Source organism: Euprymna scolopes, chromosome 5 (assembly GCF_053919585.1).
Source record: "Euprymna scolopes isolate OS-2025 chromosome 5, ASM5391958v1, whole genome shotgun sequence".
NCBI lineage: Eukaryota > Metazoa > Mollusca > Cephalopoda > Sepiida > Sepiolidae > Euprymna > Euprymna scolopes.
This window is the reverse complement of record NC_136486.1, coordinates 174566855-174703903: the sequence shown is the minus strand read 5'-3', so window position 1 is coordinate 174703903 and position 137049 is coordinate 174566855. Positions and strand designations below refer to the sequence as shown.

General features: G+C 30.7%; 2 protein-coding genes across 4 annotated transcripts in view; both read left to right on the top strand.

The window, feature by feature from the left end:
• Positions 1-16554: 16554 nt before the first annotated feature.
• LOC145277042 (uncharacterized) lies at positions 16555-69491 on the top strand. Of its 3 annotated transcripts, none has more exons than XM_080128677.1 (14): positions 16555-16693; positions 26910-27067; positions 29303-29505; positions 30091-30157; positions 30279-30419; positions 32687-32798; positions 33499-33608; positions 37835-37871; positions 42746-42866; positions 43782-44059; positions 51641-51868; positions 58776-58861; positions 64696-64904; positions 66574-69491. In XM_080128677.1, the coding sequence occupies exons 2-14, from the start codon at positions 26999-27001 to the stop codon at positions 68123-68125; spliced, it is 3213 nt and encodes a 1070-aa protein (XP_079984803.1). In that variant the 5' UTR covers positions 16555-16693; positions 26910-26998; the 3' UTR covers positions 68126-69491. The 3 variants fall into 3 exon arrangements, with proteins under 3 accessions (XP_079984803.1, XP_079984804.1, XP_079984802.1); XM_080128678.1 differs by having other exon boundaries at positions 30279-30423; positions 32688-32798; positions 42818-42866; XM_080128676.1 differs by having other exon boundaries at positions 30279-30423; positions 32688-32798.
• A 29832-nt stretch (positions 69492-99323) lies between these two features.
• LOC145277041 (coiled-coil domain-containing protein 81-like) overlaps positions 99324-137049 on the top strand; it is a 142396-nt gene continuing 104670 nt past the window's right edge. The window contains exon 1 of the mRNA XM_080128675.1: positions 99324-100221. Within this exon, the coding sequence (XP_079984801.1) occupies positions 100152-100221 (70 nt within the window). The 5' untranslated portion in view covers positions 99324-100151. The remainder of the gene's footprint in view (positions 100222-137049) is intronic.

The window sequence follows — 137049 nt, the reverse complement described above, 5'->3', positions numbered from 1 at the left end:
CCTTTGACAACAATGATTGGAGAAATTGCTGCAAGAGTACACCCAGAAGATCCTGTGTGAGGAAAATGGTTTGTGGACGGTCCTAAGCTAGACGTGTGGGTTGATGCAAATTCCTTAGCCACTGGAGTAATGCTGTAGCATGATGGAGTGGCTGTGGAGGATGTGAGCTGGTTACAAAAGGAAGGAGATACGCAGCGTATAAATCTGGTGGAGCTCGATGCTCTTCTAAAAGGAGTGAACATGGCATTGATGTGAGAAGCAACCATGATGTATCTTTACACTGACTTTGCTGTCTGTTGCTCATTGACTGCAGGCCAACACGGTTCTCAATCTGGCATAGTCTAACCCAATGAAAGGAAGAAAAAATATGCGTGTGGGGGGAAGAGAAAATACAATTTATGTTGATATATTAATGATTGCAGAGACTTTAACCCTTCTATATTCTTGTGGAACTCTTTAGTAACAAAGTGCATTTTCTACATGAGGTTATCAGCAGGAGCAGGCAGAGAGCAAGGCAACCTGGATCCTGGAGTGGTGAAAGTTCTAAGACATAAAGTATCCTGTCACACCCTAGCGATGATGTGTTTTGTTTTCTTCCAGTACTTCTTCAAACTCTTCAGCTTAACATTCACAGGCTATATGAACTGGAACAAATACAATGACGACATTGCGAAGGCTGCTGCAAAGAAGGTGGGTTCCCTCTATCATGCTGAAAGACTACTCACCACTGAGAGTATCCTGAATTTCTACATCATTCGCTCATGCATGGAGTATTGTTGTCACATCTGGACTGGTGCATCTACCGCTAGTTTTTACCTCTTGGTTAGGGTCTGAAAAAGAATCTGTAGCGGTCTAGGGTATAGAAGGAAATGTGTGTTCATTTCACATTCGGGTGTCACCAATTTGTGGTGGTGGTGCAAAATAGGGAAAATAAATTGCATTGAGAAAGGAAAAATGAATTGAGAAAGAGACGAAGTACGTGTTAAATTGAATTAAACGAACAGGAATTTATTTCGTGAAGAAACACATGAAAGAAAAGGGTACCGCACGCGTTTAGTTTGGCGTGCGTCTCTCAGTGTTTACTGGTGAGAAGGAAAGTCTATTGTCATAGAGAGAGAAACAGAGAAAGTCAATCCAGTTTGGTGTGCGTCTCTTGCTATTAGCTGGTGAAAAAGAAAGTCTATTGTAGTATAGAGAGAGAGAGAAAATGAGAAAAAGTCAATCCAGGCCATGGAGATAGTAAACGTGTAAGGTGTATGTACTGTCTGTTAACTCTTGCCCCACACATACAGTAGCAGGGGACGTGATGTGCGTGGGAGCGCGCGCCCCGAAAGGGGCAAATGGTTCGTCGAACCTCTCAGCTCGGAAGCCGAATTAAAAAAGGTAGGAAACGGCTTGTCTCTTGCTTTTATAGTTGTTTCCGGTGGTCTTTTGCGCATGTGTGGATTTCCTTTGAAAGGAGAAATAACATTGTCCATGTATGCGTATGTATGCGTGTATGTGAGTACATGCGTGTATGTTAGCGTGTGTGTGTATACACGTGAATGTGAGTGTATATACGTGAACGTGAATATATGTACGTGTGTGGACATGCGCGCGTATGTTTGTGTGCGCGTATGCATATAACAAGTAATATAGCTTGAGATGTGAATGCGTGTTTTTGTGTGAGACTAGGAAAGGCTCCCACAAGTCTACAATCTAATAGGTCCCACTTTGTCGCCTAAGCTCCAACTCCTGTCGCATCACCACAATGTTGCATCCCTATGGCTGTTTTACAAATATTTTAACGGAATGTGCTCTGATAAACTTATTTCACTTGTGTTCCCCTGACATACATACCCCCGACAAACCTGCTTAGCAACAAAATCACACTCCTTCACTGTTGAGGTCCCTAAATATCAGGAAGCTTTCTACTCTAATAGTTTCTTCCCTCAAACAACCAGACTTAGGAATTTCCTTTCTGTTACCTGCTTCCCTCACTGTACTGATATGCAGAAATTTAAATGTAATGTAAACCAACATCTAATTCATCTTCCCTAAGCATAGTCCCAAATCGTAGCCCTTTATTTTCAAGTGTTGATATGTCTTGTTTGGGGTGAACGTGAGAAAAAAAAATAACTAAAAACCCCACTAATAAAGTTTAACAACGCATGCCTACATATAAAGATGGACATGGTCTAACTTTTACGTATGCACGCATGCACTTCCTCCCACAAATGTACTTTTATATGAACTCTTCTGTATTCCTTACTAATGAGACACATATCAACTGAACATGGAATTTCTAACGTTTTGTCTTCATGCATATTCATGGATATATTTCTTTACTAACATTCTTCTCTTTCATCAAGGAGCATCTCAGCACTCAAATTAAAACTCAGCTACCCAAGTGTAGCCAACCTGTAAAAATTGAAGAAAGCAAAGGCAAAGCTCCAAAGAAATCTCAGGAGATGGAGAACAATTGGTGGCTCCATAAGGCAAATGAGATGCAGAGGTTGGTAGATGAAAACAACTCTGCTGGATTCTTCAAATCACTGAAGGAAGTGTATGGACCCTGTGCTGTCACTCACTCACACACACAAGCTCGTTCGCAAATAAACGAACGTTCATTGATTTTAATTTCCCCGCGCATTTGCACTAAAATAAGTTCTTCTAGCAGTGACATAATTTCAAATCCGCCCACGTGCTTTTCTCACAACAACAAAAGCAAAATGGATATATTTCTGGCGGACGTAGGCAAAGACAGTACCATGTGACAATATCGACCAATGAGAAATTTTAGAAGATTATTTTTTAACGCTTTCCCAAACCAAATATCAGCAGCAGCAATCTTGTGCTGGAATCTGATTAAAAATATATTTAAACACAACACACATTCTTTCTCTCTCTTTTCGCTCCAACTTGACATGAGAACATGTTTCTTGTTTTCATCTCACTGTCGTTTTCAAATCTGTCAAAACCACAATTACACACGCCATGCGGGCATCCAAAAAAAAAAAAACACACTTATGCACACACGCACCCATTCCATACATTTTCTATAAGAATTACTAACAACGGACTACTTTCCTTATAGGACTTTCGAATAAGGCGAACTTCGCCAGTTAAAACAAAAACCTTGAAATAAGGACATTATTTTAACAAAAGACTTTCACCTTCCAATTTTATTATTTTAATGAAGGACTTTCATCTAACATGACCTTTTAATCTTAGTAATTCCACAAAGGATTTTCACCTAATTTGAATATTCTAACCTTAATGATTTCACAAGAACTCTTACCGATCGGACTTTGCTTATTCATCTTGTTATTTTGTTGAAAAATAAATGCAGTGCATTTTAAACGAGAAGGAGGTGTCATTGTGTTTTATTTCTTTTTTTTTATTATTATTTTGTTTGGGGCAGAGAAATTTAATTTCTCTTAAATTTCTTTTCCCCTACAACCCAGGGCTTAAATGAGAGATACATTACTGCCATCAATCAACTAATCCACACGTGGAAAGAATATTTTGACAGACTATTAAACATGGAATCATCTACAGAGGATGATGCTCTAGACCACATCACAGTCCTACCACCTCAAATGGGCATGAATAATGAACCAACGATGGAAGAATTATTAGATGCAATAAAGAAAACAAAAACGAATAAGTCCCCTTGGGTCGAGGGTATCCCTGCTGAAATCTATAAGCTTGGAGGAGAGAGAGGCTTCAAGTTTTGACAAGCTTCTGGGCTTGACTGTTACTCCTGATCTTAAATGGAACACGTGCATCAAATCTGTTGCCAAGGCCACTGGAAAAATGGTGGGATCTTTCTATCGATCCAGTAGATATCTCACTGCTGATGCAATTCTCTATCTATATAAGAGCCAGGTACGTCCAAGGATGGAATACTGTTGCCACATCTGGGCAGGAGCTGCTAGAAAGGACTTGTCCTGCCTTGATAGAGTTCAAAATAGACTTCGTAGCCTCGTAGGAGATGTCCTTTTCTCTTCCCTACAACCTCTATCTCACAGAAGAGATGTTGCGAGTTTGTCTCTGATGTATTGTTATTTTCATGGAAAGTGTTCGACTGAGCTTCAGTCTATGGTCCCCCCCTCGCCAAACTTTCACAAGAAACACTCGTCTAGCTGAAAACACTATTAATAATTCCCCCCACTCTTTATCTGTGCCTAAACCTAAACGTAGATTCCATGAACAAAGGTTCTTTCTTAGAACTGCACGCCTGTGGAATTATCTTCCATTTTCCTGCTTTCTGGCTGACTACAATATGGTTGTCTTCAAGTCTAACGTAAACAAGTTCTTGATGAGCCGTTCCATATAAGTTAACAAATTTACTGAATTTCCATTACTAATGATTACTATATTGTCCAATTTCTACTGTACACTCTTTAACCCTTATCCTCGAATGACCTCTTGGCCTTGATAATGTGGTGATAAAAGAAACTACATAAACTAATAACAAAATGCCGGAGATGCCAAGCTCTGCTACAAGACTTCAAAGATGTCTCTTTCATTTGCTTCTATTTACACGATAGGGAAGATGATTCAATAAAATTGTTTTCAATAACAGAAATGAATTTTGTCTTATTTTCTAGAGATCCTCAAAAAGGGGCATTCTGGTTTGGGAACAAAATTGGTACATTTAATCTTGTTGGCACTTCCTCACAAATGAGGGATCCTCAAGCAAATGGCAACAAACCCACCACACCAATTTTGAAAGGAGAAGGTAATTCCTGGGAGAATAGCCTTATGAAACCGAACAGATACTACACTTTTAATTATTTGTTTTTCAGAGTAATATGGTTGTATAATTTTAACAAATTAGGCACAAGGCCTTAAAAAATGTGAGATTTAACAAGAGGGGGTCAGTGGTCGTGATCTGTTTTCTCTTGCAGTCACCTCAATACTACAGTCACTCTATGATCCACCTGCACTTTGACCTTATTCAGTATGCATGTAAAAATGTTGTTTTGTAACTTATGTCGGCCTCAAAGTTACCAGAGTTTTAATGATTGCTGAGGCGTTTATTTACCTCTGTTAGTTGAGTTATATGGTCCTGTTCCTGAACAGTTTTAGATCAACCCTTCCAAGCCTTGTCTTCTCACCCTTTGAGAAGGGGTTAGTTTATTGTCAATCGCCTGAGGCGCCTCTATTAAGGAATGTCGATAGAGTTGTCCACACATTTTTTTTTTTTTGCAAACCAGAGTGCTTTTTCTTTAGTGTACTGGCTTTTCAAATCCCACTTTTCTAATCTTGTGTCACATCTTTCCGCTGTGGGAGGTTGATGAACATCAAACCCTAACTTGGCTAGGAACAAAGTTTAGTATCTGTTCTGGTGCTACAGACACTTAGTCTATTCTGTCCTCTGTCAGTGAAAGAGAAGTCCTCGACTGAGGTAATTTTTATTTTTGTTCCAATCTAGAGTGACCCCTTTTTAGGAAGTTGGAATTTTCTTTTATTAAAAATTGACCCTGTTTATAAGTTTGCCCTCGTGGGGAGGCAAGTCAACAAGAACAACAACAATAACAATAAAAGAAAAAACAAATTGTCTCAAAACACCGTATAAAGCAGAATTTGTAAAACGTAGTAGTTTTAAAATTGTTAATTTTCAACCAATGAAAATCGTCAAATTGTAGTTTGTCCGATGACGTCATAGCTTCATGTTCGTTGCATAAAGCTGAAAATCGTCGCCATCTTTGAGTTACAAGTTTAAGAAGGAAGGGAGGAATCTCGACCATCCTCTAAGACCCCGAAACAAAACAAAAAGAAAAAAAAAAGAAGAGAAGTAGATAGAGAGAAAGAGAGAGCAAAAAAAGAAAAAATATTTCTATAATGGACGCTTAATTTTGAGGTCTGAAGTTTGTGTCACAGTATAATCAGTTCTAGTCCGTAATATCACAATCACACCAACTACAACTAATAAGCGAGGCGAGTCTCTCAGACAAAGGCGCGCGCTTATATAGTTATCTACCATTCCAAATATCTACAGTATCGAGTGGCCTTTTGTCTTTTTTCTTGACCAAAAAAGTCAAATAACCGAAAGAAAAGGTTGACCGATTTATTTAACTTATTTATTTATTTTTTTCCGAAAAAAAAAAAAAAATCCTGTGTGTTTCTGTCCTGTGTCTGCGCCTGTCTTGTTTCTTAATATCTCTCTCCTTATATCTATCTATATCAATAGTTTTAAGCCCTATATCCGTGTGTCGATATAAATATATTATTCGTATACATCTGACTATAAAATTAATGCATCATTTTTGCAAACACGCATCACACCTTTTCTGTCTCAAAAAGCCATTTCAACATGACCAACACATCTAAAAAAACATGGCATACACCTAACGATGATATTGGTTGTTTTCCGCTAAAGTTTAATGAAAAGGTTTTATATTTCTCATAAGATCTTCAAAACGTTCAAAGTCGAAGAAAAAACGATAAAATTCTGCTTATTTTAGGCTTTTTTTTTATTTATTTAAATAGTTATAATATTACTTATTGAAGGGTATCGACCTAAGTTCGTTATAGGAGAGGGAGAGAAGAAAACGATCAGTTGTTCGACACTAAAAAACAACAAAAAACACTTTTTCACACGATTAACGATAAAAAAATCTTAAAGAAACCTCAATTTAATTTTTTTTTTTAAAGAACACCGAAAAGACACCAAAAAAACATTTACTACTACAAGAGGAATCTTAACCACAAAAATATATCCCAGTTTTGAGGAAAATAGACCAAAACAGAAGACCCGAAAAAAGAATGGACAGTTGTTAAGATCAACTCTCTCTCTTATCTCTTCTCGTTTTTCTATCTGCTACAGTACAGCTAAGACAAGCCCCCCTCGAAATCTAGGCATTAATTCACGTATTGTGCTTAGATTTCAAATACCATTTTCCCCCCCATTTCAAAATCAAGGATTTTGTAAATCCCAGAAGCAGGTAATACTGGCTTTAACATAAATTATAATCCAAATTATTTCGACTCGACAGGCTAATTGTAATTCTGAAAGCAATGAAATGGGTAATCCTTTTGGATTATTCGGACTACTATTCTCACCTTGGTTGTTATTTTCATAACGTCTCGGCCGATGTAACCCCCGGCCTTATTTAGGTGCATCTTTTTTAGTTCCGAACTGAACCCTCCAGTGGGACAGAGTGTTCTTAATTCCGACAGCTATGAAGTGTCAATTTTTTATTAGCTATTCTCGTCTGTGGTAAGGATTGAATCTTCAACGTCCAGAATACCTGATTGTTGACCAACGCTATTAACCGTTACGCTATAGGTACAGAAGAGTTGAAAAAAAATAAAAAAATTCAAGTTTGAAATGAGCCGTTGGTTACATCGACAGAAACTTTCTGTGTCTAACAACCGAAATGAGAATAGCCTGATTAATCCGGATCCTCGTCTAAACAATAATGAAACTTAAATTTGAATTATAAAAATAAAAAAAACTTGATTCTGACTGTAAATTAATTTAGCGAAAATTATGCACGTTTTGGGAGAAAAAAAAAATTTGTAATCCTAAAATAAATTACAACCAATTAACTATTTAATTAATTTTTTATCATAAAATATAAAATAAAACATTTAAAAATGTTTTCTATACAAAGAATTAATTTTTACTTAAAATAAAACATTAATAGTAAAATTTAAAAAAAAAACTTTTTATAACTTTACTAAAAGTTTAATCAGGAAAAATAAAGAAATAAAAAAATAGAAATCCAATATCGATATTTAATATTATCCTATCAAACACTAAAAGCAATAAAATTTTGCATCCGTCTTTAACTAAAAAAATAGATTAACAATATATATTTAAAGTTTTAAATGATTTACAACAAATCAAAACTAAATTAGATCTTGGGCGTCTTCCCTAATTGGACAGATTTTTTTTGTCAGCCAAAACAGCGCAGGCAACGCCATTTTGAACGACTTGAAATGTAGTTAACCTTGCATTATAAATAATATTTTTTTTCTACTTCATGTTTATTCAATTAATGCTAAGCATTCAATATTCGATTTTTTTTTTTTTTCATTTTCAATTTCTCCTTTTAATAAATGTGTTATGATAAACACATTACACTATTTCTATAAACCGCTTTAGCAGTAAAAATACGTCTAAAATATAAATTAAATCAAAATTAGAATTAAAAATATTTTTCTCTCAAAAATTTTATGAAAAGAAAAAATTAAAAGATAATTAAAATGAAATTATTCTTAATTAAACTTATTTAATTTTAAAATTTCGTTTCGGTTAGTTTCGTTTCGTCTTATCGTTCGTTCAGTAGTTTCGTCCGGCCGATTCCAATTTTCGTTGCACCCTATTGTGTAGGCTGACATCACGTGACCCACTTCCTCCTCCATCATCAGATTTTATATTTTGTCGACATCATGTAGCGACATTTTGGATATCTCTTCTTTTTTTTAAAATATTCCATCGGACTCACTTAATTGTAGGATATTGGTCTTACCACTTGGTGTGGTAATTCTGGTGCAAAACAAGGCGTTTTTTTTGTCCTCACCCGGGAAGAAAAAGGAGCTGATATTTTTTTTTTTCACACCCGTTTTAATATCTGTTAGTGTCTCCTCCCTTTTCCTCCATTTTAAAGAAAGCTTTTCTCATTTTTCTATTTTCCTATCTTTCTTTCTCTTCAAAAACCATTTTCTTCTTCCAGAATGGCACAAAATTGTGTAAAAAATATCCCTTAAAATATAGAAATTAATACTTAAGATGCGTTTCAGCATTAAAAATGTAGTTATTAGTATTATTTAAACACTTAAACCCTCTCCCTCTTTTTTTTTTTTTTTTTTTTTTTTTAAACTATACTCCGTTTATAAAATCTACAATCCAAAATAATGAATTCTTTACAAATAGTTAATTCTAAATATAATTTTACTTAACGGAGATATATTACATTATATATTTCATTTTAGATATATTTATTTATATTTGTTCTAAGCTCTTAATATATAGAGCAGTTTAAATCAACTACTGACCCTCCCCCTCTCCTCAATATATATATATATATATATATATATATATATATGAAACGGTAAGGGTAATGCCGAACGGAGTTATATTCAAAGAAAAAAAAAAATCCTGTTCTAATGCACTTACTGATCCGCGCTATTTTTTTAAATCGTATTTCCAAGTTTAATTAAAGGTTTTTTTTTTTTTTTTAATTCAATTGTAAGGTTAAAGTACAGAATAGGTACAAAACACCCTCCCCTCCCCATGTTAAGAATGGCTTTTTAAATAACGTTATTTCAGCACGGATCAATAAGTGCATGAGTACCAAAAGTCCCATAAAACTGTATATAACTGTCAAATATTTAATAAGCATCTTTATATAAATACGTTCCCGGTTGACTTCGACATTAGTCTAAACAATCTCAATCAGATTTCAATCGAACAATGTACCAAGTTTTTTTCTACGGCTACTAGGTGTGTGTACTTATATAATCTCCAAAGGTTATAATCTGAAAGTTTTTCAAATGGTTTATAACTCATAAATCCCTCTAATATTAGGATCGCTTTCTGTATGAACAGGTATCCCACAAATATATATATATTATATAAATAATCAGGGTTGGTTATGAGATCCTTCATACGTCTCTATATAAAGCGTAAACCAGAGGATATATATTCATAAGTATAAGATTCAAAGCACAAAAAAAAAAAAAAAAATGAATACTCGAGTTGGGAATAAAGACAATTTAGTGAAATATCGAACGGTAAGTACAAAGTACGTACGATGTAAGTATAAACACAGATTGCAAATAAACTCGACATGAAATTCCGACAAAGGGAATGGATTTATTTCCTATTCCATCAAGAGACAATTACATTTTTAAAATTTTATTTTAATTTAAGATGTAAATAAACATATAAAATCAACTTTTAAATATAAATATATCGTCTTTCTCTAAACCTCCCCGCCCCACGTATTTTTTAAATTTTTTTATAGCAAAATATTTTCTGAAAATAATTTGGGACGCTAAAAACGTGCATAAGCAATATTAAGGCAATTATTTACTTAAATACTTTTACGGTTTCCTTTTAAAATAATGCATTCCATTTATTTTATTAGAAAATGAAATATCCCATCGAATAAAATTAAAAAAATTGTCATTTAAAAAAAAAATACTCATTTTTATTAAAAACTTAAGACTATATTTTAAATTGACAATCACTTAAGTGTTTTTTTAGTCTCCCCTGTGAAACAGGTAGACTTTTTATTTTTTTAGTATATAATAACCAAAGGTTGAAAGAGGTGTGTGTACGCGTGTTTACCTTCCCGTTCGACTAGAAGCCAATGACGTTTTTAAAATTTAAAAATTTATTAAAAAAACTATTTCCATTAACATATTTCGAAAAGTTTTTCATCTAATTTGAACGAGCGATTAAACATTATCACAACTACTACTACTACGTTTTATGTAGTAGTAGTAGTAGTTGAGTGGTAGTAGTTGTCACTCCGAAGTCGAGTGCTGCTTGTGCGTTGATTCGTCGTAAATTACATGCGAACATCTTTTAAACTTGAATATATTAAATAGTTGCAACAGGCAATCCGGATCGAAATAGAATAGCCCCCCCCCTCCAATGCAAATTAAACTGAAGCTCCTTTTCTGAAAAATTAAAACTTTACAGTTTATTCTTCTCCAAAAATCTTCACTTGAACGTATCCTATTCTCTGTAACCCTTTTTTTTTTTACCACTTCATTTTCAACACCTTTTTTATTTATTTTTTATTGGAAGCATTTTCCTCTCTTATTAAAACTTTTTGAAATATATTTGTCGAGCAGTCGAGCACATTTCATTTTATTGTAAACTTGCTCCACCTATGAATTTTAGACTGGATCCCTCCTATCTTTATTAAAAAAAATTTCCCTCTAGTCTGATTGTTTAAGGAAGAGTATGGGCCATACTCCGTATGGCATTAAAAATAGTTATAATAATAATAATAATAAATTGTGCGTGTATATTTTTACAAATATTAACAATTAATTTAAATATATTGAAAACAAAAACAATTCTTTTCGAATGACCCCTCCCTCTCCGACTCCGTGATCAACCAATCAAATTGCGAGTTTGGCATAAATTCTAACTACTCCTCTTAACCTTTTTTTTTTTTTTTTTTTAATATAAAAATTATTTTTTTTGGAAAACTTTGAAAAACATTTTTTTTCTCAAGTTTCGACCATTTCGTTTAGTTGTCGATATTTATTCAAAATTCATCATTAATCCCTTTTCGCAGGTATTTTAAAAACTATTTCATGATTTCAAGTGCATTAAAAGGTTACATCAGGTAAATCAAATGTTTATATCAAGTGGCTTTATGCCTTGTCTCGAGCGATTTCCATGAAAAATAATTGGGGTGCTTATTTAGGATTAAACCTAAATTGCATAAAAATCTGGTTCTTATGCACTTATGTTACCGTGTTATTTAAAAAAAAATAGTATTTTCAAGTTTTACAATCATTTTTTTTTTTTAATTGTTAGATGAAAGTATAGAATAATTACCCCCCCCCAATGTTAAAAATGGGTTTCTAAATAATAACGTTATTACAGCACGGTAACATAAGTGCCAAAAATCTTTATGATGTACGTACCAGGCATGTCATATTCCAAAATATTACATAAAAATTCAAGTAGTTTTTTTTAAAGAAAATCATTTAATTTTTTTTTTTTTTACAATTTTTAGCAAATTTACTACGAAATTGTAGCCATTACAAGGCTGACCTTAATTTCGATAGTTCGAATTGAGTTGTCTCCTGCTTGTTTATAAAATATGGCGGATCCAAAAATAGTGTCTGACTTTGTAATAAAATTTGATTTTCTTAGGAAAAAGAAACGTATGTATTTTCGGAATATTACGTATTCGTACTGGGACGCGTACGTATATCATAATAAAAAAAATGTTTCTGTATTTTATTTTGAAAATGGGTTGAATTCTACTATTAGCTCCAATTGGTAACTTTGTAAAGTTAAATTCAATTTTTACGGTGTATTTGGTTTATTAAAGTGTTAGGTGAAAGTATAGAATACTGTTTAAAAGTCTCCCCTCCCTATGCTAAGAATGGATTTCTAAATATAAACGTTATTATTTCATCTCAGTACGTATTCTGCTTAAGTATCAAAATATATTCAGACTTTTAAAATAATCCATTGTCTATTTTTAATAGAACATTTATTTTGCTGATGACAGTTTAACTTGTGTGTCCGAACAGATGACTGTTTTTCAAAAGACCTTACAAGAAATATAGTACTCATGATTGATCCGTGCTGAAATAACGTTATTATTTAAAGACGTTCTTAACATGGGGAGGGTGTTTTGTACTTAATCTGTACTTTAACCTTACAATTGAATAAAAAACAAAAAGAAACTTTAAACTTGGAAATACGATTTAAAAAATAGCGCGGATCAGTAAATGCATTAGCACCAGAAATATATACAACTTTTTATTTACCGCCCGCCTCCAGACAAGACCTATTTCCACTGAAGCATAAGAGTCTATTGTGGTAGGGACCAGATTTATAGGACAACCGGGATAGAATTAAACTAGCGGTATTCGTGGAGTTATTGCCAGGTGGAAAGTTAAACATTCACACGAGATTAAAAACGTTTTCTCTTATTTTATTTTTAATTTAAATAAATTCTTGTTAACCCTCCCCCCCCCCCAAAAAAAAAACTCGAATTACGCATAGACGAGATTTTATCTGGTAGTTTTTATTAATAGATTTATCGTGATGCTATATTATTTTACTTGAAAAGGTTTATTTTGGTGGAAATTATTTTCAACAAATTACAGTTAAATTAAAGTTAGTTCAAAATGGTGAATTCATAAAAATATGATTAGGTATCAGTTAACTAAATATCAAATTAAAAACGAGCCAAATCCATAAGATAAACACTTTGAATTTCTAACTTACTAAAATGAAATTTTATTTGAAACAATGGATTAAAAAAAAAACAAATATATAACAAATATTATCAAAGGCAAGATAAGTTACTTTTCTACCTAACTGGATAATTTTCTAGTGTTTTTATTTAATGTAACATGTTTATTCAGCTCGAAAAACATAGTGTTTACCGATGTATTGGAAAATTTAAAATGGCGCCCGAGTCGGGCCCGACTCTCTCTTTGAGACGATAAGTTTGGGAAAAAGAGTTAAAAATAAAAAATATGCAAAATAATGTTAAAAACCCACCGAATATATGTCAGCCTATGTTTACGGTAGCATATATTGAGCGAGTTTCTAACCGTATTTTGTCTAGTTTTTTATTTATAACTCCTTTTTCCAAACTTACCGTGTCAAACAGAGTTGGGCGGCGGGCGCCATTTTAAATTTTCCAATACATCGGTAAACACTGTTTTTCGAGCTGAATAAACATGTTACATTAAATAAAAACACTAGAAAATTATCCAGTTAGGTAGAAAAGTAACTTATCTTGTCTTTGATAACATTTATTTGTTACATATATTTGTTTTTTGACAACTTTTTCGAATCTATGTGTATAGTAATACAAACCCAAAATTTAAACCTTATAAATAAAAATGTTTTTTGAAATTTCACTTTTTTAAATGGGTACTTATGCAGAATGCGGACCGTGCTGAAAGTATAACGTTCTTTAAAAATTTATTCTTAACGTGGGGATGGAAGGGCGTTTTGTTACTATTAGCCATTGAAATACATACAAAAAGTTTAAAATTTTCTCATTCTAAACGTAAAATAGTTTAAAAGAGGACGACTTCAAAATTCGTTCAAGGGAGATAAAAGAAAAAAAAAAATTTTTTTTTTTTGGTTTAATCGTACTAACGTCTTAATTTTAGAATTGTTCCTAAAAGTCTGGACTTCAACTTAAGTAATTTATAATAAATGGTCACTAATATTTACAATAATAATAATTACAATGGTCATAATAATTATAATAGTTATAATAATTATGGTTATAATAATTATAATGGTTATAGTAATTATGGTTATAATAGTTATAATGGCTACTAATATTTACAATAATAATAATTACAATAAAATGTTCTTAAGACTTATTATCGCTTAATTAGGATCAGACACTTAATTTATCCAAAATCTGTTTTAATTCGGTTTTCTTTGGATTTTGCAAGGTTTGTTTTCTTAGAAATATTCAGGTTGATGTCTGGGAGATGTACTTCCCCTTCAACCTTTGTTTTAAAGTGGATATTTAGCATAAGAAAACCTGTTGTTGCTTCCAATGATGTAGACTTGCTCTTTTTGGATAATGGTGAGATTCGCTTAGGGAGAGTTTAACATTGCTTGAAAACTTTCGCTAGTCAAGCAACGTCAACTTAAATTTGCAGCCATAGGTAAAGTTTGAAATTATATGCATTTTACTACCTAGTTCTACTTACGTATCGAGCACTGTTGAAGTGAATACTGAAAATAGATAGATAAAATTTTATGTAGATACATGAAAAAAAAAAAAAAAAATATATTGTAATTCTACATAATTTAACTCAGAATTTCCATTTATATATATAGATATATATATATATTTTTTTTAAATAATTCATTAATTTGTTCTGTTTTGTATGCTTTATCTTGAAATTGTTTTCAATAAACACAAATATCAGCTTTAGTTTTTTTGTTTTAAAAAAGCGAAAAGAACCAATCATTTTAACGAATTTCGTTTGTGTGCAATGTTACAACACATCCACACATATTAATCATATTTTTATGAAAACATGTCTGATTAACACAAAATTAATAAAAATCGTCTGGCCAATAAAATTTTTTATTTTAAATTATTAAAAGAATAAAAAAAAAACTACGTTTATGAAAATCTATTTTTTAAAATTATTTTATTATTATAAAGAATTAATATTATTTTTTAAAATTTATTTTATTATATTATTTAAAATGTATATTAAAATATAACTCTACTTGAAATTGAGCACTATTATATAAATCCAGTAAAATTTCAGTTTTTTTTTTATAAAACAACTGAAATAGATTATAAATTTGTATTTGCTGCAAAATAAATCAAAGGAATATATATATATATATACACACACACAATGTCTTCACAGATACAATGATTAATATTTGTTTTATAATTTTAATTTATTTAATCTTATTTAGTATATTTATTTATTTTTTGAACCAACCTAAATTATTTTAATACATTGTTTTGCATTTAGTTTATTACATATATTATTTTGCTTGAATATTATTTTATTGTCATTTATATCAAACAATTTTAATTTACATGAAACCTGGGATTATGCCAAGCTTTTTGCTGTGTGCATATATTTATTATTTTACTTATAAAACAGTAATCTATGAACATGCGTTTCGCTGTAATACAATGAAACGTGTGTGTGTGTGTGTGTATATATATATATATATATATATATATATATATATATATATATACACACACACACACACACGTTTCATTGTATTACAGCGAAACGCATGTTCATAGATTACTGTTTTATAAGTAAAATAATAAATATATATATATATATATATATTGATATATATATATATTGATATATATATGATGTTGCAAACCATTTTTAAATTTCTGTAGGTGAACAGGTGTGATTATAGGTGCTGATCATATTGTAAAATGTAATAATTTATGATTCAATAAAATAATTTAGTTATTCTATATTTCTTTGCTAAGAAAAAGTAATGATTAAACTGTTTTGTCATTTAAGTTATTCTTAATTGTATCAACGTTATAGTTGCTATCTATACTTGTAATATCTATATCTTTGTGGCACTCATCCTTATACGGCATGATCGTGTTAACACACCAGTTCTCGTCAGATCACCAAAGTTAAGCAACGTTGAGCCTGGTTAGTACCAGATGGGTGACCAATGGGAATTCTAGGCACTGTATGTGCTCTCTGCTTATCTCGGCATTTGTTTCCAGTCCTGTACATACACTTCACTTGCTACTGGTATTTAACATTGTCGACTCAGGAGAGGTGAGGTTGGAGATTGCGCATCTCCTGCCACAAGACTTTCATGCGCAAGCACCCCTTTGTGGGTATCCATAGTCTGTTAAAGACTGAAGAACTCATCTTTATTATTGTATTAAATTACCATTAAACACTTAATTGTAAGCAGCAGATTAAATTCTTTTTATGATATATTATTTTTTTATTTTTTTAACAGGAGTGAATTTTGCTCTGTTATGTCGTGCAATGGATGATGAAGTGATGACGGATGATGAACAAGAATATCTTACCGATAACGGCACGTTATCAATTGAATTAAATGATGTGGATAAAGCAACAAGTTCTAGTGTTTCTGGCGGCTTCCTAAGTCGTTCGGCAAAAACCCCTAATATGTTACCAGATTCAGTTAATCCGAACACGGCCGAAGACGGGTCAACAGCCATGAAGTCGTTTTCTGTATTGCATGACAAAGATGTTGGTGAGAGCAGCAGAAACAATGCTGGGAATTCTAAGATGGTGCATAAGAGCTTGACGGACAATATAAACCGTGCGCAATCCGTTTCCGAGAATGGAGCAAGGCATGAGGAAAGATTTTGCAGTCAAGAGAAAAAAGTTGAGAAAGAGAAAAGAGGTAGCAGAGAAGAACCAGAAGATGGTGAAATCTTGGAAGATGGAGAAATTGCAAGCGAAGAAGATGATTTATTCTTTGGGAAGCGTCCTAGAGATGACGACGAATGTAGTGGTAAGTAAACATGGCTAATTTAAAAAAAAATGTTTTTTGATTGAATCATTTTTATTTCGTTTATGCCATATCAACACATTTTGTGAGTTATTTAGGAAATGTCTATTCTATAAACAACTCATTGTTTTACCCAGAGGTAGAAAGTTAATTTTTCTTTTCTTAGCTGATTCCCCACCTCTTCTGTTGTGAGATGGAAGTCATGAGCCAACGTCTTTTTGCAGGAATTGGATAGGGAAACCTGAAGCATTAAGCACCATGGAGAGGGGGGTATTTGTCACCAACAACGATGTATCCGTCATAAACACCTATTTTACTATGACACTTGTGGGGGCAATAAACAGCAGTCTTGTCTGATCACTGAAACATCACAGGTTTTATTTCTTGAGATTCGAATTTACTTAGCTGAAAATGTTTCAAGATTTACAACCATTTTGAAACAAGCTTCATAACTTTTTATTCGAGAAAAGTGATTGCTCAAAACTTTATTCTCTGTCAAGTCACTAAACCTGCAAACTGTTCCTGTGCCGCTGAAGCACTTAAGCTGTATCACAGTTTAGTGTTGTTGTTTTTTTTTTACACTTGATTTATTTCAGTTTTCAATGTTTCATAACTTTAGCGTGCGTCGCATGGTGTTCATCTATGTCCTATCAAATGTAATCATTATTTCCACACATATTTTAAAAATCTGCTTCAAAATTACACTTGCCATATTTTTGTATGATTTTAGTATGTTAATTGCTTTGTATTGCAATTCATTTAGTCATAATAAAATAGTGTGTGATTTATTTGTTCAAAAACTATTTTCAGCTTTGAAAAAGATGTCTTTCGTGCACCATCTCTATTTTTCTGAGGGAAAAAGAGTTGGAAATCCCTCATAGTAATGTAAATAATAAACATGATTGTATAAAGTTTGACTTATTAGGGAAGTTATATAACACCAGAAAGTTGTAATAACAAGACAACCAGTAAATACGTAAATTCACAAGTGTTTAATTGTTTGCTAAAAATTTGTTTGAGGGTGGAAGATAGAATCTGAGGCATTCGGAGGGTATGAGGTTGTCATGAAGTAAACAGAAGCATGTCAATCAGGAAACCAAGTATCTTAAAAATAACTAAAAGTCATTATTCTAGATAATTAAGGAAATTCATATCAACAAACATGTTGGAAAAGCAAATAATACTGTCTCTGCTCATGAAAATGAGTTTGCCGAGTGCATCAGTCTGATGGGGATTCACTTCTGAGATGGTCTCATCAAGTTTGCCCGAACAAAACAAAAAACGACCCCACACTCCTTAAAAAAAAATGTACAGGATTTGTTCCTCATAGAAAAATAAATTAACTGCCCTAAAGGCTCGAATGCCCTTGAAAATGGATTCTTTTATATTAAATTTATATGTGAAACCAATCCCTTAATCTAGAATGTTTTTATTTTTCTTTCTGCCAACTTTTCAGAATGGTTACATATAATTGCCCCTAACCCTACCAGTAACCTGATGTCAGAGTGAAAAGCCTTCTCCTCCTCGTACAAAGACCCGCTTAAAACCACACATAATTGTCTAAAAAAAAGCATAGGATTTATTTTGCATAGAAAAAAATATGGTTAACTGTCCTACAATGTTAGAATGGCCTTTAATTATTTTACATTAAATTTTTATATTACATTCATATTTATTTATTTTAAAAAAAGTTTTGTTAGGTTTTTCAGTGTGTTCATATGTAATTATCTATAAAAGGGAGAATCATATTTTAGGGAGGCAGGTAGGGGTGATTTACAATAATACCAAAGAAATCTTGCAATATATTCATTTTTAACAATCCTAAATTTTAATTTCTTGTACATAAAATGCATTACAATTTAACTTTGAGTTTTCTAACTTTTTTTTAATGGATATATGGAATTTTTATGGTATTGCAACATTTATGTACATTTATTAATTTCTGGAGACTTTCAGTGCTATATTTGGATTCTTGCACAAAAATACACTTATATGGTATATTTCATTGCTTAATCTTGCGTTATAACAAAGATATAGCATTTTTACTGAAAAAGTAGTGTAAGAAATATGATGAAATGCACTTGGTCTTAAAGAGGTGAAACTGTTCAAACGTGTGAAACACAAAAATAGTCATAACTTAATTTTAGTCAAATTTAAAAAGATTCTTTCTTACATCAATCTCTTTCTATATATGTCATTATTGAATTTAAGCATTTTCAATTTATGTGTATTGCTACATAAATTCTTTAAACCAAAGAACGTCAAAACATTTCATAGGCATTTGTCCTTTCAATGCCCAAATGGTCATTGGCAAAAGTCAGCCTCATGTCACTGTTTAAACAGAGCTCTCCACATCTGCCTTCACATCAGCTCCTCCAGTGTTTGCACTGTCCTCCACTCCAAGACTCTCATTCTTAGCCCTCTGTTCAAGAAATTAATCCTCAGACATACCTGTTTCCTGACACTGAGAAATATTGCAGAGCTGGTAGAGGGGATGGCATTAACTGTTAAGTGCATCATTTGTGATTCCTGCGATATACAGTGCATCAGCATTTACATTTCACTTAAAAACTTCCAAAATTAGCAATGGTTGCGTGATTTGCCTTAGATAACTGAAATTTATGGAAAGCTAAACTGAGTTTTCAAAATATTCAACAAACCATATATTCTCTGATGATTCCAGATCAATTGTTATTTGTTTCAACAAGATATCACGCACACTTTTTGCCCATGATCGTTTAAAAAGACTTCTAAAACATCTTTGTAAAAGTTATGAAGATGACAATACCTCAGGTGACCCTATTTAAAATTGATGGTTATTTTAATTAGTCGACTCCACACCATTGATTTTACTGATTACTGAAGGAAATTGGGGTTTCATACCTTTTCCTTCTGGCATTTGTAAATGAAAATATTCAACTGGATTTTATCTCAACGTGCTGATTTCAATGTCTGTTGTGGTAACTATTCACACACAAAAAAAAAAAAGCCGTGCTTGTTAAGATAATCGACAGATCGATTTTTTAAAATTTATCGTTTTAAGCAAAAACAATATTATGTACTTAATTGTCATGTCGAAAATAGTAATACATTCAAAAGTTACAGAAATTCGAGTAGAAAGTTGGTAATTTTTATGGAAACTTGGGTTGTTATAAAGTAGACAGCAGGAGTCTAAACACAGAGAAAATAACTGTGAAACAAATATTTTTAATGACTTGTATCATGGCTGCGATATTTGTTGTCTATAGCAATAGACTTTATTTTACTAAAGTTCTACTCTAATTTTTGTTATTTTTGGATATAGTACTATTTTCAATTTTACAATTAAGTATGTAATATTGTTTTTGTTAAAATGATATTCTAAAAAATCGATTTTTAGACTATAAAAGACTAGGAGCACCAAAAAAAACTCATGATTTTCTATTTATATTGGAATCTCTAAATCTGGTGATTGTTCTCGGAGATGGTGCATGGTGTGTGTCAATGACGCTTAAAAATTTAAAACGACGGTCAAATCCTTATCTGTTTATTCCAGTGATGCATTTAATTTTATCCCCATAATAAATGATGCACTTAATTTTATCCCCATAATAAATGATGCACTTAATTTTATCCCCATAATAAATGATGCACTTAATTTTATCCCCATAATAAATGATGCACTTAATTTTATCCCCATAATAAATGATGCATTTAATTTTATCCCCATAATAAATGATGCATTTAATTTTATCCCCATAATAAATGATGCACTTAATTTTATCCCCATAATAAATGATGCACTTAATTTTATCCCCATAATAAATGATGCATTTAATTTTATCCCCATAATAAATGATGCACTTAATTTTATCCCCATAATAAATGATGCACTTAATTTTATCCCCATAATAAATGATGCACTTAATTTTATCCCCATAATAAATGATGCACTTAATTTTATCCCCATAATAAATGATGCAGTTAATTTTATCCCCATAATAAATGATGCAGTTAATTTTATCCCCATAATAAATGATGCACTTAATTTTATCCCCATAATAAATGATGCAGTTAATTTTATCCCCATAATAAATGATGCACTTAATTTTATCCCCATAATAAATGATGCACTTAATTGTATCCCCATAATAAATGATGCATTTAATTTTATCCCCATAATAAATGATGCACTTAATTTTATCCCCATAATAAATGATGCACTTAATTTTATCCCCATAATAAATGATGCATTTAATTTTATCCCCATAATAAATGATGCACTTAATTTTATCCCCATAATAAATGATGCACTTAATTTTATCCCCATAATAAATGATGCACTTAATTTTATCCCCATAATAAATGATGCACTTAATTTTATCCCCATAATAAATGATGCACTTAATTTTATCCCCATAATAAATGATGCAGTTAATTTTATCCCCATAATAAATGATGCAGTTAATTTTATCCCCATAATAAATGATGCACTTAATTTTATCCCCATAATAAATGATGCACTTAATTTTATCCCCATAATAAATGATGCACTTAATTTTATCCCCATAATAAATGATGCACTTAATTTTATCCCCATAATAAATGATGCACTGCGCACAACCAAAAGGTAACAAGTTATCATTTCGTTATATGAAGGTTTGTGTTGATTAAAAATTTTAATCTTTAATGATTGGCTACCTTACAAGCAACAAAATATGTCTCATTCCTGTCTTATTTCCTGTTTAAAATGGTGTGATCTTGAAGATGATTTGACAATTCAGTGTTCCAAAGCGTAGAAAGAAGAAAAGGGGAGCAGAAGAAATGGAACAATGAAAGAAATAAACTTTTTAAAATATATAAATATATATATAAATATGCTTCCTTTTGTAAATGTTTTTTTGTTTTTACAGTTTTTAAAATTTTAACTTTTTTCAAACTGAACATTACATTTAACTGCAATTTTGTGATCTTAAGATTGGTTTTCAACATATTGTCAATTTAAAAAATATAATCTTTTTAATTGAATTCTAATTGTAAATATGATTTTTTTGTTTTGAACTTAATTAAGAAAAATAGCAACTTTGTTCTGCTTCTACTTGAAGTAATTAATTTGGTATGATTAATATTTTTTTAGATGATGATTTTAAAAAAGTAATTAATTTGGTATGATTAATATTTTTTTAGATGATGATTTTAAAAAAAGTAATTAATTTGGTATGATTAATATTTTTTTAGATGATGATTTAAAAAAAGGTAATTAATTTGGTATGATTAATATTTTTTTAGATGATTTAAAAAGTAATTAATTTGGTATGATGATTTAAAAAAGTAATTAATTTGGTATGATTAATATTTTTTTAGATGATGATTTAAAAAAGTAATTAATTTGGTATGATTAATATTTTTTTAGATGATGATGTTAAAAAAAGTAATTAATTTGGTATGATTAATATTTTTTTAGATGATGATTTAAAAAAAAAGTAATTAATTTGGTATGATTAATATTTTTTTAGATGATGATTTTAAAAAAAGTAATTAATTTGGTATGATTAATATTTTTTTAGATGATGATTTAAAAAAAGGTAATTAATTTGGTATGATTAATATTTTTTTAGATGATTTAAAAAGTAATTAATTTGGTATGATGATTAAAAAAAGTAATTAATTTGGTATGATTAATATTTTTTTAGATGATGATTTAAAAAAGTAATTAATTTGGTATGATTAATATTTTTTTAGATGATGATGTTAAAAAAAGTAATTAATTTGGTATGATTAATATTTTTTTAGATGATGATTTAAAAAAAAAGTAATTAATTTGGTATGATTAATATTTTTTTAGATGATGATTTTAAAAAAAGTAATTAATTTGGTATGATTAATATTTTTTTAGATGATGATTTAAAAAAAGGTAATTAATTTGGTATGATTAATATTTTTTTAGATGATTTAAAAAGTAATTAATTTGGTATGATGATTTAAAAAAGTAATTAATTTGGTATGATTAATATTTTTTTAGATGATGATTTAAAAAAGTAATTAATTTGGTATGATTAATATTTTTTTAGATGATGATGTTAAAAAAAGTAATTAATTTGGTATGATTAATATTTTTTTAGATGATGATTTAAAAAAAAAGTAATTAATTTGGTATGATTAATATTTTTTTAGATGATGATTTAAAAAAAAAGTAATTAATTTGGTATGATTAATATTTTTTTAGATGATGATTAAAAAAAAAGTAATTAATTTGGTATGATTAATATTTTTTTAGATGATGATGTTAAAAAAAGTAATTAATTTGGTATGATTAATATTTTTTTAGATGATGATTTAAAAAAAAAGTAATTAATTTGGTATGATTAATATTTTTTTAGATGATGATTTAAAAAAAAAGTAATTAATTTGGTATGATTAATATTTTTTTAGATGATGATTAAAAAAAAAGTAATTAATTTGGTATGATTAATATTTTTTTAGATGATGATGTTAAAAAAAGTAATTAATTTGGTATGATTAATATTTTTTTAGATGATGATTTAAAAAAAAGTAATTAATTTGGTATGATTAATATTTTTTTAGATGATGATTTAAAAAAAAGTAATTAATTTGGTATGATTAATATTTTTTTAGATGATGATTTAAAAAAAGTAATTAATTTGGTATGATTAATATTTTTTTAGATGATGATTTAAAAAAAAGTAATTAATTTGGTATGATTAATATTTTTTTAGATGATGATTTAAAAAAAGTAATTAATTTGGTATGATTAATATTTTTTTAGATGATGATTTTAAAAAAAGTAATTAATTTGGTATGATTAATATTTTTTTAGATGATGATTTAAAAAAAAGTAATTAATTTGGTATGATTAATATTTTTTTAGATGATGATTTAAAAAAAAAGTAATTAATTTGGTATGATTAATATTTTTTTAGATGATGATTTAAAAAAAAGTAATTAATTTGGTATGATTAATATTTTTTTAGATGATGATTTAAAAAAAGTAATTAATTTGGTATGATTAATATTTTTTTAGATGATGATTTAAAAAAAAGTAATTAATTTGGTATGATTAATATTTTTTTAGATGATGATTTAAAAAAAGTAATTAATTTGGTATGATTAATATTTTTTTAGATGATGATTTTAAAAAAAGTAATTAATTTGGTATGATTAATATTTTTTTAGATGATGATTTAAAAAAAAGTAATTAATTTGGTATGATTAATATTTTTTTAGATGATGATTTTAAAAAAAGTAATTAATTTGGTATGATTAATATTTTTTTAGATGATGATTTAAAAAAAAGTAATTAATTTGGTATGATTAATATTTTTTTAGATGATGATTTAAAAAAAGTAATTAATTTGGTATGATTAATATTTTTTTAGATGATGATTTAAAAAAAAGTAATTAATTTGGTATGATTAATATTTTTTTAGATGATGATTTAAAAAAAAGTAATTAATTTGGTATGATTAATATTTTTTTAGATGATGATTTAAAAAAAAGTAATTAATTTGGTATGATTAATATTTTTTTAGATGATGATTTAAAAAAAGTAATTAATTTGGTATGATTAATATTTTTTTAGATGATGATTTAAAAAAAAGTAATTAATTTGGTATGATTAATATTTTTTTAGATGATGATTTAAAAAAAAAAGTAATTAATTTGGTATGATTAATATTTTTTTAGATGATGATTTAAAAAAAAGTAATTAATTTGATATGATTAATATTTTTTTATATGATGATTTTAAAAAAAAGTAATTAATTTGGTATGATTAATATTTTTTTAGATGATGATTTAAAAAAAAGTAATTAATTTGGTATGATTAATATTTTTTTAGATGATGATTTAAAAAAAAGTAATTAATTTGGTATGATTAATATTTTTTTAGATGATGATTTAAAAAAAAGTAATTAATTTGGTATGATTAATATTTTTTTATATGATGATTTTAAAAAAAAGTAATTAATTTGGTATGATTAATATTTTTTTAGATTATGATTTAAAAAAAGTAATTAATTTGGTATGATTAATATTTTTTTAGATGATGATTTAAAAAAAAGTAATTAATTTGGTATGATTAATATTTTTTTAGATGATGATTTTAAAAAAAGTAATTAATTTGGTATGATTAATATTTTTTTCGATGATGATTTAAAAAAAAGTAATTAATTTGGTATGATTAATATTTTTTTAGATGATGATTTTAAAAAAAGTAATTAATTTGGTATGATTAATATTTTTTTAGATGATGATTTTAAAAAAAGTAATTAATTTGGTATGATTAATATTTTTTAGATGATGATTTTAAAAAAAAGTAATTAATTTGGTATGATTAATATTTTTTTAGATGATTTAAAAAGTAATTAATTTGGTATGATTAATATTTTTTTAGATGATGATTTTAAAAAAAGTAATTAATTTGGTATGATTAATATTTTTTTAGATGATGATTTAAAAAAAAGTAATTAATTTGGTATGATTAATATTTTTTTAGATGATGATTTAAAAAAAGTAATTAATTTGGTATGATTAATATTTTTTTAGATGATGATTTAAAAAAAAGTAATTAATTTGGTATGATTAATATTTTTTTAGATGATGATTTAAAAAAAAGTAATTAATTTGGTATGATTAATATTTTTTTAGATGATGATTTAAAAAAAAGTAATTAATTTGGTATGATTAATATTTTTTTAGATGATGATTTAAAAAAAGTAATTAATTTGGTATGATTAATATTTTTTTAGATGATGATTTAAAAAAAAGTAATTAATTTGGTATGATTAATATTTTTTTAGATGATGATTTAAAAAAAAAAGTAATTAATTTGGTATGATTAATATTTTTTTAGATGATGATTTAAAAAAAAGTAATTAATTTGATATGATTAATATTTTTTTATATGATGATTTTAAAAAAAAGTAATTAATTTGGTATGATTAATATTTTTTTAGATGATGATTTAAAAAAAAGTAATTAATTTGGTATGATTAATATTTTTTTAGATGATGATTTAAAAAAAAGTAATTAATTTGGTATGATTAATATTTTTTTAGATGATGATTTAAAAAAAAGTAATTAATTTGGTATGATTAATATTTTTTTATATGATGATTTTAAAAAAAAGTAATTAATTTGGTATGATTAATATTTTTTTAGATTATGATTTAAAAAAAGTAATTAATTTGGTATGATTAATATTTTTTTAGATGATGATTTAAAAAAAAGTAATTAATTTGGTATGATTAATATTTTTTTAGATGATGATTTTAAAAAAAGTAATTAATTTGGTATGATTAATATTTTTTTCGATGATGATTTAAAAAAAAGTAATTAATTTGGTATGATTAATATTTTTTTAGATGATGATTTTAAAAAAAGTAATTAATTTGGTATGATTAATATTTTTTTAGATGATGATTTTAAAAAAAGTAATTAATTTGGTATGATTAATATTTTTTAGATGATGATTTAAAAAAAAAGTAATTAATTTGGTATGATTAATATTTTTTTAGATGATTTAAAAAGTAATTAATTTGGTATGATTAATATTTTTTTAGATGATGATTTTAAAAAAAGTAATTAATTTGGTATGATTAATATTTTTTTAGATGATGATTTTAAAAAAAGTAATTAATTTGGTATGATTAATATTTTTTAGATGATGATTTAAAAAAAAAGTAATTAATTTGGTATGATTAATATTTTTTTAGATGATGATTTAAAAAATAATTAATTTGGTATGATTTAAAAAAGTAATTAATTTGGTATGATTAATATTTTTTTAGATGATGATTTTAAAAAAAAGTAATTAATTTGGTATGATTAATATTTTTTTTAGATGATGATTTAAAAAATAATTAATTTGGTATGATGATTTAAAAAAGTAATTAATTTGGTATGATTAATATTTTTTTAGATGATGATTTAAAAAAAAGTAATTAATTTGATATGATTAATATTTTTTTAGATGATGATTTTAAAAAAGTAATTAATTTGGTATGATTAATATTTTTTTCGATGATGATTTAAAAAAAAGTAATTAATTTGGTATGATTAATATTTTTTTAGATGATTATTTTAAAAAAAAGTAATTAATTTGGCATGATTAATATTTTTTTTGGATGATGATTTAAAAAAAAATAAATAGAGAGTTTAATCAAGGACTTGCTACAGTAAAACCCCATAAGCATATGTGTATTATAATTTTCTTTCTCAGAAAAGTCTGCGAGTAGTCAAGAAGAAACAGAAATGAAATCTGAAGTCAGTGAGAATGAAGTCGAAAAAGTTGAGGTTTAAAAACCTGAGATGTCTCGACGAGAACATCGCAAACGCAAAAGAGAGAAACGAGAGAAACGGCGTAAAAAGAATGAAGCAGTAAGTGATTGGCTTTTCTTTTTAATTGAACTTCTCCCATTTTTATGAAATTGTTGAACGTTAATTTAATATGGAAAGTTTTCTTTATTTTTTAATTGATTTTCCAATTAATGAGGACTTCAATCACAACACGACAAAAAAGTGGCTTCTTTAAACCATGAATACTTGAAACATCAGAAAATATTAAAGTCTTTATGCATTAGTTTCATTTAAAATTTTATTTCATATGATAAAAGGGTATAAACTGTTTATATTTTTTTTTCTTGGGAGCCATCATTATCAAGGCCCAAAAACCACTCGAGGATAAGGGATAATGAATGCAAGGTGGTAATGTAGTAATCATTAATGGTGTAAATTGGGTAGAATTTAATTATTTACGATGACGACTCAACAAGAACTTGTTTACTTGGATTTGAAGACTACAATGTTGTATTCAGCTGGGAAGTAGGATAGCAGAACAGTGTTCCACAGGCAGATAGTTCTGGGAAAGAAGCTTTGTTCAAGGAATCTGTGTTTAGATTTAGGCACAGACAGAGTGAGGGAATTCGTTTATAGTAGTTGTAGTTTTATTTTTGTAAAAGTTTGGCAAGAGGGACCATAGATTGGAGTTTAGTTGAGCAGTTGCCATGAAAATAACCATAGAGCAGAGACAAGCTGGCAACGTCTGTTCCGTTGGAAAGAGGTTTGCTAAACAATGATCAAAAGCACTATATTTACGTTTAGATGTTTTATAGACCTATTTTGTTAGAAATAAAATATTGTACCTTATTAAAATCTTAACTTTTAAATAACTTTCATTTGTTTTTATTTTTCTCATTTCTAAAAACAATGATTTAAAATTTTCTCATTTGCTTTGTTCACTTTCTCAAGTTTAATATCACATAATTTCCAAAACTTAAAAATCACACTTAATGCTGTTTCTAACTCAACCAAAAATCCCAAGAAGTAACAAGTTGTGATATTGTAGTCTAAAACAAGCAAATAACATATATGGAATTGACAATCCTATTATTTTTAAAATAGAAAAAAAAAAAAAATGATTTACATGTTCCTTATCAAAAGGCTTTCATGACTTGGAGTGGCCATGATGAAAATTTGATTCTTAAAGAAATGCAAAAACTTTTATGGTGAAATGTTAATGAGTTTTAGTTTGCAGTAAGATTTGCACTCTTTGTTTTCAATGTGAAAACTCAAGGCATGTTGCTAGGTGTGTATTTTGTATCCCTAATATGCATCTGTGCATCCTAGAGATGCATCACAATTGTCTATGTTGGATGATTGAGTGGAATTTTTCTTTAGCAAAAACAAATGTCAATTTTCTAAATAAAAAAAAAAGACTGCTCTATCCAATTTCTTTTTTCTTTGATCTGCTTTCAACAGCAGAAAATTAGACATATAATGTCCCTCTCCTCCACCAAACAGCCACTCTGGACAGTTGCAAAATTAGCCATGATTGCTTCCAACAGCATTCCTTCATAGATGAGGAGGCCGTAGGTGATTGGCAATAATGAGACCAATCTGAACATATACTTTACTTTGATCTTAAATTGTTACGCAACAATTTGTCAGATTTGTTTGATGTTTTGTGCAAGAAAGGGTAGGATGAAATTTTTTTTGCTAAGTAAAATTGTTTTATGGATTTTATAAAAAGATTAAAACAACACATTTTAAATTTAACTTTATAATCATGTAATCTTTACATTTGGTTTGAATCTTTCGGAAAAAAAAAAGAAGCAAACTTGTAATTTTCAAGGAATACTGTTGTAATTGAACTCTGAATAAGTTTGTTTCAAATTTGATAAATGTTTTATATTCTGTTAATTAAAACAAAAATGTTTGAACAGTTTAAGCTTTTCTGAAGATTAAAATCAAATTTATTCTGAGGTGTCACAAGTTATTTAAAAGCCCAAGTTATGACCATATTCGAATCTGGGCATTCATTTCATGAAATAAGTTTTAATTCATATTTTATTAAATTGCAACAGTTTTTCAATATCATTCAATTTAAATTCTTATGCACATAATTTACAATCTGGATAATTCCAACTTAAATATGTTTTTTTTTAATTGAAATTAAAAAAAAATTATTTTATATTCATTGTTTCTGTTAAAAAACTTTTTTTAAAACAAATTTTGAATTTACAAATATAGTAAAAACTTGCTATTTGTAATATTTTTCTTAAAAAAGATGTCATCGCATTAAAATTCTTTATGTTCTAATTTCATTTTGTTTAGAAGCGCAAACGAAAGAGGTTAGAATATATTGATCATGACCAGGTAAATGATGAGTACAAGTGGAACCCGTCTGGTTCTTATGATAGCCCATCAGAGAAACCACCAAGTCCGCACAGAAATTCCCCTGGACCTTACAGCAATTTGTATGATAGCCCGCCTGGATTGTATGATAGTCCATCAGATGATGATGATGATGACGAAAGGTAAAAGATTCTTCTGATTAGTTGGGTGTAGTGTGCGAGGTAGATCATATCTAAATTTCTAAACGTGCCCTTCTATCCTCTTGCTACCCTAAAAATAAATCTCTACTCCCTATAATGTCAACTATCTGTGTTTCAAAAGTTAAAAATTTTACCTATATATATATATATATATATATATATATATATATATATATATATATATATAAAATTTCAAATATTTTAATTATGAGTTTTTCAAAAACACAATCCTCTATTAATAGCTCAATAGTGCATTACTAGAACTATAAATAATTTTTTATTTTGACTGCTTTGTATTTAGGAAACAAAACTCTTTAATGAATTTATCGAAAAACTATTCATTAGCGCAAACAATTATTTCGACCCATACTGATAAGTTCATTTTTGACAAATTCATAAGCTGTTTTATTCCCTGTATTCAAAGCGATTGAGATAAAAAGTATATTTTTTCGTAGCACAACCCACGAGTAATTAAGAACATTTGCAAATTATTTAGAATTCTTTAAGCTTATTTTAAAGTTTGTTTGAATGAAAACAACAAAAACCGTTTGTTTTTTTTAATTCCAGTTCCAAATTGGTAAATTTAATTGGTGATAATTTTATGGATCTTGCTGTTGCTGCAACTGAAAAAGAGGTAAGCATTTAAATGATCGTTTCAAAATATCAACTCGACTTTTTTTTTTTTTTTTTTTTTTTTGTAGACATTATCTTAAAAAAACGTTTATCATTTCTACAATATTATTTTTCTTTTCTAGGATATCTTTAAGCCCCGCGAGAAGAAAAGAGGAGGCAAAAAGAAGCGATCCCATCATCATCATTCGAAGAAGAAACCACTTTTAGAAACTCCACGTCAGAGAACTATGTGCAAATTTTTCAAGGAAGGAAAGTGCTCCAAGGTAGAATGTATTTTTTACTTGCTATCATGTTCTCAAGTTTCATTTTGTATTATATTTTTGTAGGAAATAGATAATTTATTTCTAAAAAAACCCAACAAAAATACAGCTTTTGTAAATATTTGATATTAGTAATATTAATAACAAAATTGATTACAATGACAATACATTCACATTTTACAGTTTAACTAGCATGGAGATCCGGTAATACCTGGGATTGAATGAGAATCAAATGAATGTTCCACACTTTTAATATTTTGCCATCAAAATTGGTGCAATTACCCATTTTTCAATATTGCCTGCTCTAGTCGGGGACCCACCAAGGTGCATCAGGAGGAAGCTTCATATACCTTCCCCCCAGTGACTTGGTCCACAATACATTGTAGTCTACATTGCACTGTAGAGAACCTACTGTTTATTTTATAAAATTATTTTTATGTAATGGCTTGAATTAAAGTTTAAAATGCAAAAGTCAAGTATAATGGTTCAATTATTTATTTTTTTTTACACATTGATCACCACTTATCAAGGCCCGGAAGCCACTCAGGGATAAGGGTTATTGCAAGTACATTACGTTAGTGTGGAGATTTGATGAAGTGTTTACTTAAGGGGGCGGTTCATTAGGAATTTGTTAACGTTGGACTTGAAGACATTCAAGTTGTAGTCCGGTGGGAAGCAGGCAGACGGAACAGAGTTCCACAGGCGTGCAGTTCTAAGAAAGAAGCTTTGTTCATGGAATCCGCATTTTGATTTAGGCACAGATATAGCTCTAAACACACTCCTGTCTTGTAAAAAAAAAAACTACTGTTGATGATATATGCCGTCCGTTGTGCTTGTATGGTGATAAAACTTCTCAAATGCACTTGTAATGTTAGGCTGTATAAGTTCAAAATCAAACTGTTTTTTTCTTTAATCAGATTTATTTGATTATCGATCTTCGATACTTATCAGAGGCATTTTGATACAACCTATCTGAGGACATTCCCAGATGCATAAAGTAAATTCGTGTGGAATTTAAAAAAATTCGTCCCAGCTGTTTCGGAGTCCCTAGAAAACACTCACGCGCACATAGTGTCTTTTCTTTTATATATAATTATAGGTAATTTGATATTTATAAAAAGAAAATTGCAATATTTTTTTGATTAACAATTATTTTTCTCCATGTAAATAAAAATATGTATTGTAATTTAATAAAATCTTTTTCTACCTGTTGAAATAACAATCCTTGATAACTACAGTCAATGCGATTCAAATTTATGTAAAAAAATTAATTTCTCAAGTTTTAATCAAAGCAAATAAGTTAAGATTTTTTCATAAATTGTTGAAAACTTTGCATGTTTACATGAAGGGAAAGTTAGTAATCATCTATCAATTCCATTTAATTGAAAAAAAAAATCTTCAAAAATAAAGTAAAATATTGTTGTTTTTTTAATTTGATCTTTATTAAATTTAAAAAAAATTTCTTTATGACTAATCATTTTCTTCTTTTTATCTCCTGCCTAACATATCAACGAGAAAACGTGAATTGAGCACGTATGGAAAGCCTGCTATGAACTAATTTGTTTATGATTTTTTTCGTGGTCATTTGTTGATTGTCAGTATCAGTTATTAAAAATGTCTCTTGTTCAAACCATTGTGAAGAAAATATTTACTTTTTACAGAAATTTGATGTTTATCGTAACTTATGTTCAGTTGTCACTATCATATTAACATGTGTTAATAAAAGAATATTTAAACTCTGCAAATTTTTAACACTGATTATAATCATTTTTTGGTAACGTTAGAAGAAAAGATCTTATTTTTATATCATTTTGGCCAATTCACTCTCTGGTCTGCAGAAAATGGTTGATACTTTTTTAAGAAAAGAAGTCATTTCACGTCTCCATGTTGATTTTACTAAAGTTGAAAGATTAGATTACCCAAAATGAAATAATTAATAATGATAATATAAAAAAAAAATAACGTGTCACATACAGGATGATCCTCATAATCTGAAAAAAATAAACAACAAAAAAAAACATACCATATATGTAATCATTAAAAAAGTTTGCAGTTCTTTTAATGATCCAATCATATTGGACAAATAAACTTCAATTTATGGCTGACTTAAGTTTGTCATGAATGTTCTATAGTCTTTGTTTTGTTTTTTTTGCAAGCTTTCATAATGTTTTTTCTGATGTAATTCGTCACAGATTAATGTTTTAATGTTGCCTGTTATGTGTAAAATGGACTGTTTTAAATATTTGATGAGTCTTTCTTTATTCTTACAGGCTGAAGATTGTCCTTACAGTCATGACTTCAAACCTTTAAAGAAAACAGATATATGCAAATTTTATCTGAACAGTATATGTACAAAGGGAGACAATTGTTTGTTTCTACATGGTAAAGAATTTTTTTTCTCATGGATTTTCTAACAAAATGAATGATTTAATATATTTGTTGTAATTATCAAAATAAATGATTTAATATATTTGTTGTAATTATCAAAATAAATGATTTGATATATTTGTAATTATCAAGCATAATTTTATTTGATTAATATTTTGTAGATTCTTAGATGAGTACGACATTATTGAATAAAAATGAAATATTAAACATCAGTTTGCTATTTAAGGTTTTAACATTAAATGATTTCCCAATCCTGCAGTTGATATTTCTTTAACCTTCTAATATTATTTTGGAAAATAAATCTGATTAATTTATTGATTAAACACCAACTGCTCCAATTATATATATACTTTTTCATATACTGTTCAATTTTTCCAGGGTTGTTCAGTTTTGCTATGTAAAATAATCCTAACTGTTCAAAATTATGAAATGGCATTTGTAAACTGGAATTTATTGATAAGCACCATTTTAAAACAACAGAAAAAATGTGAAAAAACATTTTATATCAAATTTCTATTGCAAAGTGAAACATTTTCCCCAAAATTGAAAAAGTAATTTTTTTATCTGCAAATCTTCATATTTACAATTTTGAAGTGGAGCTTTGTAGACATCCATCTAAATTTAAATTTTTTATTTTGCAGTTCACCATATTTTATCCTGAAATAGTGTATGATACTTTCTTTATTTTTCATAGGCGAATATCCATGCAAATTCTATCATACTGGTGCTCAGTGTTATCAAGGAGAAAAATGCAAATTTTCTCATGAACCGCTGAATGAAGAAACGAAAATATTATTGGAAAAGGTTACTTCTATAAGTTTTTCATTTTATTTGTAGAAATACTATTTTCAAATTTTCTGTGCAACCTTATAAAAATTTTTTTATCTTATTATTTGCACTTTTTAGATGGTATTGGGTTATGTATTGAACTTGCTATTTGCTTTCTCATTTTTCTATAACATAACATGGATAATTATTAAAATAGATTTTTTTGGATGTAATGTGCAAGTGAAGTTCTTAAATATGGAATTTTTTTTTAATAAATAGTATATATAGAAATCATACTAGAATAAAAATGTGTAGACGTCAATCTTCAATATGAAAATTAATTTGTGAAACAGCATACCTTTTTGTACATATTAATCAAATTATAAAAATTAATTTGTGTACCTTTTTGTACATATTAATCAAATTATAAAAATTAATTTGTGTACCTTTTTGTACATATTAATCAAATTATAAAAATTAATTTGTGTACCTTTTTGTACATATTAATCAAATTATAAAAATTAATTTGTGTACCTTTTTGTACATATTAATCAAATTATAAAAATTAATTTGTGTACCTTTTTGTACATATTAATCAAATTATAAAAATTAATTTGTACCTTTTTGTACATATTAATCAAATTATAAAAATTAATTTGTGTACCTTTTTGTACATATTAATCAAATTATAAAAATTAATTTGTGTACCTTTTTGTACATATTAATCAAATTATAAAAATTAATTTGTGTACCTTTTTGTACATATTAATCAAATTATAAAAATTAATTTGTGTACCTTTTTGTACATATTAATCAAATTATAAAAATTAATTTGTGTACCTTTTTGTACATATTAATCAAATTATAAAAATTAATTTGTGTACCTTTTTGTACATATTAATCAAATTATAAAAATTAATTTGTGTACCTTTTTGTACATATTAATCAAATTATAAAAATTAATTTGTGTACCTTTTTGTACATAATCAAATTATAAAAATTAATTTGTGTACCTTTTTTGTACATATTAATCAAATTGTAAATAAACAGACAGAAATACGACTTCATTATAATAGATTAGTAGAACCAGAAAAATGTGAACTTTTAAATTTTAAAGAAAATAAAGTAAAACATATTTACTGTTTGTGAATTTTGACCACGCATACAGACCACACAATTGCTTGGAATCTAGGAATCTGCTTGTATTATAGTATGTTCTCTTTTGATATTTAATATTACATGTAGTTTGTAAAAGCAAAATAATCAAGTAGTAAATTGTATAAATTCAAGGGGAGATAACTAAATTATAGTTGAAACCAGTTAAAACAAGGTCAGCTATAACTCCACGAAAATGTGACGTAGATAATAATTACAAACATTGATTCAAGCAAAGTTCTAAATATTGTTAATAAGAGTATTTTGAATGCCTCTTGCATACATTTAGATTATATACATAGTTCAACATTGTGTTCTTTGGGCTTTTGGGCCAAGATCACAGTGTAGTATCTGTTCTGATGCTACACTTCATCTTTTCTGTTCTCAGTCAGTGGAGGAGAATTCCTTCATGACTAAGACAAATTTTATTTTTGTTCCTATCCAGAGTGCCCCTTTTTGCAGAGCTGGATTTTCTCCACATTAAAAACTGACCTTGTGTCTAATTCTGCCCTCATGGGGAGACAAGTAAATAGGAACATTGTGTGTGTTTTTTTTAAAAATATTTTTTATTTATTTTTTTAATTACATTTTCACCCCAAACAAGGCACAGTGCCACTTTGATGTAGGGGGCTACTGGCAGGGATACTTTGTATTTGTTAGTAATCATCTGGTTTTACTTGCAATAAGTAAATAAAACTGAAATGTTTTATCGCTTTATATGAAAAGAAAAAAAAACTATTGCAAAATGTAAATATCTCCACATGTCCTTAAAATAAAGGCGAGAATAATCTGTAATTTAAAATTCATTGAAACTGGGTTAAATAAAGTGAAATCTCATATGTCTGATTAGCTAAGTAACTGATGTACGATGTCGGGTTAGGATTAAAAACATAAAAGATGTAGTTGCTGTAAAGAATATTTACTTTGTAACGTTTAACAAGTGAACATTATTTTGAAGTTGGAAATTCTGAAATATACACAGAGGAAAGTTTTTGACCAAAGCATTATGACGAATGATCTAAGTTTTACTTGGTTGTCACTGTTTGCATTTTCCATTTGTAATAAAATGGTGAATGATGCGTATTATATTCTAATACTAAAAAATAACATATTGGATAGTGTAACATGAATGACGCATGGGAAAATAGCAGCAGAAGCTGTAAGATAGCTGGCTTACCGAAAAAAAGCACATATGCAAATTAGGAAGTTTGCGTGAGAAAACAAACAAAAAAGGACACCACATGATCGGGGGGATAAAATATCGATACCGAAGGAGATGGATGTATAAAGTGAAGGCGAGAATCGGCCGGCGTGCAGTTGGAAGAAAGAGAAACGCGTTCCAGCTTATGTAGACATGTGGCAGCGTGAGACTTTTTAGTGTCGAGACAGGAGAGTAACAGTAATAAATTTGTTTTTGTTTGTTCCTTTTCGATGGTGCCAGGCAGCGTGGGAGGTCCGAGAGTGGTTTGAACTGTAACGAGCGCGGTTTGAGCGTAACGACCACGTTACACTATAATCTGTAATTGATGAAATGCATTAGATTTTGCATGTAGCGAACACTGATTGAAAATGTGTGTAAATGATTTTTACTAATCAAGTCAGATGCAAGATGAGATGTGACTGACAATCCAGCTAATTTAAGCAAAATTCTATCTCTTGTAATCCATCTCTCTCCCTGTCCAGTTTTCCTCATCCCTCTCCCTCATTTCTCTTTCACTTCCAACCAGCCTATTCCTCTCTTTTTTTTTTAATCTTTTGAAAATAAAAATGTGCATCATTCAAAAAATTCACCTCTAATTTAGATAATAGATAACGTGGCCCACTTGATCTTCACCTTTCATTCTGTTGTCTATTAAAATAATCGTAACTTTTCCAATTTCTCGCATAACTTTAATCTGATTTACTCTGTTTTGTTGCACTTATGTATTCCTCCCAATATTAAATTGTTGTGATCAGTTAATTTAACTTATGTATTCCTCCCAATATTAAATTGTTGTGATCAGTTAATTTAACTTATGTATTCCTCCCAATATTAAATTGTTGTGATCAGTTAATTTAACTTATGTATTCCTCCCAATATTAAATTGTTGTGATCAGTTAATTTAACTTATGTATTCCTCCCAATATTAAATTGTTGTGATCAGTTAATTTAACTTATGTATTCCTCCCAATATTAAATTGTTGTGATCAGTTAATTTAACTTATGTATTCCTCCCAATATTAAATTGTTGTGATCAGTTAATTTAACTTATGTATTCCTCCCAATATTAAATTGTTGTGATCAGTTAATTTAACTTATGTATTCCTCCCAATATTAAATTGTTGTGATCAGTTAATTTAACTTATGTATTCCTCCCAATATTAAATTGTTGTGATCAGTTAATTTAACTTATGTATTCCTCCCAATATTAAATTGTTGTGATCAGTTAATTTAACTTATGTATTCCTCCCAATATTAAATTGTTGTGATCAGTTAATTTAACTTATGTATTCCTCCCAATATTAAATTGTTGTGATCAGTTAATTTAACTTATGTATTCCTCCCAATATTAAATTGTTGTGATCAGTTAATTTAACTTATGTATTCCTCCCAATATTAAATTGTTGTGATCAGTTAATTTAACTTATGTATTCCTCCCAATATTAAATTGTTGTGATCAGTTAATTTAACTTATGAGAAATCTTTTTATTCATCATCTGCATCTTATTTGAAAAAAAAAAAGTTCAGTTTTGCAATTATGTAAAGAACAAACTGCATTGATACTATTGGGAGTTATCAGATGAGATATTTAGAGGAATCTTAATCGGCAGTAATTGTACAGATGTGTTGGGATAGAAATAATGGAAAAGTAATAAAAAATAAAGCAATTTTTTTTAGGTTGAAATGAAAGTGTACATTTTTTTTATTACGTCTTTACCATGTTAAACAAATCAATCAAATCTTTACCATGATAAACAAATCAATCAAATCTCCGTGCAGCAACACAGTTTTCATACTTGTTATTTACAGTTCGACAATTTTTCTATTGCGTTAACCACTTATTTTTGATTTATTATTTCATATTAATCCCATATTTTACTAAATATGTATTTTTGTTTGTTTATAGATTTTAGAACATAAAGATGATGACTCATCAGATGATGGTAAGTTGTTTTTTACAATTCTTAAGTTGCTTAATTTTTTAAAATTTGATCAAATTTTTTTAATATTTTGAGATTTATTTTCTAATTGCTTTGGTTCATTTATAGAACAATTATTCATTACTTGAATTATTTTGTTCATAAACTTTTAAAGCTTTCAATTTTGATTTAATTCTAAATATTCATTCTGAAATTATGCATAGTTTTATTTCAAAATAACATTGAAAATTGTTTTATATATATATATATATATGATTGTTGAGATGGATTAAATCCGACGATATGAAGTAAAATGCAGGTGGAAGGACCTGGATACTCAACGTTTCGCCCGATTTATGCGGGCTTCTTCAAGAGGGATGGTCATTGACGAGAGTCGGAGGATTGGGGCTATATATAATGATGGGGGAGAGCAACATGTTTTCCTTATGTAAATTAGATATCATATATACATATATATACATTTTATGAGAGAAAAAAATAAATTAGAGTAAACTAGTGTAGTGGATTACCCGCATAAATCGGGCGAAACGTTGAGTATCCAGGTCCTTCCACCTCCATTTTATTTCATATATATATATATATATATAGCGTGTCCAGGGGTGATGAAAAAAATCCAATAAAGTGCTCGATCGTAGATGTGAGAGCTGAAGATACAATATTTATTATGACACTATATATACATATTTCAAGGTCGTACCATTGGTTTCGATACACCGAAAACAGTAATAATATACTGTGGAAAATCGGTATAATCTCTTCGGCGACAAAGAAAAATCTGAAACTAATGCAAAATGAACGAACATAGACGACGCTAGACGAGCGTTTAAGACTCAGAATTTCATATTTAAAAAAATATCGTTTTAAAACCGACGTTGATAGATTATGATTATAGAAGAAAGAAAGGAAGAATGTGTGTGTGTGTGTGTGTGTGTGTGCATGCATAGCGGGGTAGGGGGTGCGATGGAAAACTCTCTAAAAAATATAAAGGTCCTGTTAAAGCCATATTAATAAATAAAAGTAGGACAATTAACGGTAATAAATAATGAGAAAGGCATGAATATATTAATATGATTTATAAAAATTTTAAAATTATTTAAATTAATTAAATTAATTAAATTAAATAAAATAAGGATAAAGATAAATAAGGTAAATTTAATAAATAAATAAGAAATAAGAACTTTAAAAGAATTTTAAATTTTTTTAAAAAATATTAATATTTTAATTATGAGAGAATAATAGTGAATGGAGAAATTTAAGATAATTAAAATAATTAAAGGAAATTAATAAATATTAAAAGACTATACAACTATCAGATGCGAAGGTTGTGGGGGGGGGGAAGGGGAATAGTTTCTCTATAAAGGTTATCCTTATTATTGGGGGGGGGCGGTTATATGGTAAAGTTAAGGATATTAGGTGGTGAGAAAGGTTGAGAAATGAGTAGAAGAGAGTTGGTTTGGAGATTAGAATGAGAGGTGAATGTGGAATTTAGGTGTCTATACGTGAATAGGGTGTCTTTGTGTAAATAGGGTGTGTGATAGTAAGGAGGTAAGGTGGCGAGGAATGTTGAGGTATGATTAGAAGAGAGATGGTTTGAGGTTTAGAGTGAGAGGTGAATGTGGTATTTAGGTGTCTATGTGTGAATTAGGAGTCTTTGTGTAAATGGAGTGTGAATCGGTTAAGTTATGCTGTTGTTAGGCCATTTGGCGAGGAGGAATTTTCTTTTGTGGGGACATTGTCTGAAGATTTCGTTTTTAATATTCATACAGGCTATGGATGGGTTATTGATAGCCTGAAGGATCCTAAATTTTTCAGTAGTGCAAAGTGAGCAGGTCTTGGAGGTTGGGTCGTAATATTTTTTAATATCCATGATTGACCATTTTATTTTATATGGAGTATTAGATTCTTTAAGCGACCAAATCTTGGTGGCTAAAGATGTGTCAAATTTCTTTTGGGGATATTTGAAAGTGGAGTTATGTGCATACAGCCTCTGCTTGAAGGTACCCTGAGTCATTCCAATGTAGATTTTTTCTTTACCTGGGTTATTTTCAGGAATGACTTTGGCCTGGTAAACGATAGATTTGATTGTGCAGCCTCCCCCCAGAGGACAGGTATCTCCTCCCCTGCATGAGCAGCGAGGGTTAGAGGGGTTAATAGGGATTGGGGGTTTAGATGTCAGGATAGAGCCGACTGAGGGAGAGCAGGAATAGCTAGTTTTGATGGTGTTTCTATTAAAGATTTTATGGAGTTTGTTTGTGGGTGGAAAATGCTTATCTATTAGAAGAAGGAATTGTCTACCTATATTATACCTGACGTTGAGGGAGAACGGAGGGGTGAACCAAATTATGTTCCTGGATCTGTTGGGTCTGCGCTGCCTGGTGGGTGGATTGGGCATATATGAAATATCTTCCTGGTATCCACAGGGTACCTTCAAGCAGAGGCTGTATGCACATAACTCCACTTTCAAATATCCCCAAAAGAAATTTGACACATCTTTAGCCACCAAGATTTGGTCGCTTAAAGAATCTAATACTCCATATAAAATAAAATGGTCAATCATGGATATTAAAAAATCTTACGACCCAACCTCCAAGACCTGCTCACTTTGCACTACTGAAAAATTTAGGATCCTTCAGGCTATCAATAACCCATCCATAGCCTGTATGAATATTAAAAACGAAATCTTCAGACAATGTCCCCACAAAAGAAAATTCCTCCTCGCCAAATGGCCTAACAACAGCATAACTTAACCGATTCACACTCCATTTACACAAAGACTCCTAATTCACACATAGACACCTAAATACCACATTCACCTCTCACTCTAAACCTCAAACCATCTCTCTTCTAATCATACCTCAACATTCCTCGCCACCTTACCTCCTTACTATCACACACCCTATTTACACAAAGACACCCTATTCACGTATAGACACCTAAATTCCACATTCACCTCTCATTCTAATCTCCAAACCAACTCTCTTCTACTCATTTCTCAACCTTTCTCACCACCTAATATCCTTAACTTTACCATATAACCGCCCCCCCCCCAATAATAAGGATAACCTTTATAGAGAAACTATTCCCCTTCCCCCCCCCACAACCTTCGCATCTGATAGTTGTATAGTCTTTTAATATTTATTAATTTCCTTTAATTATTTTAATTATCTTAAATTTCTCCATTCACTATTATTCTCTCATAATTAAAATATTAATATTTTTTAAAAAAATTTAAAATTCTTTTAAAGTTCTTATTTCTTATTTATTTATTAAATTTACCTTATTTATCTTTATCCTTATTTTATTTAATTTAATTAATTTAATTAATTTAAATAATTTTAAAATTTTTATAAATCATATTAATATATTCATGCCTTTCTCATTATTTATTACCGTTAATTGTCCTACTTTTATTTATTAATATGGCTTTAACAGGACCTTTATATTTTTTAGAGAGTTTTCCATCGCACCCCCTACCCCGCTATGCATGCACACACACACACACACACACACACACACATTCTTCCTTTCTTTCTTCTATAATCATAATCTATCAACGTCGGTTTTAAAACGATATTTTTTTAAATATGAAATTCTGAGTCTTAAACGCTCGTCTAGCGTCGTCTATGTTCGTTCATTTTGCATTAGTTTCAGATTTTTCTTTGTCGCCGAAGAGATTATACCGATTTTCCACAGTATATTATTACTGTTTTCGGTGTATCGAAACCAATGGTACGACCTTGAAATATGTATATATAGTGTCATAATAAATATTGTATATATATATATATATATATACGTACACCCAAATTCCTAATCAAAGCAAAAAGCGTCAAACTTGATAAAATTTCATCGAATTAAATGACTAAATTTAGTGTTTACGATATCAATCCTCAGTAAATGCGATTTTTAATTTTACGCATACAAAAGTTTTAGTGAATTTACACAAAAACATTTTCACTTTCTGGAAATGTTTGAGCAAAAATCAAATATAAAAAGTAATTTGCAAGAAAAATAACTTTATTAAAAACAATATCACAGTTAAGTTTTCAAAATAGCATATAAACGTTTTTAATTTGTAAACTACAAAATCTGAAAAGTTTAAACGAAAAACTTTTGCGAAAACTTGAAATATTACTTTTGTATGCAATATGAAGGATAACAACTTGTGATATTTTTTTTCAACTGAGGAAACAAGTTCATTAATAACATCAATATTAAATAAGTTTTTTATATTTTTATTAAATGTATCAATTTTGACACTTTTCCCTTCATGAAAAAAGAAATTTCTGTGCTTGTTCAAATTTCCCCTATATTAAAAAACAAAAAGGAAAATCTGTATGATCTATGTACCTGTGATGCAACAAAAATATCATATTCCAAGAATCACATATATCGATTAAGTAGTTTTATTTTTAAATGTGAAAATTAAATTTTATATGAGTAACAGACAAGCTACTGTCTTGTCTGCCATATTAGAAACTATCTCAAGGCGATAACTCAATAATTCAAACTTGCAAAATTTTTGTAATGCCTAAAAATTTCTATTAATCACATAAAACTGATTTTCTTTATAAAAATAAAACTACTTGATCATTTTATGTAAGTTTTGGAATTTATTTTTACTTTCTCATGGATATGTACATTATTCAGATTTTTCTTGTATTTTTGTTTTTAATATAAGGCATTTCTGAACAAAAACTGCAAATCTATGATGAAAATATATACATTACTGATTAATTTAAAATGTTGTTCGTTTGAAAGACATCATTTTGTTAATAAAATGCGCGACTAAAATCAATTTAAGAGAAAACGAATCAGTTTTTTTAATAAAAACTGATTCGTTTTTTTCGCAATTGCAAAACTTGTTTGTGATTCAGATTCTTCAAGAGAAGATGGATCAGATGGCAAGAAGATTCCTTCACTGTTTGATATCAAAGTTTTTCATCCAGGACAGAGTCCAAAGAAGTCAGCAGGATCGTCAGCATCACAGAATGGCAGGTAAGCAAATAATGACATCTTTTTTCTTCAGTTTTATGAAACATGGAAATTATTTTAAGGAAAAGTTCCTAATTAATTTGAAATAGAAAAAAAAAAGTAATGAAAACTTTTATTTAAAAAAACAAAATTTTAACATCTCAAACATTTTCTAGATATTTCAATTCTAGCCAGAAATAACTTTCTACTCATAAATTTAAAGACTATAAAATTATTTTGAAATGTTGGAGGGTTATGAAATAAGCAGAACTAGCCATTTTTAAAAATCTATTAATAATAGGGAAAAAATGTCCAACATCTCTTTACATGGTGTCTGTACAAACCTTTAAAGTGGTTTTGAAGTGTTTTTAAATGCAGATTTTAAAAGAATTTCTGGTCAAGACTAAATTTTTGTAGGTGAAAGTATTCTTTATTTGAACTCCCAAATCCATGAAAAAAAATCAACAGAATTTTCCAACCACACCTTTGTTGTATCATTGAACTAATTGCATTCTTTGATATTACTGCTGTTGCATTTTTTGATACTATTAATACTATACTAGTATACTATTGCAATCTTTGATACGTTGGATCACCAAAGTTAAGCAACGTTGAACCTGGTCAGTTTGGGACTTCCAGGTGCTGTATGTGCTCTCCGCTTATCTTGACATTGTTTCCAGTCATCCTGGACTTCTCCTTGCCACTGAACTCAAGCAGTGTCAATTCAGGAGAGGTGTGTTTATGAATTGCGCAACTCTTGCCTCACAATTACATGCACAGCTGCCCCTACAGGGGGTATCCTTTATCTTTCGAAACTGAACGGAGGCATCTTCGATACTACTACTATACTAGTACAGTTCTATATAAAAAAAATACACAAGAAAATAAAATTGACAAATTATTTATCTTTTTTCTTCTTTAACCTTTTTTCTTTTGTAGATCAGGATTCTACAAAGATATGCTGAGTTCTTCGCCCTCTGGGAATTCCTCTTGCTCAATGCCACCATCTGGTTCAGGTATGGGAGGGCTTGGTCAGCTTCGACCGAATGTTGGATCACCAGGACATCCGCCTTTTCTTGGATCTCGTCAGGCACCCAATGATTGTCCCTCACATCAGCAATCCCCTCCCCAGCACGGTTGCAGTCCATCTCACCCCCAAACCTCATGTCCCCCTGGAATCAATTATCCTGATAATGATAATCCTCCACAATCACAAGGTATTCATATCAACATCTCATATTAGCATTCATAAACTTTTTTATCTCCAGTTCAATCAGTTAATTTTTTAGAACTACTTCATATGATGCTTTTTTCAGCACCTCCGTACATCAATATCATTTCAACTTTTAATTAAAAAAAACATTTAACACAATATTTAATAGAAATATATTTATGAAATTCTTTTAAATATTTAGATTCATCCAAAATATTCTTGCATATTTGTTTATGATTATTTCTGAATTCATTCACTTTATTTGTAATATTTTGTACATTTTAGAAGTAAACCTATTTTCAAAACTAAATTCGAGAATAATCTTTATGATGTACACACCTGTCATGGAATGAAGATGTCATATTCTAAAAATGGCTTTCAATTGATCAAGTAGTTTTTTCATATAGGAAATCATTTTTATGATTTTAATAGGAAATTGTAGTCATTACAAGACTGATTTTGAGCTTGTTCAAATTGATTTGTCTCCTTGTATTTATTAAATGTTGTGGGTCAAAACATAATGTTTCCCTTTTTCATAAAGTTTTATTTTCTTAGTTAAAAAAAAATAAAGAAACAAAACTACTTGATCTGTTTATATGATTTTTGGAATATGACATCTTAGTTCCAAAACATGTACATCAGTTTTTAAAAGATTATTCTGTGTTTTTGTTTTGAAGATAGGTTTAATTCTAGATAAGCACCATACAATTTTAACTTTATCAGACAATTAGTTCTAAAATATATGTGCGGTAGATTTCTTTTTTCTATCATTCTTAGCTATAGATTTATAATGGGAAGAGAGATATTAAGTGTTTCGTATTTAAAAGTATGAAGCAGGGATGAGTAGTGTAATGGATACCGATTCAGACTATGGAATCTGTTATGCTCCTCAGATCTGTTGCATCCATTGCAAAAGCCATGGACATAAGCATTCCTAGCTATTCATAAAAATAACAACTTATTGAAACTGGTTACATTAGATGCTGCTTCAGCATTAAATATAGCCTTCTCTAACCAAACCAAACGGTTATAAAACAGTCAATATAATTTAAATTATAAACATTTTAATAACAAATTCTGTATAGTGTAAAATATTTTTACTTGAAAATATTTGGTTCATATTGTTTTGATCAAACTATTGTTCTCATCTTGAGTGTTATTTGTGCAATGTTTCGGTTGGTGTAGCCTTCGACTTTCGTCAGGCACAAATAGCAGTCAAGATGAGAACAATAGTTCGATTAGAACAAGTAATACAAGCGATCAGACATCATCTAAAAAATTCAGAACTGAAATGTTTGTATTGTGTTAAATCATGTTCTGATAGCAACAAGAATATTTGACACGCAAAAGTTTATTTCAGTTTTACAGGTTCGATTCTACTTGAAAAAAATACAATTTTGTTTTATGAAAGTTTTAAGAATTTAATAATGTAGCTAAAAAAATAAAAAACTTGTGTACAGCTATATAAGACGTATTCATCAAAAGTCCTAATTCAATTTTTCTTTTTTAATTTTGGATTATTAATCACCCAATTTTCCTATGATAAAATGATTTAAGAAAAAACAATTTTTAGTTTGACAATTCTTTGATGTGTTTGACATATAATGCTCCCTTTGGAGTTAATGTTCTTGGTGATTTCTTCATCACTTTCTAAAATTTCATATTTTTTATCTAGAGTTTTAGAGTTGTTTTGTGCACTTATTTGTCAAACTAATTTGCAAATGACGAGTTTTTCATGGTATTGAACAATGCCATTCCATTATTGTGAGTCTGTGTGTTGTCTTACCTTTGTGATCACTTGAAAATGTTTTCATGTGAGCACTTCACTAACAAATGTCCTTTTTTTTATCTTTACTTGATATTTTAAATGTTCCTTTGTAGAAGATTATATCCCCTTCCTTTATATGTCATCTATTTGCTTTTGTGATAACCATTCCTCATGCACAGTTACAGGATGAGATGATATTTGTGTGCAAGATTTCTAGGAAACACAAGTTTCATTAGTTTTTAGATATATTCATCAAACTTGGATTATTAGTTGATTCGATGGACTTTGATTTTGTAACTTTGATGAGAGCTTTGGGGTGACCTCTCAAGCGACCAGGGGCTTTCATCACTGCCTTCCAACTCAGACCCTCAATGTTTATGATGATCCTGGCTTTTAGCTTGCCCTTTATGTTGTAACCGCTGGGTCATTCTTCTATATGTAAGGCCTCTTTGCAGCTACCTGGTCGATGCAGTTTCACTGCTTTGCTTAGAACATGAATATAACTATTGGCATTCTCTCCAGTGTTCTGATGGCATCAAATGAACAAGCATGCATTTTCTCTCTGATAATGCCTTTTAATCTTATCTTGAATCTTTTCAATTCGTTTCTGACTTTTTTTTATACCCTCCCTCCTCCCCTGGAATTTTGAAATCTCTTTATTTGGACTAGTGTAGATTCCTGTGTCTTATCCACAAAGAGTGAGGCTCAAAATTGTCCGTAATTGTTCTGTAAAAAAAAAAAGTTTGGAAATATAGTCACTGTTTTTATGAAGGCAAGACTGCCAACAAAAATAAAGAAGTATGATGAAATTATCGGTTGAAAATGGCAAGCAAATATTGTCCATACTCTGTCTGTATTTATATATATATATATATATAAATAAATTTTCTTGCACTTTTATAGTTTTTCATTCCTCATAATTATATAAATATATGTGAGACTGGAGAAACCATGAAACTGCAGTAAAGTATGCAAATAAGCCACATTTATTATTTTTATAAATCTGTATTCAAGAAACAAAATAGACTTCGTGGTTTAGTGGGGAATGCCCTTTTCTCTTCCCTGCAACTTCTCTCCCACAGAAGAGACGTTGCAAGCCTGTCTTTGTTTTATCGCTATTTCCACGGCAGGTGCTCGTCTGAGCTCCAATCCCTCGTCCCCCCTCGCCAATCTTTCACGAGAAACACCCGTCTGGCTGAAACTACTGTCAATAATTTTCCCCACTCTTTATCTGTACCTAAATCCAAACGTAGATTCCATGAGCAAAGCTTTTTTCTTAGAGCTTTACGCCAGTGGAACTCTCTGCCGCTTGCCTGTTTCCCACCTGACTACAACTTGGACGTCTTTAAGTCCAACATAAACAAACTCCTGACAAATCGCCCCCTTAAGTAAGACACTCTATCAAAACCCCCAGTACTAATGATTACTACAATACTATCTCATTGATTACTGTACACGCACTAACCCTTATCCCTGAGTGGCCTTCGGGCCTTGATAAGTGGTGACCCCCATGTAAAAAAAAAAACAAACTATTATATCTACAAAATCTACAATCTTGATTCACCGTTATTTCACAATCATATTTGAGCAACTATTTTTGAGAGGTTCATTTTAAAAAATATACATGTTTACATTTTCAATATTTTGTTTTACAAAAAGCATTTGATATTTTAAAATATTAAAAAAAAAAAATCAAAATAATCAACTATAATAATGTTGTCTTTAATGTAACGTTTGTAACATTAAGAGATTTAAGTTTATATAATATCAGAGAACTTGATTTGTACTTGATGCATGCAGATTTTTGTAATTTTATGCTTTCTGATTGAAAACGGGCGATTATTGACGCTGTCAGTATAAAATCAAAAATTTATTCATAATATCCAGTCTATGTATTTAAATGTGTTCATGAATAGATTTTTAGATAATTCTAAAAGAAAAAACAAATCATAGCATAATCAATTTTTTAATTATTTAAAAGTCACTTTATTTAGAATCCTGTATAAATACCGGTTTTATTAAATATATATGACTAAAAATTATGTACAATAAATCTACGACTAATTGCCGCTGCCACTGATTAAAGTAACTTCAACACAGGCGATTGACTGGGTCCATCAGCATAAAATATCGTAAAACATTTTTGTAATAAACAATTAAACGAATTTACTCAAAATTTTCAAGAGTTTATGTTTTTGCAAATATCTTTCTAAGTTCGTACCTAAAAGGATATTTACTAAAGAAAACTCCCAATTGTTTTATTAAATATTCCCTCTTACATGGGCGAAAAAAATGTTATTAAAATAAACAATAAAATGACTTAGTCACTATTATTTTGGGCAAATTTTTCAACCTAGTGTGCCACTTTTTTTTTTTTTTTAATCTTTGTAAAAAAAAAATATATATAATAAACAAGTTTATTTCTTTATTGTTAGAATATTGTTGAAATATAAAACAAAACAAATTTACTTAGTCACAACTTTCAGATGAGAGTTTAAAAATTTTTTTTTTTGGAAAATTAAATTTTACAAATGATCTTTTCCTTTAAAATTTGAATTTTGTACCAAAATAGCGATGTAACACTAGAATAGAAAATTTTTGTAAAAAGTAGAAGAAATCCTTATTATTATCCACTATTGCTTGTTTTTTGTTTTTTGAACTTGAAACTGTCAAAGTTGAATTGACTAAAACCCTTAATGATTGAAAATTATTTTTTCCAATACAGTGTGCCCCCCCCCTCCAAGAAGTTTTGTGAAAAATTAAACAGTTCTTCTGCTCGGTGTATGTCGGTGCGTTACTTAAGGTAAATTGGTGGTGATGGGGGGGGGGGGTTACTTTCGGAAAAACGGTAAATTAAACTGCAAAAGCACCTGTTGTACAAGTTCTATAATTATTGAATAACCCCCCTCCAAAAAAAGAAAACGAAAAATAAAAATGCTTTTGTAAACGACTCACGAAAACTTATATTTTTAGATCAATTAAAAAGCATCGAAAACTATGTAACACAGAAAAATGAATCAAATTTTTTTGTTTCTGAAAACTTTATTTCAAATGTCTGCTAAAAAATTATTCCGCGATGTGACAAGTCACCTTACTACGCGCGTCCATGCATGAACGCATCATGTAAGAATAGCATAAACGATGGCGGTGAGTTGGCACAAAATAGTGCAAGGGTTCAGGGGTTAATACCATGGAAACAGTAAATTTGCAACGAGTTTGAATATCAGATTCGCTGTCAGCGACCCCGAAAACTTGTAAAGAACCAAATTTTATTGGTCGATGTTCTGTTGTAGTTAAAGTAAACATTTACTAAAAAGTGTCTCAGTCTTTTAGGATTTAATTAGGCGTACATAAAATCGGGTTTAATTTTTAGTTGTGCATAATTAGTAAAATCAAATCACAACTAATCAAAAAAAAACTTGTTTATTTTTTTACAAAGATTTTTAACGAAAAGAAATGTGACACGCAGAATTTGGGAAAAAATAATTAAGGAGTTCATTATGTAAATAAATACTTATGTATCTATTTACTATCTGCTTTAAGAGAGAATATTAAAAAAAATAATTTATTTTTAGAAATACTTTTTACGTGAATCTAAAAACATATTTCCCCCTCTCCCCAAAAAACCTTTTGACTGAAACTTGTAAATTCATTTTATTGTTTATTTTAATATTACCACAACAGATTTTTACAATCTGATAAACCCAGTAGTACGTTCATGTCAAAGTTGCTTTGATAGCAACACAGCAACTGAAGCATATTTTAGTTGTACAATTTTAGTAAATCCCCTTACGTCAGATTAAAATCTGGCACGACTAAATTATCCAATTCGGCTCCTGCTGATTCAAGCAACTTTATACGTTTTTATATGACAAACAGCAGAAGTCAGCCGTACATTGATCAGGCATAATTTTTGGTCATACATTTTTAGTAAAACCCAATAAATACAAGATTTGAATACCTTTTCATAAAAATAATTTATACATTGTAAAGGGAGATAACTAATGTCTGAAATAATGCAAGGTTCATTACACATATAACTTGCAAAGATTTATCTCCCTTAAATCTTATACTTATTTGATAATAAAAATAATAGCATTAAAAATGATAAAATTTCATTTCTTTTGCTACATAATTTTAAAAATGTGCTGCAACATTAAAATGACAGCCGGGTATCTATACTAGTATTCAATAAAAAAATGCAAATATCTAAAATTGCTAAAGATTTTTCAATTTTAAATATTTATTGCCAAAATTATTGAAAATAAGATTAATTATTAAATAGTAAATAATGGAGCATTTTCACATGTATTTATCATTTTTGTCGAACACCTTTCATCTAAAACATTCACATTACATTATTTTTAATCTTGAATCTAATTTCCATCATTTTCTATGACTTCTGTCCAACGATCAACTAGCTTCTTCAAAATATTTCTTTGATTTTTAAGAGAAAAACAAATTCAGGTCATTTTTAGTTGGTCATCATTTTCATAAATTTTATTGCTTAGATTGTTGTCGGATGGAGCGATATCATGTGAATAAGGTGGATGAAGCAAAACTTCCCATTGAAACTCAGGACCTTTTCGTGACTGATTTTTCTGTGTGAGGTCTCGTGTTATCATGCTAAAGCACTACAGCCTTCCTATTGAGTAATGCTGGCCATTTTTTTGAGAGAGCAGTTCTTAGATCATCCAGCTGCAAACAATATTTTACTGCTGTGATTGTTTGTTTACGCTCTAGTAACTTATAATGAATCAGTCCGATCAGGTCCCACTATAAAAGAGAGCATAACCTTTTTTGGCTGTAGTATTTGTTTTGAAACAAACTGTAGACTTTGGTTTTACTCTAACCATTGTTTGTTGCATTGGGTATTGTAAAGAACCCATTTTTCATCTTTACTCACAATTCCTTGCCAAAGTGGTTCTTGACGATTCCTAGAAAGCAAAAATATGTAAACAGTTAATCTTTGATTTCATTGAGCATCGGTAAAATTGTGGGAAACCCAGTATCCAAGTTTTTAAATTTTTCCTAATTCGTGTAGGCATGAAATCGTTGTTGCATGGGTTGTATTGAATTGTTGAGCTAATCATTTGCTGGTTAACTTTGAATTGGCCTCCACATTGGCATCTTCATCAATTGATTTTGGCCTTTCCGAATGTTGTCAATCTGACAGGATAAATTCTTCAAAAGAAACTTTTGCAAAACATAGTTAACATGTTCAATTATTTCGAACATTCATGCCATAGACAGTTCTAATATTCTTTGTAGTTTCTGCAGCTGAGTTTCATTTTTTAAATTCATAACGTATGCAGTGTTTTAGAGGCTCTTCACTAGTATCCACTTTTTGACAACTGAGACAGTTAAACATAATATTTTCCCATTACTATAATTACTATACCTGAAAGACAAAGCAAGATATTAAGACACTAATTCATAAAAAATTTAGAACAGTGTACAACTTAGGAGGTTGCAAATTGAATTATTTAACAAGTCTTCTCTTCCTTCTTTAATTATGTAATCATTTGGCCCTGACAGACAATTCTGTCTTTGATACTTTTCAGTGTAGCCAAACACAAAATAAACATTCAAAACTAGCTAATGTACCCACCAAAATAAATTACACAATGAAAGAGAAAGACTTTTAAATACATACTTTATTTTAAGTTAAATCCTTTTCTTTTTATAAATTACACAAACTGGCTTTCTTCAAGTTAAACATTTTACATAAGTTTTGATGAAATATCTTGAAATGATGCTCTTGATTTAGTGATTTCAACATATTGTCGTCAAATATCTGTATTTTGTTGTTTTTAGATAACCTTCATCCTCCTGTTTATCATCCCATGTATCATCATCATCATGGAATGTTACCTGATGAGCGACACAATTTAGAAGCGGAGAAAGCTGAAGAGAAAAAACCAGTTCCAATTGAAATTCCATCTCACTTGCCGCCAAAACAAAAAGAATTGTTTCTACGAATTCATCAACAGCAACAACTTCAGATGACAACAGAGAAAACAGATATAAAAAATGACATCAAAGGTTAGAAATATGAAAAAATAAACAAGATCTATTTGATTCACTGAATATATATATACACATACGTGTGTGTGTGTATAACTTAGTAGTTCACTGAATGGTTTTGATGATTTTAGAAGCAAGATGAATTCTTGCTTCTAAAATCATCAAAGTCATTCAATGAAGTCACACATTTACTTTTTTTTCTCACCAACTTGTGTGCTTATGATTTTCATCAAATTATTACACCCATATATATATATATATATATATATATATATATATATATACTAGCATTTCAGCCCGGCGTTGTCCGGGTGTTTGGGTGTGTATGTTGAGCAAAACAAAAAAAAAAGTGGTAGTAAGAAGGCAGGCTCGAACCCGTATCGCAAAGGAGGAAAAGAACGTTTATGCTGTTACGACCACCGCCAAATCGGAAGCGACATTTTTTAAAATTAAGGCTAGACATCTAAAGGAGAGGATAACTTTAAAAAAATATCGGCGAAAAAAGTGACCCCCCCCCCCTGTAGAAACGTGCCTGGTTGAAGGGGAAGATATTAATGTTTTTAGCCAATTTTTCGATATTTGTCGTATGAAAGGTGGAAATTTAAAACGATACTGATCTTGGTAAATCCCTTCGCCTCTATTGAAAGTTGAAGACAGACATGCAAACAGACATACATTTATATATTGGTAACTAAATATTTTCGACCCAAACTGATGAAAAAGCTTGCCCTATCTCTGAATACCCTTTATGTAAAATTTCAAAAATTTAGATCAGAAATTGTCCGAGTAATTCGGAAGAGACCGCAGAGGTCAATTTTTTTTTTTTTTTAAGGGCGATCAAGGTTGGATTCTTTGATCTTATAAATCCACGTTTATTTATTATCTGATCTTCCATAGTCGGGTCCGTATCGATTGGTATATATATTATTCCTTAATTGGAATTGTTTTGTTTTTTGAGATGAGCATTATATATATTAATTTATTTTTATTTTGGACTATTAGTCTCATCTTTATTAGTTGTTGTTGTTTTCAAAGATCAAAGAATCCAACCTTGATCGCCCTTCAGGGCTCATGGCACAGTTGATAGAGACGTTGAATCTCTGCAGTTCCAGATGAGCATTGTTTGAAGATAGCGGTTTCAATCTCACCCAAAGCGTGCCAGAGGTTTACTTGGCCAAAAATGTGGTGAGACGACAACAACTACGGATGGCAGTGATGGCTGAGAATGCAGTTAGGAGATTCGAAGTTCCTATCCGTCGCGGTTACCACCTGACAAAGGCCAAAGGAATAGTTGGCTGAAACGTTGTGAATAAACAAACCAATAAAAGATGAAAACAACAACAACTAATGAAGATAAGACTAATAGTCCGAAATAAAAATAGATTAATATATATATAATGCTCATCTCAAAAAAATAAAAAAGAGTTTGGTAGAGTTCTCAAAGGTCAAATCGTTGAACATTAACCCCGTAATCGCCAAATTTCTGGCCAAAAACTGATCACGTCGATTTTCCCTAATCTCAGTACCCTGTATATCAAATTTGGAGTCTGTAGACTAAAAATTAACAGAGTTATTGCGTAGGGAAATGTACACACAGACACAGACACGTTCACTTTTATATATATATATAGTCTTGGAAGTTTCCTTAAAACTTTAAAAGTATATAAAATTAATAAAAAAAATATCTTTCAATGGAACATTATTTTGTCAGTGTCAATTAATCTCTCATATTGCTGAATCAGTTATTTACCATGAAACACTGTTTCATACACATACATACACATACATACACCTATAAAGTCTGTGGAAACAGCTCCCAGACCTAGTTGACCCCCTTCTGCCATTGATGAGGCATCTGTCTGTCAAGTTGTGGCGGCCATTTTTGAAGATTGGCACACTACTATTCGCCAAATAGCCCAAGATGTCAAGATTAGTACAGGGTCTGTGGAAACTATCATTCATGACCATTTGCATATGCATAAGGTGTCTGCCGGATGAATTCCCAGATTGCGCACACCATTCCAGAAGCGAGAACGCGTCAAGTGCTCGAGGATGAATTTGGAGAGGTCCCAAGAAGATGAGTCAAAGTTTTTCAAAAGACTGATTACACAGGATGAAACCTGGGTCCATCACTATGATCCAGAGACCAAAGCCCAGTCAATGCAGTGGAAACACTTGGACTCACCACCTCCAAAGAAGGCAAGGGTGCAGCCCTCCACTAGCAAGGTCATGCTCACAATCTTCTGGAACCAGGACGGAGTAGTGATGACAGATTTCCTGGCAAAGGGTACCACAATTACAGGAGCCTATTATGCTTCACTTTTGAGGAAATTAAGGGAAGCTATCAAAATCAAGAGGCAGGGCAAGATCAGCAAAGGTACCCTCCTCCTGCAGGGCAATGCTCCGGTCCACAACTCGCATGTCGCCAGATCAGAAGCACGGGCGTGTGGTTATGAAATCCTCCCCCATCTTCTCTACTCTCCTGACCTTTCACCCTCTGACTTTCACCTATTCCTAGCCATGAAGTTGTTTTTTAAAGGAAAGCATTTCCCAGATGATGCAGTTTTGATTTATAAAGTCACGTCGTGGTTGGAGGACCAACCTGGGGTGTTCTACAAAAACGGTGTCCAGAGCTGCATCAAACGATGGGAGAAGTGCATAACTCTGGGTGATTCCTATGCAGAGAAAGACTAATAAATGTGCCAAGTTTTGTTGCCCAATTGATATGAGAAGTGGGTCAGGGGCATTACTTATTGCACGCCCCTCATATTTTAATTCCTGTTGATTTCATATTTATTATTACAGAGTAAATTCTCTATTATAATTGTACCCAATATATATAATAGTAGTGGTTGCCCAGTTGTAATGTATGCTTACATATATTTTAATTCCTGTAGATTTCATATTTATTATAGAGCCAGTACTCTCTCTATTGATTATTATATTGTACCCGATATATACTAGTGCTTTCAAAAGTAAATAAAAAATAACTTAGAAACAAAGCCAAAACATATAGCTCTCCAGCTTTATTTGTTACCATCTGAGCATACAAAAATAAAAAAAAAATGATGTTAGAGACATAAATGTATATTTGTGCATACATAGAAATAACACGCTTAATTGACTTATGCCTACCAAGTTCCAATAATTTTCAATTTGAACCTATTTTTACCAGCTAAAAAAATAAACAAATCTAATTTATTTCACAGACCCAACTGGAATTAATTCACCGAACAGAACAGTTTATCATATTTATTACAAAGATTAAAATCAACAAAAATAAACTATGAGTAAAAATAAAAGTTTGTTTAAATCATATTCAATTAGCCGTTGGCAAGTTAACATTTTGGATCGTTGATTTAATGAAAACGTGTTTTTTTTATAAAAAAAGAAAAACAGGATAAGAAAATTATTGATAATACAAAATATATACCGGTGTATATAAATTTATTATCCATTCAAATAAGGACTGGACATAGGTGGGAGGAGGGTTTATAGATGCTCTTTATACTTATGCATTTCGAAGCCTAATGCTTTTTTTTTACACATTGGTCACCACTTATCAAGGCCTGGAAGCCACTCAGGGATAAGGGTTATTGCAAGTACATTACATTAGTGTGGAGATTGGATGAAGTGTTTACTTAAGGGGGCGGTTCATTAGGAATTTGTTAACGTTGGACTTGAACACATCCAAGTTGTAGTCGGGTGGGAAGCAGGCAGACGGAACAGAGTTATATGGAAATATGGCATCTATCATATTGGGTATATTAGGAAGGAAATATTAGGAGGAAGATATTAAAATTTCTAAAAGTAGAAGGGACGGAATCACCATGGTGTAAGGGAGAGGTCCAGGTGATTTGTAAGATAAGCATGAGGGTGTATTACTGTCAGATCGGGGTTTTAGGATTACAAAGATTATAGATGTTGTAAATAACTGGGAGTTTCCCATGAAGAGCTAGGTGATATACCTAGGGCCAGAATGAGTTAAATTTGGTAAAATATACTGGGGAGCAATTAGGAATAGCGTCTTATGGAAAAAAAGCTGGGCTGGGGATAGAAGCAAATAAGGTGATTATTTTAGCAGATGAACATGTTCACAGAGATTGTGTGTGGAGGTAGGTGAGATATATAGTGTATCACAAAACTGAGTACACCCCTCACATTTCTGTAGATATTAAAGTATGTCTCTTCATGCGAAAACACTGACAAAATGATACTTTGAAAAGTGAAAAGTAGTCTGTATACAGCTAATATAACAGAGTTTGTTTATTTTATCCTCAAAATAATTAAAAATGTAGCCATTAAAAGCTAAACACCTGCCAACAAAAGTCTGTACACTCCTTAGGGAAGGTGGTTAATATTAATATACTCCATATCAACTGTCAGTATTTTGTGTGGCACCCATCACTATCCAGAAGTTCCTTTACTCTACTGGGAATGCATTTTACCAGTTTCACAGGTAGCTACTGGAATGCTTTTCCACTCTACCCTGATGACGTTGCAGAGCTGGTGAATTTTTTAGACTTTGCACACCTCCACCTTCCAGTTGAGAATCCCCCAAAGATGTTCGATTGGGTTCCAGTCTGAAGACATGCTTGGCCAATCCATCACCTTTTACCCTCAGCCTCTTCAGTAAAATGATGGTTGTCTTGGAGGTGTGTTTGAGGTCATTATCATGCTGGACTGCCCTGCGACTCTGTTTCTGGAGGGAGGGGATCATGCTTTGCTAAAGTATTTCACAGTAAATGTTGGAGTTCATGTTTCGCAATTCTCTAACACTTGCTGCATGCAGCCTCAGACTATGGCATTCTCACTGCCATGCTTGACTGTAGGCATGATACACTTATCTGTATGCTCCTCACCTGGTCCCTGCCACACATGCTTTAAGCCATCGGAACCAAACAAATTAAACTTCATCTCTTCAGACTATAAAACATAGTTCCATTAATTCATGTGCTTTGTTGGCATGTCTTCAGCAAACTGTTTGCAGGCTTTCTTGTATATCATCTTCAGAAAAGGCTTCCTCCTCAGGTGACAGCCATGCACACCAATTTGATGTAGTGCATGAGCACTAACAGACTGACCCCCCCTCCCCCCACCACCTCTTTAAATTTCTGCAACAATGCTGATTTGGATGTAATACGCAACATGTGTGCTCAGTTTATTTGTATGACCTACCCAAGGTCTATTCTGAGTGGACCCTCCTTTTTTAAAGTGCTAGATGATCTTAACCACTGCGGCTCAGTTTCAGGGTATTGGCAATCTTCTTGTAGCCTTAGCCATCATCATGTGTAGCACAATATGTTTTTTAAGATCTTCAGAGTTCTTTGCCATGTGGTGCCATGTTGGAACTTTGAGTGATGAGTGTGAGAGCTGCACTACAAATTTAAGTGATGAGTGTGAGAGCTGCACTACAAATTTAAGTGATGAGTGTGAGAGCTGTACTACAAATTTCAGCACATCTACTCCCTATGCACACTAATGAGTCACATGAGAATTTGGAAGGAAAATGACAAGCAGTACTCAATTGGGACATTTAGGGCCATAGTTTCTTAGGAGTGTACTTTTGTTAGCAGGGCTTTAGTTTTCAATGGTTATTAACATATAATTTTACTAAAGCTCATTTTTAGAAGCCAATTATAATCATAATTTGAATTCTAGAATTTATCTTTAAAAATGTTTTCCAATAAAAAATCTTTTGAAAACATTGCAGTGATTACTTGTTGCTTAATGCATTTTCTTTTTTTATATTGCCAAATTTCTTTTGTGCTTCATATTGTTTAATAGTTTTTAGTGTTGAATAGTTCATTAAAACTTAATTGAGCTAAAGAGAAAGAAGGGGTTGGAGAGGGGAAACAGGGAAGAGGAGTAGAGAGAGGTAAAGAGAAGTTTTAATAGAAATACAATGTTAGATTTTTTAGACAAACAACATGTGTGTTAGCCGAAGAAAGAAACAAAAGGGACAGATTTTCCCTACATTAAAAACTGATGTAAAAATTGCGATTTATTTATTTTTAAAATTTCGCTTGTTTATGCTTGCTTATACTTTCCTGGCCATTGACAGGAGAAATCAATGTCTTATATTCTCAATTCATGTTGATTTTTTATGTAGGGAAAATCCTACATTAAAAAAAATCTACAAAATGTTCCGTAAAATAAACTGATTTTTTCTTTTTAAAAATAAAAATGCTTATCAAAAAATAATATAACTCCAGTTTTTTCCTCGTTTGGGTTTGGTTATTAAAGTTTTTGTGATACTACAATTTATCTTTCCTCTGAGTTTTATTAAAGTTTTGTAAACATATTAAAAAAAATCCCTCTACATAAAAAATAAATGATCGTAAAAATTGTTGAAACAATATTTATTTTTATATTTGTTTACGGAGGCCATTTGCATGTGTGAAGGTCAAGGTCAAACTGGTGTCAACCAAAATATTTTCTTTTGTGTCTTTCTTCGGCTCATGTCAGTTGAGGTCCTTATTCTTTTCTTAGTCCCATTTTTTTTTTAATAGAAATACAATGTATGTTACATTTTTTAAATAGAAATACAATGTATGTTACATTTTTTGCACCAGCTAATGCCAGATAACCCTGTTAGTAGTTATATGTAGCAAAGAATTGTCTATAATATGTACAGGAATTGTGGTGTGCATTTTCATACAAGAAACAAAGATTTTTTTTTTCCTTGAAACCAACACTTTGTCTAAACTTTAAATAGAATTAGTGTTTTCTGCACTCGCACAATTACTTTTCTAAGTGAGAACGTACGTATATGATGAATGCTGTTTAAAGCTGAATGAAAGAATCTCTTCTCAGTCTTTCAACATGTTTTGCTGTTGTGCGTGAATTTGTCCACTTTGCTATTCCTTGTAGCGAGAAACGTTTAAAAAAACTATCTCAAAAGTTTTGATGTTTTTTTTTTCAGATGATGACGATGACTGGTATTCTAGCGATGAAGATGAAGATGATAAACCCAAGTTGTCAGACATTCTTAAGAATCTTAATAAACAGGTAAATTGCATTCAATTAATCATGTTTTTATAACTGCTTAAAAGAAATTATTTATTGATATTTGGAATTTGATTTAAAACCCCCCCAAAATAATAGAAGCAGCTTTCTCTACATATGTCATCTATTGTAAATATAAGATTTTATAATGCAAAAAATAGGTTTGTTTGGAAATCAAGTTCTTAAAACTGTTCAGCGCACGCCATCATGTAAAATCATGTAAAATAATATAAAATCATATAAAATCATATAAAATCATAAAATCATATAAAATCATATAAAATCATGTAAAATAATATAAAATCATGTAAAATAATGTAAAATCATATAAAATCATGTAAAATCATATAAAATCATGTAAAATCATGTAAAGTCATATAAAATCATATAAAATAATATAAAATCATGTAAAATCATATAAAGTCATGTAAAATCATATAAAATCATATAAAATCATGTAAAATCATATAAAATCATGTAAAATCATATAAAATCATGTAAAATCATGTAAAATCATAAACTCATGTAAAATCATGTAAAATCATATAAAATCATGTAAAATCATATAAAATCATGTAAAATCATGTAAAATCATAAACTCATGTAAAATCATGTAAAATAATATAAAATCATAAAAAATCATGTAAAATCATGTAAAATAATATAAAATCATGTAAAATCATGTAAAATCATAAAAAATCATATCAAATCATGTAAAATCATGTAAAATCATATAAAATCATGTAAAATCATGTAAAATCATAAAATCATGTAAAATCATGTAAAATCATATAAAATCATAAAAAATCATGTAAAATCATGTAAAATCATATAAAATCATGTAAAATCATGTAAAATCATATAAAAATATTGTAAAATCATATAAAATCATAAAATCATGTAAAATCATATAAAATCATAAAATCATGTAAAATCATAAAATCATGTCAAATCATATAAAATCATGTAAAATCATGTAAAATCATAAAATCATGTAAAATCATAAAATCATGTAAAATCATATAAAATAATTAAAAATCATGTAAAATCATGTAAAATCATAAAATCATGTAAAATCATATAAAATCATGTAAAATCGTATAAAATCATGTAAAATCATATAAAATCATGTAAAATCGTATCAAATCATGTAAAATCATATAAAATCATGTAAAATCATATCAAATCATAAAATCATGTAAAATCATGTAAAATCATGTAAAATCATAAAATCATGTAAAATCATAAAATCATAAAATCATGTAAAATCATAAAATCATGTAAAATCATATAAAATCATATAAAATCATATAAAATAATATAAAATCATATAAAATCATATAAAATCATGTAAAATAATATAAAATCATGTAAAATCATGAAAAATCATACAATCATGTAAACCATATAAAATCATGTAAAATCATGTAAATTCATGTAAAATCATAAAATCATGTAAAATCATATAAAATCATTAAAAACAAGTAAAATCATATAAAATCATGTAAAATCATATAAAATCATATAAAATCATGTAAAATTATTAAAAACAAGTAAAATCATATAAAATCATGTAAAATCATATAAAATCATAAAATCATGTAAAATCATATAAAATCATGTAAAATCATGTAAAATATAAAATCATATAAAATCATGTAAAATCATGTAAAATCATGTAAAATCATGTAAAATCATATAAAATCATATAAAATCATATAAAATCATGTAAAATCATGTAAAATATAAAATCATATAAAATCATGTAAAATCATATAAAATCATATAAAATCATGTAAAATCATATAAAATCATATAAAATCATGTAAAATCATATAAAATCATGTAAAATCATGTAAAATATAAAATAATATAAAATCATGTAAAATAATATAAAATCATATAAAATCATATAAAATCATGTAAAATCATGTAAAATCATATAAAATCATGTAAAATCATATAAAATCATGTAAAATCATAAAAAATCATGTAAAATCATATAAAATATAAAATCATGTAAAATCATGTAAAATCATAAAATCATAAAAAATCATGTAAAATCATATAAAATATAAAATCATGTAAAATCATGTAAAATCATAAAATCATATAAAATCATGTAAAATCATAAAAAATCATATAAAATCATGTAAAATGATATAAAATCATAAAATCATGTAAAATTATTAAAAACAAGTAAAATCATGTAAAATCATATAAAATCATAAAAAATCATGTAAAATCATGTAAAATAATATAAAATCATGTAAAATCATGTAAAATCATAAAAAATCATATCAAATCATGTAAAATCATGTAAAATCATATAAAATCATGTAAAATCATGTAAAATCATAAAATCATGTAAAATCATGTAAAATCATATAAAATCATAAAAAATCATGTAAAATCATGTAAAATCATATAAAATCATGTAAAATCATGTAAAATCATATAAAAATATTGTAAAATCATATAAAATCATAAAATCATGTAAAATCATATAAAATCATAAAATCATGTAAAATCATAAAATCATAAAATCATGTCAAATCATATAAAATCATGTAAAATCATGTAAAATCATAAAATCATGTAAAATCATAAAATCATGTAAAATCATGTATAATCATAAAATCATGTAAAATCATAAAATCATGTAAAATCATATAAAATAATTAAAAATCATGTAAAATCATGTAAAATCATAAAATCATGTAAAATCATATAAAATCATGTAAAATCGTATAAAATCATGTAAAATCATATAAAATCATGTAAAATCGTATCAAATCATGTAAAATCATATAAAATCATGTAAAATCATATCAAATCATAAAATCATGTAAAATCATAAAATCATGTAAAATCATAAAATCATGTAAAATCATAAAATCATGTAAAATCATAAAATCATATAAAATAATATAAAATCATGTAAAATCATGAAAAATCATACAATCATGTAAACCATATAAAATCATGTAAAATCATGTAAAATCATAAAATCATGTAAAATCATATAAAATCATTAAAAACAAGTAAAATCATATAAAATCATGTAAAATCATATAAAATCATATAAAATCATGTAAAATTATTAAAAACAAGTAAAATCATATAAAATCATGTAAAATCATATAAAATCATAAAATCATGTAAAATCATATAAAATCATGTAAAATCATGTAAAATATAAAATCATATAAAATCATGTAAAATCATATAAAATCATATAAAATCATGTAAAATCATATAAAATCATATAAAATCATATAAAATCATGTAAAATCATGTAAAATATAAAATCATATAAAATCATGTAAAATAATATAAAATCATATAAAATCATGTAAAATCATATAAAATCATATAAAATCATATAAAATCATGTAAAATCATATAAAATCATGTAAAATCATGTAAAATAATATAAAATAATATAAAATCATGTAAAATAATATAAAATCATATAAAATCATATAAAATCATGTAAAATCATGTAAAATCATGTAAAATCATATAAAATCATGTAAAATCATCAAAAATCATGTAAAATCATATAAAATATAAAATCATGTAAAATCATAAAATCATAAAAAATCATAAAAAATCATGTAAAATCATATAAAATATAAAATCATGTAAAATCATGTAAAATCATAAAATCATATAAAATCATGTAAAATCATAAAAAATCATATAAAATCATGTAAAATGATATAAAATCATAAAATCATGTAAAATTATTAAAAACAAGTAAAATCATGTAAAATCATATAAAATCATATAAAATCATGTAAAATCATGTAAAATCATGTAAAATCGTATAAAATCATATAAAATCATATAAAATCATGGAAAATTATATAAAATCATGTAAAATCATAAAATCATGTAAAATCATAAAATCATGTAAAATCATAAAATCATATAAAATCGTGTAAAATCGTGTAAAATCATGTAAAATCATATAAAATCATGTAAAATAATATAAAATCATATAAAATGTAAAATCATGTAAAATCATAAAATCATGTAAAATCATAAAATCATGTAAAATCATAAAATCATGTAAAATCATATAAAATCATATAAAATCATGTAAAATCATATAAAATCATATAAAATCATGTAAAATCATGTAAAATCATATAAAATCATATAAAATCATGTAAAATCATGTAAAATCATAAAAAATCATGTAAAATCATGTAAAATCATGTAAAATCATGTAAAATCATATAAAATCATAAAAAATCATGTAAAATCATGTAAAATCATAAAATCATGTAAAATCATGTAAAATCATGTAAAATCATATAAAATCATATAATATCATGTAAAATCATATAAAATCATAAAATCATGTAAAATCATATAAAATTCTTAAAAACATGTAAAATCATAAAAAATCATGTAAAATCATGTAAAATCATAAAATCATGTAAAATCATATAAAATCATGTAAAATCATATAAAATCATGTAAAATCATATAAAATCATATAAAATCATAAAAAATCATGTAAAATCATGTAAAATCATATAAAATCATGTAAAATCATAAAAAATCATATAAAATCATGTAAAATCATATAAAATCATGTAAAATCATGTAAAATCATGTAAAATCATAAAAAATCATATAAAATCATGTAAAATCATATAAAATCATGTAAAATCATGTAAAATCATGTAAAATCATAAAAAATCATGTAAAATCATGTAAAATCATGTAAAATCATATAAAATCATATAAAATCATAAAAAATCATGTAAAATCATGTAAAATCATATAAAATCATGTAAAATCATGTAAAATCATGTAAAATCATATAAAATCATAAAATCATGTAAAATCATATAAAATCATAAAATCATGTAAAATCATATAAAATCATGTAAAATCATATAAAATCATGTAAAATCATAAAATCATGTAAAATCATGTATAATCATAAAATCATGTAAAATCATAAAATCATGTAAAATCATAAAATCATGTAAAATCATATAAAATCATGTAAAATAATATAAAATCATGTAAAATAATATAAAATCATATAAAATCATATAAAATCATGTAAAATCATGTAAAATCATATAAAATCATGTAAAATCATATAAAATCATGTAAAATCATATAAAATCATGTAAAATCATAAAATCATGTAAAATCATATAAAATCATGTAAAATCATGTAAAATCATATAAAATCATGTAAAATCATATAAAATCATAAAATCATGTAAAATCATATAAAATCATATAAAATCATGTAAAATCATGTAAAATCATATAAAATCATATAAAATCATATAAAATCATGTAAAATCAAAGTAAAACTGACGATGATGATGATTACGAGCATGTGTTATTAACACAAGATATTTTGTTGATATTACGTTTGAGTGGAAACCATGATTGTCATTTTTATAAAGAAATGATTCTTGCGAGTTTGAATACTTGCTTATTGATTAAATCTGGTTTAAGTGAAAAATTGGGAGGGTAGGGGTTGTTTAGAAATGGAAACGGCAATAACTCTATCTGGGTCTAACTGGCTTCCTTCAAAGGAGAAAGTTCCATGGGAGTATGAAATTCGCAAACCGTCCCCGGTTGCATGTATATCCCTGTTAGGGGAGATGACGACATTAAGTTTTTGCAACTCTTATAAGGAGGTATCAATGTTCACCTACATACAACGCCTGGACCACCCATCTGGTACTAACCAGTCTCAACGTTGCTTAACTTCAGTGATCCAATGAGAACTGCTATATCAATGTGATTATGTTGTTTGCATTAATTTTATTTTATTTTATTTTTTTTTTCAGCCTCCCAAACCTCCACCTTCTACTAACAATCAGAATTTATCTACACAAGGATCAAATTCTGCAATGAATATAATGCAGATGATAAATGCTATCCGAAGTCAACCCAATTCAACTCCAGGGGTTCCATCTCAGCCTCTTTCAGGAGGGATGACACCCATGAATTCCAACATCCCTTCTAACATAAGCAATACAGGATCTTCAGCAGCAAGGTAAGATATTCATGATTATCACTTTGGGTTTTTATAAAATACTAGCCTGGGTGCCCGGCATTACCCGGTGTTTGGAAGTGTGTGTTGAGCAAAAACACAAAAAAAAAAAATAAAAAGGTGGCAGGCAGGCTTGAACCTGTGACGTGAAGAAGGAAAAGAATGTGAAAAAAAAAATGCGACCTCTTGCTGTTATACCCATCACCATACCGGAAATGACATAAGTTTAAATTAAGGCTAGTCAATTGAAAAGAGGGGATGACTTTCGAAAATATCGCCGAAAAAAGCGACCCTTTTCTGTAGAAAAGTGCTCAGTTAAGGGTAAAGGTATTAATGTTTTTGGTTAATTTTTTGATATTTGTCGTCTGAAGTGTTGAGCTTTAAAATGATACCAATCTCATGAAAATCCGTTGCCTCTGTTGAAGGTGTTAGACAAACATGATGATTGCAACGTCTTGCCAGACGAGTGCCACTCCCTCAGACACTTAGTCCATGAGCCCAAATGCATGAGGGAGTATCTATACAAAGATATTACAGAGTCTTAGCTTTGTACGACAGCTAAATCTCTCTCTCGGTTCAAAATGTTGAGATCCAGCAACAGGCAAGAGCAAGATAGCCAGCAACAAGTTAAACTGCAGACCAGCTTAATGCGGGTACTGGTCTCCCGCTTTATGGTTTTTTAAATCAGAGATTTACTTCTAGAAAAATTGCTTTCACCACGGCTTACGGGAGCCCTCTCCACCCCAACACATATATACATACACACAAATATACATGGTGCTAGTGGCCGTTGACCCTGAAAAAGGGTTCATTCGCCCTTTGAAAGGTCTTGTTTTTAATCCTTCAGGGAGATTAGCCACCCTCCTCACCAAACAAGTCTGGTAGGGGAACCAGTTTAGTCGCCAGACAGACATACATACACATGTAAACAGATATTGTTTTGATTATTTTGATTATTCCGATTACTGTTGTCATTTTGACTGTTATTTGCATAACGTTTTGATCGATATATCTATGACCTTCTTCAAGTCTGGAATCTTTCTGTCAAACTCTGAAATCTGCAAAAACCCATGGTGCAACAGATAAGGTAGTTAGTGAAAAATTCAATTGTAAGAAACACTCTTCTGGAAGTTGAAGATTCAATCTTTAATGTGGGTGATACTTAGGGTACAATTGTGAATTACTTAGGACTTCTGCCTGATAATGGCTGATGAAACAAAAGCATGTTACACCCGCGGATTAAATAAAGGGTGCTGTTTGAAATTCTGTGCAGATTCTCGAGTTTGACAAAATACACCTGGAGGAGGTTAAAGGTTACGTTGGCCGAAACGTTATATGAATAATCCAAATAATATGAATTATCGTCATCTCGTTCAGAATGGTTTTGATTTGTCTAAAATGAAATAGGCCCGTGTGAATAACGTCCATTTTGTTGATTTATATTCACATGCTCCTTTTAATCGACTAATCAAAATTCTGAATACATTGTTAGCTTTTTTGATATAACAAGGTTTGTCTTTTGTTTGTCTTCAATATCAGCACAACTGAACCATCATACTTGACTAATAACTATGCATTTTCATTTCACTTCTGTTATAAAAAGAAATCCAATTACTTCCAAAAACATTTTCTTTTAAAGATTAACTAATTCTTGAATTTTTTTTTTTTTTAGTTCTGTGACTTCAAGAAGAGATCCTCGACTACAAGCACAAAAAGGAAACACATCCGTTGAGACGAAAGCTATCTCCTCGTCCTCGTCCTCTGCCACCAAGAAACCCGATCCGAGATTATTATTGGGTAAAGCTACATTAACTTCACCAGAAGTTCTTCCCCCTCGTCTCCCATCGCCGCCAGATGCTATCATCAATGGGATTCCCTCTGTCGAGTTACCCTATCAACTGTTTGAAGTTTCAACAAGCAGATCTCCGCTTTCCGCTACAGTTGATGTATTTGATCCAAGATTTAAAACTGATCCTCGTGTTCAAAAATTTCTTAGCAATCCACCTGAATGCTTAAAGCAGAAAGCTGGATCTCTACAAACGGACAAAATGCTAAAATCACTTGGTGTACCCAATACCAATCGTATTGAAGATATGTCAAGTTCTGTACCACCGCCTCCGATGTTATCACCTTTTCCACCTGCAACTGGACTCCCACCAGCTTTACTGCGACCTCATGATCCACGTCTTCTGCGAGGCGGACCACAGAATCCTCGTATTATGGGTAAAAAGTCTGAGGATCTGGATTCCCAAGATCCCTTAAATAAACCTCTCGATCCGCGACGCCAGATGAGAGGTGGAAATGATCCTAAATCCATGGAACCTAGATTTTCTCGACAACAGTCAAATCCAATGCCTACTGGAAGTTTACGGGCTCCAGATCCTCGTTTATTGAGACAACAGGATGCTAAAAATCCACCCAGCCGTTTGTCTGGAGATCCCCGTGCCAATCGGCAGCAATCACCTGTGAGGGAGCAGCCAAGTCTTCCCACGTTACTATTGCCACCATTGCCGAATGCAAACTCTCAATCCGATAATTCAGTCAATCCACGAGGACCAAGAACTCCAATGGATCAACAAAAGTTTGGTCTTCGTGGTTCCATTCCACCTCCACATCGACCTAATGATCCGCGTTCAATGAGACCAGAAAATCAAAATAAAAATTCTGATCCAAATCAATCACAAAATACAGACTCTGCACAACCAAAACTGGATCATCGGAATGATCCCCGGTTCAAACGGAAACCAGCTGCCGATTCTAACAATTCCCAGCTACCTCCCCCGATTCGAAAGTTTATAGGTCAGCGCAAGGGTAGCATGGAATACAGTTCGCCATTGGGTGTTGAAATGGACAAACCAGAACAAAGTAGTGGCTACAATAGTTATAATCGTCCGCCTAATGCAAACCGTCAAATGGGCATTGGTAACAAGCCACGGACTAGTGGGATGGAGAATCCTCCTCCTCATCTTCCACCTGGAAACCCACCTCTTCCTCCTCCTCCCCTCCCCCCTCCTCCGCCGCCACCACCTCCAGTTAGTAACGAATCCTTACAAAGTGATCTACGAGACGTGGGCACTGGAGATTCAGAACTTTCCGCTCCACCTCCTGGGTTTCCCCCGCCGTTACCTCAAAATTTACCATATCAACCAGTGCCACTCCCTGATCAACCTAAACTTAAAGATTTATTCAAAACAATTGATCCAACGGCATCTCCTTTTTGTTAACAGAAAAAATGTTTGAAAATGTTGAGATTTATGCATAAAAAGGTTGTTGTCTCTTTGTTTTCTTTTGCAATTTTCCTACAAATATTTTAGTTGTATTTTTGCGCCCACAATTTCTCTAAAGATAACTAATGACGTCGAACAAACAGAAAGAATTGTGCAAGTTGACAGAGAAACGCTTTTTTTTCTCTCCAAACTTTAAATGATGTCAAGATTTTATCTCTCCTGCTTCTTTGTAATGTTAGAAGCTGCTTTTTGAAATCATCATCATCATCATATTAAACTCCTGCATAATTATTACACCCTTTTTTTGTCAATACTTATTTAAAAAGAAAATCTGTTTAATACTATGAAGACAATATAAACAAATGATGTACTTTCGATGGTGCATTTTCACCTTGATATCAGTCATCAACTACTTGCCAGTTTATTTTCATAACCAGTTTGAGTAGTAGTTTATGGGAACAACGACAAATGGCTGGATTGTTTGTTCAAACTATTGGTCTCATATTGGTTGTTATTCTCACAATGTTTCGACAAGATACATCTGAAACGTGAAAATAACACTGAAGATGAAAAAAATTTAGTCTAAAGAATCCAAATAATACACAACTAATGTATATTCCATCTTTGTTAACAAAGGATTTGAATTATTAAAAACAAGCAATTGCAATACTTATGCATTAACTTAATAATAATACTTAATATTATCTATAAAATCCAACTAATTGTAATTTCTTTTTGTTAAAAAACATTTATTTACCAGAAGATTGGCTTGCTGTACTCGTTGACTACGACAGTTGACATGTACATTTGTATATTTGTAAAATAATTCAAGAGTCATGTTAACTATTTTATTTGTTTGCAGTCATAAACTTAATGCATAAGAATGCTTTTAAGATATTTTCCAATTTGTTGAATGATACACTTTTTTTTTTAATTCTTTTATCATTCACATGAACTGTTTGGTTTTATGGTAGTTGAGTAGTTTTAATTGCTGAGAAAAGTATTTTTTATTTAGAAGTGAATTGTTTTTCTTAAAAATATATTTTCAACTGGACAAAAATAAAAGTTGAACAATCATGTTTATATTTCACAACAAAAATGTTGAGATTCTACAACAAAATGATCATGTTATTGATAAAATTATTTGCTATAAAATATCAGAGAAGGAAATGCAAGGAATCACTTCTTTTATGAGCTGCTTGAAGTTGTCAATCAGTTGTGAGAAATGTCCAAATTTTGTATATTTCCAAAGAAAACACAAAAAGAAGGGAAAATTTTGTCTGAGAAAAGAATTGTCTAAAATTTTAGAAAAATAGAGACCAGATAAACTTGTGTTGAAACAATAAACTAAAAAAAAAATTTTTTTTTTTTAAGCATTTTTTTTTTGTGTTCAATCCAGATCGATTTATGAAACAAGTGTTTTTTTTTTTATAAGTTGCCAATCAAGCTTTGGAAAGTCATTAGTTTTTGTGAACCATGTTTTAAATCATGTGAATTTGTTTTACAACTACTCAAGAACAAAAGTTGAATGCGTTTCTGTTAAAATAAAAATTTAACAATTTTTGCATCAAACTTTGGAACTACAAATATTTGAACGCTTCAATTGATCTTTAGAGCATGGAAAATTTGGAATCCTTTCTGAGCAAATAAAAAAAACAATCGAGTCCTAAAAAATTGTCTCTGCAAAGGCACAAACAATGCAAAATGTGATGTGAGATGAAGTCGACTCTTCCTAGACAACATTAGAAAACAACTTGTATACACTGTCATGTAAAATATGATTGGACTTTTAAAGTTCAATGAAAACTAATGCTGTAAGATAAGAATTTGATTAAGAGCATTGCTACAATTCTCAAGAATCATGGTCACAGATAATTGGCCAATTAGATAGTCTCACAGACTATGAAATCTGTGATGTCGACTTCAAATCTAATCTGTAATGTTAAATTATGCAGGTGTTTTCTAGCTTTCATGTCAATAAATTGTACACTTATTTACAATTGTTTTTCTCTCTCGCTATTCAAAAACGTTAGAAGCATTGATATGCTCTAAAACGATGAAACCAAACTTTAGTAGAATGTTTTCTTTATATTGTAAACTTGAATAATAAAAGTCTTGGGAGTGATGGTGGTTAAGTGGTTAACTACACTGAATGTCAACCTGGGTGTGCCAGGTTCAAATCTAGTTTTTTCTACAAAAACACACCTCTCATAACTCACACTTGACTTTGCGTCTAACCTTTTGGAAAGAGGGTAACTTTTGTTATTATTATTATTACTATAGCAATAATAGTAATAATAATATTAACACTAATAGTAATGATGATAATAATAGTAATACTATTAATAATAATATATAAAAAAACAACTTCGGTCAAATTGATCATTTTCTATGTCCAGCAATGAAAGTTTGACCTGATCATCATCACAATAAAGAGAATCGAAGTGCACTATTAAAACTTTCATTCTGATCAATTCATTTAGGTGTTAACAATTTATGTCTCAATTTTGAAATGTCAGAAAATTGATTTCTGATGCAATAAATTTTTCATATCCATGCAAATAGTTTTAATTTTTATGATTTCACAATAAATCGGCATTGAAAGTTTATTACGTCATAATTAATCTCATCTTAATTGTAAGGTTCACTTATATAGTTTTGTCGCTCACCATTAATTTAATATAAAATGCTTTACATAGGCTGTTAAAATAAACAATTCAGAAATGTTTTATTTGAAATCCAATTTAAGGTAAGTTTTTTTTTTTTTTTTTCAAACCTTTCTAAACATTAAGTGTGATTCCACGAAAATAAATAATGCCAATTCAATATTGCAGTTATTCAGATAGCTGAATACAACTGATTTAGCATGACACTGCAACTGAAATCACTCTCAAATGCCTTCACAAATGAAAACAAAATAAAGGGTTTTTGTGCTTGGCATAATGGATGAAATATGAAATATTTAAATATTAATGTATTTATGGAAAGTATAAACACAAAATTCATTCTAACGATCATTAAAGTAGCAACTTTTGTTCAAGTAATCATATACAAAAAATTGTTTATAAGTTTTGTTTTAGAATTTAAAAAACTTGCGCATTTTGTTATTTGCCGTGAAGCAAAACATTTGTAAAGTGATTTTTATTAAAAATACAAAATCATTTCTATTTACTTAGAAACAAATTTAAAAAATGACAAAAATTAAATATGCCATGTTGATTAAAAAAATAAAAATAATTCAAAACCTGAATATTTTTATACAAAAAATGCATAGAAATGTTTAAGTTATCTTTTCAATTAACAAATTTTTTAAAACGTAATTTTAAAAAACAGTTGATCCAAACTAAGAATTTTGATACTTTATCACCAGAAATACATTTTTCTCAAAAAAAAAAAACGAAACAAAAAAAAAACAATATTTTTGTTTTATTGTAAATTAATTTCAACATTTTTTTTTTTTTTCATTTTTTTTTTTTATGCATTTGAATTATTTAGCTGAAAGAAAGCTTTTTCTGGCTGTCTTGAAAGTTAAATTAAATCTGATTTGTATGTAACCTCAACTAATACTGCTACTACTAATAATACTACTACTAATATTATTATTATTATTATTATTATTATTATTCCCTTCCTAGGAGTTTGCACATTAACCATCATCAAAGATTTCTCTTTGCGAGCAGTCTGGTGTTCCCTGAGATCTGAGTGACAGCCGTAGCTGAAAGAAAGCCTTTTCTGGTTGTCTTGAAAAACTAGATCTTCATAATCAGATATAATTTGTGTGTAATCTCAACTACTACTACTACTACTTCTACCATTATTATTAGTAGTAGTAGTATTTTTATGAATATTAGTATCATTTTTTATGAGTATTAATTTTTTTATGAGTATTATTATTATTATTATTAATTATTAATATTTTATGAGTATTATTATTTTTTATGAGCAGTATTAGTATTCACAGTTACACAGTGAACAAGTGAATCTGATTTCCAATTTAATTAGAATTGGGCATAATATGAATATACTCTGTTGTTGGAATACACATAACTTTGTATGGGAAATAAATAATTGAAATGGGAGGATTTCTATTGAAACTACAATCACTCAAATGTGTTGATCTGCAGTAAAACATGAGGTATTAAAAAAAGATGAAGATGCTGATGATCTGAAACAAAATAATTTTAGTTTGGATAAAAATCACTGGATTTTATAATTAATAACCCTAAAAGTGTTGATATGCCATAAAAAAAATCACTTAATCATTTTTAAATAAAAAATATTCAACAATGCAAATTTTTAATTTTATATACTGGATGGAAAAAAAAATTAAAAACTATTTTTTTTTATCAGAAATAAGTTGGTTTCAGAAAGCCTATTTGAGTGACATCAAATACAGAGATGGGCTAAATCTGTTCATTTCATTGTCAGATAATTGGAGTACTGATTTTGAAATCTTTATGCATGATATATATATATAGTAAACTACAAGAAAAAATAAAAATAGGTTTTCTTAATTTCAGTATTTTTGATTTTTTTTTATAAAGCGATATTTTATTAGAAACTCTTTGAATTCAACTTTTATGAAATGCAAAACATGTTTACAACACATTTGTCCTCTCACCAAACATCGAACATCAATGTTCTTTAAGGATTCTAATCCTGGCCTGGTCAAAATACTGAAACTATTCCCATATGTGGCCAGTCCTCTTCATATCTACCTCTTGACCATAATGCTAGATATTTTTTTCTTTAACGTGGAAAATGTTGTCATACTAGATGAAGACCTACGAATAATGTAACCAAATCCATCTGCAATGTCTAGGAATTCTTCCTCTATTAGTGATGGTGATTGGCCGTGTTTTTTACTTTTTGATTATTACAAAATATTTTTTCAAAGGAAATTAGCAAAAAAAAAACAAAGTAAAAAAAACAAACAAACGTATATTTCATCTGATAGTGTTCTTTTCAATGCTTTCGATTATTGTATGTTGGATAGCTTAAAATAGTCACGATACTATAATATCTTAAACTTTTCAACTTGATTGAAAATATCCAAGATAAAAAGTAGTTCATGATCTGTCGGATGGATACGCTCATGGAGTATGGGATCACTCACATCATGTTCAAATCTTAGTGCATTTATTACGTTCAATAGTGTTGATGAGAAATTTGTAATTTCCCCCAAATTTCTTTTGTTTGACAATTGCATACAATAAATAAAAAAATTTCAACAAGAGGTTTGCGCACGGTGAAAACTAACCAAGCAGTTTTTGTCTGTTTTGAAATTTGGAAAATGACATTTGAAAATTTTTATTAACCAATTCTAATTAGCATTAAAATGAAGACAGCAAACGTTTTTGTAGTGAATGATTGTTCATATATTGTAAAACACACAAACCAAAAATGAATTATTTCCAAAGCTTGAATATGGAATTTTTTTTAAAGGCTGTTATGACAAACTTTAAAGATTTTTCTCTGCTTTCCATGCTTTTCTTTTTTACTATGCATTATTTACTCTGAAATAAAAATTCTTGAAAAATTAATTTATGAAAAAATTTACGACTAATGAGAATAATAATGAAATTAGGATTTCTGCTATTTTCTATTTTGCTATTGTTTCGCTCTTTAATTATGTGTATATAAGTAAGTCTCTCCAAAAATCTGCTAATTTATGTTTTTCACTTACGTTTATCTCCATGGACATTTTTGTTTCTTTTTATAACCAAACAAGTTTCCTATTTCCTGGAAAATATTTTGCTTGTGCGCACACATATATATATATATATATATATATATATATATATATATATGCATGCATGAAAGTGAGACATTTTTTGTTTTTCAATTTGTAAATAGAAATATAATAACGCATCTTATTTATTCTAAATATTCTTGAACATGTTCCCCATTTGCCATTAATCATCTGTGATAGAACAAAATCCACTCCAATAAACTGGATTAAACTCAGGGACCACTATGCGAGTGGATATAAAATTCATTGATTCATTGCAAGGAGACAGAAAATATGCATCGCAATGACTGGCATTTTGCTAAGCCTCATTGCACACACCAAGCGAAACTGTAGACAAAAATTCATGATGCAAATATTCAGTTTTTAATGTAAAAAAAAAAAAAAAAAAATTGAAAAATATACATAATTTACTATTTATTTGTGAAAAAAAAATTTTCAATTTTAATTGGTTGTGGAGACATACACGAGAAGAAAAACATGAAACGTTTATTACAACCTAATGGTTTAATTATTTTCAATATTTAATTTAATGGTTTAATTATTTTCAATATTTAATTTGATGGTCTAATTATTTTCAATATCTAAAACCCTTATCCCTGAGTGGCCATTGGGCCTTGATAAGTGGTGAACTCCATGTAAAAAAAAAAAAAAAAAATATTTCTTAGTTTTTAACTTTTTTTTTCTATACTTGACAATTCTATTTGGTTGATTGATTTTGATAACTTTAAAAATTATTTTTCAAGTCCGTTTTTTCTACCAATTAGTTTGTTTTTGTTTTCACTAATATTTGTGTAATCACTCTGAAATAGCCATTTTTATTGTGCTCTAAAAGCAATTTGATGAGCTCGTTTATAAATAGTTCATTCTTTTTTTTTTTTTAGTTTATTTTTGCCTCGTTTAATGCAAAAGAAATTCTATGGAAGTGGTTAAAACGATTTCTTATGCAATATTATACTGTCTCACAAAACCGAAATCGTCTACAGGAAAATATGATTTAAATATACTTTTTTTGGCAGCAAAAAAAAAAAATCTGTTGGTAAATGTACATATGTTTAAATAATGCTAAATGAATTTTTTTCTTTTTGTAAAATTGGTTACAGGATGGTTGCAAATCTTGTACATAAAATTTGTTGATCTAAACTAATTGTTGCGAATGAAGCCATTGACTTTTTTTTTGTTTCTACCTCGTTCTTTTTCTTTTATTGTCCCCCCCCCTTTTTGCATTTGTTCAATCTTTTCCGTTTTTTTTTTAAACTGTTCAGAATAATTTTCCTCATTTAATTCAATCCTTATTTTATGTTTTATTTTTCTTTCAAGATTAGTTTTTATTTCTTAGCATCCAAAGTTCCAATTTTTATTTTCCCCTGTAAAAATTATTTCAAATAAAAGCATTTAGTATGTAAGAATTTCTTGTCTTTTTTTTTTTGTTTTTTTTGTTTAAATCTTTTTCTGGTGCTTATGCAGTACTACGGCACAATCGCGTTGACACACCAGTTCTTGCCAGATCACCAAAGTTAAGCAACAGTGAGCCTGCTCAGTACCAGATGGGTGACCATTTGGGAAGACTGTACTGCGCTGAGTCTTGGAAATTTCCAGGTTGGTATTTGGGGGCACGTTTAACGTACTGAGGGAGATGCACCTTTGAATCAAGACAGAAAGCAACGGAAACTATCGTCTTTACTTGTCGTCCCAAGATTACCATGGCTTTACAATTTGCCGATGCTGTAAAACATGATGCAGTATGATTTGATTTCAAATAAATGCATTTTAAGTAAAAACACAATTACGTACTTACTTGTCATGTCAAAATTAGTAAAAAATGATCAAGAAGATTTGCTTGAACTATTTTTACAAAAAAATATGGATATTACCAGTCTGTCGTTTTCTGTTTGAAATGACTGGTTACATTTTTTTTGTCAAAATCATAGACTGCAGTTACCTCCCCTAGATTTTAACTCTTCAACCTTATCAAGTATAATTAAACAGTATTATTTGATAGATTTATTTTTACTTGTAATTATTTTTCTACTTTATATTTTTTATTGTAATTTTTACAAATTTTAATCCCACACGTACGTAATAGGGTTTTACTTAAAATGCGTTCATTTGAAAATTGATTGCATAAACACATTTAAAAAAAAATTATTTTCACCAAAGTCTGCAATTCTGTTTGAGGTTGCATAAATTGGTGCATCTCTTCATCTGATCGAGGGTATTTATTGCGTTCCTTTTATTTGCTTCTCTACAAAGACAAAATCAGTTTCATCTGAGAGAATGGTGCTCCCTCAAAAGCATTATATACTTGGGTACATAAAAATTCCATCCACATATCCACACAAATATGAGGGAGTCATCCTCTTCTTGGAGAATGGACTTTTGAGCTTTCTAGTTTAGATAGTGTGTGTCATTGGTTGCCTCAATTCCAACTTTAACTCTTATGTACAAAATCGTCTTTTATTTGTAAATCCATTTGTATAGTATTTTATTTGTAGTGTTTTGATTTTCAAATAGATGGGTTGAGGGGTTTTGTTTTTAAGGTGTTGTACATCCAAATCAAACTTGGTATTTTTTTGGGGGACTAGACCCATAGTAATCCAAATGTTTCTGATTGGAATTTACAGAAGAGACCAAAATAAACAATATTGACATTAAATGAAACCTTTTCATTTTTTTTCCTCACTTAAAGGATCAATTACCCCCCCCCCGCAACCACCACGTTTGTTATGAATGCTTAGTTTCTTCAAGTGATACTTTTTTAAACCAAAATATGATAGCTGTTGTCACTGCAGTAAAATTCATTTTCTTCTCATCTATTTTTATGTTATTTTCTTTTTTGAACTTCAAATTTTATCTGGTCTGTTCCAATGGAAATCTCAATCAGAAAAAATTGAAAATATTCATGTTGATATGGACCCCATTCTGAAGAAGCACCTTTATTTAATTTTTTTTAATGAAATCAAAAAATAATTTTTTTGATTTCGTTCAATAAAAAAAAATCGTCTCAATTAAACAAAACAAAAATCAAAATTAGTGGCTTCATTTGGAAAGTTGACACAGTTCTGGTTGAAATAAAAAGTAAAAGAAAAAAAAAAAAAGATTGAAGTGATGACCGATCATATAATAAGGTTTTGACATGTTTTTAGATATACATTGCAAAGTTTTATTGGTGCTTCTTTACTATTCACCATGAATGAGATTTCAAATAAAAACACTTTGACGTCCTTATCATACTAAAGTGAAACACAAAACAAAAAAATAATTGAAGGGGAGAATAGTTACAAGTAAAAATCAATTTGATCATAACTTGCAGTTCTATTGTATTACGTTGTTCATTTTTATTTGCTTAAATAAAAGACTGACTTATCTCCCCCACTTTATTTCAACTTCCGGTACTATCGCTCTAATCAATGATGGATCAGGAAAATATAAGACTAATGTTAATTTTTAATAAAAAATTCTATGCAATCTTTTACTTTTTATTGTTTTTCTATTTTTTTTTTTCTGAAAATATTTTATTCTGCATGTAAACATCAAGAGTGTTTTTTCTTGCGATTTTCAATTGTGACAAATCGTAAAGTAGCTGAGCAGCAGCTTAGTTCCCACAAGATTTTGTAAATAACAGAGTTCTGAATAGAGGCAAGTACCCTCTGTATTTCGTCCTATGATTGATAACACGCTGTACGACATACAAATATCTGTATGTGATGTTGTCAAATTTATTATTCATCTATCTATATATCTATCTATATATCTAGCGGAATAACAAAGTTGAATTGTGGGAAATGATTGTTTAGTGAGCACTGGAGGTGCAGAGGGGGTCAAAGGGTCATGCTGTGACATGAATCAAACTCTGTGACCAATCAAGTTGCACTGGGGTGGTATAGGGGTGCGAATGGGGATCATATTTGACGTGTCAGGGTTTCCGGTTTTGATTAATTTAGTTGAGTTGGGTTCAGGATGTCGAAAAGACAAGATGGAGTACTGCTGCCACATCTGAGCAGGAGCTGCTAAAAGCAGCCTATCCTGCTTGACAGAGTACAAAATAGACTTTGTGGTTTAGTGGGGGATGCCCTTTTCTCTTCTCTGCAGCCTCTCTCCCACAGAAGAAACGTTGTGAGCCTGTCTTTGTTTATCGTTATTTCCATGGCAAGTGCTCGTCTGAGCTTCAATCTCTGGTTCCCCCCTCGCCAATCTTTCATGATGAATACCTATCGAGCTGAAACCACTGTCAATAATTTTCCCCACTCTTTATCTGTGCCTAAATCAAAACGTAGATTCCATGAACAAAGCTTCTTTCTTAGAAGTGCACGCCTGTGGAACTCTTTTCCGTTTGCCTGTTTCCCACCTGACTACAACTTGGATGTCTTCAAGTCCAACATAAACAAATTCCTGATGAACCACCCTCATAAGTAAGACACTTTATCAAATCTCCAAACCCTTATCCCCAAGTGGCTTCTGGGTCTTGATAGGTGATGACCATGATGTAAAAAAAAAAAAAAGAATGATGGGTTCCAAATGGAACTACAAGCCAAAGATCGTCATTCACTCCAGTTTCTGCTGTGACGAAATGCCTGGGAGTGAATAAAAAAATATATAAAACAACTATTCGTCTTGGGTTCCTGTCTTGCCTGCATCTTTGATTGTAACAGAACCAGCTTGACGAATTCTCCAGAAGGTATGTCGTCACGTTCGGGTATTATTGTATATGTGCAATGGGGAAAGAGGTGGCTGGTTAATTTTAATGCACCTAAAACCAAACTCCTATCTTTACATCATTAACGCTCTGACCCTGCAACCTCTTTCCAACAGAAGAAACGTTGCGAGCTTGTCTCGACTCTATCATTATTTTCATGGCAAGTGCTCGACTGAGCTCCAATGTATGTTCCTCCCTTGTTAAACTTTTACAAGAAACACTCGCAGGGCTTCAACTACTATCAACAATTTCCCCCAGTCTGTGTGCCTAAATCTAGAAAGCTTCTTTCATAGTATTGCCTGCCTGTGGAACTCAATTCCGCTGGCCTACTTTCTAGTTGACTACAATATGCTTGTCTTCAAGTCTAATATAAAAAAGTTCTTACGTTGCTAAATTTTTGAGATGAGGATTGGTTACTTGTATCGTTAGGATTCATTAGGCTACTGTTCTCATCTAGAGTGTGATTTTCACAACGTTTCGGTCGATGTAACCTACGACCTTTTTCAGGTATATCTTGTCAAACTCTGGAATGCTTCTGTCGAACTCGGGAATTTGGATGGAATTTCGAACGGAACTCTTTATTTACTTCACAGGGGTAGAGTGCTCTTGTTTCATCAGCCATAACTGGGTAGAGGTCCTAAGTAATTTGTAATTGTAATTTTTGATCGCCTCCACTGAGGATTGAACCTTCAACCTTCAGGAGAATATCACTTTTTACAATTGATTTTTTCAAGTGGTTAAACCACTGCGCCACGGGTTGAGTTCGACAGAAACATTCCCAAGTTCGACAAGATACACCAAATAATAAAAAAAAAAACATTGTTGAGGCATCCTCTTAAATAATCAAATTCTATCTGATTTCCACCATTAACCGTACACTTATTAACTCTTATCCTCGAGTTGCTTTTGGGCCTTGATAAGTGGAGACTTCCTTGAGTAAAAAACAAAAGAAAACTTGTCTGCTTTCATTGATTTTTCACATACAGTTACTTCCCTTGTATTTTCCATAATCGCAGTTTTTTTACTTTTTTTAATTTAAAGATTTTTTTTTAATTTAAAGATTTTTTTTTACTTAAAAGATTTTTTTTTCTCTCTCTCTCTCTCTCTCTCTCTCTCTCTCTCTCTCTATATATATATATATATATATATATATATATGTATAAAAGTGACCTTATTGTGTGTTTGCGGAATGGTCTCTATCAAACTATTTTTTCAATTTTTGGTCCACAGACTTGAAACTTTAGGGGATTCATTTTGATACATTCACTTTGCGTCCGAGATAAGGAAAAAGTTGAACATACTTCAAAGGTTGAGCAACAATTAAAATTTTCCACAGAGGTTTTAAAATCTTCACTCTTCCTTGTTGCAATGCTGTGGTCTTGCATTGGAATATGACTTTTTTTTTTATTGTTAATCCAGATGCTTTTGCTGCATTAGCCAACCTATCAACTATTTCTTGCGCTTCCTCAAAGGATGTGGCAACAAGCACAGCATCACAAAAGAATTATTTTACTTCTTATAAGCTTTTTAGGAGTAAAGGTCAAGTCCAGAAGCTTGTCAAAACATGAAGCCTCCCACCGACAAGAACACTTCACTTCAGTTTATGTCAGATGGGGATCAGAGCGTTGATGATGTAAAGACAAAAGCTTGGTTTTAGATGCATTAAAAGTAACAAGCCACCTCTTTCCCCATTGTACAACGTGCTCAAGATCAGAGGAGAGAGAATTAGAAAGAACTTTGTCATTTACGGCCTTTGATGTGTTGCCATAGATGGTCGTGTTATCAGCATAGATGTCAACAAATAATTTGAGTATGTGTTTTGGGAGATCATTAATGTAGACCAGGAAGAGTGTTGGGCCCAGGATGTACCCCTGAGGGACTCCAGTATTAATACTGTGAGCTTCTGATTTCTGCCCATCAACTACTACTCTTATGAACTTATCAGAGAGAAATGATTTAATTATTGAGAAAACATTTCCAGCTATACCATAGCTGGATATCTTATGAAGTAAACCTTTATGCCACACTCTATCAAAGGCCTTTGATATGTCAAGAGCAATAGCCCTAGAATGGTTGCCTCTATCGAGAGATTCACTAATCCTATGAGATATAACCGTAAGCACATCTGCTGTAGATCTAGCAAAGTGCAAATCATATTGCGTGTCACTAAGAAGGTTATTTTTGCTGAGATGGTTGATTACTTTTCTATTTAACACAGATTCCAGCAACTTACTCATGACGCACAGGAGACTTATTAGCCTGTACTGAGAGGGGGATGAACGATCACCTGAATTCTTAAATACAGGGCATACTGATGAGATTTTCCAGGGTGATGGGAAGCAATTCTTAAGACAATGTTTAAACAGTTTTGTAAGTATGGGCGCTAGTTCTGGTTGAAGTCTTTTGAGTACTATAATTGGAATACCATCAGGGCCGGTTGCTTTACTGGAATCAAGGTTTTTGATTAGCTTGGCAACATCATGTACAGATATTTGTATATCACATAGCATGTTTTCTGATACAGGAGGAAATATTGGGGGTTGGCAGCCTTGGTCGCAAAGGTTGGAATTAGCTGCAAAATTCTTGGCAAAGACTTTGACTTTGTCTGATGCTGACGAGATAACCTAAGCTCCATTGATGATGGTTGGATTAGAGCACACGCTTCTGTTCAGATTTCTGTTTGCTATTTGCCAAAACTGGTGGGAACCAAGTTGCTGCTCAGCTACTTTGGACTTGACGGACTGAGCATACAACTCTCTCACGTTCTTTATTACTTTTTTACAATGGTTGCAGGCAGTCCTGAAAATGGCTTTAGTCTCGGTATACCTATTATGTTGGAAGCAGTGGAAAAAGTGATTTCTGTGCGCAATAACAGCAGCATGTTCTGGAGAGAACCACGGCTGGCTTTTAGGTTTTTGCTGGAACTTTTTCGAGGGTATGAAACGGTCTATACCTACAATTAACCATTCTGTCAGGTCTGATACTATAGAGGACACATCCTTTTTAAACATTATTGCCATTTTCCTATTTTACTGTGATAGTTATATATTATATATAATGTTAAACTGAAATTTAAAAAAAGTTCTTAATGCTGCAATATTTTAAATTATAAATTTATTATATTTTTTTACTAGAATATCTTATCTTCTTCCTTTTCCAATTTTAACAACTTGTTCTTTTACTTTTCTAAGCTTAATCTTAACCATAATACTTTTCATGCTCACATTTTTCTATGTAATCCATGATTTTTCCAGGCTTTGCTTTGAAATAATATTTTCTTTTTGTGTTCAATATCATACACATTGTTAACAATCCATAAAAAAATTATTACAAACTTCTTAAATTGATTAAATAAAAAAATCAAATAAAAGACGTAATTAAGTAAATAAACAGAAAGCAGGAACACAAAAAAAGAAGAGAAACTGAATTAACAGGTGACGTCGTAAGCAAAATATTATCAGCCCTAGCACGGCAAAGCACATCACTTTTGTTAACTCTCTATATATCACACAAATAAGATGCCATGCGAGTGACATTCCTGCTCTGATTTATAAAGGTGTCGACGACGAAAAAGTTACTATGGTAACAAACTGGGAATCAGAAGACATCGTCTCTAAAACGTCAATGTTGAAAAAATTGCAATGGTAACCAACAGCCAATGAAGAAACCGTTTATCACGTTCCTTACTTATTCTGAAGACTTTTGAACACCAGTGATTTTATTATGACTGTAATGAACGAAAATTTAAAATTTTTATTTCAAAATATAGCTGAGACGGTGACCTATGAACTGTAAACATTGTTTAAAATTTAGTCCCATAATGAGTGAGCGGTGAAGCTTTAAAGCAGTTCTAAATGAGTAAAACCATCTATTCAAACACAGTTGTGTTTGAATTATATATATATATATATTAAGCACCGCCAAAACTGGGGGGGGGGGGCAGGTCAGTACTTTTTGACGGACCGTCTTTTTAAAAATCTACCCAAAATCAGGTAATTATCCGATCAATACGAAATTTTCAGCGATTATTAGGAGAAGAATGAACTTTATAACAGTGTACTTATTTTTCATAAACGATATTTATATATATATATATTTTTTTGCTTACAAAACCCCCCATTGTTTTGAGGGGGTACAAATATGATTAAAATAATCATCTGAAACTGAACAAAACATATTGTGTTGTTGTAAGGGACAGAATTATAGATTAAAAAAAAAAAAAAAATTGTTTGCATACCTTATTTTGACGTCTGAATATCAGAACTTCGATTGTGTTTAATTATCCCGCTTTTGAGTTTTGAAGTGTGAAATTCGGTGAATGTGTTAAGTAAAATAATTAATTTAAGTTAAGCAAAACAAAAAAAATTTTTTTTTAATATTTATACGAAAAAAGCCATTTTAAAATTTTTGATAAATAAATTAACAATTTTTTTTTAGCGAGCCGAATAATGCATGACCATTATTAAACAGGGCATGCTTTGAATAATCGCTACAAAAAAAAAATGTGCCCTTTGTGTTAAAAATAGCATCATTTTTTTCGATCCCGTTTGAAATCGTTTGTCGCCTTTCGACTACGGTGGACCAAACGCGCTGAAATAATTTTTTTTTATTCTGCTTTAAATTGCCCCCCCCCCCCCCCATTTTGGGGAGCCTGGCCCCCACACACATACACATTAAAAACCAAACTCATACAAATGGTCACCCATCTGGTACTGGCCAGCCTCAGCTTAATAATACATTGAAATTTTCGTCACTGAAAAATAAGGTTTTTGGCCTGTTTGGTCTTCCATAGTTTTCTTCTTAGCAAATGCAAACGTAAACAGAGTCGATGTAGACGCTACATCGACGCGAAATATCTGGTTACCTATATGAATAAGTGGAATTATTTGAAATTCAGGTACTTATATTATAATATTTTTTGCATATTCTCTTTGAAAATCATCCTAAACATTAGTTAGACAATAAATAAATAAATTAATTATTTCAAAAACCCTTTTTTTTTTTTTAAATATTTAAGTACGTTTTTTGTGCAAGACAAAAAATGTCAATTGTTAACTTTTTTGGGAAAATTTAACATTTAAAATTTAATTAAAAATAGTAGAAAAAGTTTTACATTATTCTGTTTTCTATATGATAAAATTCAGGGTTTTATCTTTCTGGAAAAAAAAAAGTTACTCAGAAATAATGGATTTTAATAAATGCAATTTAGTTTTAAAAAAACAACAACAACTTGATTTTGCGGCCATTTTTGGCGGTGCCTAATATATATATATATATATATATATATATATATATATATATATATATATATATATATATATATATATATATAAAGCTTCACTACACTGGCATGACAATGTTTGGATCTTTAGTTATTAATTACTAAGATCTCTTCAAGCAAAAAATCTGTCTTTTCATTTAGATGTTCATATTGAAAAATAAAGGAAATTAAAAATATTTGGATTAAAACTGAAAGGTTAATCAACGCCATATTTCTAATTCGGACATTTTATGTCTGAGGTTTCGCGTATTTTGGGTTTCAAGATATTTAAAAGTGATACGAATTTCGATTTGTATAAAATTCGAATTAAATAATTAAGAAAATATTCCCAAAATTCATCTTACGAAACACTAGTATCCCTGATAGTCTGTAGCAAACTTTTATTCGTTTCTAATGAATTAATTTTATTCTTTATTTCAGCAGAAATAAAGACATTATTAGACTTTTCCCACCTTCGAAACGAAAATTTATTCATCAGAATATTTTATAATACATGGGAGATAACTTGACTCAAGGGAGACAACGTGCATCAAGGGAGGCAACTCTTAGGTGGAAAATTTTTTTTTTTTAATAATAGAAATTCTATTCAAATATAGTCTTCATGTATGACTAAACTAATCAATCTTTTCCACTATTTTGAAATAAATAATTTATCTGATTTATCTTCTGATGAAAACTATTTTATTCTATTTCCAATAATTGTTGAAATAAAATATGTTTGTTTGAATTTACCGAATCGGCGCATACATATAACAGATATGAGGGGAAAACAAATGAACACATATCCAAGGAAATGGCAGAAACTCTAGAGGATGATCTCCAATTCGTAGTGGAATGGGGACAAAAATGGTTGGTCACATTCAATGCTGCTAAGACTAAGCTTGTTTCCTTCAATAACTACAAGAAACCTTCTCTACCACCAATAGCAATGGCCAATAACACATTGCCTGAAAGTACTTCTTTTAAACTCCTCGGCCTAACGTTTACAGGGAATATGAACTGGAATAGATACATTGAGAGCATTGCCAAGGCTACTGCAAGGAAGGTTGGCTCCCTCTACCGTGCTAGAAAACTACTTACGCCTGACAATATCCTATACCTCTATAAGGCAACCATTCGCCCATGTATGGAGTACTGTTGTCACATCTGGGCTGGTGCATCTGCTGCTTGTCTCTCGCTCCTGGACAGGGTTCAAAAGAGAGTCGCCAACCTGATAGGTCCTGAACTGTCATCTAGGCTTTAGCCTCTGTCCCATCGACGAGATGTTGCATCCCTCTGCCTGTTCTACAAATACTTTAATGATGAATGCTCTGACGAACTGCAAACACTTGTACCTCCCCGACGTAACTACCCCCGACAAACCCAACAAGCTACTAAGTCTCATCCCTTTACAGTAGAGATCCCTAGATGAAAGAAAGCCTTTTACTCCAATAGTCTCTTCCCCAGAACTGCGGGTCTTTGGAACTCCCTTCCAGGATTCTGCTTTCTCAACTGCACTGATATGCAGAAGTTCAAGTGTAATGTTAACAAACATCTTTCTACTCATCTCCCTTCATAATACCCCGCTAATCAAGTCCCTGATAGTAGCCCCCTGCTTCAAAGTGGCACTGTGCCTTGTTTGGGGTGAAAATTGAATAAAAAAAAAAAAAAGAAAAAAGTTATACGAATATAAGAGACAACTTCATTTTTTTTTCACACTAAATGGCCATTTCAATTTTGAAATATATTGTATCCTTTTTTTTTTTTTTATTAAATTAGAAAATCGATAACTTTGACGTTTCTGAATTTTTGCGATGAGGATTGGTTATTTGTATTATTTGGACTACTGTTCTCACCGTGAGTGTGACTTTCACAACATTTTGGTCGATCTTTTGTAGGTGTGCGCCCCCCCCCCCTTCAAAGTGGCACTACTGTGCAGTGTGCATTGTTTTAGGTGAAAATAGACAAAAAAAAAAAAAAAAAAGAAATTGGATACTTCGGACTAATGTTCTCATCTTGAGTTTCATTTCACAACGTTTTGGTCGATGTAACCTCCGACCTTCTTCAGGTATATCTTGTCTACCTCAGGAATATTTCTGTTAAACTTGGGAATTTGGACGGAATTTCAAACCAAATTCCTGAGTTCGACAAAAACCTACCTACGTTTGACAAAACTATTGGGGACATAAGTTGCAGGGGTATTATGAAGGGAGATGAGTAGCAAGATGTCTGTTCACATTCAAGAACTTTATTAGGGAACTGTTGTAAAAATTTTTTTAAAAATAGCAATTTAAACTTAATAAACAATTTTTGGTACTTATTCAGATTAGCACTTCTTATAGCGATAAACAAAAATGAAGAAAAACTTTTAAATTGTACTTACTTGTCACGGAATGTAAATTTCATATTCCAAAAATCACAAAAATTGATGAATTGATTTTTTGTATTTACGAGAAACAAATTTGGCTTTTTTTTCTTTTTTCTTTTTTACCGATGAATGACAGACGAAGCCAAATAATAAGGGGGGGGGGGGTAATCGGCGATTATTTTGATGTGGTGCAGTGGATAGAGACGTTGAATCTCTACAATTCCAGGCGTGCATTGTCTGAAGATAGTGGTTTCAATCCTACCCAAATCTGACCAGAGGATTAGTTGGCTTAAAATGTGGTGAGACAAAAAAATACTAAAAGATGAGGATAATTGTCTGCAATAAATAAATAATTACAAAAATAAATAATTAAATAAATGAATAAAAAAATACATAAACAAATAAATAAATGAATAAATAAAAAAATAAAAAATAAATGAATAAATGAATAAATAAATAAATAAATAAAAAAAAATGAATAAAAAATAAATAAATCAAAAATAAATAAATAAATGAACAAAAAAAAAAAATAAATGAATAAATAAATGAATAAATAAAACAAAAATAAATGAATAAATAAATAAATGAATAAATAAATAAAACAAATAAATTAATAAATAAATAAAAAATAAATGAACAACCAAATAAAAAATAAATAAATAAATAAATGAACAAATAAATAAATAAATGAATAAATAAATAAATGAATAAATAAATGACTATATAAATAAATAAATAAATGAATAAATAAAACAAAAAAATAAAAAAATGAATAAATACATACATAAATGAATAAATAAATGAATACATAAATTAATAAATAAATACATAAATGAATGAATAAATAAATAAATAAATGACTAAAAAAAATTTAATAAATAAATACATGAATGAATAAATACATAAAAAATGAATAAATAAATAAAAAAGTGAATAAATAAATAAAAAGTTAATAAATAAATAAAAAAGTGAATAAATAAATAAAAAAGTTAATAAATAAATAAAAAAGTGAATAAATAAATAAAAAAATGAATAAATAAATAAATAAATGAATAAATACATAAAAAAATGAATAAATAAATAAAAAAGTGAATAAATAAATAAAAACACTAATAAATAAATAAAAAAATGAATAAAAAAATAAAAAAATGAATAAATAAAAAAATGAATAAATAAATAAAAAAGTGAATGAATAAATAAAAAAATGAATAAATAAATAAAAAAAGCCCTGAACTGTCATCTAAGCTTCAACCTCTGTCTCACTGACGTAATATTGCATCCCTCTGCTTATTTTACAAGTATTTTAATGGTGGATGCTTTGATGAACTACAAGCCCTTGTACCCCCTCGACATAAATATCCCCGTCAAACCCGACAAACGGCAAAGTCCCACCCCTACACAGTAGAAACCCCTAGAAGTAAGAAAGCTTTCTACTATAATAGTTTCTTCCCAGAACTGCTAAACTCTGGAATTCCCTGCCAGGTTCCTGCTTCCTCAACTGTACTAACATGCAGAAGTTCAAGTGTAATGTGAACAGACATCTTGCTGCTCAACTCCCTGCACAGTACCCCTGCAACTTATATCCTTGATAGTCCTCCCTACATCAAAGTTGCACTGTGCCTTGCTTGGGGTGAAAATGGAATAATAAAAAAAAAGAAGTTCCAACATTTCTATATTTTCATTAATGTTAAATACCGCCATAAGTGCTAATCTGCATAAGCACCCAATTTTATTCATTGGCCGTTGAAATTTAAATAAATTTGCGAAGGCATCAATTATTTTTAGGAATGTCATATTTAAATAATATTTTTAAACAACTTCTTTATCGGCTACATCACAAGACCTGTTTTTATTTTTTTTATTTTGTATTCAAATTAGTTAACAAAACATTTTCATGTGTAATTAGAAATTAATATTTTGGTGATTTTATTAATCAATTTTGGCTAAAATCAAAACATAAAAAACGAACACACACATGTTATAGTAAAAGGGCTGTTCCCTTTCCATGTAAATAAGAAGAACGTTAAATGGGTGGAAATGAGATTAGGATAAGACGAGACTCGAACCTTGTAAGTAAAGTTAAGAACTAGACTGTTAGAATTTAGTCTTTTGTTAAATTCTATTAGTAATAGTTAGATATTGTTTATATCGTAAAAAGAATTGATTGTTCATTCTGTTTGGAATCGGAATGTTAAAAAGGTCAGCCAAAAAGAATGAACAATACAAATTAAAAATATATTGTTAAAAAAGTAGGTTAGAGTCATATGTTGATAGTTCTTTTGTTGTTAAAAGCGTGTGTATAGCCACGTGAATTGGTCACATTTGGAAAACACACTTCTGACGTCATAACGAAGAGGGATTCTCAATATAGAAGTTAGAGTTAATCAGGCGGAGAGTCAGTCAGAGAGAGAGAGAGTTGAGAGTTGGTCAGTTGGCAGTCAGTGGTCAGCTGACCCTTTGGAAGCGAAAGGAAGAACATTAAACATAAATATCTTCTCTCCCTCATCACCATCGTTGTTCCTGTTATATCTATCGTCCCAATATAAAATCCCTCGTCAGTCTTAAATATGAACCCCACAATACAATATATATATATATATATATATATATATATATATATATATATATATATATATATATATATATATATATATATATTTATATGAAATGGGTTAAGAAATTCCAATGAAAGAAAGATGTATATTTAAATAAGGGGGTAGTCACCAACAATGTGTATTTTTTAACATTATTTTATTATTCCGTGTCTTGGTTTTTCATTAAGAATTATGTTTAGATCATTGTAATAATGTTTTTAAATCATTGAAATCGGTTTTAACGCGTTTCAGACGTTCTGTGATGCGTCCTCGTCAGAAATTATTTTCAAATCTGTTGGAGATGTAGAAATAGCATTTTCGTACTTCATTTGAAATGTTTCCAAGAGGTGGAAACGTGTAAGTATCTACTATTCATTGGAATGTTCAATTTTTATTACTCTTTTATTGGGCTGTGTCGAGGCCGCTGACCTCGGCTTTGGTCACTCCTGTGTTGTGTTTCTCTCTCTCACTCTCTCTTTCTGCTTGTGTTTTTTCTTTTTCTTTAGGGTAGGGTGTGTGTGTGTTTTCTTTTATTGGGTTGAGAATGTGTGTACTGTTTTATAGTATTATGAGGTTATTTGCTTCCCTAGGAAGGTGACTGTGATCCAAGGTCGTTACTAATGTGTATGTGTGAGGAGGGGGGGGAGAACCAGCTCTTCTGAAATAAGGGTAGGGGTGCTTTCATTCTATTTTGATATCTATTTTTTGGATTCTTGGATTTTAGTATTTTGATTTTTTGTTTCAGTCTTTTTGGGTATTCTTTATATTATGTTTGTTTAGATAGAGGGGTGCACTTAAAAATACGGATAGGGGATTTTTTAATGTTTCTATTTATTTGTCTCCCCATGTGGGTATGGCCAGACCCAGGATCGGTTCCTAGTGTGGGGAAGATCTTATTCCCCAGAGGGGAGGGGCCAATTGGAGGGGTATAGGTATGGGAGGGGGATGATAGAAGGGATGATAGTTGTCTCAGTCATGAGGGATTTCTCCTCCACTGACTATATATATATATATATATATATATATTATGGCTATGTAAAGACTAAATTTATTTTAAAATAATTAATCCCCCCCCCTCTTTTTTTTTTTTTTTTCCTTCCCTACTTTTTCATCTCCGATTCATTGTTACCCCTTTTCTTTTTAAAACGTAATTAAGCTCGATTTTAGCTCTGTTCAGCGAGCTTCGAAACTGGTCAGCTGACACATTCATTTTTATTTTTTAATTTCACAATCTTAAATAAATAATGTTTTCAAACAAGTTTAAATTTAGTCTTTACATAGCCATAATATATATATATATATATATATATATATATATATATATATATATATATATATATATATATATATATATATATATATTTATTTATTTATAGTTTTACATATATATATATATTTATAGTTTTACATATATATGTATATATATATATATATATATATATATATATATATATATATATATATATATATATATGTATATGTATCGGTTGTATGGATTGGTTTCTGAAACTAGCGTGATTATCAAAGAGTGCTACCTGCAGGACAGAGCTGGTATATAGTCTGTTTCTTGTAAACACATTATTGGTTACTTTCGATAAGTTTTTTTATGATTTGCTTTTTTTTATTTTTATCTCTCGTTTTTATTCAATCATTTGTTTTCAGAGTAAGAGTGCGGGTTGTGCCGATTTATGCGATTTGTCTATTGACAGTTGGGTTGAGTTTGGAAGCAAAGGAAATAACATTAAACTAAGTAGATCCCAAATGTGAATTCCAGCATTCGACCGGTCCAAAGAATAAAGAATCATCATTGTGTTTTTGTAATGTTACATGATACGGGCTGTCTCCTTTTCATGCAAGTATAAAAATAGAGAGATTTAGTTAAAATGAAAATGAAATAGAATAGACGAAATTCGAACCTCGTAATTTAGGTTTAGAAATAGATTACGAAAGAGAATTAGCAAATGGAATGTAAAAAACAAACCATTGTTTAGCTTAGAGATAAAATAGTTTTAAGAAAAGAATGTGCATTGTCAATTCTGTTATGAAATTCAATTGAAAGAATGCAACTACAAGATAATTTAATAAACATGTTTTTAACATATTGGAAAATAGGTTACTGGGAATATAGGTTAAAATTCCTTTTGTAAACAAAGGAAAAAGTTTTGGACACGCATTTCCAGAACACGTGAAAGAAGACACATGTTTTAACATGTGTATGACGTCATAGAAAATGGGAAGTTCTCGATATAGTTAGAAACTTTAGAGTTAAGCAGAGAGAAACTGAGGGGAGTCTGAGAGAGAGTCCGAGGACGAGAGACGACAGTCGTGAGTCCAGACATGGGATTCAAACGTCTAGAAGCAAGACGGTCACCTTTGAAACTTAGTATGTAAAGCTTTGAATTCTTGACCATGAAAACCACAACCGGTCGTAGAAGAAATAAACCCATCATGTGTTTTTATAAACGTCGTCTTTGTGTTGTAATTTTACCAAAAGGTAAAGTGAAAATTGCATTATATGTCTTGTATATCATGTGTTTTAAAATGTCTTTACATACACAATGTGAACACTAAGACCGTCTCAACACTACCTCCTCACTAACACTTCTAAGTATGAACATTTTATATATATGAATCCCTTCATAACACGAACACGGAACGCAACAACATCCCTCTTAATAAGACTCTCTCTCTCTAAGACTCTAAGACTCACTTTTAATAAGTCCTAATAACAAACAACAACAACAAGAATAAGAACTGGTTTCCGTTCTGCTAGATCTACAGCAGATGTGCTTACAGTTATATCTCATAGGATTAACAAATCTCTCGACGGAGGCAACCTTTCTAGGGCAATTGCTCTTGACATATCAAAGGCCTTTGATAGGGTATGGCATAAAGGTTTACTTCATAAGATCTCTAGCTATGGTATTGCTGGAAATGTCTTCTCAATTATTAAATCATTTCTTTCTGATAGGTTCATAAGAGTAGTAGTTGAGGGGCAAAAATCAGAAGCTCACAGTATTAATGCCGGTGTCCCTCAGGGATCCATCCTGGGCCGAACTCTTTTCCTGATCTATATTAATGATCTTCCAAATCACATCCTTACATCATTTGTAGACATCTATGCTGACGGCACTACCATTTATGGTAGCACATCTAAGACAATAAACGACCAAGTTCTCTCCAATTCTCTCTCCTCTGATCTTGAGCACGTAGTACAATGGGGTAAGGAGTGGCTGGTTACTTTTAATGCATCTAAAACCAAGCTTCTCTCTTTACATCATCAACATTCTGACCCACATCTGGCATCAATTGAAATGAATGGCTCTCGTCTTCAGGAGGCCTCAAGTTTTGACAAGCTTCTTGGCTTGACCATTACTCCTGATCTTAAATGGAACACGTACATCAAATCTGTTGCCAAGGCCGCTGGAAAAATGGTGGGATCTTTCTATCGATCCTGTAGATATCTCACTGCTGATGCTATTCTCTATCTATATAAGAGCCAGGTACGTCCAAGGATGGAATACTGTTGCCACATCTGGGCAGGAGCTGCTAGAAAGGACTTGGCCTGCCTTGATAGAGTTCAAAATAGACTTCGTAGCCTCGTAGGAGATGTCCTTTTCTCTTCCTTGCAACCTCTATCTCACAGAAGAGATGTTGCGAGTTTGTCTCTGATGTATCGTTATTTTCATGGAAAGTGTTCGACTGAGCTTCAATCTATGGTCCCTCCTCGCCAAACTTTCACAAGAAACACTCGTCTAGCTGTAAACACTATCAAAAATTTCCCCCACTCTTTATCTGTGCCTAAACCTAAACGTAGATTCCATGAACAGAGCTTCTTTCTTAGAACTGCACGCCTGTGGAATTGTCTTCCGTTTTCCTGCTTTCCGGCTGACTACAATATGGTTGTGTTCAAGTCTAACGTAAATAAGTTCTTGATGAGCCGTTCCATATAAGTTATCAAATTTACCAAATTTTCATTACTAATGATTACTATATTGTCCAATTTCTAATGTACACTCTTTAACCCTTATCCTTGAGTGGCCTCTTGGCCTTGATAATGTGGTGATGCCTATGTAAAAAAAAAAAAGAACAAGAATAATAATGATATATATAACAGTAAAACTGTTGTCATATGTCATCTTTCAACACTCAAAAGGTAATGTGTTAATCATCTTATTATGAACATTGTTTAACTCTTACGAGATTACATATCTCCCCTCCTCTGTGTTAAGAACTTGTATACATCCCCATTCAGTATCTATATGTAGTCCCCAAGAAATATAAGAACTGTATAAATATCTTCTCTCCCTCATCATTGTTATATATGTCCCCATCTCTTCTTCAATATGAGTCACCACAATTCAACAACACGCACACACACACACACACACACACACACACACACACACACACACACACACACACACACACACACACACACAAAAAAAAACACACACATATCAGTGGCAATACCCTAATTGTTAGTCAATAAATAGGAAAGTTTTTTTTGAACAACACCGTTTGCAAACAAAACAGATAATGCTATTTTTTCTTTCGAGAATTGATATGCAGCAAAAAACAATTCAAAACGAAGTCAATGATGCATCACATATAACAGATTGTTCACAAGTAATCTGAAAGTTTTGTGAACATATTTCAATTATTCGGACTACTGTTCTCATCTTGAGTTTTATATTTGTACCACATTTAAGTCGATGTAACCTCAAAACTTCTTTAGATGTATTTAGATGACAGCTCAAGCAAAAGTTACGTTTAAACCAGGACCAAACTCAAAGAAAACCAACCTGCCTCCTCCCTTGAGGCTTGCATTTATGAATATCTGCGGGCTTAGAACTAACTTAGATGATGTTTAGTCATTTCTCCTTGTAAACACCCCGGATATCTTAGCATTAAGTGAAACTAACCTTCACTCCTCCATTCCCTCTAACCACTTTAACATGCCTGGTTATCTCCCACTCTATCGTAAGGACTCGGACAGACATATGCATGGACTTGGAATCTATATTCGTAACACCCTCCCCCTGACTAGAGAAATAAAACTAGAATCAGACGACCAGGCCTTTATGTGCTTCAGACTAAATATGCAACGCAATATTAGCTACTTGTATTTTCTCTACCGCCCTCCCTCAACCCAAGACTGTACCCTAATAAACAAAGTCTCAGACAGTATAGATATAGCACTCTCTCTCGATACTAAGCGCACAAATACATGTATTTGGTGACTTCAATGTCCACCACAGTAACTGGCTAGGATTCTCTAATCACACAGACGTAGCTGGTAGCACAACACATAGCTTCTCTATATCCCATTCCCTATCTCAGTTGGTTACATTTCCAACACGTTTCCCAGACCAGCAAGATTAACATGCCTCACTTCTAGATCTTTCTAACAACGGTTCCCGATGACTGTACAAAAAATGCCCACAGCCCATTCGGGAATGCTGATCACGCTGTGATAATGGTAGAAATCAGCCTAAATTCTCGCCCTAAAACTGAAGACCCACTACTCAAAACAACGAGGTATTACAAAAAGGCTGATTGAGAAGCCATCAGGGAACTCATCAGAGATGCCCCATGCCAAAATATCTTTACTCTTCCAGCGGAACAGTGTGCAAATGAGACCACTGAATGGTTCAAAACTGCAATTGAAGCACATGTTCCCGCACGGAAATTCTATAGCAAGCCCCAATCTCCCCAATGGTTTACTTCTGCTTGTGCAGCTGCCATTTGTCAGAGGCAGCATGCGTTCCGCAGATTCAACCGACATAAGTCCAGCTCAAATAAACAGAAGTTTATAGAAGCTAGAAATAATTGTAAGAGAGTGATAGAGACAGCTAAGACAGATTACTCTGAAACCACCAGAAAACGCATCGAAGCACAGAAATTAGGAACCCGGGATTTTTGGAAAATCTACAACAGCGTAGTAAATAACGGACAGTCAACTATTCCCCCACTATCAAACAATCATGAGGTTGCTTGCACGGCAACTGAGAAGGCTAATCTGCTTGCCAGTCGGTTTTCCTCAAACTCCACACTGAACTCGGTACACCACTCACTCTCTGATTTTCCTCTGCGAAACAGACGCCACACTAGATGATTTGAAAATCACCCCTTCTCAGGTACATGCTATTATAAAAAACCTAGACACCTCAAAAGCATGTGGACCAGATCTCATCCCGGCTGTGCTATTAAAAAAATGCTCTGCCGAGGTAGCTCCAATTCTCTCCAAACTTTATAATAGATGCCTTAACGAATCTTGCTTTCCCGACTGCTGGAAAACCGCCTCTGTGGTACCAGTCTTCAAGAATTCTGGTGAAAGAATTGACCCACTTAATTATCGCCCCATTAGCCTCCTCCCGCTTTTCGCCAAAATATTTGAGTCCTTAGTTAATCAAGCCATAGTCCAGCACCTAACAGCTGCTAAACTCCTGACTGACAAACAATATGGATTCAGGCAAGCCCGTTCAACAGCAGATATCTTAACTGTAGTTTCTGAACGTATATACCGTTCTCTGGACAAAACAGGGGAGGGTAGAGCGGTAGCCCTTGATATATCTAAGGCTTTTGACAGGGTATGGCATGATGTTCTTCTAAGGAAAATTAGATCATATGGAATCACTGGAAGAATTCATAATGTAATTACATCTTTCTTAAGTAAGAGAAAAATCCAAGTTGCCCTCTATGGTCGTACATCTAAACAATATGACATAAATGCGGGAGTTCCTCAGGGGTCTATCCTTGGACCTCTATTATTCCTGATATTCATAAATGACCTCCCTGATAAAATTGTTTTGGAGATGGGTATATTTGCCGATGACACCACTCTCTATAACAGATATGAAGGGAAAACAAATGAACACATATCCAAGGAAATGGCTGAAACACTAGAGCATGACCTCCAATCTGTAGTGGAATGGGGACAAAAATGGATGGTCACATTCAATGCTGCTAAGACTAAGCTTGTTTCCTTCAATAACTACAAGAAACCTTCTCTACCACCAATAGCAATGGCCGAGAACACATTGCCTGAAAGTACTTCTTTTAAACTCCTCGGCCTAACGTTTACAGGGAATATGAACTGGAATAGATACATTGAGAGCATTGCCAAGGCTGCTGCAAGGAAGGTTGGCTCCCTCTACCGTGCTAGAAAACTACTTACGCCTGACAGTATTCTTTACCTCTATAATCTATAAGGCCACCATTCGCCCATGTATGGAGTACTGTTGTCATATCTGGGATGATGCATCTGCTGCTTGTCTCTTGCTCCTGGACAGGGTTCAAAAGAGAGTCGCCAACCTGATAGGTCCTGAACTGTCATCTAGGCTTCAGCCTCTGTCCCATTGACGAGATGTTGCATCCCTCTGCCTGTTCTACAAATACTTACAAATGCAGAAGGAATTGGTCTAAATGGCTGCCAATGCAGATTTGCTTGTGGATAGAAATCTCTGCTCATCAATGGAATGGACGAAACATTGCTTGAGTTTATTTGAGGATATGGACAAAAATTAAAGAAAATAATAAAATAATAAAAGAGTTTATTTGAGGACAAAAACTAAAGAAAATAAAAAACAAAATGTGAAAAAAGGTGATTTCATATTTCAAGAAGAATGGTGATCTGTTTTAATGTCATTTCCAAATGTTCCCACGTTTATTTCCAAAAACATTGCAAATGCCATTGTAGTAAATAAGATAAATTTCTAAAAATACATTTTTGAGCTGGATTGCAGTTTTCTAAAATGATTGATCAGATGTTAACAGTAGCGGATAGGTTTGCTAGTATATCTCTGATGATTTGTGCTTATAGGATGACATTCACACATACAACGGAAATTGGGGTCAGCACGTGCACTCAGATATTACCTCAATCTGCTGCAGGTGGAAACAGACGTGATTTCACATGGCTCAAAGAGAGAAGGAGCGAGAGAAGGTAAAGTTCGTTTAGTGGACAGCATATGCAGAGAAATGACTTAAAATAATAAATTAAGGGGTTAAGGTCCCAGATCACCATAGCCCCAGATCATCATAACCCAATATCACCATATCCCCAGATCACCATAGCCCCAGATCATCATAACCCCAGATCACCATAACCCCAGATCACCATAGCCCCAGATCACCATAACCCCAGATCACCATAACCCCAGATAACCATAACCCCAGATCATCATAACCCCAGATCACCATAGCCTCAGATCACCATAACCCCAGATCACCATAGCCCCAGATCATCATAACCCCAGATCACCATAGCCCCAGATCACCATAGCCCCAGATCACCATAACCCCAGATCACCATAGCCCCAGATCATCATAACCCCAGATCACCATAACCCCAGATCACCATAACCCCAGATCACCATAACCCCAGATCACCATAACCCCAGATCACCATAGCCCCAGATCATCATAACCCCAGATCACTATAACCCCAGATCACCATAGCCCCAGATCACCATAACCCCAGATCACCATAGCCCCAGATCACCATAACCCCAGATCACCATAACCCCATATCACCATAGCCCCAGATCATCATAACCCCAGATCACCATAACCCCAGATCACCATAACCCCAGATCACAATAGCCCCAGATCATCATAACCCCAGATCACCATAACCCCAGATCACCATAACCCCAGATCACCATAGCCCCAGATCATCATAACCCCAGATCACCATAACCCCAGATCACCATAGCCCCAGATCATCATAACCCCAGATCACCATAACCCCAGATCATCATAGCCCCAGATCACCATAACCCCAGATCACCAAAGCCCCAGATCATCATAACCCCAGATCATCATAGCCCCAGATCACCATAACCCCAGATCACCATAGCCCCAGATCACCATAACCCCAGATCATCATAACCCCAGATCACCATAGCCCCAGATCACCATAGCCCCAGATCACCATAACCCCAGATCACCATAGCCCCAGATCACCATAGCCCCAGATCATCATAACCCCAGATCACCATAACCCCAGATCACCATAGCCCCAGATCATCATAACCCCAGATCACCATAACCCCAGATCATCATAGCCCCAGATCACCATAACCCCAGATCACCAAAGCCCCAGATCATCATAACCCCAGATCATCATAGCCCCAGATCACCATAACCCCAGATCACCATAGCCCCAGATCACCATAACCCCAGATCATCATAACCCCAGATCACCATAACCCCAGATCACCATAGCCCCAGATCACCATAACCCCAGATCACCATAACCCCAGATCATTATAACCCCAGATCACCATAGCCCCAGATCACCATAACCCCAGATCACCATAACCCCATATCACCATAACCCCAGATCACCATAGCCCCAGATAACCATAACCCCAGATCACCATAGCCCCAGATCACCATAACCCCAGATCACCATAGCCCCAGATCATCATAACCCCAGATCACTATAACCCCAGATCACCATAGCCCCAGATCACCATAACCCCAGAATGCCTCCTTCCTTTACCATAGTAGTAAAGTAGGCAACATTAGCATCTCAATAATAAATGGTCCTTCTTAATATTCTTCTTTTCTTTTGTCGCTGTGAGATTTTAATTCTGGGGGAGAATGGTTCCCCCCTCCTCCTCATCTGGAGATGATTGGAGATGAAAACTGCATCAGTCATGGGAGGTCAGATTTATACTGTTATAATTTTCAATAAAAAAATGTGCATTTTGTTTGCTTGTGAGTCTGGGACATTAGGACTCCCCTTGGTGGGGAGGTATATGCAAGACAATGTGAAATTATTTTTAAGAAAAAATCCAAACTAAAAATCAATGTGGCCTCTGTTTCTGAATTTTTTGAGATGAGGATTCGTTTTATTTGGATTCTTTGAGATACTGTTCTCATATTGAGTGTTATTCGCACAACGTTTCGGCAGATGTAACCTCCAACCTTCTTCAGGTGTATCTTGTTGAACTTTAAAATCTGCTCGGAATTTTCAATGGAATCCATGGCATAATAAATAAAGTGCTAAGTAAAATTCAGTTCTAAGTGAAACGCTTCCGAAGGTTGAAAGTTCAATCCTTAGTGTATGCAGTACTAAGATTACAACTGTGACTTACCTAAGTCTTCTGACTAGTCATAGTTGACAGAACGAGAGCATGCTACCTCTGCAGATTAGATAAAGGGTTTTGTTTGAAATTAGGTACAGTATCTTAAGTTTGACAAGATACACTTGAAGAAGGCAGGAGGTTATATCGGCCGAAACGTTGTGAGAAATAACACTCAAGATAAGAATAGTAGTCCGAATAATCCAAATAATACAATGCGGTCGTTATTCCGAAGCTCATTATTCAATTTTATCAAAATAAAATTCAGTTTTTAATGATGTCGTGTATATCGATTTCCCAAAATTTACTGAATTGCAAATCCATTCAAAAACCTAAAAAAGTTAATTGAAATATGAGAAAGAAATGCTTGAATTATTTTGTCTGAACTTTATAAAAGCAACGATTGATAATGATGAATTTGTTTTAATGGAATACGGGAGGAGGGGGGGGGGTAAAAAGCGAGAAATAATAAAATAAAAGAAAGGAAACAAGAGGAAAATAAGTGTGAAAAAGGTAAAAGAAATGCGAAATAAAAAAGAAAATGAAAAAGAAATTAAACGTAGAAAAATGAAAGAATAAAAAGGAAGAAAAAGAAAAAAGAAAATAAATGAAAGGAGAAAATGAAGAACGTGAAATAAATAGAAAAAAGTGAAGAAACAAGATAAAAAGAAACGAGAAATATAAGGAAATAAAGAAGAAAGAAATGAAAAGATACGAAGAAGAAAGAAAGAAAGAAGAAATGAAAAGAAATGAAGAAGAAAGAAAGAAGAAAGAAAGGAAAAGAAATGAAAAAAGAAAGAAAGAAAGAAATGAAGAAGAAAGAAAGAAGAAAAAAGAAAGAAAAAATGATGAAAATAAAAAGAAAGAAAGAAGAAAGAAAGGAAAAGAAATGAAAAAAGAACGAAGAAAAAGAAAAGAAATGATGAAAAAGAAAGAAAGAAGAAAGGAAAAGAAAAGAAATAAAATGGAGATAGAAAGTAAAATGAGACAAAGAAAAAAAAGAAAGAAAGAAAACAAACGAAAAGAAGAAAAGAAAAAGAAGCCACGCCCATAGCAACCTCAAAAGTTTTTGAATGGTTAAAAAAAAAGCTCGCCGCTGTTGAAGTTGCGATAATCTTACAAACAAGTTGAGAATTTGTTTTTAAAATCATTTTATTATTCTTTATTAAAAAAAGAAAAAATATCAAATATTGCCGAGAAAGAATTTAACGAATTAAAATATAAATGACGTCTTGATAAAATAAAGCAAAGGGGAAAAAATGAATGAATTAATTCGACAGGTGACCGAAGAAAGCAAATCACCTTTAATGTACGGCGTGTCGAAATGGGGTAAGTAAAATACAGGAAACAATAAAAGTTTTATTTCCCAATTTAATGATTAAATATCATTTAAGTATCGACACGTTTATACTTTCATTTATTTATTGGTTGAGATTTTATTTATTTATTTATTTTTTTTTTTACATCTATTTTAGGTTTCAAAACATTTGAAAATATAACATTCTTTTAAAGACATTTGTTGTTAAAAACTTTTTTTTTACAAAGTTGGAAATTGAATAATTGATGGTTCCTAATTACTTTCCTCCCCACGAGGGCACACATTGACACAAGGTGGGTTTTTAATGCTAGAGAACTCCAGTACCCATCACAGACTTGGTTATTTCACAAGGGAAAGCTTGTTTAATTTGTTATTTTGATTCTGAAATAGGCAACAAAACCAAAAAATATTTAAAAAATATATATATACAAATAATTGTTACCAAAGGCAAGATATAATACTCTTTTACTTATCTGAATAAGGTTTTAGTGTCTTGATTTATTTTAAAGCGTTTTTTTAATTTGAAAATAAACGTAGTGTCAAGTCTGAGAAAAGATGGTGGTTTCTGAACCACTGGTTTCATTAGAATCATGTCAAGCCTCGATAATCGGTCACAAATCGAAAATTAAACAAAATAATTGTAGAACATTACGTTTATTATACGATTAGTGACATTGATTGATTGTGTTTTTAGCAGCATTTTATTTAATTTTCGATTTTTGAACAATTACAGAGGGTTCAAATGGCTATAGCAAAACCGCTATTTTTTCTAATTCATTAGACTTTACACCACTTTTCTTTCAAAGTAAATACACGCTTTAAAATAAGTTTAAATATAAACAACTTATCCATGTAGGTAGAAGAGTAACATATCTCGCTTTTGATAATTTGTTTTATTTATTTATTTATTTTTTTTTCACCTTTTTGTTTTTTTTGTTGGCTATTATTAAAATTTCTTATAAAATTCTTCATGGCTTTTAAATTGCGAATGTGAAAACATCTTCAGTTGAAATCAAATTCTTTGAACTTTGTTTTCTCTGAAAACAAACCAGAGTGCTTATACAGAATAAGGTGTTTAGTTCTCTCACACTGCAAGAACTCTGACACTAGGGTGGTGGTGATGATGATGATGAGCAATAAATTTCGATTCCAATGTTCTCTCTCAGCTGTCAAAAATTCAACTGCCTGCTTTTTCATTTCATCCTTCTTAAAATAATTATTCTCCTCACACACAAATGAACGCTACACAAAATGGTTGTCACATTCAATGCTGCCAAGACTAAACTTGTTTCCTTCAATAATTACAAGAAACCTTCCCTACCGCCAATAGCAATGGCCAATGACTCTTTATCTGAAAGTACACCTTTTAAACTCCTCGGCCTAACGTTCACCGGAAACATGAGTTGGAACAATTACATTGAGAACATTGCCAAAGAAGAAAAGTGGGTTCTCTCTACCGTGCTAGAAAGCTACTAACGCCTGAAAGTATCCTATACCTCTGTAAGGCCACCATTCGCCCATGTATGAAGTATTGCTGCCATATTTGGGCTGGTGCATCTACCACTAATCTCTCGCTCCTAGACAAGGTTCAAAAGAGAGTTGCCAATCTGATAGGTCCTGAACTGTCAGCTAAACTTCAGCCTCTGTCACATCGACGAAACGTTGCATCCCTCTGCCTGTTCTACAAGTACTTTAACGGTGAATGCTCCGATGAACTGCAAGCACGTGCCCCCTCGACATAAATACCCCCGACAAATCCGACAAGCAGCTAAATCCCACCCCTTCACAGTAGAGATCCCTAGATGCAAGAGAACCTTCTACTCCAGTAGTTTCTTCCCCAGAACATCTAGACTTTGGAATTCCCTTCCGGGTCCCTGCTTCCCAGACTTTACTGACATGCAGAAGTTCAAGTGCAACTTGAACCGACACCTTGCTGCCTAACCCCCTACACAGTACCCCTGAGGCTTATATTCCTGATAGTAGCCCCCTACAACAAAGTGGCAATGTGCCTTGTTTGGGGTGAAAATGTAAAAAAAAAAAAAAAAAAAAAATATCTAACTACAAATACAAGTTCTTTCTTAGGCTGAAAATTGAAACGTGCGAAACGGTCCACACGCTTCAAAGCCGGTAACACTTGATTTTTCTCCATTGTTACAGCAGGTATCATTTAATTTTGCGTTATATTACTTGAAATCACACAAATGTTACAGTTTCTAGTAAGAGGCAGACTTAGCAAATTGCATAAATTTGTAGGAACTCAAAAGCAATGTAAAAGCATTTAATCATAGCGATGAAATTTAGAGATAATGTGAACAATGTTAATATTTTATATTTTGCAATGGTAATATTTTATATTTTGCAATGTTAATATTTTATATTTTGCAATGGTAATATTTTATATTTTGCAATGTTAATATTTGATATTTGCAATGTTAATATTTTATATTTTGCAATGGTAATATTTTATATTTTGCAATGTTAATATTTGATATTTGCAATGTTAATATTTGATATTTTGCAATGGTAATATTTGATATTTTGCAATGTTAATATTTTATATTTTGCAATGTTAATATTTTATATTTTGCAATGTTAATATTTTATATTTTGCAATGTTAATATTTGATATTTGCAATGTTAATATTTTATATTTTGCAATGGTAATATTTTATATTTTGCAATGTTAATATTTGATATTTGCAATGTTAATATTTGATATTTTGCAATGGTAATATTTTATATTTTGCAATGGTAATATTTTATATTTTGCAATGTTAATATTTTATATTTTGCAATGTTAATATTTTATATTTTGCAATGTTAATATTTTATATTTTGCAATGTTAATATTTGATATTTTGCAATGTTAATATTTTATATTTTGCAATGGTAATATTTTATATTTTGCAATGTTAATATTTTATATTTTGCAATGTTAATATTTTATATTTTGAAATGTTAATATTTTATATTTTGCAATGTTAATATTTTATATTTTGCAATGTTAATATTTGATATTTGCAATGTTAATATTTTATATTTTGCAATGTTAATATTTTATATTTGCAATGTTAATATTTTATATTCTGCAATGGTAATATTTTATATTTTGCAATGTTAATATTTGATATTTGCAATGTTAATATTTTATATTTTGCAATGGTAATATTTTATATTTTGCAATGTTAATATTTGATATTTGCAATGTTAATATTTGATATTTTGCAATGGTAATATTTTATATTTTGCAATGTTAATATTTTATATTTTGCAATGTTAATATTTTATATTTTGCAATGTTAATATTTTATATTTTGCAATGTTAATATTTGATATTTGCAATGTTAATATTTGATATTTGCAATGTTAATATTTTATATTTTGCAATGTTAATATTTTATATTTTGCAATGTTAATATTTTATATTTTGCAATGTTAATATTTTATATTTTGCAATGTTAATATTTTATATTTTGAAATGTTAATATTTTATATTTTGCAATGTTAATATTTTATATTTTGCAATGTTGCCAACTTTGAAGCCTCTGAAATTTGAATATCGTTGTACCCGTTTCTTTTTACTGATCATTTAAGTATTTTGACATTAAATGATGTTTTTTTTGTATATTCGTATAAACCCTGTGTATCGGTTTATTGCAGGTCAATATATTTTTTTATATTTTGAAATTCCTATGAAACGCAGAGAAGTGAAATTTCGTACACTGGAAGAACATAACAAGGTGCATTATTTCCTTGATTTTTGTGGAATTTGAACAAATATTTTGAAAATTATGCTAATTTTTCTATTTTCAAAATTAAAAAAATATTGACCTGCAATAAAGCGATACACAGGGTTTAGTTACGCCTGTCTTTCATGTCACGAATTCTTTTTCCATGTTTAGCTTTTTATACTCAACATTTTCGTTAAAAATGGCGTTCATATCGGAATCCTCATCGTCCAATGCCTCAGTACTGCTGGATGTTCTTATTTTATGTAAATTTTCTTTGAACATTTTAATAACATTTTAATTTACACATTTTAATGAAACGTCTTCATCTTAATGAAATGTCCCCTTCTTTTCCATTTCTAAATGAAATGCCCCCTTTTTCATACTTTTAATTGAATGCCCCCTTTTTAATGAAATGTCCCCTTATGTCTACACTTTTGAGAGTATGTCCATTTTTAAATGAAATTTACCTTTCTTTTCACACTTTCAATGGAATGTCCCCTTCTTAATAAAATCTCCTCTTCTGTCCACATTTTTAATAAAATGTCTCTGGTTTCTTCATATAAAACATTCACAGCAAAAACTCATCTTATTATCACTACTGCGAAGAACTTTTGCGTGTTCTTCCATCAAACGTCATTTCCATGAACTTTCCTTTCCTTGAACACGTTACCACAGGATTGCTTCCCTGTAGGCTATAACATTGTCTTCAAATCAATAAGCACTTGTCTTTAACCGTCGTCATAAATCATCAAACTTTGTTCATTCCATTCATAAGTTTCAATCCTCTCTTAATATTTTTCATCATTCAACTAACAATCTATTCATCTCATTAACTATTGTCCTCGAGTGCCTTTTAGCCTTGACTCATTAAAAAAAAGAATTTCAATCTTTGTTTTTTCTTCCTCTGTGTTCCTATGAATAGAGTTTCTTTCCAAGAAATTTCCATCTGTGGAACACGGTACCACATGATACCTTCCCTGCAATCTACAACTTGGCCATCTTCTAATTCAATTTAAACAAATAATTGTCATCAAACTTTGTACATTCTATTCACCGTTTTCAATCCTCTCATTATATTATTCGACATTTTAAATCCTCTCATTATATTATTCATCATTTTAAATCCTCCCATTATATTTTTCATCATTTTCAATCCTCTCATTATATTATTCATCATTCAACTGACAATCTATCCATTACATTAACACTTATCCTCAAGTGTCTTTTAGCTTTGATAAGTGGTGATTCAGCAGCAAAAAATAAAAAAATGTGAAATTAAGCAACATCCACAATGATCTATCTAGTTTTTATTCATTGTAGGCTTTTTTTCTTGGTCATATTTTGTGCTATTTTTATTTTTACTTTAGTGGCATTTTTATTTTTATTTTATTCGATTTCGCATTATAAACCAGTTGTGTTCGGAGAAATTGTGATGGCAGGATCATTGGATATTCTAAAAACAAGTAAAGCAATTCATTGTATTGTAAGCACAACTTTTTCGTGGCAGAAACATTAAATGATGTACAGACGATATTGAATGTTTGCCGATATTCGCCATGTTGCTTTTCTCTCACCCTGGATCGCTCTAATCTTTTCAAAGATCTATAAGGTGGCAATAACTCTTACTTTCTTTATTTAAAGTTATCTCCTCTTTTGTCGCTATAACAAACCATTGATATTTTTTCTGTTTCTGATGATGTCATTATTTATCAGGATAAAACACAGAAAATTCTGTGTAGGTTGATTGCCAAATACATTTTCATAACTTACTAAAAAAGTATTGTTGTCGTAGTTTGTAGGAATAGAGTTGGGTGCAACTCAATGATTGTTTATTTCCTGTATTATTAGGTGCACATGAAGTGCATTGGAGTCGCAGCTAAGTTGAGAAATTATGTGAAAGAAGTTAGAGATGGATGAGCACACAGAAGTGGAGACAGTATATATGGATTGTATAGCAATTAAAGTTGTTCAGAAGTTTTGCTAGCTTGGTGAAGTATATTTGGATTGTATAGCGATTAATGTTGTTCAGAAGTTTTGTTAAGCTTGGTGAAGTATGTTTAGATTGTATAGCGATTAAAGTTGTTCAGAAGTTTTGTTAGTTTGGTGAAGTATATTTGGATTGTATAGCGATTAAAGTTTTTCAGAAGTTTTGTAAGCTTGGTGAAGTATATTTGGATTGTATAGCGATTAAAGTTGTTCAGAAGTTTTTTTTAGCTTGGTGAAGTATATTTGGATTGTATAGCAATTAAAGTTGTTCAGAAGTTTTTTTTAGCTTGGTGAAGTATATTTGGATTGTATAGCGATTAAAGCTGTTCAGAAGTTTTGTTAGTTTGGTGAAGTATATTTGGATTGTATAGCGTTTAAAGTTGTTCAGAAGTTTTTTTTAGCTTGGTGAAGTATATTTGGATTGTATAGCAATTAAAGTTGTTCAGAAGTTTTTTTAGCTTGGTGAAGTATATTTGGATTGTATAGCGATTTAAGTTGTTCAGAAGTTTTGTTAGTTTGGTGAAGTATATTTGGATTGTATAGCGATTAAAGTTGTTCCGAAGTTTTGTTAGTTTGGTGAAGTATATTTGGATTGTATAGCGATTAAAGTTGTTCCGAAGTTTTGTTTGTTTGGTGAAGTATATTTGGATTGTATAGCAATTAAAGTTGTTCAGAAGTTTTGTTAGTTTGGTGAAGTATATTTGGATTGTATAGCCATTAAAGTTGTTCAGAAGATTTGTTAGATTGGTGAAGAATGTTTGGATTGTATAGCAATTAAAGTTGTCAAGAAATTTTTTTAGTTTGGTGAAGTATGTTTGGATGGTATAGCGATTAAAGTTGTTCAGATGTTTTGTTAGTTTGGTGAAGTATATTTGGATTGTATAGCAATTAAAGTTGTTCAGAAGATGTGTTAGCTTGGTGAAGTATGTTTGGATTGTATAGCAATTAAAGTTGTCCAAAAGTTTTGTTAGATTGGTGAAGTATATTTGGATTGTATAGCAATTAAAGTTGTTCAGAAGTTTTTTTAGTTTGGTGAAGTATATTTGGATTGTATAGCGATTAAAGTTGTTCAGAAGTTTTGTTAGTTTGGTGGAGTATATTTGGATTGTATAGCGATTAAAGTTGTTCAGAAGTTTTTTTTAGCTTAGTGAAGTATGTTCGGATTGTATAGCGATTAAAGTTGTTCAGAAGTTTTGTTAGCTTGGTGAAGTATATTTGGATTGTATAGCGATTAAAGCTGTTCAGAAGTTTTGTTAGTTTGGTGAAGTATATTTGGATTGTATAGCGTTTAAAGTTGTTCAGAGGTTTTTTTTAGCTTGGTGAAGTATATTTGGATTGTATAGCAATTAAAGTTGTTCAGAAGTTTTTTTTAGCTTGGTGAAGTATATTTGGATTGTATAGAGATTAAAGTTGTTCAGAAGTTTTGTTAGTTTGGTGAAGTATATTTGGATTGTATAGCGATTAAAGTTGTTCAGAAGTTTTGTTAGTTTGGTGAAGTATATTTGGATTGTATAGCAATTAAAGTTGTTCAGAAGTTTTGTTAGTTTGGTGAAGTATATTTGGATTGTATGGCGATTAAAGTTGTTCAGAAGATGTGTTAGCTTGGTGAAGTATGTTTGGATTGTATAGCAATTAAAGTTGTCCGGAAGTTTTGTTAGCTTGGTGAAGTATATTTGGATTGTATAGCAATTACAGTTGTTCAGAAGTTTTTTTAGTTTGGTGAAGTATACTTGGATTGTATAGCGATTAAAGTTGTTCCCAAGTTTTGTTAGTTTGGTGAAGTATATTTGGATTGTATAGCGATTAATGTTGTTCAGAAGTTTTGTTAGTTTGGTGAAGTATATTTGGATTGTATAGCGATTAAAGTTGTTCAGACGTTTTGTTAGTTTGGTGAAGTATATTTGGATTGTATAGCGATTAAAGTTGTTCAGAAGTTTTGTTAGTTTGGTGAAGTATATTTGGATTGTATAGCGATTAAAGTTGTTCAGAAGTTTTTTTTAGCTTGGTAAAGTATATTTGGATTGTATAGCGATTAAAGTTGTTCAGAAGTTTTGTTAGTTTGGTGAAGTATATTTGGATTGTATAGCGTTTAAAGTTGTTCAGAAGTTTCTTTTAGCTTGGTGAAGTATATTTGGATTGTATAGCAATTAAAGTTGTTCAGAAGTTTTTTTTAGCTTGGTGAAGTATATTTGGATTGTATAGCGATTAAAGTTGTTCAGAAGTTTTGTTAGTTTGGTGAAGTATATTTGGATTGTATAGCAATTAAAGTTGTTCAGAAGTTTTGTTAAGCTTGGTGAAGTATATTTGGATTGTATGGCGATTAAAGTTGTTCAGAAGTTTTGTTAGTTTGGTGAAGTATATTTGGATTGTATAGCGATTAAAGTTGTTCAGAAGTTTTGTTAGTTTGGTGAAGTATATTTGGATTGTATAGCGATTAAAGTTGTTCAGAAGTTTTTTTTAGTTCGGTGAAGTATATTTGGATTGTATAGCGATTAAAGTTGTTCAGAAGTTTTGTTAGTTTGTTGAAGTATATTTGGATTGTATAGCGTTTAAAGTTGTTCAGAAGTTTTTTTTAGCTTGGTGAAGTATATTTGGATTGTATAGCAATTAAAGTTGTTCAGAAGTTTTTTTAGCTTGGTGAAGTATATTTGGATTGTATAGCGATTAAAGTTGTTCCGAAGTTTTGTTAGTTTGGTGAAGTATATTTGGATTGTATAGCGATTAAAGTTGTTCAGAAGTTTTTTTTAGCTTGGTGAAGTATGTTTGGATTGTATAGCGATTGAAGTTGTTCAGAAGTTTTGTTAGTTTGGTGAAGTATATTTGGATTGTATAGCGATTAAAGTTGTTCCGAAGTTTTTTTTAGCTTGGTGAAGTATGTTTGGATTGTATAGCGATTTAAGTTGTTCAGAAGTTTTGTTAGTTTGGTGAAGTATATTTGGATTGTATAGCAATTAAAGTTTTTCAGAAGTTTTTTTAAGCTTGGTGAAGTATATTTGGATTGTATAGCGATTAAAGTTGTTCAGAAGTTTTGTTAGTTTGGTGAAGTATATGTGGATTGTATAGCGATTAAAGTTGTTCAGAACTTTTGTTAGTTTGGTGAAGTATATTTGGATTGTATAGCAATTAAAGTTGTTCAGAAGTTTTTTTTAGTTTGGTGAAGTATATTTGGATTGTATAGCGATTAAAGTTGTTCAGAAGTTTTGTTAGTTTGGTGAAGTATATTTGGATTGTATAGCGTTTAAAGTTGTTCAGAAGTTTTTTTTTAGCTTGGTGAAGTATATTTGGATTGTATAGCAATTAAAGTTGTTCAGAAGTTTTTTTAGCTTGGTGAAGTATATTTGGATTGTATAGCGATTAAAGTTGTTCCGAAGTTTTGTTAGTTTGGTGAAGTATATTTGGATTGTATAGCGATTAAAGTTGTTCAGAAGTTTTTTTTAGCTTGGTGAAGTATGTTTGGATTGTATAGCGATTAAAGTTGTTCAGAAGTTTTGTTAGTTTGGTGAAGTATATTTGGATTGTATAGCGATTAAAGTTGTTCAGAAGTTTTGTTAGCTTGGTGAAGTATATTTGGATTGTATAGCGTTTAAAGTTGTTCAGAAGTTTTTTTTAGCGTGGTTAAGTATATTTGGATTGTATAGCAATTAAAGTTGTTCAGAAGTTTTGTTTAGCTTGGTGAAGTATATTTGGATTGTATAGCGATGAAAGTTGTTCAGATGTTTTGTTAGTTTGGTGAAGTATATTTGGATTGTATAGCGATTAAAGTTGTTCAGAAGTTTTGTTAGTTTGGTGAAGTATATTTGGATTGTATAGCGATTAAAGTTGTTCGGAAGTTTTTTTTAGCTCGGTGAAGTATATTTGGATTGTATCGCGATTAATGTTGTTCAGAAGTTTTGTTAGTTTGGTGAAGTATATTTGGATAGTATAGCGTTTAAAGTTGTTCAGAAGTTTTTTTTTAGCTTGGTGAAGTATATTTTGATTGTATAGCAATTAAAGTTGTTCAGAAGTTTTTTTAGCTTGGTGTAGTATATTTGGATTGTATAGCGATTAAAGTTGTTCAGAAGTTTTGTTAGTTTGGTGAAGTATATTTTGATTGTATAGCGATTAAAGTTGTTCAGAAGTTTTGTTAGTTTGGTGAAGTATATTTGGATTGTATAGCGATTAAAGTTGTTCAGAAGTTTTTTAGTTTGGTGAAGTATATTTGGATTGTATAGCGATTAAAGTTGTTCAGAAGTTTTTTTTAGCTTGGTGAAGTATATTTGGATTGTATAGCGTTTAAAGTTGTTCAGAAGTTTTTTTTAGCTTGGTGAAGTATATTTGGATTGTATAGCGATTAAAGTTGTTCAGAAGTTTTGTTAGTTTGGTGATGTATATTTGGATTGTATAGCGATTAAAGTTGTTCAGAAGTTTTGTTAGTTTGGTGAAGTATATTTGGATTGTATAGCGTTTAAAGTTGTTCAGAAGTTTTTTTTAGCTTGGTGAAGTATATTTGGATTGTATAGCGATTAAAGTTGTTCAGAAGATTTGTTAGATTGGTGAAGTATGTTTGGATTGTATAGCAATTAAAGTTGTCAAGAAGTTTTAGTTTGGTGAAGTATGTTTGGATTGTATAGCGATTAAAGTTGTTCAGATGTTTTGTTAGTTTGGTGAAGTATATTTGGATTGTATAGCGATTAAAGTTGTTCAGAAGTTTTTTTAGTTTGGTGAAGTATATTTGGATTGTATAGCAATTAAAGTTGTTCAGAAGTTTTGTTAGTTTGGTGAAGTATATTTGGATTGTATAGCGATTAAAGTTGTTCAGAAGTTTTTTTAGTTTGGTGAAGTATATTTGGATTGTATAGCGATTAAAGTTGTTCAGAAGTTTTGTTAGTTTGGTGAAGTATATTTGGATTGTATTGCGATTAAAGTTGTTCAGAAGTTTTGTTAGTTTGGTGAAGTATATTTGGATTGTATAGCGATTAAAGTTGTTCAGAAGTTTTGTTAGTTTGGTGAAGTATATTTGGATTGTATAGCGATTAAAGTTGTTCAGAAGTTTTTTAGTTTGGTGAAGTATATTTGGATTGTATAGCGATTAAAGTTGTTCAGAAGTTTTGTTAGTTTGGTGAAGTATATTTGGATTGTATAGCGATTAAAGTTGTTCAGAAGTTTTGTTAGTTTGGTGAAGTATATTTGGATTGTGTAGCAATTAAAGTTGTTCAGAAGTTTTGTTAGTTTGGTGAAGTATATTTGGATTGTATAGCGATTAAAGTTGTTCAGAAGATTTGTTAGATTGGTGAAGTATGTTTGGATTGTATAGCAATTAAAGTTGTCAAGAAGTTTTTTTAGTTTGGTGAAGTATGTTTGGATTGTATAGCGATTAAATTTGTTCAGATGTTTTGTTAGTTTGGTGAAGTATATTTGGATTGTATAGCGTTTAAAGTTGTTCAGAAGATGTGTTAGCTTGGTGAAGTATGTTTGGATTGTATAGCAATTAAAGTTGTCCAGAAGTTTTGTTAGCTTGGTTAAGTATATTTGGATTGTATAGCAATTAAAGTTGTTCAGAAGTTTTTTTTTAGCTTGGTGAAGTATGTTTGGATAATATAGCGATTTAAGTTGTTCAGAAGTTTTATTAGTTTGGTGAAGTATATTTGGATAATATAGCGATTAAAGTTGTTCAGAAGTTTTTTTTAGTTTGGTGAAGTATATTTGGATTGTATAGCGATTAAAGTTGTTCAGAAGTTTTGTTAGTTTGGTGAAATATATTTGGAGTGTATAGCAATTAAAGTTGTTCAGAAGATTTGTTAGCTTGGTGAAGTATATTTGGATTGTATAGCAATTAAATTTGTCCAGAAGTTTTGTTAGCTTGGTGAAGTATATTTGGATTGTATAGCAATTAAAGTTGTTCAGAAGTTTTGTTTGTTTGGTGAAGTGTATTTGGATTGTATAGCAATTAAAGTTGTTCAGAAGTTTTGTTAGTTTGGTGAAAGCATTGGAGATCAGAAACAGGAGCAGGTACAAATATGATTGCATGAATTAGAAGTGGATGAAGTAAGTTCATGGAACTTCTGTCATTACTAACCAGCAGAGCATTAACACTGTCGACCACAGTAGTTTGCAGTGGGTATGATGTATGGAATTGCAACCTGGCCAGTGAGGATTGGGGACATGCGTTGTATGGAGAGAAATAATATGGCAATGATGCGATAGATGTGTAATGTGAGCTTTAAAGACAGGCTTAGGATAAAATGCTCTCATAAGAAGATTAAATCTGAACAGTATATGTTGCTGTGTACAGAACAGGAGACTTCGATAGTATGACCACATTAAAATATAGATCTAAAGCTTTTTATACATAAGAATCAACATTTATCAAAGCCTGAAGCCCACTGAGTGTAAGTTTATCAGAGAAACAACACTGTAATGATTGGTAATTGTGGAAATTGGATAGCATTTGATTATTTAAGAGGACGGCTCAACAAGAACTTATTTACATTACACTTGAAAATGACCATGTTGTAGTCAGCTGAGAAGCATCCCTGCAATACAGTTCCATTGTTGGGCAGTTTTAGGAAAGAAACTTTGTTCATGAAATTTGCATCTAGGCACATATAGAGAGTGTAGAGAATTGTTGACAGTGATTGTAACTAGATGAGTGTTTGCTGTGAATGTTTTGCGGGTCGAAGTTCAGTTGAGCTATCAAAATAGCGATAGAGCAGAGATGGACTCGCAATGTCTCTTCTCTGGGAAAGAGATTGCAAGGAGAAAAAAAGGACATCGCCTACAAGGTTTTGAATCTGGTTTTGAATCCTGTCAAGGCAGAAAAACGGTGCTGCGAACAGCCCCTTCCTGAATTTGGCTCTTATGCAGGTAGAGGATTGCATTGGAAGTAAGATACCTTCTGGAGCGACAGAATGATCCAACCATATTCCGGTGATCTTGTCAACAGTTTTGCTATAAGTTTTCCATTTCAGATCAGGAGTGAAGCTCAGTTTATGAAGTTTGTTGAAGCTCCCTTGAGCTGAGAGTCATTCATTTCAATTAGGGCCAAGCAGAGATCAGGAGTTCATGGGGAGCAGATGCAGAACAGTTGACTTTGCAGGGTTAGGGTTAGGGCTAGTTGCGAGAAAAAGACAAGAAAAACTTGCAAGGAAGAGATAAAAATGGACTTGAGAGAAAAAGGGATAAATAAAAACCTGGCCAGAGATAAGTTTATTTGGAAGTCAATTTCTTTTAAAATGTAAAACAGGCATTAAACTGATGCTGCTGCTGCTGTTGCTGCTGATGATGATGATCTCAAGTTTTCTGAAACATTATATTACATTTAAACGTATCAGAACTTTTTGATTTCTCTCAATACTTTTGGCCAATCAGAACTGCTTCCAATTTAAAAAGGAACGAAGATTTCTCTCGTTTTATTCCTGTCTTTTCGATCAGATAATGGAACCCCCTCCTCCTTCTCCTCCTCCTCCTCCTCCTCCTCCTCCTCCTCCTCCTCCTCCTCCTCACCCAATCTTGTTGCTAACAAACTTCATTGAGCACTTCGTGGGTGGCTGAGTTAATAAGCCGACCCCACTCAATGTTATTGATTTTTTTCGTTCATTTCTTTATCCAGTCGCTCAGTTTATTTGTTTGGATAACTTTCGACTCAAATAAAAAAAAAATCTTGCCAGACAAGCAAAAGAATGTTCTTCGTCTTACAACCATGCTGATATAAACACGTCAGTTATGTGTATAGGTATCTATGTTTCTATGTATAGGGTTTAATCCTAAACTAAAGAGTCAATCATAATAAGTTTGTGCACACAGTTGTTAAGCTTGTCATAAGCTAGGCTATATTTATTTTAATTTAGTTTTACGTAAAGATACGATAGAAGAAAGATATTCATGACAGTTCACATATACTTTGATTGCTGTGAAATTTTACCAATAGATATTAGATATCAGTCAATAAATATCCACCAAATTCCTTTAATGCATTAAAAAGGGTCTTTAAAGATATTATATAAGAACAAAATTCGTTTTGAAAAATTAAATATTTCAGATTTGAATTAAAATGGATCCATAGTCATTAGAAATCAATAAAGCAAGATGCTCTGAATGTTAATTAATTCATACAACCTTTTATTTAAGACATTTTCTAGCATCAAAATAATCAAATGAATTTTGATATAATTCTCTAGAATAAAAAAAAATGTAATGAATTTTGATAAAAATTTTTAAAAATCAAAAAAATGTAATAAATTTTGATGAAATTTTTAAGAATCAAAATAATGAAATAAATTTTGATAAAATTTTTAAGAATCAAAATAATATAATAAATTTTGATAAAAATTTTTAAGTATCAAAATAATGTAATAAATTTTGATAAAATTTTTTAAGAATCAAAATAATGTAATAAACTTTGATAAAATTTTTTAAAAATCAAAATAATATAATAAATTTTGATAAAATTTTTTAAAAATCAAAATAATATAATAAATTTTGATAAAATTTTTTAAAAATCAAAATAATATAATAAATTTTGATAAAAGTTTTAAGAATCAAAATAATATAATAAATTGTGATAAAATTTTAAGAATCAAAATAATGTAATAAATTTTAATGACATTTTTAAAAATCAAAATAATGTAATAAATTTTGATAAAATTTTAAGAATCAAAATAATGTAATAAATTTTTATAAAATTTTAAAGAATCAAAATAATGAAATGAATCTTGATAAAATTTTAAAGTATCAAAATAATGTAATAAGTTTCGATAAAATTTTAAAGAATTAAAATAATGAAATGAATTTTGATAAAATTTTTAAGTATCAAAATAATGAAATTAATTTAGATGAAATTTTTAAGAATCAAAATAATGTAATAAATTTTGATAAAATTTTAAGAATCAAAATAATGAAATGAATTTTGATAAAATTTTAAAGAATCAAAATAATGTAATAAATTTTGATAAAATTTTTAAGAATCAAAATAATGTAATAAATTTTGATAAAATTTTAAAGAATTAAAATAATGAAATGAATTTTGATAAAATTTTTAAGAATCAAAATAATGAAATGAATTTTGATGAAATTTTTAAGAATCAAAATAATGTAATAAATTTTGATAAAATTTTTAAGAATCAAAATAATGTAATGAATTTTGATAAAATTTTTAAGAATCAAAATAATGAAATGAATTTTGATGAAATTTTTAAGAATCAAAATAATGAAATGAATTTTGATAAAATTTTTAAGAATCAAAATAATGTAATGAATTTTGATAAAATTTTTAAGAATCAAAATAATGGAATGAATTTTGATGAAATTTTTAAGAATCAAAATAATGAAATGAATTTTGATAAAATTTTTAAGAATCAAAATAATGTAATGAATTTTGATAAAATTTTTAAGAATAAAAATAATGAAATGAATTTTGATGAAATTTTTAAGAATCAAAATAATGTAATAAATTTTGATGAAATTTTAAAGAATCAAAATAATGACATGAATTTTGATAAAATTTTTAAGAATCAAAATAATGAAATGAATTTTGATGAAATTTTTAAGAATCAAAAAAATGAAATGAATTTTGATAAAATTTTTAAGAATCAAAATAATGTAATTAATTTTGATAAAATTTTTAAAAATCAAAATAATGTAATAAATTTGGATGAAATTTTAAAGAATAAAAATAATGTAATAAATTTTTATAAAATTTTTTAAAATCAAAATAATGTAATACATTTTGATAAAATTTTTAAAAATCAAAATAATGTAATAAATTTTGATAAAATTTTAAAGAATCAAAATAATGTAATAAACTTTGATAAAATTTTAAAGAATCAAAATAATGAAATGAATTTTGATAAAATTTTTAAAAGTCAAAATAATGTAATTAATTTTGATAACATTTTTAAAAATCAAAATAATGTAATAAATTTTGATGAAATATTTAAGAATCAAAATAATGAAATGAATTTTGATAACATTTTTAAGAATCAAAATAACGAAATGAATTTTGATAAAATTTTTAAGAATCAAAATAATGAAATTAATGTTGATAAAATTTGTAAGAATCAAAATAATGTAATAAATTTTGATGAAATTGTAAAGAATAATAATAATGAAAAAAATTTTGATAAAATTTTTAAGAATCAAAATAATGTAATAAATTTTGATAAAATTTTTAAGAATCAAAATAATGTAATAAACTTTGATAAAATTTTTAAGAATCAAAATAATGAAATGAATTTTGATAAAACTTTTTAAGAATCAAAATAATGAAATGAATTTTGATGAAATTTTAAAGAATCAAAATAATGAAATGAATTTTGATAAAAATTTTTATGAATCAAAATAATGAAATGAATTTTGATCAAAATTTTTAAGAATCAAAATAATGAAATGAATTTTGATAAAATTTTTAAGAATCAAAAGAATGTAATAAACTTTGATAAAATTTTTAAGAATCAAAATAATGAAATGAATTTTGATAAAAATTTTTAAGAATCAAAATAATGAAATGAATTTTGATAAAATTTTTAAAAATAAAAATAATGTAATAAATTTTGATAAAATTTAAAAACAAAAAAATAATGTAATAAATTTTGATAAAATTTTTAAGAATAAAAATAATGTAATAAATTTTGATAAAATTTTTAAGAATAAAAATAATGAAATGAATTTTGATGAAATTTTTAAGAATCAAAATAATGAAATGAATTTTGATAAAATTTTTAAGAATCAAAATAATGTAATAAATTTTGATAAAATTTTTAAAAATAAAAATAATGTAATGAATTTTGATAAAATTTTTAAGAATCAAAATAATGAAATGAATTTTGATAAAATTTGTAAGAATCAAAATAATGAAATGAATTTTGATAAAATTTTTAAGAATCAAAATAATGAAATTTATTTTGATAAAATTTTTAAGAATAAAAATAATGTAATAAAAGTTGATAAAATTTTTAAGTATAAAAATAATGAAATGAATTTCGATGAAATTTTAAGAATCAAAATAATGTAATAGATTTTGATAAAATTTTTAAAAATCAAAATAATGTAATAATTTTGATAAAATTTTAAAGAATCAAAATAATGTAATAAATTTTGATAAAATTTTAAAGAATAAAAATAATGTAATAAGTTTCGATAAAATTTTAAAGAATTAAAATAATGAAATAAATTCTGATAAAATTTTTAAGAAGCAAAATAATGAAATGAATTTAGATGAAATTTTTAAGAATCAAAATAATATAATAAATTGTAATAAACTGTTTAAGAATCAAAATAATGAAATAAATTTTGATTAAATTTTAAAGAATAAAAATAATGCTATAAATTTTGATAAAACTTTTTAAAAATCAAAATAATGTAATAAATTTTGATAAAATTTTTAAGAATCAAAATAATGTAATAAATTTTTATAAAATTTTTAAAAATCAAAATAATGAAATGAATTTTTATGAAATTTTTAAGAATCAAAATAATATAATAAATTTTGATAAAATTTTTAAGAATCAAAATAATGAAATGAATTTTGATAAAATTTTTAAGAATCAAAATAATGAAATGAATTTTGATAAAATTTTTAAGAATAAAAATAATGAAATTAATTTTGATAAAATTTTAAAGAATCAAAATAATGAAATGAATTTTGATAAAATTTTTAAGAATCAAAATAATGAAATTAATGTTGATAAAATTTTACAGATTAAAATTATGTAATAAATTTTGATGAACATTTTAAGAATAAATTAATGTAATAAATTTTGATAAAATATTTAAGCATCAAAATAATGAAATGAATTTTGATAAAATTTTAAAGAATCAAAATAATGAAATGAATTTTGATAAAATATTTAAGAATCAAAATAATGAAATAAATTTTGATAAAAGTTTTAAGAATCAAAATAATGTAATAAATTTTGATAAAATTTTAAAGAATAATAATAATGAAATAAATTTTGATAAAATTTTTAAGAATCAAAATAATGTAATAAACTTTGATAAAATTTTTAAGAATCAAAATAATGAAATGAATTTTGATAAAATTTTTAAGAATCAAAATAATGAAATGAATTTTTATAAAATTTTTAAGAATCAAAAAATAATGTAATAAATTTTGATAAAATTTTAAAAAATAAAAATAATGTAATAAATTTTGATAAAAAATTTTAAGAATCAAAATAATGAAATAAATTTTGATAAAATTTTTAAGAATCAAAATAATGAAATGAATTTTGATAAAATTTTTAAGAATCAAAATAATGAAATGAATTTTGATGAAATTTTAAAGAATAAAAATAATGTAATAAATTTTGATAAAATTTTTAAGAATAAAAATAATGTAATAAATTTTGATGAAATTTTTAAGAATCAAAATAATGTAATAAATTTTGATAAAATTTTAAAGAATAAAAATAATGAAATGAATTTTGAAAAATTTTTTAAGAATCAAAATAATGAAATGAATTTTGATAAAATTTTTAAGAATCAAAATAATGTAATTAATTTTGATAAAATTTTTAAAAAATCAAAATAATGTAATAAATTTGGATAAAATTTTAAAGAATCAAAATAATGAAATGAATTTTGATAAAATTTTTAAGAATACAAAAATAATGAAATGAATTTTGATAAAATTTTAAAGAATCAAAATAATTAAATTAATGTTGATAAAATTTTTAAGAATAAAAATAATGTAATAACTTTTGATGAAATTTTTAAGAATAAAAATAATGTAATGAATTTTGATAAAATTTTTAAGCATCAAAATAATGAAATAAATCTTGATAAAATTTTTAAGAATCAAAATAATGAAATGAATTTTGATAAAATGTTTAAGAATCAAAATAATTTAGTAAACTTTGATAAAATATTTAAGAATCCAAATAATGAAATGAATTTTGATAAAATTTTTAAGAATCAAAATAATGAAATGAATTTTGATAAAATCTTTAAGAATCAAAATAATGTAATAAATTTTGATAAAATTTTTAAAAATAAAAATAATGTAATAAATTTTGATAATAATTTTTAAGAATCAAAATAATGAAATAAATTTTGATGAAATTTTTAAGAATCAAAATAATGAAATGAATTTTGATAAACATTTTTAAGAATCAAAATAATGAAATAAATTTTGATAAAATTTTTAAGAATCAAAATAATGAAATGAATTTTGATAAAATTTTTAAGAATCAAAATAATGAAATGAATTTTTATAAAATTTTTAAGAATAAAAATAATGTAATAAATTTTGATGAAATTTTAAAGAATCAAAATAATTAAATGAATTTTGATAAAATTTTTAAGAATAAAAATAATGTAATAAATTTTGATAAAATTTTTAAGAATCAAAATAATGTAATAAATTTTGATAAAATTTTTAAGAATCAAAATAATGTAATGAATTTTGATAAAATTTTTAAGAATCAAAATAATGAAATGAATTTTGATAAAATTTTAAAGAATCAAAATAATGTAATAAATTTTGATAAAAATTTTAAGAATTAAAATAATGAAATGAATTTCGATAAAATTTTTAAGAATAAAAAAAATGTAATAAATTTTGATGAAATTTGTAAGAATCAAAAAATGTAATAAATTTTGATAAAATTTTTAAGAATCAAAATAATGAAATGAATTTTTATAAAATTTTCTTGCATCAAAATAATATAAAATAAAATAAAACAAAACAAAATAATATAATGAATTTTGATAAAATTTTATAGAATCAAAATAATGAAATGAATTTTGATAAACTGTTTTAGAATCAAAATAATGTCATGAATGTTGACAGAATTTGTATAAGGATTCTAGATATCAAGTCTGGTATCATTATACTTTGTGTTTATATTTAATAAATGAGATAAACTTGGTGCAAAATTGTTCTGTCCAAGGAATTAGTTTTACTCCTTCCCAGACATATTTTTCTAGCTAATAAACAACAATACTATTTTGTCATAATCGAAAGATAGAAATGATGGATAAGAAAATATATTTATGCAAGAAATGTTAGGAATGTAATTTTGTGACACCTTATCAAGATTATGATGTAAATTATGACGTCATAAAATACATTAGTGTTTTATGACGTAAATGAATGCCTCATAAGGTACGTATGTTTCATGATGTAAATTATACATTAGTGTTTTATGACGGAAATGAATACTTTTCAAAGTACATGTGTGTTTTATGACGTAAATGAATGCCTCATAAGGTACGTATGTTTCACGATGTAAATTATTGCTTTATAAGATACATGTGTGTTTTATGACATGAGCTTTTTTATGACGTATGTGCATGCTTTATGACAGATATGTGCGTTAATCTAAGAAGAATGTAATTAGAGAGTATGCTAAATTTCCCATGACCTCCGCCTGTCAGCGAAATTGAAGTTTTGTGATTTTGTTTTCTAATTTTTATGAATGTTGCCAAGTTCATCGCGATTATCTGATGTTTATAATTAACACACGATGCATCAAAGAGATTAGTGTCAGTTCTCACGTCATACTCAATCGTTATTAATAAACGTCGGCTCGGTTTTTTGAAGGGTTGGGGGGGGGGGCTTTAATGACGCTCTCTCTCTCCATTCCTTTGACCACCTCACTACCAAATCATAATGCTAAAATAAATTAGATGCAAATTAACAATATACCTTCGAGTAAGAAAGTACAAATATTAGTTTAAGCACATCCAAGAAACAAATGACAGAAACAAATGACAGAAACTAAGTTTTGCTCATATCGTCCTTTCTAACCGTTTTGTCAGATGCTTATCTGTTAATAGACCGATTTGAATTTGAGAGCAATTGTCTTCCTCCAAGAATTTTATACACGTGATTTAAATTTCAACAAAAATGGGATATGCTTGAAATTTTAAACGAGGTTTGACCCCCATAACTCTCTTATATAAGGAGAGCACTGAGAAATTTGAGACCATTTCCATTGTTGTCCCACAGAAAATGTTATAATATCATTTAAATTTCATATATATTTGAAGTTTTAAGGGGTTTAAGGGGGTTATGCCTTCACAGTCCTTTAGGAGTTCATTTAAAAATTCGAGACCATTTCTATTTTCTTCTCTGATGAATTTTACATAAGAGTACACTTTTTAATTTTATGTAAATTTTCTAATGTTTTTTCTTTAAGGAAAAACACACAAACATCATACACATATACATACTAATATTGATTATATATATATATATATATATATATATATATATATATATATATGTGTGTGTGTGTGTGTGTGTGTGCCTGTGTGTCTATGTGTGTCTTTGTGTCTGTGATTTACTTTATAATATACGTCTAGTTTATTATTTAATATTTTATTCAATATGCATCCTATTATCTATATTGGGTTTGTGGCAATTGCGTGATTTGTAGCTTTGTAAACTGATTCTGTCTTAAACAACAGTGCCTACAGACAGAAGTAGTTTACAAAGCTACAGAAAACCTTAATGATAAAAAATACTAAATCTGACTTGCTGGAACTTTATTTAAAGACCGTTTTAGAGTTCATAAATGCTCCTTTAATAACCCAAACCACCCCAACAAACACCCATTAACTACTCACTCCCTAAACTGGATTCAAAATAATCTTACACTTCCTATTAACTGGGAGATTCTTAAAAAAATCTAGTACCTGTAAATCTTTAAACTACCCTGTTTCCTCTGTCTATATGAAAAATTCTTTATTATTAATTTAAAAGATGGAGATAAATTATTGAACGTTAGAAGTGAAACGTCAATTGTTTGTAGACACTACAAATCCCACCTCCTCAGCAATTTCACATCCTACTTTAATTCCCTAAATCTACTAATTGCACATTTTAACATTACCAATTTAAGCTTATTACTACAAAAAATTACAATAATTAACCTATGATAAATTGCTCCTACCGCCTTCATCGTTTATATCGCCTATATCTAAGTATTCATATTGTATTGTAACTAAACATTTGCATTGCTAAACTCTACAGCATTTTATAGTGCCATTTTTAGTCTTTTTAGGTACCCCCTCTTTTTCTTTAGTCTTTGTATAAATTAAAGCCTATCAATTATTTAAACAACCCCCCTCACACCAAATACTCACCCAATAAATTATAATTTTTTTAAACCCCCAAATTTCCCTTCTTTTTCTTTCCTAATTATCAACCTTCTATTTTTCTAACTATTCAAAATTTTACTCAAATCACGCAATTGCTGCAAACCCAATATAAATAATAGGACGTATATTAAATGTAATTAACTGGACGTGTGTTAACTATTTATCATATAAATGTTTTCCCACTCAACATATCTAGGGTGAATATAAAAGATATATAAGATGTATGTTAGAATGCAATCAACTAGACATATGTTAACAGTACGGCAGAAAAAGCGTCCGCAGCAACACTTTATTACATGTAACTCCCCTCATGCCAACCATGGCAACGTATGCATGTTGACACGCTCGCTTAATTCATTTCAAATACGTAACCGCCACACTCGCCACTTTTCAATTCAACTTAATTTGATCACGACAAAAATGTATGCTTCTTTCCTTTTTCTTTCTCCTCTTTTTCTTCTTGATATTTCTCTCTCGATATATCTTTTATTTTCTTAATATCCATTCGTGACTCTAAAAATCATATTTTCTTCCCTTTCTCATTTTGACTTTTGCCGTCTGACGAAGCAGATAGTAAATTTTCTGTCTGCAGAAAGAATTGTAATGGATTTAGCCAGTACTTGAGGTTAAAAAAAAAACGTATTCAGCTCTGCTAACGTACTGAACACTTTTATCCTGTTTATTTTACCATTTCTCCCCCCCCTCTCTCTCTCTCTCTCTATATATATATATATATATATATATATAGTGACTTGAGTCACTAATTGCTGAGATGGAGGACAATACATGAAGAAATAGGAAATATCCTACAATCAACAATAGATAGGAAATAGCAAACAATGAATCTGTAGGTATTTTTAGATCGAGCCTTTTTAGATTTGACAATGACAATAGAAACCTACAAATAAAAGAAGGGAAGGGCAGCTTCCGGTAGCCGGGGTGGGTGGAGAGCGACCTCAGATACCAATGCAGAGGAAGCAGTTAGTTGACAACTAGATGCCCTTCGTGGTGGATGGGAGTTGATAACGATAACGGACAGTTTTTAGAGTTGACTGTGAAACAGAAATGGAGACAAATTGCGACTGACAGACGAACGTAACATCAATAGAACGGGAGTACGTACACACACACACACACACACACACACACACACACACACGTACACACACGCACGCACACACACACACACACACACACACACACACACACACACGCACACACACACACACGCACACACACACGCACACACACACACGCACACACACACGCACACGCACACACACACGCACGCACACACACACACACACACACACACACGTCCAACTGTCAATTATCTGTGAAACATTGGCGCTTGTGTTTTCCTTTCTTTGTTCCATGAATTATTATATTTCTACTTTTTGAACCCACGTGTTCCCATAGACAGTCGCCAGCGAGAAAATGACGATCTGGCCATAAGAAGAATATTCAAATGAAAAATCCATGATACACAACGTTGGGAGTCGGCGATCTGTCGGAGACACACGTCTGGTAACAATAAGAGGGGATCAAAAAAAAAAAAAAAAAATTAGAAGATGTTTAAATGGAGATTTATTGGGATAATAAAAAACTCTACAAATGTGGTGTGGCATCCGTCAGTCGAAACGACTATGGATCAGCGCCGTATTAAGATGTTGCCTGTACGCATCCTTTTGTGTGACTGTAGAGACAAATTCTTGATTTGCATAGTCTGCCACAGCCTTGACATTCGAAGGTTGTTATGCAATTTGCTGCTTCGTCCGGCTGTTCCGCCTGTACACTCGCTCTTCTCCTAGCTCTCTTTGCAGCGTTTTCAACATGGAGGGTCCTCTCGCTGATGATAATCCCCTGGCGTATCAGTTTCCTCCAGGCAGTTCTGTCAGCTGCAGAGGCCTCCCATGTATTCCTGTCCACCGAGAAAGCCTTCATGTCACGCTTGCAGACATCCCTGTAGCGAAGATGGGGTCGCCCCCTCTTTCTTGAGCCTGAGGCAAGCTCGCCATAGAGAAGGTCTTTAGGGATGCGCCCATCATCCATCCTGCACACATGGCCCAGCTAGCGAAGACGTCGCTCACGCAGTAGGGAGTAAATGGATGGGATGCCCGCTCTCTGCAGAACATCAGTATTACTCACTCTGTCCTGCCATGTGATACCAAGTATCCTACGTATACACCTCATATGGAAGACCTGGACTTTCCTCTCTTGTGTTGAGTATGTATTCCAGGATTCAGTCCTATACAGTAGAACACTGAGGATACACGCTCTGTAGACGGTCATCTTGGTGGAAGTGGTAAGGTGCCTGTTTTCCCAGACTCTTTTAGTTAGTTTAGAGAGGGTTGTGGATGCCTTTCCAATCCTTTTGTTTAGCTCCACGTCCAATGAGAGGGTGTCTGAAGCAGTGGAGCCTAGATATGGAAACTGGCGTACGACCTCTAGTGGTGTGCTTTGGATTGTGATGCTGGGTGGGGAGGCGGTTGCTTGTCCCATGACTTGGGTTTTCTTCTGGCTGATGGTGAGACCGAACAGGCTGCAAGCAAACCTGTCCATCAGTCTTTGAAGACCATCTTCCTGATGCGATGCTATAGCTGCATCATCGGCAAACAGCATGTCTCTTATCCGAACTGTCCTGGTCTTTGTCCTGGAGCGGAGTCTGGCGATGTTGAAGAGACCACCATCTGACCTGGAGTGCAAGCAGATACCATCCGTTGTGTTCTTGAAAGCATGCTTCAGGAGTAGGGAGAAGAAGATGCCGAAGAGTGTTGGGGCCAACACACAACCCTGTTTGACACCACTCCTCACCCCGAACTCAGCAGACATGCCACCGTTAAATTGCACAGTGCTCCTCATGCCATCATGAAAGGATCTTATGATGCTGAGGAGTTTTGGTGGGCATCCGATCAGTGGGAGAATTTTGAATAGTCCAAAGTGCTTTATACGTAGGTAGAGCTAGTTAGTAAGTTATATATATGGCGATTAAGCTACACTGAATATTCCGCGTTTCATCCACTCTAGGACTCTCCAGGCTTATGCGCATAAGCCTGAAGAGTCCTAGAGTGGATGAAACGCGGAATATTCAGTGTAGCTTAATCACCATATATATTTTATAACTTACTATATATATATATATATATATATATATATATATATATATATATATATATATATATATATGTTATTCAATGTACGCTTCTAGAGAAGTATTACTAGGGTTTTAGGTGGTGTAAGAAATATAAAAACGATGTTGTTGTTTTTAATTATTTTAGTTTGATATTTCGAGTGGTCCTTCACTCTTGGTCACAATTTTTCGGCCGCATTTATCCCTTGCCATAACGTCCATGATAGTTCATGTGAAATCTCGTAACCGTTTGAAAAAGAAGAAAAGAACATAGTCTTGTAAAAAATGTTTTAAATTTTTTAAACACATGCGTGTTCAATCCCGTCGGCATCAACATAAAAAGCAACTGATTTCCTCCCCCAAAACCCCTGGCCTTGATGGAGGGGAGACTAAAGCATGCTGCTATGGTTTCAAATGATTTGAAATAACAGCAAATTGAGACTTGATTCCAAATATTTCTCATATCTTATATTTCCCCTGTTTTGGAAATAGGGAACGATTATGAATATCTCCAGTATCAAATAATCCTTATACACTGAAATTAACTTTATGAAATTAACTTATGTTAACTCTAGATATATCTAAGTCTTTTGACAGGGTATGGCATGAGGGTCTCCTCAGGAAAATTAGATCATACGGTATCACTGGTAGAATACTTAACATAATTAAATCCTCCTTAGATAAGAGAAAAATCCAGGTTGTCCTCGACGGTCGTACATCTAAACAACATGATATAAATGCGGGGGTGGTCCAAGGGTCTATCCTTGGACCTCTATTGTTCCTAATATTCATAAATTACCTCCCCGACAAAATTGTCTCTGAGATGAGTATATATGCTGATGACACCACACTCTATAACAGGCACGGCAGGAAAACAAATGAACACATATCTAAAAACATGACAGAAGCACTAGAGTCTGACATCCAATCTGTAGTGGAATGGGGACATAAATGGATGGTCACGTTCAATGCTGCCAAGACTAAACTTTTTTCCTTCAATAATTACAAGAAACCTTCTCTACCACCAATAGCAATGGCCAACGACTCTTTATCTGAGAGTACATCTTTCAAACTTCTTGGCCTAACATTCACAGGAAATATGAGTTGGAACAATTACATTGAAAGCATTGCCAGGGCCGCTGCAAAGAAGGGAGGCTCTCTCTACCACGCTAGAAAACTACTAACACCCGAAAGTATCCTGTACCTCTATAAGGCCACCATTCGCCCATGTATGGAGTATTGCTGTCATATTTGGGCTGGTGCATCTGTTACTAGTCTCTCGCTCCTAGACAAGGTTCAAAGGAGAGTCGTCAACCTGATAGGTCCTGAACTGGCATCTAAGCTTCAGCCTCTGTCCCATTGACGAAATGTTGCATCCCTCTGCCTGTTCTACAAGTATTTTAATGGTGAATGCTCTGAAGAACTGCAAGCACTTGTTCCCCCATGACGTGAACACCCTCGACAAACCTGACAGGCAGCTAAATCCCACCCCCACACAGTAGAGATCTCTAGATGTAAAAGATCTTTCTACTCCAGTAGTTTCTTCCCCAGAACCGCTAGACTTTGGAATTCCATTCCAGGTCCCTGACGTGCAGAAGTTCAAATGTAACGTGAACCGACACCTTACTGCCCAAATCCCTACATAGTGCCCCAGTAGTTGTTGCCCCTGATAGTAGCCCCCTACACAAAGTGGCACTGTGCCTTGTTCGGGGTGAAAATGTAAAAAAAAAAAAAATGTGTGAAAACCAAAGAGAGAAGATATAACATATGAGAAATATTTGGAATCAAGTCTCCTCTTGCTGTTATTTCAGATCATTTGAAACGATAGCAGCAAGTATTAACCTCCCCTCCATCAAGGCCAAAGGTTTTGGGGAAATATCAGATATTTTGTAATTCATATGCAAAACTAGGAAAACTATGATTGAAGTATTGGTAAAGGTGTAATATCTTTCCACCCATGAAAGATCCTTTAAAATTACCACTGTTATAGGTTTTCAAGGGTGCAGAAAATGAAAATAATACTAAACGTCCCAGGAAACGAGTAGTTTCCAAGATAAGAAGAAATTATAAAGTGGGAGATCACTTTTATATATTAATTTAAGATAAAATAAATATCCACATTATAGCCAAGGAGGCCATAACGTGGGTGCTCATTTTATGTTAAATCAATATATAAAAGTGATCCCCCACTTATATATATATATATATATATATATATATATATATATATATATATATATATATAGTGTCCTAGCAAGCCAGCTTTAGTTTTGCTGCTTTGGAATAAATTTTTGCTTTGGATTTTTTTGCTTAGTTATCTCTCCTGTGGTCTTGCCAGGCCACTAATACCAGTAAATATTGATCAATAGATGAGAAACGGAAAAGAATGTGTTTACGGAAAAATAAAAATTGCCTGTTCTACAAGTATTTTACTGGTGGATGCTCTGACACACTACAAGCCCTTGTACCTCCTCGGCGTAAATACCCGGACAAACTCGACAAGCAGCAAAATCCCACCCCTACACCGAAGAGATCCCTAGATGTAAGAAGTTCTTCTACTCTAATGGTTTCAGAACTGCTAAACTGGGATTCCCTTCCGAGTTTCTGGTTTCCCAACAGATGCAGAAGTTCAAATGTAATATGAACAGACATCTTGCTGCTCAACTCTCTACATAGTATCCCTGTAACATATGACCTCGATAGTAACTCCCTACAAATCAAAGTGGCACTGTGTCTTGTTTGGAATGAAAATTAAAATAAAATAGTATCACGAATAACTATATCATAAAATGATAATACTAATAATTACAATAAAAAAATAATTTAAAAAATATAATAATTACTTAATACTATTAATAATAATATGAATGAGTTAATATATATCTATCTATATATCTATAAAAGTGAACGTGTCTGTGAATCTGTGTGTCTGTGTACATTTCCCTATGCAATAACTCTGTCAATTTTCAGTCTACAAACTCGAAATTTGATATACAGGGTACTGAGATTTGGGAAAATCGATGTGATCGGTTTTCGGCCAGAAATTTGTCTTTTAAGAAGTCAAAGTTCATCAATTTGACCTTTGATAAATCTACCAAACTTCCCCGCCAATTTTTGGTCTAAACACTTGAAATTTTTAAATATAGGTTCCTTGGACATGGATCTAACTTAATAACTTGATTTGAGCCCAAAACAATAAAAGTTAAGGGGTCATAATAGGCGTCAAATTTAAAAATAATTTAATCTCTGTGGTCTCTACCAAATTACTCAGACAATTTCTGGTTTACACATTTGAAATTTTACATAAAGGGTATTCCGATATAGGGCAAGCTTTTTAATCGGTTTGGGTCGAAAATTTTTAGTTACCAATATATAAATGTATGTATGTATGTATGTTTGCCTGTCTGCCTAAAACTGTTGACAGAGTCAACGGATTTTTACAAGATTAGTATCGTTTTGAAGTCTGACCTTTCAGACGACAAGTATCGATGAATTGGCTTAAAATATTAATATTTCATCTTCAAACGGGCACTTTTCTACAGGGGGGGGGGTTTGGTAACTTTTTTCGCTGATATTTTTGAAAGTCATCCTCTCTTTTCTATTGTCTAGCCTTAATTAAAACCGTCGTCACTTCCAGTTTGGCGGTGGTTGTAACAACACAGATATCAGGTTTTTTCCCCCATTCTTTCCGTCCTTCGCAGTACGGGTTCGAGCCTGCCTTCCTACTACCACTTTTTTTTTTTTTTTGCTCAACACACACACATCAAAACACCCGGGCTACGCCGGGCTGAAATGCTAGTATGATATAAAAATATAAATAAATAAAAACATAAAATAAAATAATAATAATAATAAATAAACAAATAATAAATAACCAAAATGATAAATTGAATGGTAATATCTATAATATAAAGCTGAACGTCTGTGTGTGTGTCTGGTCACGAATAGGCTTCTATATGGTTGACTATTATAGAAAACTGATCACATATAATGATAGAAGATGTATCGAGACACAGGAATGGGTATGTTTGATCTGGCATAATGATGATTCATTAAAATTGTGGGGTGCCTGGTCCACACAGTATGGAAATAAAATATTCAAAAATTAAAAGAAACCGTTTACAAGTGTTTTTGATATAGATGGTATAATAAAATTGTGGGGTCTGCGTTCGCGCCTGCCCTCCATAAAATGGAAATAGGCACAAACTTTAATAAAGACTTTTCATATCTATCTGTGTAAGTATACTTTGATAATTATGTTTCAGTTTCAAGAAATATGGTATAATAAAATTATGGGGTGTTCATTCGCGCCTGACCTCCATAGAATGGAGATATGTCACAAAGTTTAACAAGGTTTTTTAATATAGATCCACAGAATATTGTGATAAGTGTATTAGTGCGAACAGGTATGGCATAATAAATTATGGGGTTTATCTATTTTATTTTTACTTTCATCATATTTTGCTTTGGTTTTGATACCCCCTAAATTCGAAGCTATCTCTTTACAACCCTTCCTTTTCATAAACTATCATACTTTCATAAATCAGAGTTCATTTTCTGTAGGCTGTTTTTGAACCCAGTCAATGACGAGTACTTTTGCTAGTATATATTAAAATCAATATAGGAATAGAGACGAGGGGCGTGCAATAAGTAATGCCCCTGACCGACTTTCCATAGCAGTAGAGCAACGAAACTTGGCACAGTTATTAGTCTTTCTCTACATAGGAACCACCCAGAGTTATGCATTTCTCCCATCGTTTGATGCAGCTCTGGAGACCGTTTTTGTAGAACACCCCAGGTTGGTCCTCCAACCACGACGTGACTTCAGAAATCAAGGCTGCATCATCTGGGAAATGCTTTCCTTTCAAAAACAACTTCATGGCTGGGAAGAGGTCAAAGTCAGAGGGTGAAAGGTCAGGAGAGTAGGGAGGATGGGGAAGGATTTCATAACCACACGCCTGTGCTTCTGATCTGGCGACATGTGAGTTGTGGACCGGAGCATTGTCTTGCAGGAGGAGGGTACTTTTGCTGATCTTGCTCCGCCTCTTGATTTTGATAGCCTCCTTAATTTCCTCAAAAGTGAAGCATAATAGGCTCCTGTAATTGTGGTACGTTTTGCCAGGAAATCTGTCATCACTACTCCGTTCTGGTCCCAGAAGACTGTGAGCATGACTTTGCCAGCGAAGGGCTGCACCCTTGCCTTCTTTGGAGGTAGTGAGTCCAAGTGCTTCCACTGCATTGACTGGGCTTTGGTCTCTGGATAATAATGATAGACCCAGGTTTTATCCTGTGTAATCAGTCTTTTGAAAAACTTTGACTCATTTTCTTGGCACATCTCCAAATTCATCCCCGAGCACTCGATGCGTTCTCGCTTCTGGAATGGTGTGAGCAACCTGGGAATCTATCTGGCAGACACCTTATGCATATGCATTTTTTTTTTTTTTTTTACACAGGCATCACCACATTATCAAGGCCCAGAGGCCACTCAAGGATAAGGGTTAAAGAGTGTACAGTAGAAATTGGTCAATATAGTAATCATTAGTAATGAAAATTTGGTAAATTTAATAACTTATATGGAACGGCTCATCAAGAACTTATTTACTTTAGACTTGGACACAACCATATTGTAGTCAGCCGGAAAGCAGGAAAACGGAAGACAATTCCACAGGCGTGCAGTTCTAAGAAAGAAGCTTTGTTCATGGAATCTACGTTTAGGTTTAGGCACAGATAAAGAGTGGGGGGAATTGTTGATAGTGTTTACAGCTAGACGAGTGTTTCTTGTGAAAGTTTGGCGAGGGGGGACCATAGATTGAAGCTCAGTTGAACACTTTCCATGAAAATAACGATACATCAGAGACAAACTCGCAACATCTCTTCTGTGAGATAGAGATTTCAAGGAGGAGAAAAGGACATCTCCTACGAGGCTACGAAGTCTATTTTGAACTCTATCAAGGCAGGACAAGTCCTTTCTAGCAGCTCCTGCCCAGATGTGGCAACAGTATTCCATCCTTGGACGTACCTGGCTCTTATATAGGTAGAGAATAGCATCAGCAGTGAGATATCTACTGGATCGATAGAAAGATCCCACCATTTTTCCAGCGGCCTTGGCAACAGATTTGATATATGTGTTCCATTTAAGATCAGGAGTAATGGTCAAGCCCAGAAGCTTGTCAAAACTTGAGGCCTCCTGAAGATGAGAGCCATTCATTTCAATTGATGACAAATGTGAATTAGAATGTTGATGATGTAAAGAGAGAAGCTTGGTTTTAGATGCATTAAAAGTAACCAGCCACTCCTTTCCCCATTGTACTACGTGCTCAAGATCAGAGGAGAGAGAATTGGAGAGAACTTGGTCGTTTACTGTCTTAGATGTGGTACCATAAATGGTAGTGTCGTCAGCATAAATGTCTACAAATGACGTAAGGATATGATTTGGAAGATCATTAATGTAGATCAGGAAAAGAGTTGGGCCCAGGATGGATCCCTGAGGGACACCGGCATTAATACTGTGAGCTTCTGATTTTTGCCCCTCAACTACTACTCTTATGAACCTATCAGAAAGAAATGATTTAATAATTGAGAAGACTTTTCCAGCTATACCATAGCTAGCGATCTTATGAAGTAAACCTTTATGCCATACCCTATCAAAGGCTTTAGATATGTCAAGAGCAATTGCCCTAGAAAGATTGCCACCGTCGAGAGATTTGCTAATCCTATGCGATATAACTGTAAGGACATCTGCTGTAGATCTAGCAGAACGGAAACCATATTGAGTGTCACTAAGAAGGTTATTTTTGTTGAGATGTTTGATTACTTCTGTATTTAACACAGATTCTAGCAACTTACTCATGACGCACAGGAGACTTATTGGCCTGTACTAAGAGGGGGATGAGCGATCACCTGAATTCTTAAATACAGGGCATACTGATGAGATTTTCCAGGGAGATGGGAAACTATTCTCCTTAAGACAACGTTTAAACAGTTTTGTAAGTATGGGCGCTAATTCAGGTTGAAGTTTTTTGAGTACTATAATTGGAATACCATCAGGGCCAGTTGCTTTACTCGAATCAAGGTTTTTGATTAGCTTCGCAACATCACGTACAGATATACGTATATCACATAGCGTGTTTTCTGATACAGGAGGAAATATTGGGGTTGGCGGTCTTGGTCGCAAAGGGTAGAATTAGCTGCAAAGTTCTTGACAAAGAGTTTGGCTTTGTCTGATGCTGACGAGATTACCTCAGGTCCATTGATAATAGTTGGGATGGAGCACACGCTTCTGTTCAGGATTCTGTTTGCTATTTGCCAAAACTGGTGGGAACCAAGCCGCTGCTCAGCTACTTTGGACTTAACAGATTGAGCATACAACTCTCTTGCGTTCCTTATTACTTTCTTACAATGGTTGCTGGCAGTCCTGAAAACGGCTTTAGTTTCCATACATCTATTACGTTTGAAGCAGTGGAAAAAGTGATTTCTGTGCGCAATGGCAGCAGCACATTCTGGAGAGAACCATGGCGGGCTGTTAGGTTTTTGCTGAAACTTTTTAGAGGGTATGAAATGGTCAATACCTACAATTAACCATTCAGTTAGGTCTAATACTATAGAGGACACATCCTTTTTAAACATGGAATGCAGAGGTAGATCAGATATAAATGTACGGAAGCTATCCCAGTCAGCCTTAGTGTATCGATATACTGTACGATGAAGAGGTACGTCTGGGGACTTATTACATTTCATTTTTATCTTAATTGATACAACAGAGTGGTCGGAAGATCCAAGAGGCGACAGAACAGAAACTGAACATAGTTCAGGGCAAGTTGTGAGAAAAAGGTCTAGTAGGCTCGCATACTGGCCGTCATTATCGGGCACACGGGTAGGTTCCTGAACAATCTGAGTGAGGTCATAGGCAATGGAGAAATCATGACAGAACCTCCCCTCATCATCGGTCTTGTTTGAGTGGGTCAACCATTCGACGTTGTGAACATTGAAGTCTCCACATACGTGAATGTTAGCTGAAGGATAAGTAGAAAGGACTTGGTCAATTTTCTCAGATATGCTTTGAAAGATAGTAACTCCGTTGTTGTGGGGGCGATAGAGAGTAAATATAAATGCAGTAGTGTGAGCTAAAGCAACCCGGAAGCACATATAGGGTAAGTAAGGATCTTCCCTGGAGATGTCCCTCCCACATGGAAAGCTATCTTTAATATAGGCACATATTCCATGCCCATGGCGATCTTGGGGGTCAGATTTAGAAGTTAAGTTAGAGTATCCTGAAATTGCAAACTCATCTAGGGAAATAGCCTGTCCAATGCCAGTTTCACTTAAAAATAAAAGGTCTGGTTTAGTCTCCTGTAATTGGGTTTCAACCTCTGGAAGGTTAGAACGAAGACCCCTGATGTTGGAGAAGGAGACATGGTAGTAGGGGTCTACGTTGGAAGTTGGAGAACAGGGTTTAATCGTGTATTTTTTCTTGAGACTTGTCATGATGAAATTTTGGAATTTGTGGACTAGGTCGACAGATTTACTTAGAGCAGGACAGAGAGGGGAAACTAAGAGAGAAAAAGAAACGAAGAATTTTTTTTTTGTAGCACATGATAAGGTAAAGCCGTAACAATTACCCACTAGTATGGCATCGAGAGGCCCCACCAGAAGCTACTGCATGGTCCAGATTCCATTCACCAAATGGCAATACAGCAGCCCCAGTACTTTGCACCTGCTGATAGGACAGCCTCCTTAGTGGTTAATCCAAGGTTCGGGTCCCTGACTATCAGGCGGATAACGTCAGCCCAGACAAAACGTTTACCTCTAGCACCCTTACTAGTGACATGGCTACAAGGATAGACATAGAAACAGAAAATTTCCACCAATTCTGCCAACTGTTCGCGCAAAAATACTGCCAACCTAGAAAACAGCTTTTTCTTCTCCCTTTGTCAGAAAAATCACTCATTTAAAAAATGAGGACTGAGGGACAAATAAGAAGAAGCGAGAGTAACAGGAGCTGCCGATAACGCATCCACAATGCGTTTTCTACTCTCCATTAAAAAAAAACAAAAAAAACTATTAAGTATTTTACTTAATAAAAGTCCAACAGACGTGTTTAAGGGAAAGTATGGTGATAGATTCCCCTCTCACGAACTAAAAATGAGTACAATTAGGTAATCTATTTTTGCAATCAACTCGGTAGATGAATAAACATTTATGGACGAGAAAAAAAAGCTAGCATTTAATACAACAGAAATACATAAATTAAATACTGAAATAAAATGTAGTTATTAATATTTTAATCTAAAAATAAAAAGTGCGAATTAGTAGAGAAAATCACTTATCACAACAACGCTTCCGTCTCCAAATTGCAAACTAGTGAAGAATTTAACTTTTAATAGCGTTCAGAAGATTTTTTTTTTTAAATTAACCGTTAAGAGAAAGCGTGATTTTATTCTGAACTTTAACTAATCACGTTTTAAGCAACTTATGATATAAAAGAAAATCAGATGGGGGGGAGGTTCTTCCGAAGTTCGTTGGTGACGTTATAAGTAATTGCGAGATAAGATGGGAGCCAGAAATTAGGGGTGGGGGACTGAAAATGATAATATAATGGATTGATTATACAATATTTAAGATCAACTTGGTAGATAAACATTTATGGACGAGAAAAAAAAAAGCTAGCATTTAATACAACAGAAATACATAAATTAGATACTGAAATAAAATGTAGTTATTAATATTTTAATCTAAAAATAAAAAGTGCGAATTAGTAGAGAAAATCACTTATCACAACAACGCTTCCGTCTCCAAATTGCAAACTAGTGAAGAATTTAACTTTTAATAGCGTTCAGAAGATTTTTTTTTTTTTAAATTAACCGTTAAGAGAAAGCGTGATTTTATTCTGAACTTTAACTAATCACGTTTTAAGCAACTTATGATATAAAAGAAAATCAGATGGGGGGGGGTTCTTCCGAAGTTAGTTGGTGACGTTATAAGTAATTGCGAGATAAGATGGGAGCCAGAAAATTAGGGGTGAGGGACTGAAAATGATAATATAATGGATTGATTATACAATATTTAAGATCAACTTGGTAGATAAACATTTATGGACGAGAAAAAAAAAAGCTAGCATTTAATACAACAGAAATACATAAATTAAATACTGAAATAAAATGTAGTTAATAATATTTGAATCTAAAAATAAAAAGTGCGAATTAGTAGAGAAAATTACTTATCACAACAACGCTTCCGTCTCCAAATTGCAAACTAGTGAAGAATTTAACTTTTAATAGCGTTCAGAAGATTTTTTTTTTTTAAATTAACCGTTAAGAGAAAGCGTGATTTTATTCTGAACTTTAACTTATCACGTTTTAAGCAACTTATGATATAAAAGAAAATCAGATGGGGGCGGGGAGGGTTCTTCCGAAGTTAGTTGGTGACGTTATAAGTAATTGCGAGATAAGATGGGAGCCAGAAATTAGGGGTGGGGGACTGAAAATGATAATAGTATGGATTGATTATACAATATTTAAGATCAACTTGGTAGATAAACATTTATGGACGAGAGAAAAAAAAGCTAGCATTTAATACAACAGAAATACATAAATTAAATACTGAAATAAAATGCAGTTATTAATATTTTAATCTAAAAATAAAAACTGCGAATTAGTAGAGAAAATCACTTATCACAACAACGCTTCCGTCTCCAAATTGCAAACTAGTGAAGAATTTAACTTTTAATAGCGTTCAGAAGATTTTTTTTTTTTTAAATTAACCGTTAAGAGAAAGCGTGATTTTATTCTGAACTTTAACTAATCACGTTTTAAGCAACTTATGATATAAAAGAAAATCAGATGGGGGGGGGGTTCTTCCGAAGTTAGTTGGTGAAGTTATAAGTAATTGCGAGATAAGATGGGAGCCAGAAATTAGGGGTGGGGACTGAAAATGATAATATAATGGATTGATTATACATCTGCATTCCACAGACCCTGTACTAATATTGACATCTTGGGCTATTTGGCGAATAGTAATGCGCCGATGTTCCAAAATGCAGCCTGAACTTGAGGAACAGATGCCTCATCAATGGCAGAAGGGGGTCAACCAGGTCTGGGAGCTGTTTCCACAGACTTCCGGCCATGTTTGAATTCACGACGCCAGCGTTTTACAAGGTCATATGATGAGGCATTGTCACCATAAGTTTCTTTCATTTCATCAAAAGTCTCCTGTGGTGTGCGTCTTTTCAAATACAAAAACCGGATCACTGCTCGACATTCAATAGGCTCCATTTCACGTTTGAATCACCTGTAAAACAGAAACCACAATTAGTTCAGAGCTGTAATTTGCCACATAACCTATAGAGATATAAATCATTGCACATGCAAAATTTCAGCTAGATCAGACAACTGGAAGTGGGTCAGGGCATTACTTATTGCACGCCCCTCGTAGGTTTATACATATACTAGCAGGGAGATCTGACGTTGCCCGGGATTGAATGACGATCAACGAATATTTCACACTCCTATATTTTTATTGTCATCGAAATCCGTGAAATACCCGGGAGGAAGCTTCACATGTCCCTATGCAGTAACTTAGTCCAAAATATATGTTATTCTACATTGCACTCTAAAAAACCTACTGTTTCTTTTATAAAATTCTTTTGTATAAACTCCTTTGCAGTTAATGAAAAAAAAAGTTAATAAATTTACGTGCGGAGTTGGAACCTACAAACCACATCATGCAAAAAACAAAAAAAAAAACATGCTATCAACTTACCCTCTGTAGAATTTTCACGGCCCGTTGTTCTACAATTCTTACTAAGCGATGACATGGAAAAAATGGCTTTACTGATGATAGATAAATTAAAATAACGGTTTCGATTATCGATTATCGGTAATTATTGGGGTATTCTAAGACAAAACTTAATTAAG

What these genes read in the sequence shown, in the direction of transcription:
- LOC145277042 (XM_080128676.1), top strand. Translation starts at nt 26,999, where the DNA reads ATGTCTCGACGAGAACATCGCAAACGCAAAAGAGAGAAACGAGAGAAA. An exon ending in TCAGCATCACAGAATGGCAG is followed by an intron (nt 42,867 to 43,781) that starts GTAAGCAAATAA and finishes TTTCTTTTGTAG; the next exon opens with ATCAGGATTCTACAAAGATA. An exon ending in ACAGGATCTTCAGCAGCAAG is followed by an intron (nt 64,905 to 66,573) that starts GTAAGATATTCA and finishes TTTTTTTTTTAG; the next exon opens with TTCTGTGACTTCAAGAAGAG.